A 144179-nucleotide genomic window follows, 5' to 3' on the forward strand; every position below is an offset into this window, starting at 1 on the left:
AACGGGACCCCACCACCAAGCGTATCTTCCCCTCCCCGCCCCTTTCTGCCTTTCGCAGGGACTGCTCTCTCCGTGACTCCCTGGTTCACTCCTCCCACCCCAGGAACTTTCTACTGCCCCCGCCATAGGTGAAACACCTGTCCCTGCACCACCTCCATCACCTCCATCCAGGGACCCAAACAGTCCTTTCAGGTGAGACAGAGATTCACCTGCACCTCCCTTAATATCATCTACTGCATTCGGTGCTGCAAGTGTGTCCTCCTCTACATCGGTAAGACCAAACGCAGACTAGGTGACCATTTCACAGAACACCTGCGCTCTGTCCGTAACCGCGATCTGCATCTCCCTGTTGCCGGTCACTTCAACTCCCCTCCCACACTATCACTGATATGTCAGTCCTCGGCCTCCTCCACTGCCGGGAGAATTCCAAGCGCAAACTGGAGGAACAGCACCTCATTTTCTGTCTTTGAACCTTGCAGCCTAACGGCATGAACATTGAATTCTCCCACTTTAAGTAATCCCCACCCCCCTTCCCCACAAACCACCCCCCCCACCATGCCTTTTCTTTTCTTCCTTTCCTAGCCTCTCTCTCTATCCCCCTCCCCTTTTTTCCCTCTCTCCTTCCCTTTGACCCATCCCCCGGTGGATCTGCTCTCCCCTCCTCCCCCACACCTGCCTATCACCATCTCTTACCTGCATCTACCTATCACCACCCTGTGCCCACCCTGCCTCCCCTCTTTTGTCCACCTATCACTGCTCTGCTTTTCCTTCCTATATATTGGGCTTCCCCTTTTCCTGAAGAAGGGTTGACCGCCAGCTTTTCTCCACGGATGCTGCCTGGCCCGCTGAGATCCTCCAGCCTCATTGTGTTTTTCAGCTAGATTCCAGCATCTGCAGTCCTTTATTTTCTCAATTAAAGTAGGATTAGTGCAAGTGGTTGATGGTCAGTGCAGACTTGGTGGGCCGAAGGGCCTGTTACTGTGCTGGGTGGCTCTATGACTCTATGTTGACCTGGCGAAGTTGAAGGAACTTCCCACAGTGTGCAGCGCTGGGGGCTGCTTACTGCTGCTCCTCTGAACCTGGTGCCTTTGACCATTTACCTGGCAGAAGCTGGGAGGTTCTGTTAAGCATGTTGTGGCAATGACTCAGTGTCTTTCTACAGCTGACTCAATGTAATTCCCTCAATGTCAGCAAAACAAAAGAGCTGGTCATTGACTTCAGGAAGTGGGGTGGAGTACACACCCCGGTCGTTATCAGTGGTGCTGAGGTGGAGGTGGGTGAGAGCTTCAAGTTCCTAGGCGTAAACATCACCAACAACTTGCCCTGTTCCAGTCACTTCTACTTCCTCCAAAGGCTAAGGAAGTTCAGTATGTCCCTGATGACCCTCACCAATTTTCACAGATGCAGCAAAGAAAGCATCCTATCTGGATGCATCACGGTTTGGTACAGCAACTGCGCTGCCAGAGACCACAAGAAACTGCAGAGAGTTGTGAACACAGCCCAGTCTATCAAAAAAAAACAGCCTCCCCTCCACTGACTCCGTCTACACTTCCTGCTGCCTCAGGAAGACAGCCAACATAATCAAGGACTCCTCCCAGCCCGGTCATTCTCTCTTCTCCCCCCTTCCATCGGGCAGAAGATATAAAAGCTGGAAAGCTCTTAGCACCAGGCTCAAGGGCAGCCTCTATCCCGCTGTTATCAGATTCTTGAACAGACCTCTTGTACGATAAAGGTGAACTCTGGACCTCACAATCTACCTCGTCATGACCTTGCACCGTACTGTCTACCTGCACTGCACTTTCTCTGTAACTGTAACACTATGTTCTGCATTCTGTTTTACCTTTTGTACTATCTCAACATACTTATGTTTGGAATGATGTGTCTGGATGGCACGCAAAACAAAAGCTTTTCACTGTATAGCAGTACAGGTGACAATAATAAACCAATTACCAATCACACTATGGATATGGCATGCCGGTCAGGAGAACAATGGAATTCTCTTCACTTGCCTGCACGACAGCAGCTGCGTGAGCCACAGCAGAACACTAACCTGCTCTCGGAGCCTTGCTATTTATGTGCATGATCCAGTTAAATCTTAGACATAGCGACACAGAAGGAAGCCATTCAGCTGCCTGCCAGTTGCCAGGGGGGCAATTCCATTTCTCCCTACCTTACTTCCCTTAACTTATTTTTTCTCACACATGCCCGTCAAATCCCTTTGATTCTTTTTGCCATTAACCTAAGGGATAATTTACCAGAGTCAATTAACCCACCGGCACATCTGTAGGAGATCATGCAAATATTTACATAGGCAGCACTGGGAATTGAACCAGGCTCTCTGGTGGTGTGAGGCAGCAGTTCATTGGTGAACCTCCCAGAGGATGTTGATGGTGGGGGGATATGGTGCAGGCAGTCCCATTGAACGCCAAAGGGACTTTCTCTTGTTGGAAGTACTCATTTCCCTGGCACTTGTGGTATGAAAGTTTTGCCACTTACCAGCACGCATGTCTTTGGAGTGCGGGAGGAAACTAAAGCACCTCGTGGTCACAGGGAGGACGTGCAAACTCCACACATATAGCACCAGTGGTCGGGATCAAACCTGGGTCACTGGAGCTGTGAGGTAGCAGCTCTACCAGCTGTGCCACTGTGCTGCACATAAGTTGTACTGCCATCCCACTGTCAATTGGAAAACAACAGTAAATCACTTAGATCAATGGAGACAGTTGATCAAACAGCCTTACCAATAATTATATGAGAAGTCTTACTGAAAATAAAAGAATTCACATTTCTGTTTAATATGATTTTTCTTTTGGGTATTGCTTGTATTGTGTACTGGGATTAATGCTTTAAAATTCCCCAGCATATTCCTGAAGGGATGACAATTCCTAGTGTACATGTTTAAGAGATGCCCAGTGACTGGGTCAGCCATTCTGGGGCTGAATTCGGAATTCTCAGCGAGTCACTGATGAAATCTGCCAATGTACTGCCTGAAATATCAGCACAATACAGAGCTGAACTTGTGACCACAAGGCTGCAGAAATGAGGCTCTTAATTATCTGATTAGGCAAACAAGGAAACGATTGCTCCCAACGGCTTGTAAATTACTCAAATGTCACTCCAAAGCGCTCTTGTAGCTGAGAGGAGGCACGAAGCTTGCAGAGCTAAAAGAGGTTGCAGTACAAAGGTACATTATGCAAGGCAGAAGTCAGGGGGATTCTCTTGAGCCTTTTCAACATTTAAAAAAAATGCAGTATGCCAATCTTAATTCTATTGCACTTGTCTCCAGGCTGCTTTGTCCTTTTAAGCTACACTTTCACCCAATTTACATGGTGACATCCTAAGGTTACAGAGCAGTTGAACACATATTAGGGCAGAACCAACCTAAGCAGTTTGTATTCTAATCATTTTTAATATCCAATTATATTCAATAAGTGTAAAATGGCCATCCTAATTATGTGATCTCAGAATATGAAATATTGCTGTGGGACTGCTTTCTGAAGCAGCAAGCAGAAACATAAATTACCACACAGGACTTGAGGATTAGAGGGGTTCTTGAAACATTACAATGCTGCCAGCGTTTTTTTTGTGTGTGCGTTGATTAGCAGTTTCGTAATGCATCACTGAAAAGTGGTTTGAGAGAATTGCATTCGCAATTATTTTTCCAGTATGTAAAGAGAGATAAATGAACACACTTGGATGTTAGGAGCAGGTTGGGCCACTGCAACACTCCCGAACCACCATTAAATTTGAGGATGCACTTTGCTTGTCCCATTGTGTATAGCGATATTCATGTTCAAACAACACATTGTCATTTTAAATTATACTCATTTGGGTTAATTGCTATTGTTGGATAGAATGTCAATCATCTTATGTCATCATTATTGAGGCTTCCCTCCAGCACCAGGATCTGGTGCTCACTGCGAATAGGCATCCTGCAAGTCTCTTTGGAATTCAAACTTGTGCCCCATCAATAGGTACCATAGTGTTGTACCTACCACAGGACATCACCCAGTTCTGTATTGTTACAGCACAAGAGGAGGCAACTTGCTGCAGCTACTGGGCACTGAGTTCGGTGGGGAAATCCCTCAAACAAGGGAAGGGTGTATCACCCCAGGGGCCCACATGAGTGGCAATGGTGCTATGTTGAACCTGGAGCATCGAACAGTCCAACCAAGGAACAGACCCTTCAGCCCACCATGTCAGTGATGCCAAATTAAACTAAATCTATCTGCCTGCACGTAGTCCATATCCCTCCATTCCCTGTATGTTCATGTGCCTGTCTAAACACCTCGTAAATGCCACTATTGTGTCTGCTTCCAACACTATGGACTGTATTGATCAAATGATACTAAGAATGGAAAGAGCTTTGCACTTGTGTTTATTCTTTTGTATATATTTTTATTATGAATAAAGTTTACTTTTGAAATTTTAAAAAGACTCCATGCCAGATCTGTCTGGCACACTCCAGGCTGCAGGGGTGCGTGCTGAGGGACGCACTGAAGCTCGGTGCAGCCAGTGCAAAGGCTCTGTGGGGAAGGACCATAGTCTGGGCTCCGGCTGCCGCTGTTCACTGAGGGGATGGGTCGTGTGTAACAGCCTCTCAAACACTTCATGCGTGCATTGTTTAAAGAGGAAAGATGAGTGGCATTGATGCATTGTAAGAGAATGTATTAATTTGATGGCACAATGAATGTAAAGAAAGATGTGTACTGATTGTATTTCCTGAATGTACTTTTAATGAATAAAGTATATATTTGAAATAATAAGACTCCGTGCCAGCTGTCAGCACTGTCATTCTCCTGTTCTTTGCCCACAGCCTTGCAAATTATTTAACCTCAAGCGCCCATCCCATTCCCTTCAGGAAGCCCTGGGTGATTTAACCCACCACCCTTAACACTCACTGACTTCTAAGATCGTGACCGTGTTCTCCATGAAGTTTTTCCTTACATCCCCTACCTCTTTTGCCCAACACCTTAAACCCTTCTCATTCAAAACACTGGAAATACCCAGCAGGCCAGGCAGCATCTGTGGAGAGAGAATCAACATTTCAAGTCAATGATCCCTTTAAGTGTGTCCTTTGGTCCTTGAATCAGTTGCTAATGGCAACAGTTTTCATCTACCTGCACTACCTAAGTGATCTTTATTTATAAGTTTATTGGAAGAATAAGCAAATAGCATTAAGGTGAGAGGGGGAAGGTTTAAAGGAGGTGTACCGAGTAAGTATTTCACACAGAGTGGTGGGTGCCTGGAATTCCTGCCAGGGGTGGTGATGGTGTTTAAGAGACATTTAGACAGGCACATGAACTGACAGGGAATGGACGGATATGGATCAAGTGCAGGCAAATAGGTTTAGTTTAACGTAGCATCATGGTTGGCATAGACATGGTGGGCCAAAGGGCCTGTTCCTGTGCTGTACTGTTCTATGTTCAAAGCAACATCAGTGGTTCTCCCTCCAGCCAACATCCCCACTGAGGTCACAGTTACACTCAGTGGGCTCTGTTGGGAAGGTGATGTTGCTCCCATGCCTGACTCTACACGCCTAAAACAAACACTCCATTCCAAGCTCTGATAGGCAGGTGGACAGAGGAAAATATTCCAGGATGTGCTCAAAGTCTCCTCAAAGAAGTGTGACATCCCCACTGACCCCATGGAACCTCTGACCCATGACCATTCAAAGGAGAGAAGGAGCATTCAGGACAGGATTGAGAATTTCACGCACCAAGAGCACACAGCCCTCAGGGCGAGGTGCAGAACTAACCAACTCCCACCACCCACCCTGTCAAGCACCTTCTGCCCCATCTGTGGAAGATTCTGCTATTCCCATGGGTTCACAACCTACAAAACCAGAGTGGGAGCAGGTCATCCTCGATCCCGAAAGGAAGAAGACGACACTATTAAATCTCCTTTAAACCTTCTGTGACCCAAGGGAACTGCATCAGCTTTTCCAGTCTATCTACACTACTAGTACCACCAGGCTCAAGGATAGCTTCTTTGCTATAAGACTATCGAACAGCTCCCTAGTATGATAAGATGGACCCTTGACCTCACAATCTACCTCGTTATGACCTTGTACCTTATCATCGACCTGCATTGCACTTTCTCTGTAGCTGTGACACTTTACTCTGCATTTTGTATTGTTTTACCCTGTACTACCTCAGTGCACTGTGTAATGAATTGATCTGTATGAACTGTATGCAAGACAGGTTTTTCACTGTACCTCGGTACAAGTGACAATAATAAACCAATTCCAATTCCAAAGCCTAAGTTTGTAGCTGAAATTCCTCATTCCTGGAATTCTCTCTAGGACTTTCATATCTTTCATTAAGTATTATTTTTAATGCTGGCCGTCAGATCCTAGTCCTCTTGTTGACCAAATTAGAAGTGGATTGGATGAAGCACAGCATTGGATAAGTACAGTATTAAAAGCTTTTTACTGAATGTTACACTTGTTTCCTCACCTGCTCTAAGTCTCTCTTATCCATCAACCATCCTCAGTGATCTACACTGGCTGCTGCCCCACCAATATGTCAGCTTTACTGTTCTTATCCTCACACTCTGAGGTTACTCCTTCCTATTCCTATTCCATTGCTTCCTGACCTCTGTTCCCACAACTCGCAGGGAATTCTACCACCCTTCAATATTGGCCTTTTTGTGCGTTCCCCTCATTCACTACCAGATGTTGGCATCCATGCCTTCATCCATCCAGGTCCTAAATCCTGGAACTCTCTCCCAAACCTGATCTCCCCTCCACCTTTAAGATGCTGATTTTAATTTGCTCTCCTGCCTCAGGAATTTCGTGCCTTGAGCTATCTTACCATGTGACATATAGATAGATGCAGGTTGTTATATTTTCACTTTACTTAATGTATTTCTTACCCATCTTGAGAAGTGGCTAGGAAGCACCATTCCTGCAGCCCTCTCAAGCTCCGTATGAATTCTACATGCTTCAATGGGATTATCTCTCCTTCTGAATTCCAGACAGCACAGTCCCAGTCTATTCAATCTCTCGTCGTAGGACCACACTGCCTGCATTTTTGGAATCAATCTGGTGAACCTTTGATGCATAGTCTCTGTTGCAACCCAGGCATCGATGTGATATTCCAGGTACAGTCTCACCAGGGCCCTACCTAACTTCAGTAAAGCGACTTACGGAGGGGTTGCATTCCTAGAAAACCTACTGTATCATGATTTTCTGTAATGTGATCCCTTTTTTCCCATTGAATCCCAAGTAAAAAGTGGAGCTGGATTCCAACAAGAAGTTTTACTGTCAACAGTAGTGCCCCTGTGGGTGTGTAGACTATAGGGAAGGGAATTCTGATTGTATTGTAGATAGGAGAGAAAAGGCTGTTGTTTTAATTAGCTAGAAGTGAACGTTACATTGTTTGATAAAAGATCATTGCCTTGTCAGTTTCCAAAGCAAATCCCTTAAGTGACTTCCCTCTATGAACTGGCAGCCTGCCGTCGTTGTCCTTGGTAAACTCTGAAATTGCAGAGAGTTGAGAACACAGCCCAGTCCATCACGCAAACCAACCTCCCCTCCATTGACTCTGTCTGCACCTCCCACTGCCTCAGGAAAGCAGCCAACATAATCAAGGACCACTCCCGCCCCAGCCATTCTCTTTTCTCGGTATACGCTTTGTGAATATTTATTTATTTATTTATTTACTTACACAGAAGTTCCTTAAGACCAGATTTTTATTCTATATCTCATAATTTTTGGTAGTGATTTGTGAATTCTGCAAGGGCAAATTTCCGATGCCTGAACTGCTGTCACACAGGGGCACACTGTACTCAAGTCCCTTTTTAATTAAGGCCAACATCTCGTTTGCCTTCCCAAATCTTTGCTGTACCTTCATGTTGACCTTCAGTGATTTATATCGTGCACCCAGATTGTTCTGGCCAACATTTTCCCAACTCTCAGCATTTAAAGAATATTGTTTTTTTCAGTGTGCTAAAACGGATGGATTCACAGGTTTCCATTTTATATTCCATCATGCATCCATTTCTCCCAGAAACCTCTCTGCATCTTCCTCACAATGGATACTACTACCCAGCTTTGTATCATCAGCAAACCTGGAGATATTACATATGATCCGCTCTGCCCACTGACCAATCCATGCCAGCATGCTGTCTCCCAATCACTTCCGCTCGAATGTTGTTGAATAAATTCATACATCACACCCAGCGGTTCCCCCTTATGTATTCTGCTTGTTACAATCTCTGACGACCAACAAGTTACCCTTTCACAAATCCATTTCGACTTTGCTGACTTCTATTTTCTAAGCACCCTGTTACCACTTACCTAATATCAGATTCCACCATTTTACCTACTAATGTGATTCCAATTGATCTAATCTTCCCCATTTTGACTCTCTCTTTCTTAAATAGTGGCGTTACAGCCTCTACCTTCCAATCTGTGGGAACTATTCTACAACCTATGGAATCTTGGAAGCTGGCAACTAGAGCGTCCACTATATCTACAGCCATTATCTTCAAAATCTTGGGATCTAGGTCATAAGGTCCTGGGGATTTATTGGATCTAGATCCCATTAATTTCTCCAATCATTTTTTTAACAAATTTGTTCTAGCTCCTCATTCTCTCTCGACCTCTGTTCTCTATGACATCCATGAAGACCGAGACAAAGGAGGTTCAAGAGTAAAGATAGCTTGCTGCAACGACATAAGATGGTGGTGAGACCGCTCCTGCAATATCATAAATAAAGAACTATTCAAGGAAGAGCAAGGAAAGTAACAGCCATTCACCAATTTGATTCCTGGGTTGGAGAGGATTGCTCTATGAAAGGAGATCAAGAAGGCTGGGTCCATGCTCTCTTGAATTTAAAAAAATGAGAGAGTGGCCGTTCAGGAATGAGATGAGAAGAAATTTCTTCACTCAGAGGATGGTGAATCAAAGGAATTCTTTACCCCAGAGGGCCATGGAGACTCAGCCACTGAGTATCTTCAAAGAAGAAATTGATAGATTTCTGCATATTAAAGGAATCAAATGAAATGGGATTAAGTGCAGGTAAGTGGTGCAGAGGTAAAATATCAGACTTGATCTTGTTGCACACATCGGATGACCTGTCCTGGGCCCAGCACGTAGATGCAATCACAAGGAAGGCGTCCTAGCATTTTTACTTCCTTAGGAAGGATGTTCAGCATGCCACCAAACACTAACAAACTTCTACATATGTACTGTTGAAAGTATCCCGACTGGTTGCATCACGGTCTGGTACAGCAATTCAAATGCGCAGGAACATAGGAAGCTGCAGAGTAGTAGATTCAGCCCAATACATCACGGGCACATCCATCCCCACCATTGGTAGTGTCTACAGGAGGTGCTGCCTCAAGAAGCCAACATCCATCATCAAATATGGCAACTGCTCTGCCCAAGACTGCAAGAAACAGCAGAGTTGAGGACACGGCCCAGTCCATCACGCAAATCAGCCTCCCCTCCATTGACACTTCCTGCTGCCTCAGGAAAGCAGCCAACATAATCAAAGACCCCACCCACCCCAGACATTCTCTCTTCTCCCCCCTCCCATTGAGCAGAAGATACCGAAGCCTGAGAGCTCATACCACCAGGCTCAAGGACAGCTTCTATCCCGCTGTTATCAGACTGTTGAATGGACCTCTCATATGCGAAAAGATGAACTCTTAAACTCTTGATCTCCCGATCTACCTTGTCGTGGTCCTTGCACTTTATTTGTCTACCTGAACTGCACTTTCACTGTAACTGCAACACTATCTTCTGCATTCTGTTTTTCTTTTTACTACATCGATGTACTTATGTATGGCAATGATCTGTCTGGATGGCACACAAACAAAAGCTTTTCACTGCATCTCAGTACAGGTGAGAATAATAAACCAGTACCAATAAATGTACTTAATTGCTTTTAAGTGTGTGAGTGACTTTTCACGTCTAATTTTAAAATAATTTTCTTTTTCAAGAGTGCCTGTTTAGTTAGGAACGTTTATGCACATCAAGGATGCCCACAAACATTCAGTCTCAGTGACAGCTCTGACAACCAGTTAACACTGTGGAGTGGACAGGGTGGTGCCTTCCTGGCTTTCTGGGAGTGGAGCCGACCACTTAGGCAGCCTCGCTCATCAGCTGGGAGATGTCTTCCCAGTGGAAGTCCATGCCAGAGACTGCAGGTGACCAGTGAGCTCAGACACTGACCAGTCAACAGGACGGGCCCACAGCTTTTTGTTGAAGAGAAGTTTTCAAATGATTAAAAATCAGAGTAGATGCAAAGATATGAATTACGGCTGGGGTAGACCACTTGCCCCCCTCAAGTATGTTGTCCATTCAATGAGATCTTGACTAATCTGACTGTAACCTCAACCCTGTGTTCCTGTCTGGCTGCCTTTCACCTCCTTGCTTATCAAGAATCTATCTACCTTTGCCCTAAAAATATTCAGATTGCATCCACTGCTCTTTGAGGAAGAGTTCCAAAAGAATTACAGCTGCCTGAGAGATAAAATTTTGCCTCATCTCTAATGGATGACCCCTTATTTTTAATGAGTAACTCTTGTTCTAGATTCTCCGACAAGAGGAAATATTCTCGCTACATCCACTGTGTCAAGACCCCTTGGGGTCATAGGCAGTCTGCTTCACCTTCTGGAAGCCCCCATTCAGTGAACAAGGTTGATTTGCTTTCCAGTTGGATGTGCCTGGCCATCTGGGTGCAGTGGTTAGAGAATTTCTTGTGAAACCTTTTGGATTATCTCCAACCGGAGGCAGCAATATCATTCCAACAAGCATTCCATAACCAGCATCGCCAGTGATGTGGATATTTAAGATGTCAGTGCTTAGCTTACTGAGGCTGGTTGTGGCTGCACTACCAATGGTGAGTTTGTCAGCCTCCTCAGGGTACTGGTGTGAGATTGCCTGCAAGCTTGAAGCTTATCTACTCACAGCTGGAATCCAGTATAGCAAAGCAGAAAATGCAAATATCGAGCATTTTATAAACAGGACATGAAGATAATCCTGTTAGCTGACAACCCAAGATTTCACTCTTACCTTCCCCAAGAAACAAAGTTGAATGAAGCATCTTTCTCCCCAGGGAAAGAAAAATCACCAAAATGATAAATTATTAATACCTATGACACAATGTGCAATTACTGCAGTTGAGTTTTTATCAATTTCTCTTAGTGAATGTGGTAAAATCTGCCTCCATACCAGTCGGATCTTCCCACTGTACCATCACACACTTCCTGTCTCAGTGGAAACCAGGTATTAAAATAATATACATCATTTTATTAAAAAAACTATTTAACTATCCATCAATCATCTCTGAATGTAAAAATCAGCCTATTTTTAAAATATTAAACAGATTGAAAACAGCCTTGTTCATACTTCAGTCGCTGCACAGCAAGGCGTTTAATTATATTAATTAGTGTATCAGAATGTTCCACTAATCCTGTTTAATGATGAACAGTTTTTATTTGGGGACTATCATTGAAAATTAAGAATTAGTCATTTATTGCCTATTTTCTAAGCACTTATCCAATATTTATTTGGGGACTATCATTGAAAATTAAGAGTCATTTATTGCCTATTTTCTAAGCACTTATCCAATATTTATTTGGGGACTATCATTGAAAATTAAGAGTCATTTATTGCTTATTTTCTAAGCACATATCCAATATTTATGTGAAAGAGTCATCTGTGCATGGTTAGTCTTTAATAATCCTTTTCCACCACTAATTTTGTCTTGTGTGGTGTATGGAGTTACAGAGCAGGAAGGTAGCTAGAATCAAGGGGCAGTGGGAGGAGAGTGGAGCAGTACTGTATGCTTTTAAACGATAATACACTTCCTCTTAAATCAAAGAGAGTTACAAGACTCGGCTTTGTACCTGGAAAATCTCACACTCTGAGTGCTCGTTGGTAACTGTGCAATTATGGGGAGTACCCCAGGTGCATCGCTACAGAGAGTCAGGAAGAATCATTTAATGATTGCTTTGCAGTGTGTTATTTGCAGAAGCCTGAAAATAAATTGTTCCATCTGTCAAAAAGTGTTCCAAAGCATAATGAAAAGTGTGTGTGTGTGTTGTGTCCATAGGGTTTGTAAAATGACATTGATATAACAAGGACTCCACCTCTATGAATGATGAGCTATTTATCTTCCTGTTATCATTCACAATTCCTGTAGGGTGAATGGCTTTGTGGAACTGCTTATTAGTGTCACCAGAGGTTGGGTCAAGAGGCAGAGAGGGTTGGGGAGACATCCTCCTTTCTATACATTCTGCCGGTCTTTGCATTAAAAAATATTGTTCAAGAACTTCACCACTGGAATCTGCAGCATTTCCTTTGTTCATCGGGATTCAGAGGCGGTGAACCAGGACAGAAGAAATCAAGGAATGAAGGAGCTCAACAATTCGAACCTGTGGTCTTCTGCTCCATCTTGAAGTGGCCCAAGGCCCCTTGCGTTATTTACTGACAGTCACATCTGTCCCAGGACAGTGGGGCCAAGGACACAACCCACACAGCAAATTCAAAACTCATCTGCATGAACTCTGCTTCAGTCTGTAGTACAAACTCCTTGGGGATGGCAGAAGCAGGTGGTATTGATTTATTCAGATTAGATTGATGTCATTTTGAAATTAAAAGAAAACTGGGAATAACATATGGATAATGAGACGTATGGTAAGTGTCATGTGACTATGGATCGATGTTTTCCAAAATCTTCCACGAATGGGGTTTCTGCTTTCATCATTACAGGCCTGTTATGGACTAATTGAAAGGCATTAATTGCGATGATCTGTCAGCAGCTTCATTATTGATATTTAGTACAATTGCTGGATTAGTAGATGGGGAACTGAATGAACCTCAGGAATTTACAGAGAAAACAGTCTATTGTTGCCCTTTTAGTCGGAATTTAATGTATTGGTAGGGCCGTCTTCATACCATTGTGTTTACCAAAAATGAATATTCTGTCAAGTTTACTTGTACGGTTGTTTTTGCACATTGTATAAAACCAAGCTGAACATTTGCTCTTGCTTACTTTTAAAGCAACAGACATTAGTTGGTTGACAAAAGATCCATCAGCTGCTATACACCACTCACGTCTGGGACTGGTTCACATAACTCTCATCTACTGGAACTGTTAAAAGATTGCAATGAAGTTTTCCTGGCACTCAGATTTTGCTGTGATCTCCCAAAGGCCCTGCCAGCGACTGTTTTCTGATGCACTTGTCTGGTCGATGAAAGTCATGCAGGGTCAGGGATTTAATTCTTGTCACTTTCCCCGAAGTTGCTGAGCTGGAACCAGTGTGGTTTGGTTCCCCGTTGTACTCCTTGCCCCCGTTCACCTCCCCCATCTCTTTCCTTCCCCCCCCAGTCCAACCCTTCAGCAGTCGTACGCTCGCTCCTGGGCAGTTCCTGAATGCCGGTCGCTTTCCTTCTGTTGATTCTGGCACCCATTCCACTCGGGGCCTGTAGACCTAGAACAGCAAAGAAAAACCCACCCATCTAACTCTCCCCCCAAAACGTGAATTAGATCCAGCTGCCTGGGTGAAGGTGCCCAGTGTGGGCTGGGCAAACCTGGTCTGTGAGGGGTACGGGCACCACTCACCTCACCCAGACACTGAGTGGGCTGGAGGGAGGGGGTGAGGGGGTGGTGAGGTGGGGACACTTGAGGGGAGGGGGGTAGTGAAAGGGGAGTAGTGAGAGGGAGGGGATACTGAGGGGAGGGGGTAGTGAGGTAGGGATAGGGGAGGGGGTAGTGAGAGGGAGGAGATACTGAGGGGAGGAGTGAGGGGATAGTGAGAGGGAGGGGACACGGAGGGGGTTGGGGCTGGAGGGGATAATGGGATTAATGGTGAGAAAGTGGTTCTGGGCAAAAGCATGAGGAGTGCCTCTTTCTGTGGATGGAGCACACGTATGTTTAGATAGACACCTACATACATACCTACATATGTGTGCGTGCCAAGTCCATGCAGCAGAACCTGGTCTCCAGTTGTCTTGGAAACTCCGCCCTTGGTCCAAGACCTTCCTCTGTCTGGACTCCATGGTAGCCGATATCCAGTGGTTACTCCACAGTAAAAGAAGTCACACACAAGCAACTTCAACTCCTAATATGACATTCCCGACCTGGATTGTCAGGATCCTCATGGATATTCCCAACAGGCCTGAACATGGCTCTGCTATCATAGTCAAGGAATTCAGACGAACATTGTTTCTCTGAGTGAGATGCAAACAGGTAGAAAGCGAACTCAAAGAGCAAGGAAGAAGATATATTAGGTCATCTTCATGGGGTTGGTTTCACCATCAAGAATGATCATGAATCAACAAATGCCTCATGACTCCACAACTCCCTATCACACAACCAACATGCTATGGTCATCAGTGGATATACCATACTCTGGAAGCAATTGATGAGGCCAAAGAGGCACTCTACTCAAACCTTGTGCAGCCTGTCTGGAGTTCCAATGATTCCCCTTGCTGGGTCATTAGAATTGCAAAGAACTGGATCTCTGGAAAGATAGGGCCAGGGAAAGTCAACTTCAATGGGGTCCTCCAGGCATAATACTTAGAGCAATTTGTCATCACCAATATCCTGTGTCATCAGAAATATAAGTGGATCTCTGGAAAAACTCATGGCAATGCCCTCAATCCAGACACTGTTGCTTCCAGAATTAGGGCATATCCACTGATGACCATAGCATGTTGGTTGTATGATAGGGAGCTGTGGAATCATGAAACATTCATTCATTCTACAGAGACGGGCACTAAGACTCAAGTCCAGATCATTTTTGGTGGTGACCATGGCACTAGCACATAGAACAGTACATCACAGGAATAGGCCCTTTGGCCCATGATGTCTGTGCCTAACACAATGCCGAATTAAACCACATCTCTTCTGCCTGCACGTGATCCACGATGCAGGGTTTTGACTCGAAACATTGACAATTCCTTTCCTCCCACAGATGCTGCTCGACCCATCGAGTTCCTCCAGCAGATTGTTTGTTGCTCCAGATTCCAGCATCTGCAGTCTCTAGTGTCTTCATGATCATATCCTTCCATTCCCTGCATATCCATGTGCCTATCTAATAAGCCTCTTAAATGCCCCCATTATAACTGCTTCCACCACTACCCCTGGCAGCCCATTCCAGGCACCTACCACCCTCTGTGTTAAAAAAAACTTGCCCCTAACATCTCCTTTAAACGTTCCCCCTCTCACTTTAAATGCACGTCTTCTAGTATTTGACATTTCGACCCTGGGAATAAAATTCTGACTGTCTATGCCTCTCATAATTTTATAAACTTCTGTCTGGTCTCCTCTCAACCTCCGACCCTCCAGAGAAAACAAACCAAGTTTGTCCAACCTCTCCTTATAGCTCATACCCTCAAATCCAGGCAGCATTCTCGTAAACCTCCTCTGTACCCTCTCCAAAGCCTCCACAAGAATTGGACAACTAGAATTGCACACAGTATTGCCACCAGTTAGACTACATCAGTACATCATTGTCTGAGCAAGGTTGTCTGCATCGCTGGCACCATGACAGGAGCTGACAGTTGTTGGAGTGACTATCGCCTAATCTGTTGTGTCCTCCCACCTTTCCCCAAAGTGGCAATGGAAATAGAAATGCTGCTGCAAGAAAACCCGCCTCTCAGGATTTAGACTCTGCAATGAAAGCTCTGTTCAGTCAGTGCCTCAGAGACAACCTGCTGACTTCCAGCTAACAGGAGCCTTAGAGGATCCATGGTGTCCGGACTGCCCTCAAGTCCATCAGAATTAGTAGCTGTGAAGGAACCCTTGGCTTCTTTACCGGTTCACATTTGAGGATGGCTTGACCAGAACAGCCAGGAGACCCAGCTAATAAACTGCAAGTACAAAAAGTTCTTGGATTGGAAACAGTAAACACAGAGCTACAGGCTTCTGAAAATCAAGGGCAAGCAAAACACCTAAAAAAAGACAGTGGGTAGAAAAACTCAAGAGACTCAATCACCAAGTGACAACCATAACATGTGCCAAGTTTTCAGTGCCGTGAAGATCATCTATGGCCCAAGTAGACAAGGATCCACCCTTGAAATGTTGACTGTTTCTCTTTCTACAGATACTGCCTGGTTTATATGTTTTTTCAGTATTTTCAGTTTTTGTTGTATCCCATTAGATTAAGAACAGAGGACAGCCCATCAAGTTCAGAGATGCCGTCAACACCACTGGAAGGAGCACAGTGAAGATTGCTGTGACCAAGACTTGGTCTCTGATTGACTGCCCTTGTTCCAAGCAGTGTCAGATTATCTGGTCACAATCACATTACTGTTCACAGGAGCTTGTTGTATCAAAACTGGCTTCCACATTTTCTACATTATCAACATTTCAGAAGTACTTCATTGGCTGTAACGTACTCTGCTTTGTCCTTCTTTCTCTCCAAGAAATCCCAGGATTAGCACCATGTAGTTTGGCCTGAAGCTAAACTAAAATCACCCAACTAAATATTCAGAACAATCCAACACATACTCTTGCTCAAACTCCACCACCGTAGGGGTCACTGGAATTGCTTTGGGTTGCACTTTATGCAAACAATTGTAGGTAAATGTACCTGACAGATAATGAACTTCTGCTGTAACACCGACTTCGGATGATAAGGAAGAGCTTGAATTGGAGCAACACAAACTTCTTGAACCAATCTGACGAAGGCACTGACAGTAACAGATGTAGATAATGAAAGTTTTGCTCTGTGCCTTGTATGCACTATACAGTCAGAATGAACTGCCACAGTCTTGGTTGGAATCAACTATCCATTTGGCAATTTTCTCTTAGGCACTGACATCCTTGGGTTTTAGCAATACAAGGAACAAATAATTTGTGATTCTAGCTGCTCTATTCAAGAGAGGCAATAAGCAAGGACCCTGTAAGCAGATACAAGGGTACACGCTCTGGTTCTAACTTAAGAGGTTGCAGATAAAATTAATGAACAATTTCCCTAACAGGGATCAATACAGATTCTTGTGAAGTTGACACTGGATCGCTCAGCACTAACCGAGACAGAAAAATCTTTTCACTGAGTTATCCACTTCAATGCCTTGGAACTCCGAGGAGGTTAGCGTTGTGGTTATATTTCTAGGGAAGCAAAGAAGTGCCGCAGACTAATAATCCACAGAAAGAAAGTTCAAATCCTAGCTTTAGAAATGAATTGTTTCAAAAGAAAAAAAAAATCAGAAAATAAAAAGTTGGCAATTCACCCAGAAGCAGTTGGACTGTTGATTAAAAAGCCCATCTGGTTTACTAAAGACCTACAGGAATCCAACCTGCTGTGTGTATCTGGTCAGGTCAATTACGTGAATTCACACTCACACCAATGTGCTCGGCTCTTAATTATCTCTGCAACAGCCAAGCAAGCCTCAGGAGTATCAAATGTCTATAAGCAGTTCAAGGGCAAGCAGTGATGGTAATAAATATTGACGACACTTATGACTTCCCCATACCAATTTTGTTTAAACATCCCTAGGAATGAGTCTTAAACAAGGACTGTTGCTAAACTAAATGAATGCTCAACATGAATATTGCCTGGAACCCAACCTTCTTTAAAATGAAGTGACATTTCACAAGTCTTCCTGTTGGGTGCTAATTTGGGATAGAGGATGACTTCGTTCCACTCAGTTTTATTTGAGGTGGCTGACAAGGCCAATGTGGGGACTGCAGACTCTCCCACCGGTGGGGCAGGTGTTGGTCAACTGGGTGGGTGGGCGATATTCTGTGAGCTGGTCTGCTACTTCCACTGTTTCTGTGTGCTCCCAACACATGGCTTTGAGTTTCTCAATCCCATCTCGAATGCTTCTTCTCCGCTTTTGAGCACTCACAGCCCAGGGGTCAATGGGGATGCTGCTGCATTTCTTCAAGGAGACTATGAACGTATCCTTGAAACTTTTCCTCTGTAACCAGAAAGCATGGTCAAAGGCAGACAGGTTTCAGACATCATTAACTCCTTTAATCAAATGAAATAAGTTGAACAGTTGTGAATTGCTAAATCTGGTGGCAGGATTACTGGAATGCAATGCATGTTTCTAAACAATCTTCTCTCTATTATTACCAAGTTTTTGAATTTCATTATTAAATATTGAGGCTTTGAGATATCTGGGTCATCAGTGTCAGGCTGCTGGTTAATACAGTGGAAGGTTGTTAGATTTTGGAACTGTACATTGTTGGCAGAGTGACTTGGATTTTACAATGTACTTTTAAGTTACCGGCTATGGGACTTCACAGCCACAAGGCAATCCAAATCAAGACAGATCCCTGGTTTCGTTTCCTTTCCATTATGTATTCTGTTTTTGTCGCATTAACGCCTTCTTCATTCCTTGATGAATCTTGGAGTCCAATTTCCCTGTTGTAAACACAAAGGATATAAATCTACCGCAAGGCAAGCAATATACTACAAATTACTACATTACTTTAAAAGCAAGAAAGGATACATGCAGTTTTCCAACCCACCTGCAACTGGTTATTTTTCTAATATTTAATGCAGGATGGAAGGTTAATAGACAATTATGCCTCATAGCTCATTTATAATGCGATCTGTATGTTTTAAATAAGACTCGCTCAGGACAATAAGCATCTCCTCAAATGTAAACACCAGGAGAACCTGCCTTTTATAAAGACAGTGCCTGGTGTGATTATTGGAGTCAAGGACAAGACAAAGCTCCCCTTTCCAAAATAGCAAAAGATTATGGACCAAAAAAGCAAACACAGTTCATTGCATGTGTGGCTTCAGACACGCAGATTTGATAAAACCCTATCAAAATCATTTTAAAGTGATTCCACTATTCCATCAAAGCCTTTTGGAAACAAGCCAAAGTATTAATGACTATAGTTAGACAAATGAATTCTCTCTTGTGTATAATTAGCTCTGCAATATCAAAATCTTCCCTTTTCTTCATTACTGTTAATTGCAAATCACAAATGATGAATGTCTATTATGTGTGAATGCACCAAGCTGCTGAAACAGAAGGCAAATCGGAGTAAAAACAATATTTTTGCATTAATCAACTACAATTGATTACAGATCCAGTGGAGTCAGGTACTGGACAAGTTCTAGGACTTGAATTGTTCTCCTTCTTCAGGAAACATGGCTTCCCCTCTGCTGTGGTTGATGGAGCCATCACACGCATTTCCTCCATTTCCTGCGTATCTGCTCTCACCATCCCCTCTCCCAGACAGAGCAGAGAGAGAGTTCCCTTGGTCCACAACTTTCACCCCACCAGTCTGTGCATCCAGCACATCGTCCTTTGTCGCTTCTGCCAGATCCAATGGGATCCCACCAGCAACTGCATCTTCCCCTACCCCCGACCTCCAACCTTTCTGCATTCTGCAGGGACCACTCTCCCTGTGACTCCTTGGTCCCCTCGTCCCTGCCTCCCTACCCCTCCCCATCCCCTGGCACTTTCCCCTGCAACCAAAGGAGGTGCAACACTTGTCCCTACACCACCTCCCTCACCACCATCCAGGGACCTAAACAGCCCCTCCAGGTGAGGCAGAGGTTCACCTGCACCTCTTCCAACCTGGTCTATTGCATTTGTTCTGCTTGGGTAACCTACAGCCCAACTGTACGAACATTGAATTTTCTGATTTCGGGTCACCCACTCCCAGTGTTCCTTTCTCACTCCCACCAGTCCACGCAGGGTCTCACTCCCTTTGTTCACCTTTTACGTCTCTACCCCCCTCGTCCCCTACTCTCATCACCCTCCCCACCTGGTTCCATCTACCCATCACCCACGTACCTATCTACCTGGGTTTCTTCTCTCTTGGTTCACCTTCCCTATCCCCTTCCCCATCTGGTTCCACCTGACCGTCACCTCTCCCTTATCTGGATCCACCTATCACCTTCCAGCCCTTGCCTCGCCCCTCTCTCTCACTTTTAGATACTGGCTCCCTTCCCTCTACACTCTCAGTCCTGATTCAGGGTTTCGACACAAAACATCAACCATCCCTTTGTCTCCTCAGATGCTGCTCGACCTGCTGAATTCTTCCAGCAGTTTATTTTTTTTCACTACAGCTCCTTCATCAGTTTAGATGCAAAGTAGAAGGAATTGAGATGATGTGAAGCAAGACCACTTTGAGACAAGGTGTTTTACCACCTAAAGAAAACTGACATCAAGTGAGTAGCCACCAAAACAACGTTTCTTGCTTTCTAGCCAATTAATCCACTGAGTTAGAATTCTAGTTCCAAATACACTTGCTGTTGACTCAGTATACAAATTACTTAAATACCTTCAGCTACAATGATTGAACCACAGAACATGTCTTTCATTTGCAGCATCTCTTGAACAGATGGCGAGATCTGTATATTTTTGTACCATCAATAGCATCCTCACACATGGACAAACATTCCCTTGTGGCTACACAATGGAGTTCCCTGGTGATTAATGATTTCTGAAAGGGCATTGGAGGCCACACAACAAACGGGCGGCAGGACCATACTTTTTCTCTTTTGAGAGGTGAAATCTAATTGCACATTCAAGATCAAAGAGCAAAACTACATTTCCAGCATGTGCTGATTCTGTAAAGATATCTAGTTTCCGTATCAATTAGCAGGACATTATATAAAGTTAGTGACACAAATTGAGAACATGGTGAATTGGCAGGACTCCAAAGGGAATAAAGATGCATTGGTTTCTCTGCTGAAAAAAAAATTCTCTCCAGGCAAATCAGCTGCAGAAACTTCAGATTACTTTCTCTCTGCCTCCTTCTCAACCTGTATCCCAGCCCCACAACCCTCTTTCAACTCCGTGACGATTTATGATCCATAGGGCATAGCATAACCAAAGTGCAATTAAGACCATTTCTCTTAATCCACTGCTAACAGGAATTCATGAAGTAGAATCGCAGAATTGTTATAGAACAGGAGGAGGCCATTCAGTTCATCGAGTTCTATGCTGACCCCTTCTACAACAGCCCCAACAATCCCACTCATCCTGTTCACCACCTAATTTAAGTCACGAGTCACGAGCTGTGATTTTCTAACATCTAAAATGGAAAGGAAGGGATTAGGTGGGTGGAGTGCAGGAGGAAGCTTTTTTTTAAAAGAAAAGAGATCTTTAATTTGTGTGTGGAGCTGGGGGAAGGGGAGGGAGGGACGAACAGAGCAAAGCTGCTTCTAAAAGTGCCGAAGATAACTTTGTAATCTGTGTATCTAAACTAAAGAATAGCAACTAAGGAACAAAATTATTATAATTAGTGCCCAGATATGTTAATGAATTGTGGATGACTTTAAATTAATTGCAAAATAGCAATCCAAATAAGAAATATCTCAACTATAATGTCAAGGGAACACAAAAGAAACAAACCATTTACTGTCAAGCTCTTCCTGTCCTAGACCACAATTTGCCCATCACCAAATCTATCCAATTCATTTAATTCTCCTCAGGGAGATCCTGAAATAAAGGTAAGCTACTATGATGATAAAATGTGGCAACATTTTTGACAGAGCAATTTAGCAAAACTTCAGTGCATAAATTTAACATTACAATTACATTTCCCCAGATCCCTCAAGTACAGAAATCACTTGTGCTCTGCACATACTTGATAAACCACATCTATACTAATCACTATAAACTTTAAAACTATTAATCGGATTTAGCAGCTATTTATGAATGACTTAATGAGCACAAGGTCCACTGCTTTTCATCCCACTCTGCAAGAGCCTTTTTTAGATATTCACAGCACTGTGAAAAATAATACCTTCTAATACCAAGCACTGGATAATCTTAGTGAGGTTTGACAGTGACCTCGACAGAGGGCTTAGATGACATTATAAACAACTTGAGCTTTGTTTTCTCTTACTGATGTAAAATCAGTCATCTCTCCCAGTTTCCACTATTCTCTGTGTATCTGTAATCAGATACAGGAAACATATCACCATCAGTACAAAAAGCTATAAACTGGACAGTTCCTCTCCTCGGGTGTTAGTTCAATGTATGGCAATTATATTTACTGCCTTAACAGCAACTATTTCAAAAGTAATACACTGGCTGTGAAACCCAGGCACCTCGAAAGTGTACAAAGGCCTCCACAAATGCTAATACTTTTCTCATTGCAAGGTGAATATAGATAAGGTGTACTGATTTCTGATCAGCAACGCCTTGTCCATCCACTGAGCTGTTATCCTCCTCTATTTCCCTTCCTCTGCTCAACCTCGTGAGAGTGAAAAACTTGATATGTCTTCACTTTGCCTTTCGATCGTTTCAACCTGAACCCCCTTTTTCCTACACACAAACATAATTTGAAGAAAGTTTGCTTACAATCTTTATGCCACATTTTTCAATTTCTCTGACAATGCTGGGAAGCTCAAGAAGATTAAGATTTTAAGATATCTTTATTTGTCACATGTACATTGAAACACATTTGTGAAATGCATCTTTTGTGTAGAGTGTTCTGGGGGCAGCCCGCAAGTGTCGCCATGCTTCTGGCACCAACATAGCATGCCCACAACTTCCTAACCCATACATCTTTGGAATGTGGGAGGAAACCCATGCAGACACGGGGAGAATGTACAAACTCCTTACAGACAGCGGCTGCAATTGAACCCAGGTCGCTGGCGCTGTAAAGCGTTATGCTAACTGCTACACTACCGTGCCAATCAGACTGAAGGATTTATCTTGTGTTCCTTTGTCACACTCAAATGGGTCTGAGCATGGCACTACAGTTTGTTTGTAAACTAATAGGATTTCCTCCCACATTCCAAAGACGTACAGGTTAGGAAGTTGTGGGCCTGCTATGTTGGTGCCAGAAGTGTGGCGACACTTGTGGGCTGCCCCCAGAACATTCTACGCAAAAGATGCATTTCACTGTATGTTTCGATGTACACGTGACTTATAAAAGATATCTTATTATGTCATGGAGTCCAGGGGACGTAGTTACAAGGGGCCAGTCATTTAAAATGGAGGTGCATGGAAATGTCTTTTTGGAAATTTCTATCCCAGTGGGTTGTGGAGGCTAGTTCACTATTGGTATTTAAGGTGGAGGTTGATAAATTTTGAACAATCGAGGAATAGATGGCTTTGGGGAACTGGCACAGATGAGGAGTTGAGCCAAGATCATACAGGATGGTGGGGCAGGCTTGAGGGGCCGGGTAGCCTAATCTAGCTCCTGGTTTCTTATGTATAAACTGCTGCTCTGTGTTGGTTGGACACTTTGAGCGAGTCTACCTAGATACCTGCACCTCTAATAATTTCAACTTCTCAAAAAGAGAACAAAATGCTCTTTAAATTTATATTGTGCTCATCACAATCTAGGACATCCCAGAGAACCAATGACATACTTTTACAAAAAAAATCAAGTCACGTTGCAAAATAGGACTTGCCTATTGTAACTCTATTCAAGCAATACTTCTGCTGTCCACTTATCAAAAATGAATATTAAGTCTCTTTGTCTGCCCAGTTAAAAACGTCCCCGAGCAGCCCCCTCAGTTCTGGGCTCCCTTCTCTATTCTACAGGCGCCCACAACAGTTTGGCACCATCTGCAAACTTGGCCACTCGACAATGAATTTGAGTGCCCTCATTGATATAAATTAACCACAGAAGTGGCTCGTTATTGATTAGTATGGTTGAAAGCTACTTAATGTTGCCTTTCAGGTCCCTGATTGCTTAAGTGGTAATGAATAGGTCACGTGCAGCTGGTAAAAGAAAATTGTGAGTTTTCTTGGCAGCCAGCACTATCATGAACTTCCAAGTTATTCAAAATAAGCTGCATTGGAAGCTTTTTCCTCAAAAGACGATGCTCAAATTCTGTCATTCAGCACCCCTTGCAGAGGCAGCCAAGCTTATCCACACTCTGCTGCACAGAGCAGAATTCACCAGTTATTGCCATCAGATTGCATATATATAGCTCATTTTATGACCTCAAGATGTTCTGAAGTCACTGTAATATAAAAAAAATGTACGAAACAAATTGCACAGACAAGATTCCCCATTGTTATAATGGCCCATAACCTGTTTTAGTGATGTTGGTTGAGTGATAAACATTGGTCAGCCATCAAAGTCAGTCTCTCTGCCCTTATTCAAATTAATATTTTGAGATGTTTTTACATTCAGCTGAGGGGCAAGACATGCCCCTGGCTCAACATCTCATCTCAAAGTGTCTGGCTGACTTCTGTGCTCAAGATGCTGGAGCTGGACTTCAACCCATGACTGTCTGCATCAGAGGCCAAAGGGTTACAACTTAATTCTGGCTAACAGCTTCAACTTCCCCTCCTTTCACAATTAAAACCAAAAATAGGTGAAAATGGCTTTGGGCAATTTTAAGATGCCAAAGGAATAGTAAAGAAGAAAGTCCAATCTGGTAACATCCAGACTACGTGCCTGAGCTATTCTGCTGCATCAGCCACATGTAGCAAGCAGAGGATAGAGGAAAAAGAACGTAGCAAAATAGAAACAAGAAAAATGCTGGAAAAACTCAGGTCAGGCAGCATCCGGGAAAAGAGAAACAGTTAACTTTTTGGGTCAGTGACCATCAGAACTGGGAAAGAGAGAGATACAAGTAGGGCGAAGGATGAATAGAACAAAGTGAGTATCTGTGATAGAATGAGTTGAAATGACCTGATGGAAACAGTTATCAGCACAGATACTGGCCTGTGTAATGAATTGTTAATGGTAAGGTGGTGAAAATTTCATGGCAGGCTAGACTTATGCATGTAGGATAAAAAAAGAAATGGAAAATCATGGAAAAAATTTTCACAGATACTGCCAATTTACTAATTTTTCCTGTATTTTCTGCTTCTTTATATTAAAAAAAATCAGATTTCCAGTATCCTTTAAAACCCTTGGATACAGGCCATTGGATCCCAGTGATTTATCTGCCTTTAGCTCTGTGAGTTTTCGTAATGTGTAATGGTAATTGGATTATTATTGTCACATGTACAGTGAAAAACTTTGTTTTGCATGCCTTCCATACAGATCAGTTCAAAACATGTACATCAGGGTAGTACAAAGGGAAGAGCAATAACAGAATGCAGAATATATCGTTACAGTCACAGAGGAAGTGCAGTGCAAGTAGACAATAAGGTGCAAGGGCCACAATGAGGTAGGTTGTGAAATCAAGCATTCATCTTTATTGTACAAGAAGACAATGCTTTATTCTTTGTGATTAGGGTTTTTTACAAGTTCCTCCCTGTTATTTGAAAGTAGGCCATCTGTTATCTTAGGGATATCTGCAGAGTCCTCCACAGTGAAGACAGATGCATCAATTCATTTAACTTATCTGCCATTTCTTTGTTTCCTGTTATTAATTCACCAGCCACATTTTTTAGTGGTTCCACACCCACCTTCTTATTTATATATCCATAGAAACTCCTACGGTTTGTTTTGATATTACAAATTTTTTCTCTCAAAATCATCCTTTTTCTCTTATGAGCTTTTTAGTCTTTCACTGTTGGATCCTAAAACATTTCTTGTCATCTGGCTTATCACCAGCCTTTGCCACTTTGTATGCCCTACTTTTCAATTTAACATTATTCTGATATCCCGTTAACCACAGATTGTGCCTCTTTCTCACAGAATCCCTCTTTTTAACCGGGATAAATTCCTGCAGAGTGTTACGGACTAGCTGTTTGAATATCTGCAGCAATTCATCTACTGACCTGCCTCTTAGCTTATTTTCTCAGACAAGTCCGCCTTCATACCATGGTAACTGCCCTTATTAAAGCTGAAGATGGCCCTGTGGTGTTCACCCTCAAACTGCATCTTATAGAGACTAGAACTAGGGGATATGCCCTCGTGATTCAGTGGAGTAGATTTAGGATGGAGATGAGGAGGAACTGCTTTTCCCAGAGAGTGGTGAATCTGTGGAATTCTCTGCCCAGGAAGCAGTGGAGGTTACCTCATCAAATATATTTAAGAAACAGTTAGGTTTTTGCATAGTAGGGGAATTAAGGGATACGGGGGGAAAGGTAGGTAGGTGGAGCTGAGTCCACAGCCAGATCAGCCATGATCTTATTGAATCGCGGAGCAGGCTCGACAGGCCAGATGGCCTACTCCTGCTCCTATTTCTTAAGTTCTTGTGTTCTTATTTCTATCATATTGCAGTCACTAGCTCCTGGAGGATCCATAACCACAAGATCTATTCTTATTCCTTCCTCATTACTCATGACTAAATCTAAAATAGCCTGTTCCCGGCTAGGGGCCATAACATACTGTTCTAAGAAGCAATTCCTGTTCTACTCAAAAATTATTCTTTGACGATACCCTTGCCAGTTTGGTTATCCAATCAATATGTAGATTAAACTCTCCCATGACAATTGCAATTCCCAACAAGCAGGCACAAGATATTTCTCCATTTATGCTCGAACCTATCGAGAGGTCACATTTGAGGGGCCTGTAGACTACTCCCACCCACATCTTCTTTCTCCTATTATTTCAACCCAAACCGATTCATATTCCTATCCACAGTCAGCACATCATGACTCAGCACTTCTCTGATATCTTCCATGATTAACCCACCTCCTTTCGCTTTTGGCCTGTTCTTTGGGAACATCGTAGAACCTGGAACATTCAGCATCCAGGCCTGGTAACACTGCAGCCACATCTCCACAATAACTATGAGGTCATACTCATAGGTTGCTATCAGTGTTGTCACACACCTATCTCATTGCAAATGCTACATGCATTCAAATAAAGACAGTTGAGCTTTGATTTTTTTTTACAGTCTTTACTAACTCTGGATTTGCTCTGTGCTACATACTTTTCTTTACGTTTCTACCCTCGCCTGTCATACTTTGCTTGTTGATTTCCCCCTCACAATCTTGTGCCACTGCACTCTCATTTCCTCTTGATTTATTAAACGTCCCATTCTTGGTGTTCTCCTCATCCCTATATAGTTTAAAGCAAAATTGTGTTAAACCATAACAGGTCAGTTTAGTACAATGCTTTTCTCAATTCTGGGCATCACATTTCAGAAAGACCCTTAGATAGCGAGGTATAGGAGATACAGAAGAATGCTAACAAGACACAGGTTATGCAAAGAAACTAATGCATCTGAGTTATTCTCCATAGAACAAGGAAAAAGGAAAATTTAACACCTGTTCATAGAAGCAGTGTGGAGTGAGTTTCCAATGGCAGAAGGATTAATGACCAGACGGCATGTGAAAGATACCTGGCAAGTGGACAAACAAAGTGATGGTTCACTGCATAGAAGCAATCATCTGGAAGGAATGATCCAAAGGATAATGTGAAGCAGATTCAATGAAAACTTTCAATAAAGAATTGGATATATACCCAAGAAGAAAAATATGGAGAAAGAGCATGAGAGTGGATTGCATGGATACAGTGGAAGAGGCAGAACGTGCCTGATGCTGCCTTTCAAGGATCATAACCTCCACCATTCAGACGTACTCCCCGAGGGTTGGCACCAGTGTGATTTGCAAGAATGCTGTGCACAATGGTGCAATTTTAAAATATGCGGCAAAGTTCCAATTGTTTGAAGTAACTGTTCAGCTGAACTGCAGCTGCTGTCTGCAACGTTCAGCGAGTTTCAGTAACACTGAAGAGCAACCTAGGGAGTGCGGCTATAAATGGCCTGGTCATAAAGTCAAGACGACAAATCCTAACAATGAAAGAGATCCCATCTCTGGCATTTCTGCATTGGGTTGAGACACTAACCTCAAAAGAAAATAATACTTTACTTCTTTGGTGAGACCAATGAGGCAACTGACTTTAAACAGCAACATCTTCAAACTGCAGGAATACTGAGCCGTCTGAAGACTGCATGATTACAAACTCTATGATTTTAATGTGGCTCATTTATTTGTTCCAAAAATAAACTTTATTCATAAAATATATATACACGTACAAAAACACACAGTGCATGGCTCTCTTCACATTCATAGGGTTGTTCAGTTTATACAGTCACAGTGATATCAGTTCTACACACTGGTAGTGTTTGAACATTGTGTACAGAGCACCATTACCGCTCGTGGCCTCCTGGGATGATAAAAACTCCAAGTCTTTGGGAGGCTTCTACACTAGACTTAGTGTCTGGTGGCAGAAGTGCCCTAGACTGCAGTCCTTCCCCACAAAGCCCAGGGCTTAGAATATAGAACACTACAGCACAGTACAGGCCCTTCAGCCCACAATGTTGTGCTGACGTTTTATTTTACTCGAGGATCTATCTAACCCTTTCCTCCCACATAGCCCTCCATTTCTCTATCATTCATGTGCCTAAGAGTCTCTTAAATGTCCCTAATGTATCTGCCTCTGCAACTTCTGCCGGCAATGCGTTCCACGCACCCACCACTCTGTGTAAAAAACTTACTTCTGACATCCCCCCATACCTTCCTCCAATCATCTTAAAATTATGCCCCCTCATGTTAGCCATTGTCACCCTGGAAAAAAGTTTCTGTCTGTCCACTTGATCTATGCCTCTTATCATCTATGCCTCTTATCACCAATAATTCCAAGCAAGCTTGTCACCAGACTCCGAGACCTAGGACTCAACACCTCCCTCTGTAACTGGATCCTTGACAAATAGACCGCAATCAGTGGGGATAGGCAGCAATACCTCCGGCACAATTATTCTCAACACTGGTGCCCCACAAGGCTGAGTCCTCAGCCCTCTACTCCCTATACACTCACAACTGTGTGGCCAGATTCTGCTCTAACTCCATCTACAAGTTTGCAGATGATACCACCGTTGTAGGCCGTATCTCAAACAGCAATGAATCGGAGTACAGGAAAGAGATAGAGAGCTCAGTGGAATGGTGTCATGACAACAACCTTTCCCTCAATGTCAATAAAACTAAAGAGCTGGTCATTGACATCAGGAAAGGGGGCGGTGTACATGCACCTGTCTACATCAATGGTGCTGAGGTCGAGAGGGTTGAGAGCTTCAAGTTCCTGGGAGTGAACATCATCAACAGCCTGTCCTGGTCAAATCACGTAGATGCCACGGCCAAGAAAGCTCACCAGCGACGCTACTTCCTCAGGAGGCTAAAGAAATTTGGTTTGTCCCCTATGACTCTCACCAACTTTTACCGATGCACCATAGAAAGCATCCTATCTGGATGTATCACGGCCTGGTACAACAACTGCTCTGCCCAAGACTGCAAGAAGCTGCAGAGAGTTGTGGACACAGCCCAGCGCATCACGGACACCAGCCTCCCCTCCTTGGACTCTGTCTTTACCTCTCGTTGTCTTGGTGTAGCAGCCAGCATAATCAAAGACCCCACCCACCCGGGACATTCTCTCTTCTCTCCTCTTCCATCGGGTAGAAGGTACAGGAGCCTGAGGGCACATACCACCAGACTTAAGGACAGCTTTTACCCCACTGTGATAAGACTATTGAACGGTTCCCTTATACAATGAATGGACTATGACCTCACAATCTACCTTGTTGTGACCTTGCACCTTATTGCACTGCACTTTCTCTGTAGCTGTGACACTTTACTCTGTACTGTTATTGTTTTTACCTGTACTACATCAATGCACTCTGTACTAACTCAATGTAACTGCACTGTGTAATGAATTGACCTGTATGATCGGTTTGTAAGACAAGCTTTTCACTGTACCTTGGTGCAAGTGACAATAATAAACCAATACCAATCTTGTACATCTCTATCAAGTCACCCCTCATCCTTCTTTGCTCCACAGAGAAAAGCCCTAGCTCGCTCAACCTATCCTCATAAGTCATGCTCTCCAATCCATGCAACAACCTGGTAAACCTCCCCTGCACCCTTACTAAAGCTTCCACATCCTTCCTATAATGAGGTGACTAGAACTGAACACAATACTCCAAGTGTGGTCTAACCAGAGTTCTATAGAGCTGCAACATTACCTCACGGCTCTTGAACTCAATACCCCAACTAATGAAGGCCAATACACCATACACCTTCTTAACAACCCTATCAACCTGTACGGCAACCTTGAGGGATCTATGGACGTGGACTCCAAGATCCTTCTGTTCCTCCACATTGCTAAGAGTCCTGCCATTAACCTGGTATTCTACCCTCAAAATCTGAAACCTGATCAGGCTCATTGCCTAGTACCAAGTCCAGTACAGCCTCTCCTCTAGTCGACCTGTCCACATACTGTGTCGGGAATCCTTCCAGGCCACACCGAACAAACTCTGCCCCATCTATCCCCTTTACACTAACGAGGTGCCAATTAATATTGGGGAAGTTGAAATCACCCATGATAACAACCCTGTTATTTTTGCACCTCTCCAAAATCTGCCTCCCTATCAGCTCCTCAGTGTCTCTGCTGCTATTGGGGGGGTGGGGGGTCTGTAGAATACACCCAGTAGAGTGAATACTCCCAGTAGAGTGATCACTCCCTTCCTGTTTCTGACTTCCACCCACACTGACTCAGCAGATGATCCCTCCAGGATGTCCTCCCTTTCTACAGCTGTGACACTATCCCTGCAAAGCCACTCCCCCACCTCTTCTACCTCCATCCCTGTCCCTTTTTAAACATCTAAACCCTGGAATATCCAGCAGCCATTCCTGCCCTTGTGATGACCAAGTCTCTATAATGTCCACCATGCCATAGTTTCCAGTACTTACCCATGCTCTAAGTTCATCACCCTTGTTCCTGATACTTCTCATATTGGCTACACCAGGCCTCAGTGCGTACCTCAGCACATAGCCCCGCAGCCTGGAACGTGCCAGTCAGCAGCATTCTCTTAAACGATGTCTCACTGTGCTGGAAGACCAACAAGTTTCAGGCAGGCCAAAGAGCAGCTTTCACAGAGTTGATGATCTTCCAACTGCACTTGATGTCCATCACTGTGTGTGCCCCTGGGAACAGCCTGTAGATCAGAGAGTCCTCTGTTATGCAGCTGCTCGGGATGAACTGCAAAAAGGATTCTTGCATCCTTCTCCAGACCTTCTTTGAAAGTACACAGTCCGCAAAGAGTTGGGCAACCGTCACCTCATTGCAGCTATCCCAGGGGCACTACATTGGGAGTGAGACTCTCACTGTGCAGGAAGGATCTGACCAGGAGGGTCCCTCTCACTACCAGCCAAGTGAGGTCTTGATGCTTGTTGGTGAGTTCTGGTGATGAGGCATTCTGCCAGGTGATTTGGACAGTCGGCTAAGGGAATGACCCCACAAGATCCATTGCGTCTTTATCCCGCCGTGGCTGTAGGATGTTCTGTGCTGACCTCTGCCTGATAAACTCGTGGTCCAAGGCGTTTCTCTGAAGAGCTTTTCCACAAAGGACAGGTAGTGCTGCTACATCCAACTGGCTGGGACATTGTGCGGAATCGGGGCCAGATCTATCCTTCACAGCACTGGGGACAGGCAGAACCTCAGCACATAGTGACACTTGGTGCCCATGTACCTTGGTTCCAAACACAGCCTGATGGAGGCACACACAACGGCAGTCACCAAGATGAGGGCGATGTTGGGTACACTTTCCCTCCCTATTGTCCAGGGACTTGTACATTGCAATTTGTTGGACCCATTCCATCTTGGATCTCCAGATGAATCGGAAGATGGCTCGGGTGACTGCCAGGGCACAGCGTGGCTCTTTTTTTTATTCAAAATATACTTTATTCATAATTCAAAACAGTGCAAACCTTTACATTCTTGTACAGATCATTCATTAGTGTTACCTTTTTATATATATGAAAGAAACAGCACTGATGCCACACGTGTGGCTCCCTGGAAGCTACCCGGTCCCGTATTTACAATATTTAGGAGCTTTCTCGCCTGTCCCCGCTCCTCCCTCTCCAGTGGCAGAAGAACCCTAAACTGTAGTCCTTCCCCACTGAGCCTTTGCGTTGGCTGCACCCGGCTTCAGTGTGTCCCTCAGCACGTACTCCTGCAGTCTGGAAGGTGCCAGCTGGCAGCATTCCCCTACGGACATCTCGCAGTGCTGGAAGACCAACAAGTTTCGGGCAGACCAAAGAGCGAGTTGATGACCTTCCAGCAGCAGTTGATGCCCGTCTCTGTGTGTGTCCCCGGGAACAGCCCGTAGATCAGAGAATCCTCTGCTACGCTGCTGCTGGGGATGAACCGTGACAAGGACCCTTGCATCTTTCGCCACACCCTCCTCGCAAACCTACAGCCTGCAAAGAGGTGGGTGACCGTCTCATTCTCAGTGCAGTCCTCCCGGGGGCAGTGCGCGCTGGGAGTGAGGTTCCAACCATACAGGAAGGATCTGACTGGGAGGGCCCCTCTCACTGCCAGCCAAGCGAGGTCTTGGTGCTTGTTGGTGAGTTCCGGCGATGAGACATTTTGCCAGATGGTCTGGACAGTCTGCTCAGGGAACCACCCCACAGTATCCATTGAGTCCTTCTCCTGCAGTGCCTGCAGGATGTTCCGTGCTGACCACTGCCTGAAGGACTTGTGGTCTGGAAGAACTTTTCCACGAAGGACAGGTAGCGCAGCAGCGTTGAGCTGACTGGGACGCCGTGTGGCCATGGGGCCAGGCCCATCCTTCGCAACAGCAGGGACAGGTAGAACCTCGGTACGTAGTGACACTTGGTGCCCACGTACTTGGGTTCCGCGCACAGCCTGATGCAGCCTTTGTCAGAGCGTGGCTCATTTTTTTTATACAAAATAAACTTTATTCATAATAAAAGACAAACTATATACAATTACAAAACAGTGCAAACCTTTACATTCTTGTACAGATCATTCATTAGTGTTTACCTTTTTATATAGAAAACAGCACCAATGCCACACGGGTGTTTTATTCTAAGGCTCCAAAGCTCCTAATGGTACTACTGCAGAATTGTCTTCAAGGAGATGTGTGATTTCTTTTCTCCTTTTAAGTGAGGATGATCGGATTCAGTGCTTTCAACTCCTGATGAACTCTGTGACTCACTGACAAAGCAATCACCAGCCTGGCCAACACCATATTGTTTTTGCATATTATTCACATTCAAAGCCTGTGTTCTTCCAGCTGCTTGTATGCAAATCTACACTCAAACTAAAATACTGAGTAGCAAACAGTCCAATGCTCAAAGTTTCTATTGTTTGACAAGTTCAATTCCCCAAATAATCCAGTTGCTGCAAAACTTAATGAGCTTTTCGCAGAGAAAATAGAACAGTTTCCTCTACCGCTTTATTTGACAGGCACTGACTACATTTTAATTCAGTATAAATAATTGAGTGTTTATAAGCAATCCAAACCAGAAATTAAAATACCACAATTTTAAATTTGTATTTTAAAATTTGCTTAACAGAGTACTGCAGAGACTTCAGTGATCCGAGCCTAACCATGACTAGAGACTTTCTCTACAATTAATGCCTGAAATCGGAGCAAGTGCATGTATGAGAGCGAAATGAGCGGTACTTTGAGATCCAAGCATACAGAAGATGGCTATTCAGCTTCAAGATCAGTCCAGTGTTCATTTAGAAAGTTAATCTGTATCCTGATGTCACATACCTGCTGGTGTCATACCCTTACAGAATAATAATTCACAAATAAAAATGAGAAGTGCTGGAAACACTCAGCAGGCCAAGCAACATCTGTGGAGTGAGAAATGGAGTTAACATTTCAGATCACTGACCCTTCATCTTTTGACCTGATTTGCCCTTCATGATTAAATGTTAACCATTTCTCTCTCCACAGATGCCACCGAACCTATTTCCAGCACAGTTTTTATTTCAGACATCCAGCCTCTGCAATTTTCTGAGTTTCAAAAATTCCTGAGTGTTGATTTTGAAAATTTCAATTGATTTAACCACAGAAACATATTGGGAGAAGACAGCTCCAGATTTCCGCTTTCCTTCACGTGAAGAAATGCAACTTTAAGTCATTCCTGAATGGAGACACAAGAGACTGCAGATGCTGGAAATCTGGAGCAACGCACAAAGTGCTGGAGGAACTCAGCAGGTCAGGCAGCATCTACGGAGGGAAATGGACAGTCGACGTTTCAGTTGGAGTCCAGATAAAGGGTTATGACCAGAAACATCGACTGTCCACTTCTCTCCATAGATGCTGCCTGATCCACTGAGTTCCTCCAGCACCTTTGTGTGCCATTCCTGAATGATCCAGCTCTAATCTTATATCATTTCATCTTGTACTCTGCCCCCAGAGAAAGTATGTTTTGGTATAGGTTTATTATTGTCACTTGTACCAAGGTACAGCGAAAAACTTGTCCTGCATACCAATCATACAGGTCAATTCATTACACAGTGCATTGAGGTAGTACAGGGTAAAAACAACAACAGAATACAGTGTCACAGCTACAGGGAAGTGCATTGCAGGTGGTAATACTTACTGACATAGAATTTAAATTGAAAAGTGTGGAACGATTATTACAGTAGTGAGTAGATCTGCAGAGAGCAGCTTGCAACGAGTTGCCGTGCTCCAGCGCCATTTCTCTCCATCTACCCAATCAAATCCCTGAAACTTATTAACCACTTCAATTACACCACATAATCTTCTGGACTCAAGGAAACAAAGACCTGCTCTTTGCAACCTGCCCTCATGAGCGAATCTCAGACACAGTGCGTTCGCTCAGATCAGCACATGCCCAATCTGAGACTGACAGAGGCTTGCTGAGGTGTGGAGCCCAGACTGAATGCAACATCCCATATGCAGTATAACCAAAGCATCAGAACACTGACGGAACTGCCACTCCTTTGTATTCCAGATAATGGGAGACATCTCTTAAAAGGGACATTGCTATTTTTCTCTTCAAATGGGATAGATTTCTCTTCAAATGGAATATACAAAAGAGGACACTGGACCAGAAAGCAGAGGATGCGGCCTTGTTACGCCATCGAGACACACAGGGCACATGCAGGAGGCAAGTACTGCCCTTGGTCGGCGGTATATTATGAGTTCCGGTGCCACCTACTCTCAATCTGCACTGCAGCAATTGAGTTCGTGGGCTGGGCTGGGTGGGGGAAGGGGGGGGTGGTGGGTGCTGCAGCGAGTTTCAAGTTGCTTATTGTAGGCAGTTTCTTGCTTGGAAAAAGTCAAGCAGACAAAAATACAATTTCAAAGTGTGTTTCTGTGCTAGTACTCTCCCAGGCAGCTTACATAAACATCAATTATCACATCGTAAAAAGGGGCACCTGGCAGTCATCCGCATTGAATGACCAGGGACAGCAGCTGCTCTTAATATTGAACTCACAAAGCAGCCCGCCAGAACGCTATAATTACATGCTGCCTTGTTGCTCTCAGACACTTGGGGGTTTTCCATTACTGACCCTCTGCACAGGCCCATCCCAGTACGGGCAGATTCACTGGAAAGGTTCTGTGTCAATTTTACAATTGCCGCAATTTGCATTCACTCTGCTGATCCGATCTCTTGCAGCTCACCTCGTGGCATTAGCGAGGAGGCAGTTTCACGTTAGCACACAATTAGAAACGGGGCTGTTGTCATTACTGCTTTCATGTGGCTCCAGCGGAAATCACGAAGGAACCTCTATTCCCCACACCCCCAAAATTCTCTTTACTGAATAAAATTTGTGCACAGAACCAAGATGTATGTAAATCCATGGCACCATACAAGTAAATCTTCCTCAATCCACGATTTGTTTAGGATTCAATCAGCATGCGGAAAACCACTCTGGCTCTGTGCCAGGCTGGGTCTATGTGCCTTTGCGTTGTCATGCCAACTGAGACATAGCTGACTCGCCTGTATTTACATCTCAGATAAAAGACTGGCATAATTAAAAGGACAAATGCAAATCCTTTTCTGTGACATAACTGGCTCAGCCGATGGAAATTATTTCTTCCAAAATGTCTGTCAATATTTTTTTTGCTGTCAAAAGCGTCAGCCTTCAGATAATGCAGCAATGTGCTAATCTGTTCAAATAGTAAAGAAAGCATCTAAGTAACACCACACTTAATTTAAAAGGCCCAAACAACCTCTGCTCTCTCCCATCCAGCTGGTGACCTTGGGCTCCATCCATTTGTGGCTGAGGCTGGAAGCCAAGCTCTCCTCGTACATGCAGGAAGCTTGCATACGTAAATCCCCACTACAATGGAAGCAAATTTCAACCAAGTTTTTCTTTTAAAAAGCTCGTTCATCTAATCATGAATTCTACAAAGGCTGTAATGGCCAATACGTTTCTATTGGTTTTTAATGCTTGGGTTTTGTACAAAATGAAAGCTGCAGTTTCCATGGCTGGGTGATTCCTGCTACCAGATTACTGCACTGGGTACAATGCCATTGTGACCAACTGCACAAACATTGCATGTTGGAAACCAGTGGCACTGACACAGTGTACAGCAAGTTACAAGGCAATAATGTCCTTGTTGCTTCTTACTGCATGAGAAAGATCTTGCATTGAATAGGGGTGAACCTTTCATACCCTCAGGAAATGTAAAAGCAGTCTACAGGCAATGTACTTTCATTGTTGTAAGATAGAATATGTGGCAGACATACATGACACAACAGGCATACAATATGTGGCATGCATGACACAAACAGCATAGAAGAAAGTAATGTGCTGATGCATTTTTTGGTGTTTTTTGAGCAATAAGAATCAGACTGTTCTTTGAAACAACGATCAGCTGTGTAACATTCTCCTGAGGGGGAGGACAGGGCCTTGGCTTAATGGTTCAGCAAAAAGATGGGACCTCAGACATTTCAGTAGCCCCCTCAGTATTGGACTGGAGTGTCAGCTTCGAGTGTGTTAGCAAGTCTTTGAACTTGAAGCCACAACATTCTGACTTGGTGGCGAGAGTGTTACCACCAGAGTCATGGCTGATTTAGTAAGACTGGATTTGATACCAACACCATGTGAACTGCACAAGTTGTGTAATATGCAGTAACTGCAATCATCTGGAGATGAGAGACTGCAGACACTGAAGTCTGGAGCAACCATCTGCTGGTGGGATTCAGCGGGTCGAGGACCTGATGCAGGGTTTCGATCTGAAATGCTAACAATTCCTTTCCTCTCACAGATGCTGCTCGATCCACTGAGTTTCTCTAGCAGACTCATTTCACTTGTAAAGTCAAATTAATACTTCTTCATTTATACCACCAATACTGGCAAGGAATAACAGGAGTAGGATTGTACTGTCCCTTTGTAACCCTTCAACTTATGTGATCTTGAAAGGGAATAGATAGCTCTGAGGGTTGAAAAGGACATAGAGATCAGAAACCTACGACTAGTTCAGCCTGAACAAAGGGCAGTCATATGTATTAGGGCTACAAACCTTTGGTGTTAAGGATGTGTTTGCTCAACTATTCATCTCCATAATGGCACTTAAAAGGGTCATGCCGCCCCTTATATTTAGTTGGAGGAAGCACTCTGTCATCCATGACAACAAAGTCACGTCAGCTACAGATGTTTAGTGGGAAGTGCAAATGGTCAGGCACCAACTTTCTATCTTTGGGAACTGGGTTCAAGTGCAACCACTGCCTACTTTAAGGACAACAGGGAATTCAAAGTTACAATTCCTTACATTCCCATGTTACAAAGTTCCTAATGATGAGGGATATGGGCCAAATGCAGGCAAATGGGACTAGCTTAGGTAGGCAACTTTGCAGGCACAGATGAGTTGGGCCAAAGGGCCTTGATTCTGTGCTGTATAGCTCTATGACTCTGTAACCTGTGACAATAAAGCCACAGAGTGGCTGTGTTGAAAATGAAATGTTGCACACGGGTACTCAGGGGATGCATTATGCAGAATGAAAGGGAATCTTATAGTGCTTCAAAGGAAAGGTGTTCTTGATCTGGGATTTCCTGCTGTAACTTTCTCCCATACAAAATGATCAAGACCAGTAGCATTAATATATTTAAAAGGCAACTAGGTAAGTACACAAGGGGGAGAAAAATAAAAGGATAAGCTGAGAGAAGACTCCTGCAGAGGAAGAACAGAGTCAGAAGATGGAAAGGAAGATAGAGGTAAAGATAGACAGATGGGAGCAGATATCATTGGGGCAGCAGACAGAGGAGTTGTGTTTATATAGTGCCATTCATGACTCGTCATTCCAAAACATTTTATAGCCCTGAAGTGCAATGAGGCTTTGCCACTGTTGTAACATAGGAAATGTGGCACTGAATCTACATTTAAACAACTCACTCAGATAGCAAAGTGTCAAGAAAAAGCATCTTTGTGAAGTGATTTGAGGTGTAAATATCAACCAGGAGAATACTTTCCCCGACCTCCTTTGAAACAGTCATGGATTCATGGAGCTATACAGCACAGAAGATAGGCCCTTTGGCCCAACTTGTCCATGCCAACCAAGTTGCTTAACTGAGCTAGTCCCATTTGCCTGTGTTTGACCAATATCCCTCTAAACCTTTCCTCTCCATGAACCTGTCCAAACGTCTTATAAATGTAATTTTTTCCGCCTCGAGTATTTCCTCTGGCAGCTTGTCTCATATACAGACCACCCTGTGTGTGGAAAAAGTTGCCTCTCAGGACCCTTTTAAATCTTTCCCCTCTCACTGTAAACCTGTGCCTTCTAGTTTTGGGCTCCCCTACTGTGGAGAAAAGGCTGTGGCTATTCACCTTATCTATCCTCCTCATGATTTTATAAACCTCTATAAGGTCACCCCTCAGCTCAGGGAAAAAAATCCCTGCCTATCCAGTCTCTCCTCGTAACTCAAACCCTCCAGTCCCAGTAACACCCTCGGAAATCTTTCTGCACCCTCTCCAGTTTAATGACATCCTTCCTATAGCAGGGCGACCAGAACTGTATGCAGTACTCTAATCGTGGCCTTACCAAAGTCTTGTACCGCTCTCACATGACATCCCAACCCAACATCCTATACTCAATGTTAATGTCCAGTGTCAAGGGAATTTTTAAGTTGCATGGAGAGCAGAGACGAGGCTTTGGTTCAACATCTCAGCTGAAAGATTGAATCTCTCATGATTTATGACTTCTTTAATATGGCACTGACGTGGGCCAGTTGAGCTAAATAACCTGCTTTACAATAAATGGCAATATGCACATTAATATTTAAGGGGTGTCACCAATATTTTACTCCTCAACCAACATGTGAAACAGATTCACCTAACCATTAATTTATTTGTTCTTTGTGGAACGAAGCCTCTTCACTACCTGTACTTGATCATGTGAGAAAATACATTATTGGCTTCAAAGTGCTTGCGGACATTCTGAAGTTGTGAAAAGCATGACACGAACACAAACCCTTCTCCCCATGTTGTAACTATGAGAGTAGATACTTGAAAGATACTTCTTCAATATCAGATCAGCATGGACACATGTACATTTTGGCTCTCACACTGGCTGTTTTTAAAAAGTTCCAAAGGTCAGTACACATTTCTGTAGCTCCATCTATGTGCGTACCATAAAGCACTTCAGTCATTTGCCTTGCATAACTCCCACCATCACCAGGGACACACACTTGGTGGGAAGACATTTGGAGGCTGATTAAGTTAAAAACTAATTCATAAGAATAATATTCACTCCATTGAAAAATAACAAAATCAGAACTCAAGCATTGTCGGGGAAATCATTACAATCTCCAATAGCACATAACCATCCCAACATCCAGGTGGGCAATTTGGATGCGTCTTTAAAGTGCAATCTAATGAACAAGATTAAATTTAGGTGATATTCCAGTGTTTTTGACACACACTTTTCAAGAGAGTGCACTTGAGAAGCCGATAGGAAACAGGATGTAATACCCTTAAGGAAAGTGTATTACACTGCATTATGGATTGCTAAAACATAGGTTTGTGCCTGAGACTTTTCCATTTTAATCAAAGCACTGAATAATGCCCAGAATAGAAGCCAAGATCATAAAAGGATAAAAGAAAATAAAAGGAGGAAAATTGATTTTTTTTTAAAGTTAGCCAAGAAAATGTCTTGTACTTTAACAAGGCCTCAATATATCCCAAAGGCATCCCCAAAGCACTTTAGAGCCATTACTTTAAGGTAAATGTTGTAACGGCACTAAAGAACATAGCTAGCTTGTACACGCAACAGTTCCATAATCAGCACCTTAAATGAATGACCAGATAACTTTGTGTAGTGGTGATGGCCAGGACACTAGGAAAACACTCTGCTCTTTGTTAATGGAGCACCAGGATCTTCAATGCCCATTGGAGCAAGCAGATGGAGACTTAGCATTTGTTCTTGCTTGAAAGAGTGCTTATGAAGTTTCCTAATCCACCCCATTCCACTTTGAGACTGTTGGCTCAAACAAAGCTGCTGTTTATAAGTAGGGGTAGGATTTTGTCACGGAAAATGAGGAGCCAAAGCATGAAACAGTCACAGCACATTCTCTGAAAATCACATCAAAGTTGCCCAAGGGAGAACAGAGTACAAGAAGCAGTAGACATACTTATAAATATCTATCTGTGCTCACCAATGTCAATGTCAAGGACATTTTTCTCAAAAATCAGATCATCAAAAACCATGGTATCTATGACACCTGTGGCCTCCTTAGTCACAGTCCCTAATTAAACACAGCTTTAATTGGCCTCATTAAAAAAATAATCACAGCTATGGTGAAGCTTATTACCATAAAAGACGTACAAGCAAGGAACAAGGCATCCACCAGGCAAAATCTGATGAACCATTAAACCATAAGATTAGGAAGAGTTTGGAAAAGTACAGGCTTTACACGGAAACAAGATTGTGGATGCTTCAAAAGCAGGCTTGAAGTCAAAGCAAATTAGACTGAATGGTCTTGCTTTCTTCTACTTGCCTTTGGAAAACATCAGCATTCCTGCTGAGATTTGTAATGAGGGAAATTATTGTCCCAGTCATTTGTTCCACTTTCAAATGACTGTTCTTAGTTATATCACTACTGCATCTCATTTAACTTTGGGGGCTGCCAATTATGTGTTACAAAGTTACTTGGCCATGCTGGTGAATTATAAAGCTCCAATTCATGTCAAGTTCCAAGAAATGTAAATTGGAATATGGAATATGTTGAACTCATGGGATTAAGAAGTCAAGCAGTTCATAAATATTTCCATGTTACATTCAGTGCTGTTATGGGACAATCATTAGTCTTACTAAATGCAAAAAATTGGTTCAAGGACAGTTATGAAAGTATGGTATGGCAGATGAATGAGTTGCTCAAAAATTATTGGTCTCAGAAATCCAAAGGTAGCAACTGAGATCTCTCCACCACACTGTGCATGATAGTGCTTTATTGTGTCCTTAGGAACAGATTGGCAGTGAAATTGCTGGAATGAGAAATAGGAGGAGGAACAGACCATACTGCTCCTCACAGACGCTTCTGCATTCAATACCAGGAGCAATCATGCACCCCAAGTTCACCTGCCCTCCTGGTCCCCATATGACTGTGCCGAAAAGTTGTTCCATCAGCTTTGAATACACTCAATAACTTGAGCATTAGCATTTCTATGGGGCATAGGATTCCAAAGGTTCACAATCTCTGGATGACTAACCCCTATCTGAAGGCTGTGGTTCCTGGTTCTGAAAGCAGCAACAGCCTCTCAACATTTACCTTGTTAATTCATTTCAGAATATTGTATATGTCAATGACGTCAGTCCTCATTTTCCTAAACTCTGGAGAGCATAGGTTAATCTTACTCACTCTCCCAGGAATCGATCAAGTGAACTTGCACCGCTTCCAAGTTCATCATCCCTTGGCAACACCGACCAAAACTGCACACACTGCTTAATCCGGATGTCACTTCAATTTGGCCCCAAGACAATTATGGCAAGACTGCCCTACTCATTCACTCCAACCATTTGTAGAAGGAAACATACTATTTTCCTTCCTAAATATTTGCTACATGCTAATTTTGCATTTCACGAACCAGCAAAACAAATATTCACTAGTTTCTTATCAGGTAAAAAATTTCTATTATTTTTTTCTTTCGAAGTGAATCACTTCATATTTTCCCCACACAACATCCCATCTTTTTGCCCTTGCACTTAATGTGCCTATTGCAGACTGCTTATGCTCTCCTCACAACTCTTATTGCCTGCCAGGCTCTTATCATCATTAAACCTGCAAGCCCTCTCTTTTCCTCTCTGTAATTAATACAAATAGTGAATAGGTGAGGGCCTAGTATTTATCTCCATGGAACTCCACTGGTAACCTAAAATCAACCCATTTACTTCCACTCTCTGTTTTCTATCTTTTATCCAATTCTCTATTCACACCATTATTTTATGTAATGGCTTTGTGTGGGATCTTATCAAATGCCTTTTGAAAAATCTAGGTACTAATTGCATCGTAAAAGATCTAACTAGATTTGTCAAACTTTCCTGTTCATAAAATCATGTTGACTTCCCTAATTATGTAATGACTTTCTAAATTCCCTACCTTTAACAAAAGATGAACAACTGATGGCAGGATAGCAGGTCTATAGATTTCCATCCTCTCTCTCCCAGCTTTCCATAACAGAATTGCTACATTTGCTATCTTCCAATTTTTTTTAAGACCGTTTCAGAATTCAGGGAATTTTGGAAAACCACCATCTCTGCAGCCAACCCTTTTAGAACTCCCAGGTCCAGGGGATTTGTTTTTTTAAAAAAAGTCCTCTCAATTCCTCCTGCACTTTCTCTTTACTGACAAGTTCTTCATTGCAATTTAATCCTTGGTTCACAATAGTTCTGGTACATCTGTATGTGGTACAGTGAAGACGGATGGAGAATATTTATTGAATGGATCAGCCCTTTCTCCTGCCTCTGAACTCTTGATATTCCACCTCACTATGTTGTAAAAGTTCCTACAATTGATAACACCTTGTTAGTTTATCTTATTCTACTTTCTCCATCATATTTTTGGTCACCTCTTGCAGGCTTACTATGCTTTTCAACATTGTTGCATGCTTTTGTTTAAGTACAATGCTTCCCTTATTTAATTAGCCATCAATGGATCAGTCTTCCTGTGGAATTTCCATTTCTCGATAGAATGTGTATCTGTTGAATGTCACGAAACGTTTCTTTAAATATTTGTCAATGTTTATCTGCTGGTAAATCTTTTAATCTAATTTCCCAGTATACAGCCAGTTTATAATTGGATTTACTTAAATTCAAAGCTCTAGTTTCTGATTGAACCTTGTCCCTCTTGAACTGTATATAAAATTTTATCAGTTTGAGATTATTTCCTCCCCTACCCCACCCAAAGATTCCTTTATCATGAGGTTACAAATTAGCTTCACCTCCACACAAGATAGAGTCTAAAATAACCTGTTCTCCAATTGATCTTAGGTGTAATTGCTCTGGAACACTGCCAAAACACATTCAATGCATTAATTCTCAAAACAAGCCAGTTTGATTAATGTCTCCAACGATTAAAATATTATTTTTGCAGCAAGATTTTCTATCTTGATGACTCTTCTTAGGGAGTCCAACGAGATCAACGGATGACCTGCTTCCACTTGTAGATGCTGAGGTGCCTAATGGGGCTAATGGGAGAACCACAGGCTCTTGTACCAGTGGGGTGGGAGGTGACTGACAAGGCAAGCAAGTGGATAGTTTGTGAGACGATGAGGTTCTGTCAATTATGCAGGACCTCCGTGTACTCCCAGAGCATGGACTCAAGGTCTCAATCCCATCCCAAATGCTCCTTCTCCACTGTGAGTGGTCATGGGCCAGCATTCCCAGGAGTCAGTAAGGATGTTGCACTTGTTCAAGGAGGCAATAAGGAAACCTTGAATCTTTTCCTTTATCTGCGTGATAATGTCCTCCTCCAAAAGAGCTCAGAATTGTGTCCATTTCTTGATTAATGCTCCAATAATGCTGCTGTTGTTGTTAGAAGGACTGTAAAATACACCCATAGGTGGTTTTTGTCCCGTTATCCTGCAGAGGGTTGTGGACATAACTCAGCACATCACGAAAACCAGCCTCCCCTCCGTGGACTACGTCTACACTTCTCGCTGCCTCGGTAAAGCAGCCAACATCGTCAAAGACCCCTCCCACCCCGGACATTCTCTCTTCTACCCCTTTCCATCGGGCAGAAGATACAAAAGCCCGAAATCACATACCACCAGGCTCAAGGACAGCTTCTATCCCGCTGTTATAAGACTTTTGAACAGTCCCCTAGTATGATAAGATGGACTCTTGACTTCACAATCTACCTTGGCATGACCTTGCATCTTATTGTCTGCCTCCAAAGTTCATGCAATCTTTTCGAAATAGGTACCATCAGCTGTATGGCAATAGCCAATCTGTGAAATAATGGCTATGATATGAAGTGGCTAAGTTCTTCAATAAAGCATCAAAAAGAGCCAGAACATTACATCTTGACTGCTGCATTGCTTAACATCTTCAACTAATTAGCCAAGGATATTTCTGCAAACAGATTCTGTAAATGCAGTATCTTATTTCCACTGAAGGGATCAATAACCACAGGACACAGGTTTAAGGAAAATACAAAAGAACTATTGGTGAAATCAGAAATAAAAAAAGGAGTGCAAAACGATGATCTGGAGTGCACTGTCGGAAGGGATGCTACAAGTAGTGGCATGCAAAAGTTTGGGCACCCCTGGTCCAAATTTCTGTTACTGTGAATAGCTAAGCGAGTAAAAGATGACCTGATTTCCAAAAGGCATAAAGTTAAAGATGACACATTTCTTTAATATTTTAAGCAAGATTACTTTTTGTTTCCATCTTTTACAGTTGCAAAATAACAAAAAAGGAAAAGGGCCTGGGCAAAAGTTTGGGCACCCTGCATGGTCAGTACTTAGTAACACCCCCTTTGGCAAGTATCACAGCTTGTAAAAGCTTTCTGTAGCCAGCTAAGAGTCTTTCAGTTCTTGTTTGGGGGATTTTCACCCATTCTTCCTTGCAAAAGGCTTCTAGTTCTGTGAGATTGTTGGGCCGTCTTGCATGCACTGCTCTTTTGAGGTCTATCCACAGATTTTCGATGATGTTTAGGTCGGGGGACTGTGAGGGCCATGGCAAAACCTTCAGCTTGTGCCTCTTGAGGTAGTCCATTGTGGATTTTGAGGTGTGTTTAGCATCGTTATCCTGTTGTAGAAGCCATCCTCTTTTCATCTTCAGCTTTTTTACAGACGTGTGATGTTTGCTTCCAGAATTTGCTGGTATTTAATTGAATTCATTCTTCCCTCTACCAGTGAAATGTTCCCCGTGCCACTGGCTGCAACACAAGCCCACGGCATGATCGATCCACCCCCGTGTTTAACAGTTGGAGAGGTGTTCTTTTCATGAAACTCTGCATCCTTTTTTCTCCAAACATACCTTTGCTCATTGCAGCCAAAAAGTTCTATTTTAACTTCATCAGTCCACAGGACTTGTTTCCAAAATGCATCAAGCTTGTTTAGATGTTCCTTTGCAAACTTCTGACACTGAATTTTGCGGTGAGGACGCAGGAAAGTTTGGAGAAAAAAGGGTACAGGTTTCCGATGAAAAGAACACCTCTCCACAACTGTTAAACACGGGGGTGGATCAATCAATCTGAAGGTTTTGCCATGGCTCTCACAGTCCCCTGACCTAAAAATCATCAGAAATCTGTGGACAGACCTCAAAAGAGCAGTGCATGCAAGACGGCCCAAGGATCTCAAAGAACTAGAAGCCTTTTGCAAGAAAGAATGGGTGAAAATCCCCCAAACAAGAATTGAGAGACTCTTAGCTGGCTACAGAAAGTGTTTACAAGCTGTGATACTTGCCAAAGGGGGTGTTACTAAGTACTGACCATGCAGGGTGCCCAAACTTTTGCTTTGGGCCCTTTTCCTTTTTTGTTATTTTGAAACTATAAAAGATGGAAATAAAAAAGTAATTTTGCTTAAAATATTAAGGAAATGTGTCATTTTTAACTTTATGCCTTTTGGAAATCAGGTCATCTTTTACTCGCTTGGCTATTCACAGTAACAGAAATTTTGACCGGGATGCCCAAACTTTTGCATGCCACTGTAAATTCCATAATAAAAAAAAGAAGAATGAATCTATAATTGAGGAAAATGAGGAAACAAGGAAAGCAAGAATAACTGGATAGCTCCCTTACAGGACGAGTACAGACTTGATGGACTGAATGGTCTCATTGTCTTGTAAGACTCTTATGTAATATAAACATACTGAACTTATTTTACAGTACCATGAGGACCCCATTTTAAAAAAAATAGACCATTATCTCTAACAACTTAATTACTACTTTTACTCGTGGTATGTGGAACATCTTGCCATAAATATTGATGACTTTATATATCCACTGAGATCCCCTTAATAATGCTTCACAGTCAAAACCACATTAAAACACAGCTGAAAATTGCCCCTCAAGCTAGACAACTTGAAGAGCTGGCCAAGAGCCTCATAAAATTAGTGACAGAATAATAATAATAGATTTGATCTTGTAACATTTGAAGTCAAACAATTAGACTACAAATGCCAAGAGATAGGGTCTGATATGGAATTACTTAATAATGCAGTAAAATGGCCAGTGTATCACGCCTGTGCTAGCCTAATCTGGACTACTGCTGTGCTCAACATCCTTGTCCCTGCAGAGGGGACTACAGCAGTGAAATATTTAGAAATTACTGTTGGGAGAATGCAGTGCCTGGAAGTTGGAAGTCTTGAGGAAAACTACTTCCTCTTTGTTCTCCTGGTCCTCTCAGCCCCTCCACACCTAATCCATTCTGAATGAGATTTGCTGCATTTTAGAGCCTTTTCAAAAGCCAAGAATTTATCCTCTTTGAAAAGTTTATTTTAATGTGATAAACCGGTTGAGAAGCCTTCAATACAATTGCACAGGCATGCACTCAACACGTTTGTGCAACATTCCTTTTGTGAATGTAATGAAAGCCAATCCAACGCTCATGGATCATATCAACAAAGGGTAAGCATATAAACGAGTGAATGCAGAGATCCATAATAGATTGCTAGGAAACTCTGGTACATAGGGAGGCAATGAGGGAATTTCCCTGAGGATGCATTTAAATAGGCAGAGGCACAAAGGCGCTCCCATTGCCACAAAGGAGATGTAGAGAAGGACAAATGGATTCTGGCCAAATCCAACTTACTTATAGTTCCAGCTCATTGATCTACAATGAATCCAAGTTCAGTTTTAATTCAGAATAATAGATGTTGACATTGGGTATTGAAGAAAAAAATATCAATTCTCTGCACCTATCTCTCTCTCCTACTGATCAAACAATTCATTAAAAGTTAAGTTCTGGCCATGACCTAATGGATAGCATGCACAGTTAAGTCAGAAAATTGTGTGTTCATTCCACTCCAGGGTCTCAAGCACATAATCCAGGGTGAAACTCCAGAGCAGTACTGAAGGAGTTCTAACTGCCAGAGGTGATGTCCTTTCGATGAGGCCCATTTGCTCTGTCAAATCAATGCAAAAGGTGCCGTGGCAGTACTCCGAAGAACATTTTCCCCTTGGTATCCTGGCCAATATTTATTCCTTAACAAACATTTAAAAATAGATTGTTGTATTGTTCTCCATGGGGTCTTACAGCACACAAATTGGTTGCAACATTTCTTTCATTCGAACAGTGTCAGCAAATCAAAAGTAGTTCATTAACAGTGAAGAAGATTGGGATATCAGTGTTGTGTAAGGTCCACCACAAGTGCAAGTCTATCTTTACTAGGACAGATTATCAATGATAACATTCAATTACCTCTACTTCCTCAGGAGGCTAAAAAAATTTGGTTTGTCCCCTTTGACTCTCACCAACTTTTACCGATGCACCATAGAAAGCATCCTATCTGGATGTATCACGGCTTGGTACGACAACTGCTCTGCCCAGGACTGCAAGAAACTGCAGAGAGTTGTGGACACAGCCCAGCACATTACAGACACCAGCCTCCCCTCCTTGGACTCTGTCTTTACCTCTCATTGTCTTGGTGAAGCAGCCAGCATAATCAAAGACCCCACCCACTCAGGACATTCTCTCTTCTCTTCTCTTCCATTGGGTAGAAGATACAGGAGCCTGAAGGCACCAAACTTAAGGACAGCTTTTACCCCACTGTGATAAGACTAGTGAACAGTTCCCTTATACAATGAGATGGACTATGACCTCACGATCTACCTTGTTGTGACCTTGCACCTTATTGCACTGCACTTTCTCTGTAGCTGTGACACTTTACTCTGTACTGTTATTGTTTTTACCTGTACTACATCAATGCACTCTGTACTGACTCAATGTAACTGCACTGTGTAATGAATTGACCTGTATGATCGGTTTGTAAGATGAGTTTTTCAATGTACCTTGGTACAAGTGACAATAATAAACAAATACCAATACCTCCTATGGTTGTGCTGATCCAAGTCTGAAAATTTAAGTCAATTGTTTTCACTAACCAAAGTGGTACTGTGAGGTGCCTTCAATTTAGCATAATTATAGAGTAAATGAAAAATAATTCTTCATACACCAGGTGATCAGAAGATGGAATTCTCAGTTAGAAGTCATTGTTGACACAAATTTGGGAATTGTTTTTAAGGGAATAGAAACAATTATGAAGCAAAGAGAACTATTAAACAGTATGAAGGAGGCAACCAGAGTAGTGTCATCGTTTGCTTGATCTACCTTACTCCTGTTTAAAGTAGAATAACGTTTAGTTCCAACACGCAGAAGAACACTAATTTCATTTCAAAGCGGTCTTCTGGCAATCCTTGGTGCTTCTTTTAAACCCATAAAAAGGTCGAAAGGAATATTAGTTACAGAACAAAATCCGTCACTTACAGATCTTGTGTCGTCCTTTCAGTGGAAATTTCACCAGAAGCTCCTGTGGGTTGGTACAAATAAATACAAAGGGGGAATGACTCTCCTGATCTGCAAACTGAAAACAAAAGACAAACATTGAAATTATTAAACCTTGGGGAGGTGGGGAAATCCCTTTCCGCCAATTTACCCAGCACAGTAATCCCCTCCCAAAATTGAGCCTGTACTTTTATGAAGAACGAAACAATTATTGTTTTTAAGCAGCTATCAGCTCAAAGTTTAACATACCTGACACTGCAGCACTGGCTAAAAATGCACTCTCACTACCCACCTCATGTCAATCTTTCAAAATTAGTGTGCAACCTTTTGAAATATTGGTGTAAAGCGAATTCCTACATAAAGGAAGTGTAAAAAGCAATCTAAGTGAAATGCCTTAAACGGAGTCTCCATCACTACTTTCAGTGCTGTCAACTTCACAGGAGAAATTGGCACCTTGCAAAATGATAATAATGCATTATCCTGCAACACTTGATCTTTTGAAACTGCTACAGATTTACAAAGAGGTTTAAAATTGGCTTGGATGTCGCAGTCCAGTTGTGAGTACAACCAGCTTCCGGAGACATACCATTGATGGACTGGAAGATCAATGCTGCTTAGTTCACTCTGTAACACAAGGACGACAATCCTGTTCCATTTGAGGATATGGACAGCTTGCACACTAGTATTTCTTGCTTGTACCATGTACTCGAAATAAAACAGGCACCACGCAGCATTCAGCTTCACAGACCACCCAGCCAAAAGATGATAATTTTGGAAGTCTTCAGGGAAAGGATGACTAATAATAATTGACCAAAGCAGGATTCCAAAAAAACCACAAGAGGCTCCAGTAATAGCAGGCAGTTTATTATCGATGCAACTATGCTGTTTGACTACTTTATGCAATCCACCAGAAGCTCCAAGGAATTGTGGTATCCCTTTATTCCTCCACTAAGAGTTCTGTCGGTACTAGTCTAAATACGCACAGGACCTGGATTTTAAGGTTATTCTTGATAAACTAGGAGCGGGTTAAAGAAGACTGAGATTTAGTGACAATGCAGCTTGTCCAATGACTTTCAGAAAGAGACTCACACAAAACCTTGCTGGGAAGCAGATTTCTGACCCACCCTGTACCACTGACTGAAGGGAAATGGACAAAGCACACCAAACATCAGGGGAGGAGGCTTGCTTAGCATTTTACAAAGGCCATTTCAGTCAGTGATGCAAATTTCTTCACCAGGCAAATTCAAATCCTCAAATTTTTAATGGAAACTGGATTCACTCATAGGGTTTCTCTATTGGTAGGTATCAGAAGTTACAAAATAACTTAAATCTATCAAAGAGATTTCACCACGACATTTCCTCAGTGGTCAGTACATTGTGAGCTAAAGTCCCTCTCCATGGGCATGGTCATGGTTGGTACGTGAGCACATTGCTGTGGAACACTGTGTTGTTGGAGGTGAGGTTATGTGGCCAAGATGTTAAACTGAGCCCTACCAACTCTCTTAGGTGAACAGAAAGGATCATTCCACACTATTTTTCCAGCAGTGGTGCTCTGCCTAGTCTTGCCCAATTGGTATTGGTTTATTATTGTCACTTGTACCGAGGTACAGTGAAAAACTTGTCATGCAAGCCGATTGTACAGGTCAATTCATTACACAGTGCAGTTACATCGGGTTAGTACAGAGTGCATTGAGGTAGTACAGGTAAAACCAATAACAGTACAGAGTAAAGTGTCACAGCTACAGAGAAAGTGCAGTGCAATAAGGTGCAAGGTCACAACAAGGTAGATCGTGAGGTCATAGTCCATCTCATTGTATAAGGGAACCGTTCAATAGTCTTATGACAGTGGGGTAGAAGCTGTCCTTAACTCTGGTGGTACGTGCCCTCAGGCTCCTGTATCCTACCCGACGGAAGAGGAGAGAAGAGAGAATGTCCCAGGTGGGTGGGGTCTTTGATTATGCTGGCTGCTTCACCAAGACAACGAGAGGTAAAGACAGAGTCCAAGGAGAGGAGGCAGGTGTCCGTGATGTGCTGGGCCACATCCACAACTCTCAGCAGTTTCTTGCGGTCCTGGGCAGAGCAGTTGCTTTACCAAGCTGTGATACATCCAGATAGGATGCTTTCTATGGTGCATCGGTACAAGTTGGTGAGAGTCAAAGGGGACAAACCAAATTTCTTTAGCCTCCTGAGGAAGTAGCGGCGCTGGTGAGCTTTCTTGGTCGTGGCATCTATGTGATTTCATCACCTAGAAACATTACCCAATCTCAACATTGTTTGGTAGGCTAAAGCATTTTCCAAATTACAATAACTACACTTTAGAGGTGGCTAGAATTATAACTGCAACAGTGCAGAAGTTGGCCATCCTGCCCATTTAGTCTGTGCTGACTCTCTATTCAGCAATCTGGTCAATCCCATTCCCCTGCTCATTCCCCACAGCCCTGCAAATTAAGTACTTACCAATGCCAATCCAACTCTTTTATGAAAGTCACAATTGTTTCACTCTCACAGGAAGTGAATTTCAGATAACCACTCTGCATAAAAAAATCTCTTTCCATCCCCCTATACCTTTAATGCATGACTTTAGGTTTGTGCTACCTGAACCTTGAACCAGCTACTAATGGGAAAAACTTCTCTTTGGACCCTGGCCAAACCCATCGTGATCTTGTATGCCTCTATCAAATCTCCTGTCCAAGGAGCACCACATCGGCTTCTGCAGTCTAACCTTAAAGCAGATCACCCTCATTCCTTGAATTATTCAGAGTCATCTTTTCTGGCCCATCTCTAGGACTTTCAACATCCTTCCTCAAGTCTGGTGACCAATGTTTTGTACAAGTTCAACATCATCTTCCTACTTTGGGGACAACATTTTAAAAAGCACTATATAAAATGAAGTTTTCCTTTCTTTATCCTTGAACATCTGACCCAGAAAGTTACCAATGTGTTAATCATGCTAATCCAGAGATACTAAATGTGTATTAAGTTTGATATTTGCTGTGGAAATTTGTTCCAGAAGGTAAAATTCAAAATATAATGTCATTCAAAGTCTGAGCTTCAAAAGACAGGGTCTGATAGAAGAGCTATTTTCTAATTATTCCTCTCTTTACCATTCCTCACGTCTAATACATTCTCTGTCACTGTTGACAGCGATTGAAGCAATAGCAGCTTTGATGGCTCCTTCCCTCAAATTATCAGCAGAGTTCAAAATCAGCAAAATTGCTTTCAAGGAGCTGCCTCAATTTCAACAATAACACTCGAATGTGCGGAGGCGGCTGCAGTGAACAAGAATGCGTGGTGGTAATAGAGCATTTCAAACACGTCATGACATGCTGCCCCTAATGTGTGCAAATCCACTTTAAGCAATTTTAAGTGACAGATCAAAATACATGTCAAATCCAACTGCATGACTTCCCTGCACACAGATCCTTTAAACCAGGTGTTGAAAACAATATATTTACATTACAATAAAATTCTACTCTGATACCTCTTTAAAAATAAATGAAATGTCAGGAAGTACCAAAGAGCAGCCCACGTGAGATGTAGCACCTCAACTTGAAGGCACCCCAAGCAATACAAGTTCAGAGCTCCTCTCAGCGAGTAAGATTTCAACTACCTCAATATTAATACTCAAATGGTGAACCTACTAACTTTTATAGAAGCAGAGAGTCATGTAGCATGGAAGCAAACACTTTGGCTCATGTCGAAAATAATGCATAGAATATGGATGGCACCGACCAAGAAAGAGTTCCCAGGATGACTGAACCTGGTGAGGCGAGGGAGCAAAAAATAAGAGAGAGAAAGATACCAATTTACACAGGATGCTTCTGCCATTCAGTCATTCAAGTGCATGTGCATTAATCTAGCTCCTATGTGCTTCCAGGATCAATAATCCCTTCTGGCCTGTTTCCTCACCATGGTATCACTTCAGTTTTTTATATATATAAAAATCCATAGAACAGATGGAGAACATGCAAAGGATGTTAATATTAACCATAATTAACTGAAAATGATCACGTTGACTGTCAGTACAAAAACTTGAGTAATGTAACTCAATGTGTGATTATCTATTGCAGTACTACAGGTCTGTAGATAGTTCTTATATTTCAACATCTGTGGGTGGGTGTGATTGAATGCTGCTTACAAAAAAGTAAGGCGTTATTACTTACCACAGAATCTTCCTCATTCTTTAATCTAATTCAAGTGAGCACTCTACATTCAGCAGGTGAAAAAAACCCTAATCCAATGCCCCCTTTCAGAGCTGTGACCATGGATCGATCTTGCTCAACACTGAAAAAAATTGCTCAGAAAACTCCAGGCTGTGTTGGGTCATAAACAGAATGCTTGAATACAGCTAAACTGCAATATAACCAGTGAGGTTGGCCAAATCAGTGTGTGGGCAGCTAAACACCATTTCAAGTAATATTTCACAACAGGGCACAAGGACACACCCATCGCAAAGTACACATCATCCTAAATTATCAAATCAAAAAATACTGTGTATTATAATGCTCCAAGTTCGCTGGAATCAAACATTGCAATGGCCTCCTTTGTATGTAAAACACTGTGATTATTTTTCTTCACAATTGTGGTCATGAAAAATAAAATGGGATACTGAGGGCATTTATTTTTGTAGCCACAATCTGCTGGAAGAACTCAGTGGATGGAGCAGCACCTGTGGGAGGAAAGGAATTGTTGACATTTCAGGTTTTTCCCTCCACAGATGCTGCCTGACCTGCTGAGTTCCTCCAGCAGATTGATTGTGGCTCCAGATTCCAGCATCTGCAGTTTCTTGTCCCTCTATTTATTCTTGGTACTGGTTTCTCTCTGTATTCTTCACAAGGAAGTTAAATACAACAGTAGAAAATATAAACCTCTTACATACTTATCTCTTGTTGATCCAGAATACATTAGATGCAGTTATTTTGCTCATGCTTTGATTAGACACATTTTGTTTCACCCCTGTCAAACAAAATATAAATGCTCTTCATTGCTTTGGAGAAAGGTCTTTCCTACTTTGTGCTCAACTTGCAGTTTATCCTGCATCTTAGTCCCAAGATACATGGCAGACTAGATGGGAATTTATAGCACCGTATTTGTGGGGAGGCTAAAACAGATAACCAAAACCTCGGGAACGTGCCATCAAGTGCAAGTGGGTGAAGGAGAATGGGAGTGAGACGACAGAACAGAAAGACAGAAGATTGCAAAGAAAGAGACAATGAATTTATACACAATGGCCCACAAGGTGAATAGGAAGCTGTTGGAATTCACTGTTCAAAAGCAAAACCATTCAGATGGCAAGATACTAGATCTGTAGCATATCCAGCCCCTCAGAACACCTGAGCTCGAGCGCTGGAGTTGGTGGGGTGCCAAGCCAGGTGCACTGGCATCCAACCTCCAATGTGTTCCTGACTTCCATTCTGACACCTGAAGACGACATTGTAGGAGGTTTCCTTCTGAAACATCGACAAAGGTCAGTGCATCTTGACCTGATTTTCTCTACTGTCTCTTTGATCTGACCTTGAAATGTTTTTTTTAATATAAAAAAGCTTTGATGTCTCAATTTCTTTCTCTTCTCTCCCTTGCCCTTAAGAATTCCATGCTCTTTTAACTATTCAACACCAACTCACACAAGAACCAACTGAATACCAGGACAGGACAAGAAGTTTACCACGTAGACCTCATAACTCCTTCGAGATGTGGGGAAGAATTTGCAATCTGAGCTGCCACAGGTTCTCTGGCATCGCCTCACATTCAATAGCAGTAGGTACATTAGAACAACATCAAGTCTTCCTACAAGTCATATTCTATCCCAATACACATGTCAGGAGTGTGATGGAATACACCCCAATTGTCAGATTGACTGAAGGTTCAAGTAGTTTGCGAAGCATCACAGCATTACATCCACCACTCTAAACAACCCTACATCACTTACATACTATAGTTGCTGTGTGTACCATCAACTGAATACTTTGAAACAACCAACTAAAGACTTCTTTAGCGGCATCTCCTGAACCTATGACCTGTGCATAGAAAGAAGACAAGAATGATGCGAACATGGAAATACTGCCAGCTCCAATTTTCCTTCCAGATCATATATTACCCTAACATATTACCCTCGATTCATCCATCCTCCTGGACCCAAATCCCAGAACACCCTTCCATTAGCATAATGGGAGTGCCATCACCTCACTGAAGAGGACCAATTAGGTGGCTCACCGTCAGCTTCTCGAAGGCACTTTGGGATAGTAAATTCTGGTCCTGTAAATGATGCTCAATCCCCGTGAACAAATAGAAAAAGATCAAACAACCAAGACTGATGAGTCGGTGTGAGAGTGCTAAGTAATTCAGTTTGAAAAGCCATTCAAGAACAGAGACACTTGCACGTTAATTTTCCATTGAAGTCACCAACCCACAGAAGCAAACTTCTCAAGTAAAAAACATCAAGGAAGAAATGTCAAGCTATTCCTTGACAAATTTTGCTGTAGAGAGGAGGATAGTATGGTTCTTGTTACCACAATGCAACCGGGTTCTTTCCTCTTCAATGTAACAAAGAGGCTGGAGCTCTCCCTTTGTCAAAGATGCTCCCAGTTCCTTGATGCCAACTGACAGACTCTGACCGTAAGTGACAGAGATGAGAGGGAAATGTCAGTGTGCAGGCAGCAGCATTTTTCAAATCAAGCATTCAAATGTGGACCTGAGCATATTCCAATGTACAAAGCAGATTTAAGTGTCATATCTGTCAGCACTTGTCATTGTGTTAGCCTGAAACAGTCAGATAAGGAGGAAGGCTGAGGCAGTTTTTAAATCTGGAATTCGACCAAGGTCTTTTCAGTTTAGGAATTGTCTCCTCGCTAGTCAGACATGCTTGTCTTGTTTCACCTTCACAATGAAAAACAAGTAGTTGACTTTAATAAAAACAGGTCTGTGCAGTGAGTTCTTGAGAGCTGGACCAGGATTACGTCTCTTGTGTCCTTCAGTTTAAATGAGACAGTCAGGTTTTCAGTGAAATGGAAAGTTGCAAGTGAGATTGTGAACAGCAGGTCATGGGCACACGCAAAGACAAGAATCTGGATTAAGAAAGAACAGTGTTAAGTATCACAATATACAAGGTCAGGCTCAGTGATAACACTATAAAACAAAGAGCAATTTATGGTAGTGTTGACAGAAAACAGAAAGCTGGAGATTTTTGTTTCCTTATACACAAAGGGTAAAACAGAAATATCTTGTGCAGACTATGAAATAACTGCCTCTTCACTCTGGATGGAATTCAGCCCAGACGGGAGCAGAAGAGCATCTTCCTGATATTATTTCCTGAAAAGACTCTCAATTGAGTTTCTGATATAAGAGACAGTGTGAGTGTACACTCGTGTACAGATGTGTGTAAATGATAAACAAAAAAAGCATATGATATGTGCACATGAAGGAGGCAGATATGCAAAATAGTCACAATCCAAAACACAGGTTGATCATAGACACGTTGATTGTGATCTATAGTTCAGTTTCACTATTTCATTTATTTATAATTTTCATATTTTATATTTTCCACATTTTATAGCGTGGGAGGCCATTCAGCCCATCAAGTTTCGGGTGTCATGGTAGTGTAGTGGTTAGTGCGACACTATTACAGCGCCAGCGATCGGGGTTCGATTCCCGTCGCTGTCTGTAAGGAGTTTGTACGTTCTCCCGTGTCTGCGTGGGTTTCCTCCGGGAGCTCCAGTTTCCTTCCACATTCCAAAGATGTACGGGTAGGTTAATTTGGGTTTAAAATGGGCGGCACGGACTCGTTGGGCCGGAGGGGCCTGTTACCACGCTGTAAGTAAAATTTAAATTTAAGAAGTTTACATCAGCTCTGGCTGCAATCCTAGCAGTCCCATTCCCCCACTTATTAGAACAATGAGTCCACCTCTGTTTCATCGCATCAGGGAACTACATGACAGGACACTGCTGCTTCAGTCACATGCGCAAGCCATCTGGTTAACTCAATTTTCCAACATCCACAACTGATAAAACAAATATGCTATCAGGATACAAGAAGCTTTACTGAATATGGGGCAATTTCAAGATACTGGCTGTCTGCAGCAGTATTTAGGACATTACCATTGCCTTTGTACAAATGTTCCAAAGTACCGACATTGCTACTTTGGCATCTCAAGTATCAAGATATAAAAGGACAAGCTCCCTTTTATACAGCACTTCCTGTTTTTATGTAGACAAGTAGGCATTTGATTTCTGCACAGTGGGACCTCACAAAGGCAATGAACAATTTCTCTATTGAAAGTTGGCGGGAGGATGATTAAAAACGTAGGCAGAGCTCATGCATGAGGAAAAAAGCTGAGAGAAATATATAATCAGGTGTATGTGAAAAGGCTGATGACCAAGTGGTGGGAGATAAGAGCATGATAGGACTACATAGTTTCCTACAATATATGGAGACACAACGGTCCTGATGAAGGGTCTCGAAAAGTTGACTTTTCATTTCCCTCCATAGCTGCTGCCTGACCTGCTGAGTTCGTCCAGTGCTTTGTGTGTGGTTCCGACATTATATCCTTCTTTCCTATCATTCTCTGTTTCCTGCGTGTTTACCCAAACCCAACAATTACAAACATAGTAATTGCATCACCAACATTTGAGGCACTAATGAGAATCAATGGGGCCACACCTAGTATACAAATCCAAGTAACCACTCCCACTGGGATACTACTGGAACCACGAGGAACAAGCACACATGCCCATCTGACGTCCCCCACCCCTGCCCCAAAGGCAAACCTGACAAAGCAGGTGGTGACTTTTTTCTGATTCACCATTCCAGCTACGGGAGTACTCTCAAAAACTTGGATTAAAAACAAGCAAAAGGAATTGTACTATGGTATGCCAAAGGATTTTCCTAAAAATTCTCCAAATAAATTGCAAATACACTTAGTGTTTGGAAGAATCCAGTAATGAATTACGATTCCAACAACTCCCACTCTTCCCTTGCACAAGTCCCTGAGCATTTCTCAATTTCTGACCAAAAAGCTTTATTGTTCCATTTAAAGTAGACACTTCAAATATTGGGTCAAATAACGTGCAGCATAATGCTGAAAGGTGACCTGCCATTGTCTGTCAGTTAGCATGCTTTGAACTACTCAATTTATTTCTTGAAAGCTGAGGAATTTTAAATGGTGAGATAGGGGTGCTGTTGCTCAAAAGGTCCTGGATGGCCGTGTACACAAGGTACTCAAGGCCAACATGGACAGATTGGGATTGATAAATTTCTGGACATCGATAGAGACAAGAGATTCTGCAGATGCTGGAAGCTGAAGCAACACACACAAAATGCTGGAGGAACTCAGCAGGTCAGGCAGCATCTATGGAGGGAAATAAACAGTTGACAATTCGGGATGAGACCCTTCATCAGGACTGGAAAGGAAGAGGGCAGAAGCCAGAATAAGATGGTTGGGGGAGGGGGAGGAGCACAGGCTGGCAGGTGACAGGTGAGTCCAGGCGAGGGGGGAAGGTAGCTGGGCGGAGGAGGGAGGATGAAACGGAGTGATGTAAGAAGCTGACAGGTGATGGGTAGAAGGGGCAAAGAGCTGAAGGAGGAGGAATCTGGTAGGATAGGTCAGTAGACCATGGAAAAAAAGGACCCCTTGTCCTCACCTACCACCCCACAAGCCTCTGCATCCAACAAATCATTCTCTGCAACTTCCGCCGCCTTCAATGGGATCCCACCACCAGGCACACCTCCCACCCACTTCTGCAGGGATCGCTCCCTCCGCGACTCCCTTTTCCACTGATGACCCCACTGGCACTTATCCCTGCAACCATGCAAAGTGTTACCCCTGTCCCTACACCTCCTCCCTCACCACCATTCAGGACCACAGACAGTCCTTCCAGGTGAGGCAGCACTTCACCTGCAAGTCTGAGGGCGTTATTTATTGCTCCCAGTGTGGCCTCTTGTACATCAGTGAGACCCGACACAGATTGGGTGACCACTTCGTCGAGTACCTTCGCTCCAACCATCTCAAAAGCAAGGAACTCCCGGTGGCCACCCATTGCAATTCCACATCCCACTCCCATACTGACATGTCTATCCACGGCCTCCTCTACTGTCACGTTGAAGCCAGGTGCAGGTTGGAGGAACAACACCTCACATTCCGCTTTGAGAATCTCCAACCTGATGGCCTCTCTTTCCCCTCCCCCACCACGACCAGCCCATCTATTCCCCACCTCCTTCCCTTTTTTCCACGATCTACTGCCCTCTCCTACGAGATTCCTTCTTCTTCAGCCCTTCTACCTATCACCTCTCAGCTCCTCACATCACTCCCTTTCATCCCCCCCACCCACCTATCTTTCCCCTCTCACCTGGACTCACCTACCATCTGCCGGCTCATGCTCCTCCCCCTCCCCCAAACCTCTTATTCTGGCTTCTGCCCTCTTCCTTACCAGTCCTGATGAAGGGTCTCGGCCCAAAATGTCAACTGTTCATTTCCCTCCATAGATGCTGCCTGACCTGCTGAGTTCCTCCAGCATTTTGTGTGTGTTGAAGGAATTAATGGATCTGGGGACAGAGCAGGTGGATTCAATAATCTGACTGAATGGTGGAGCAGGCTTGAGGAACCAAATGGCTAACTCCTTTCTCTTATGATGATAAGAGACATTCCTAAGAATCCTCCCTCATTTACCAGGTCATGGCAGCAAGTGGGAAACCACTTAAAAATGGATCTGCAGCACAGCCCTCCTCTAAAGACCTGTGGGAGGGCAGATGCAAACAAGATAATTTAAGTCTTCTGAAGCTTTTAATTCCAAACTCATTCATCAGCTCAAAGCTGCATAAACAAGCTGCCTTTGCGAGAGATCGTGCATCTTTTTGCAAGGGCAAGATAGGTCCAACAAGTATTAAGTGGCGTTACGTATTTGTTGCTCAAGGGATATATAGCAGCAAGTCACAGATAACAATGCAATACAAAAGCACATTGCCTTCCAGACATTATAAACCTAGGGAAGTGACTGACAGAAAGTAATACAGAAGGTTAGAAGTTTCAAGCCTGTGTACTTCTCATAAAGTGGCTACATAAGTCAGAAATCTATCCCTTCATAACCAGTCAGCCCCACTCAAAATACACCAAGCAGCATTTAAACTAACTTCCCTTTATGTAGCAGAATTGCTGGACCACCTTTAGTTAAGGTATTGTCTCTTTAACTACAATCTTTCACAACCATTTTAAAAGAAGCATTTATTAAATAAATTTAATCTTGGAAGATTTTGTTTTACAGAGATTAAACTTTAGGAATTAAACTTTCAGGCACGGTAGTATAGCGGTTAGCGTAACACTATTACAGCGTCAGCGACCCAGGTTCAATTCCAGCCACTGTCTGTAAGGAGTTTGTATGTTCTCCCTGTGTCTGCGTGGGTTTCCTCCGGGTGCTCCAGTTTCCTCCCACATTTTAAGGACACATGGGTTACGAAGTTGTGGGCATGCTATGTTGGTACCGGAAGTGTGGCAACACTTGCGGGCTGCCCCCAGAACACTACGCAAAAGATGCATTTCACTGTGTGTTTCAATGTACATGTGACCAATAAATATATCTTATCTTAAATGATTACACCAAGGATTATTGTAGGTTTTTTCTACAAGTTCAAAAACAAATAGATCAACAACAACAATGATTTGTATTTGGTAGCAAAGTGTTCCAAAACACTTTACAGAATGTTATGAAATAAAACTTAACATTGAGCCACAGAGATTCAATAGGACTGGAGAGGGACTAAGGAACTCCTTAAGGATGAAAGGGGGAAGTCAAAGTCATTTAGGGGGTGAAATCTCTGTGTGGAGATGAGACAGATGCAAGGTCTGATTTCTAAAGGCATCAGGATATGCCAAAACACCTCCCAAGCAAGGAAGTCATTTCTTTCCATGTATTTGCTCACGGGATTTGGATATTGATCACAATGCCTGAATTTACTGTTGACCCCTAACTGCCCCAGCACTCAGCGGGCAGTTAAAAATCAATGACGTTTGTGGGTCTGGAGTCACAAATAGGCTAGGCTGGACGTCTATGGCTAATTTTCCTCCCCCAGGATATTAGAGAAGCAGACGAAGTGAAAGATCAGCCACAGTGTTATTGGAAAGTGGCGCAGTCACGAGGGGATGAAGACCCTCTCCTGCTTCTTACATTCTTAGGTTCACATGAGTTTTTGTAACAATTCAATGGCTTCACGGTTTGGATTACCAAAAGTATCTTTTTAATTCCAGAATTTTATCTTTTAATTTAATTATTTGAATTTAAACTCCCCAGAAACCGTGGTGGGGTTTGATCTTGTGTCTGTGGATCGATGGTCCAGTACTCTGGCTGCAAGTACAGAAACTTAACTACCACACAACTGACGAATTTGTACAGGTTCTCCCCAGCTTACAAACACCCGACTTATGTACAGCCCGTATATTTGGACGGGAGTTTGGTAGTCCAGTGGGATGCATCTTCCGACTGCTGCCACGTGGGAACCCAGTCAGCGGCCGTACTTCCAACTTGCGAACTGTCCGTAACCTGGGGAGGGCCTCTAATGCAGGAAACTAAGAAATTTATTTATGGCAAGGTCCAAAACACTTAAATAAGGTAAAATGACCAACTAATCCCTTTTGGCTTTATATAAGGAGTAAGTTCAACATGACGCTGACTTCTGCCCTACTCACAAGGACACAATAGGAGCCTGAGTAGGCCACCAGGCACCTCAAGCCTGCCCCTTCGTTCTATACGAACAAGGCCTCAGCTCCTCATCTGTGCCAATTTCCCACAGCCCTCATTTCCTCCATTATTAAAATGGAAAATTTGCATATCAACTCTCAAAGTGGCATTTTAAAAAGTGTTTTCTGTAATTTTTTTTGATTTAATCTTAGCTTTCTCTTAAACCATGAAAAATACCACAACACACCAAATGATCGTTTCCAGACTCTTTTCCCCCTCCACCCAGAGTTAACATAAACAGGAAAGTCTGAGTGCAACAAAATACCTCTTCATTTGCAAACATCACAGTGCAATTATTATAAATGGAATCATTGACAACCAGCAGATACATGAAGTTCTCGCTGTTTAGATATGTCAGGATATGGCATTCAATTTTAACCCGGACCCTGTGAACAAGAACTGCTGGTGACAAATGCTGCAAGTCACACATTCCTGCAAGAGGAAAAACTGAGTGTACAGGTATACAAATACTGCAACAGTCTTCAAGGAAAGCCACAAGTTGACGTTTAAAACAGCTGCCTCTTCATCAGATTCATGATGCAATTCCATTGCTTGCTAAGTGACAGATTAAGAATTTATTCTGAGAGTGTTAACAGCTGTCTTGCATATAAAATATATACAATGCTCCCAGAACAATGTAACTCACCATCCGTGCAACCCCTCCCATGGCAAACAGCTAGACTGAAGCTGCCTCTGCTTGCTATAGTTGTGTAGGAGGCAACATTCCGAGCCACAAAGCTGACAGCTATTCCCTTCACTGCCAGAACACTTTTGCAAAAGCAGAAAATTTATAAATGTGACCAGCTGGTGACGAGGAGAGATTGATTTATCAGATGTTTCTATTTCTATTTCCAAGGAATGAGACATTACATCTTTGCTCACTTATACTAACTCTTTTATAGCTCCCTTGTCCCACAAGACTTACTGAACCAGCTGATGAATCTAATCTGGCCTCAACCCATCACGTCCCAGTTACACTTCACCTCATTCCTTCCCCTTTCACCATATCTTTAGCTCTGTCGCACTCCCAAATTTCCAGTTTTATTTTCAGTCTTGTGGACTTGTTTTGGGTCACGAATCGGGTTGTGTAATAAAAGCTCCAATTTCAACCCCAATAAAATTTCAATTTCAATTCACAGACAGATGAAACAAGCTGACATTTTTGCCAAGTATTATTCAGACAGAGTCACTACTGGGCAGAACTTACAGGCATGCAATTAGTACACTGAGCAGTTCCTGGACACAGCGTACAATCCTCATCTAACACTGGGCGATAGATTCACCAGAACAATATGACAAAATGCAGGTGGGGAGTCAGGAACCAGCTGGCGGTCTCCTGCACTCCACACTAAATTCAAAGCATTCTGTTGGTAGTTTGCAGAGACAAGGCCTTCAATAACACATACACTCAGCACAAAAGTACAAGAGAAGAAAGCAATGTTGTTTTGACTTAAAAACATACATCACCAGGCTCAAATACAGCTTCTATCCCACCGTTATAAGACTACTGAACAGACCTCTTGTACAATAAAGATGAACTCTTGACCTCACAATCTACCTCGTCCTGGCCCTTGCACCTTATTGTCGACCTGCACTGCACTTTCTCTGTAACTGTAACACTATATTCTGCATTCTGTTATTGCTTTTCCCTTGTGCTACCTCCATGTACTTAGGTTTTGAAATGACCTGTGTGGATGGCACACAAAACTAAGTTTTTCCACTGTATCTCAGTACATGTGACAATAATAAACCAATTGCCATTCAAAGTAAACCGCCATGACATGATAAATATCTGGAAGCAGTTCCAAAGGTGTAACTTAAACATTAGGAAAAGTACTGCTGCATCCCATAAGTCACCCCCATCACTACAAATCTGCTGTAATCAGTCTGGTACCCTTAACATTGAGATCCATCACCAGTCGGTAGAGCTATACACTTTCTACAAGAGGGCAGCCGAGAGCAGGGACAGCTGGATTGTAGCCAGGAGTGCTGTACTGTGCCGGGCCAGTTGGTTACATACCTGCCAACCTGTGGTCACTGCCCCTCATGCCAACCTTGCCATCTACTGATGAAATGCCTGGGTTTGAGTCGCGGGTTGTATGGTGGACAGCAGGAAGGGACTCCAGGACGGAGCTGGGGAACTGAGAAGGAAGAAAGGATCTGCAAGAAAGTGGCCAAGTAAAGGGAGAGGGAGCCGGGAAAACCTGTGACCTAAAGAATTGATGGCAGTAGGAAAGAAGTCAGGAGGTCCTGCAACTCACCGATGACCGTGACATGTATGCAGGTTCTTTACTGCTGTCTATTGTCTAAAGAATCAAGGGCGAGGAATGGAGGTGACCATCAAGGATAGAGGGGCAGTCAGCAGCTGCTGGAAGGAATGCTTCCATTGTGACTCTGTAGTTGATGTGACTGCCCTAACTCCCACAGCAAACTATCCCATCCTTATCTCACAGATGTGAACGAGCGAGGCCTGAAGTTCTAAACCTTGGCAGAGGGAAACCTCAATCACTAATTCATAACCTCATCACTCACATCTGGGAGGAGGAGGATATGTCAGGGGATCTCGGAGATGCCGTAATCTCGGAGATGCTGTGCTAATAAGGAGATGCCTTATACAATAAGATAGATTCCTTATACGATAAGATGCACTCCTTATACGATGAGATGGACTCTGACCTCATGATCTACCTTATTGTGACCTTGCAACTTATTTCACTGCACTTTCTCTGTAGCCGTGAGACTTTATTCTGTACTGTTGTTGTTTTTACCTGTCCTACATCAATGCACTCTGTACTAACTCAATGTAACTGCACTGGGTAATGAATTGACCTGTACGATTGGTATGCAAGACAAATTTTTCACTGTACCTCGGTACAAATGACAATAATAAACCACTACCAATGATCACAACTGCCTACAAGGAAGGGGACAAACCTGATTGTAGTAACTACAGAGAGGTCTGCTTGCTGTCTGCTGGAGTTCTTCTCAATCCCTCCTTCCCAATGGAGAAAGAATTGCTCCCAAATCACAGTGTAGATTCTGCCAAAGCACACAATGGAGATGATCTTCATGGCTCAGCAACTCCAACAGAAGCAGCAGGAACAGTGTCAACCACTATACTTTGTTAATCTCATTGACACTATCAATCAAGTGGGACTGTACAGCATCCCTCCTTAATGTGACTGGCTATAGAAATTCTTCTCCAACTTGTGACCTGCTACATGATGGCTTGCAAAGCATTATCTTAACCAATGGGTCCACAGTAGACACAAATCTCTCTCCTTGACAAAGTTATATCAACTCTACTTTAAGCGATGCGCTTCAACATTCAGTCAGTACTGCACATACTGTGTGTTGCTCTAAGGATAGCCGCTGATTTAGCCCCTTGTGCCAGCTTAGTCATCCCATCTTAACATGGCTTATCTCAACTCCAACTGGGAAACTTTATCAAACAAAAACCACTTGTCATCCAAGTGGTCATTCATCAAGTGTAAACCCAGTAAGCAACCACCATTACCCAAGCAGAAGACACAATCCACATTGATCGTGAACTGGGGGTGGGGTAAACTTAGAAGGACAATAAATGTCATTCACAAGGAACCTATCCAATACATTTCTTTCAATTTAATAAAAAGTTTGCTTTAATGCAAGTTCCTTTGATCTATAGATGCAGAGTTTTCAGGAACCATCAGGACTTAAACACGTTTATCGTTGGAAATTATTGACACAGTTTTATTTGAGGTGAGCTGTTGGTGCCCCCTACTGGCCGATGAATGATGCACTAGGGAAAGGAAAATTAACTCGGAAGCAACTCACAGATACTGTAAGGAAATTTCTGCGTGAAACAAGATGGAAACTGCAGAGCAAAGCGAAGAAACCGGGAGCAGAACCCCATTACCTGCACACTTCAGTTACTATGGGTTTAGCATAATAAATATACTAGTCCCTCACCAATGGCCACTTGATTCTTCCAGTTGCAGATGGTGACTGAGGAAAATATTTTAATCCCATCTGTCCAGCAGGATTCCTTCTGTGGTTCCCACTTGTATGGAGATTAAAATTTCAATGAAAGAATCTTGAGGAGTTTGAATTGTTCTTGGTGCTTTTGGACCAAGTTTGGGGTAAAACCACACCAAGACAATGATTTTGCTCTTTGACCTTATTGGAAGTACACATAGGTTGGGGAGGATTGGTCTCTGATGGCTTCTGCTGAGTATCTCTCACCAGTACTTATGGCGTAGGTTCAAGCAATAAAGAACGGCTAGTTAGACAAAGTACCAGAGGGAACTCGCTGTCAGCGTGAGATGTCACTGCATAAAAGGTAAGAAAGCATGCAGACTTTTTTTAAAAATGTCTTGCACCTGTAGTTCCAGTTTAGTGTTGGTGTGAAGTGATTTCTGGTTTGCATTGACAGTAACCTAGTACTGTGGACTTGAAAGCTGGGCCCATCAAATACCCATAGCAAAGATGCTTTCATAACCTAGGATACTGACTAGCTGCTCATTTGTTGGGACTAAATGATTAGTTCATTGGCTCCAATATCCCCTTCCTTTTGTTTATCACTCAAACAGATAAGGGAGAAAAGAGCTTCTAAAATAACACGTTGCTTTTATATCCCCAGATTCATTTGTCAACAAGTCTGCAGCAATCACCTCCTGAAATCATTAAAGCCTTTTATACTGGGGAAGCAGGACTCCCATGACTGTGATCATTGCCAAGGCCATCTGTACCCATCACAGAACACTACAGCACAGAAAACAGGCCATTCTGCCCTTCTAGTCTGTGCCAAAACTTCATACCACTAGTGCCAATGACCTGCACCCAGTCCATAACGCTCCAGACCTCTCCCATCCATGTATCTATCCAATTTATTCTTAAGAGTGAGCCCGTATTTACTATATCAGATAGCAGCTTGTTCTACACTCCCACCACTCTCTGAGTGAAGATGTTCCCCCTAAACCTTTCCCCTTTCACCCTAAAGCCATGTCCTCTCATACTCATCTCTCTTAGTCTCGCTGGAAAGAGCCTACTTGCATTTACTCTGTCTAAACCCCTCATAATTTTGCAAACCTCTATCAAATCTCCCCTCATTCTTCTACATTCCAAGGAAAAAAGTCCTAACCTGTTCAACTTCTGAAGACCCAACAACATTCTAGTAAATCTTCTCTGCACACTTTCAATCGTACTGATATCCTTCCTATAGTTAGGTGACCAGAACTGCACACAATACTCCAAATTTGGCCTCATTCATCTCTTCATCTCTTTTCCCATTCATCTCTTTCTAACCCATTCAACCCTATTTCCTTCTGTGAGCTAACATTTTATCGAGTTGCTTATAATTACGTCCTCTAGATTCTAACATCCTATACTTTGGCCTTCCATTCAACAAATTCTGCAGTCACCCACCTACTCAACCACTTTGCATGACCACCTTTGACCGCTCTATCCCCAGCAAACCCTTTGCCTTTTCACATCCAGGACAGTGCTTTTACTCCAAAAGGTTCAAGGCCTGCAGACTGCAGCATCGTTGGCATAGTTTCACCGTGCATCGCTCAGTCACAGCAAGACCTCAATATCTCTCCTCCCAAAACCAGTTACAACTCTCCAGTTATCCAAGAGAGAACACACATCAGTTACTCTTCTCCACAACTAATACCTTCTCCACCCCTTTCCTCATCCCCTCCTAAAATGCAAGCTGATCTTCCCACTAAAATCACGCTGGTCAGGCTGGATTTGTTGCTTTTCCCAGCTGTACTTCTCCAAAACAATAACCTTGGCATGAACTCATTACTCATGCCGATGACTAGCCAGTGGGCTAGGTGCAGGGGAACATTCATTAACCATAGAAAACTACAGCACAGAAAACAGGCCATTCGGCCCTTCTAGTCCGTGCTGAAACATTAGCGAGCCTGCATCTACCACATCAGATGGCAGTCCATTCCACACTCCCACCACTCTTTGAGTGAAGAAATTCCCTCTAATGTTCCCCTAACCTTTCCCCTTTCACCCTAAAGCCATGTCCTCTCGTACTTATCTCTCCTAATCTAGGTGGAAAGAGCCTACTTGCATTAACTCTGTCTATGCCCCTCATCATTTTGTAAACTTGATCCAAGGAGCTGGGTGCACTTTTTATCTGGCTCCTCCCCTTTTACCAGCTGTAGCACCTATCACAACCCTATTCCCACTGTCATTAAAAATATACATAGATATAGAGAGAGATACAGCACAGAAACAGGCCATTCAGCCCACCGAGTCCATGCCAACCATCGACCATCCATTTACACTAATCCCATTTTATTCTTCCCATATTCCCATCAACTACCCCTTGATTCTGTCACTCAACTAATACTAGGGGCAATTTACAGAGGCCAATTAACCTACCAACTCGCACATCTTTGATGATGTGGGAGGAAACCCGCGTACCCAGAGAAAACCCACACAGTCACCGGGAGAACATGCAAACTCCACACGGACAGCACCCGAGGTCGGGATTGAACCTGAATCGCTGGTGCCTTGAGTCAGTGACTCTTCTGTGTCATCCTAAGAGGTAAGTGGTTTATTTTTAGTGTTAATTAACTTCAATGTTTTAATCAATTGACAGAGGTTAATTATATTTTTAACGTTTAAGTTTTTGTTCCAACTTTTGGGTAGCGAAACTTTGAGGCTCAGGCCAGATCTGGTACAATCCAACCCAACACTTTTCCTTTGCCATCCTTCCTTGCCCAATGCTAAATGATATTGTAAATTCCTCTCGCATGTTGCCCTTCTTCCTTTCAAAAATGCCTCTGATCCCTTCCCACGCCCAACAGCTAGAACAGTTGCTCTTAGTCCCTAATCAGTCCCAATCATTCCGGTAGCACTGTGCTGAACCTTGTTCTGTCCATCCCTGCCACAGCACTAATCAGTCCTAACGCTAGTCAAAAGTGACCACCCTCTGCAACCATGGTTAACCTTCCTTTCCACCTCCAGTCCCTGACATAGTTGACTTTCTGTTTAATTTTCTTGCTGGCAGTCTCTGATAATCTGCGTTTTCCCCAACTCCAAGCTGAGCTTCCAATAACATACATTTCCATCACAAAAATCCACTCCATAATACTGTGCGCCCTGCATTGATCCATTTGCTGCTTAAGCTCTCTTCCATTGGTATTGGTTTATTATTGTCACTTGTACCAAGGTACAGTGGAAAACTTGTCTTGCATACCGATCGTACAGGTCAATTCATTACATGGTGCAGTTACATTGGGTTAGTACAGAGTGCATTGAGGTAGTACAGGTAAAAATTATTATTACAGGTAAATACAGGTAAAAATTTATTATCACTGACGTATGTCGTGAAATTTGTTGTTTTACGGCAGCAGTACAATGCAAGACATAAAGACATAAAAATTACTATAAGTTACAAAAATAAATAGTGCAGAAGAGGAATAATGACGTGGGTTCATGGACTGTTCAGAAATCTGCTGGCAGAGGGGAAGAAGCTGTTCCTGAGACATTGACTGTGGGTCTTCAGGCTCCTGTACCTCCTCCCCAATGGTAGTAATGTGGAGTATGTCCCAGTGAGTATATCCAGGAGAATTGTGCCTGGTCGTACCTGGAGCGCATTCTGTGCCTTTGCTACCTGAAGTGCTTTTTAAGTAGTTTTCAGTAAGGAGGAATACTTTGTGTTTTGTCCACTGAGATGAGGGCCCAGTGTCAGTAGGTGGTAATCACAAGGAGGTTTCCTGTCTCGTTTTATATGGTGCATTGAGACCTAAGGACTTCCAGATCCATTTCCTTTAGATTGTATATTGTATGTCCCCATCACTGCTGGGACAGAATGTATTCAGGGATGGTATTGGAGGAGTTTAAGATGTCGGCTGAAGGTATGATCCTGCAATATGATTATGATTCACTGTTTCCTGACAGTCTGAGGGACATCTTCCCATTGAGACACCAGCCCACAGATGTTCACGAGCAGGAATTTGCAAAGTCTATTTGGCAGCATAGGCCTTTGTCGTGTTTGATCCATTAGACTTCATTTCAGTAGAGGCTTGGTGTAACTGAGCAGCTTAGTTGGACATTTCTGATTCAATAACATGGTGATACACATAAGCCCGAGGTTCTTCATTAAAGGAATTTTTGCAATTGTTGAATAATTTCAACATTACTGCTGCTAATCTTTTGATCCAGATTGGTATTGGTTTATTATTGTCACTTGTACAGTCTCCAGTCTTGGCAATTTACACTCTACTTGTCAACCTCATCACCCTCCAATTACTGCAGTTCACTCAAAGCTCTGCTGTCCATATCTTAGTTTGCATCAAACATTGTCCACATCACTGTCTTGTCCTTTCTGACCTGTGTACACACCTAATCCTCCAGAACACCGAATGCAAAATTCCACCCGGGTCTTATATTTAGGAGTTTACTCTGAGCACATTTTCCACTCTTCCCACCCACTCTCCTGTCCTCCACTAAGGGCCGCATTTTTTTTTTAATTCTTCCACTTTTATAGCTTTTGGTGACCCTTTAATTATTACCCTGGGACACATTTCCACATTAAGTGCTGAGGAACATGTTTATTTTCAAAGGCATCAGATCTGACCAGGATAATAATAAAAGTGTGGATTAAATCATTATTACATCAAGCTTACCAAATACTGAAAGAGGTAGATAAAAACCACAGTGCATCCTAAGTAGTAAAATGATGTTGATGAAATTAAACCCCTTCCTTTGGAGCTGTGGTAACCCCAAGTTAAAAGAAAAGTGTCTCTTCCTTAATAGCAGGGGTCCACAGTTACAAACTGCCCTTTATTGTTACCTTGCGCCAGACTTGCAGAATACTTGTTCGGGAAGGATTGTGAGTGAAGGTGGTGGCTTCCAATAATGAGACAAGATCAATTAGCAGCAAATTATGGAGAAGTTGGTTCCGTTGGACATATAATGCTCACACTCAACAAGGCAGAAATTATTCCATTGGTTTAAGCTGTCAACAACTTTGAACATATGTGAGCTTTGCTCACAAAGGAAAATATTGATGCTTTTGCTCAGTAAAAGGTGGCTGTGAAAAGAGTACACTTATGTTTTACACAGTAACTATTGGCCCTCAGAATAAAATGCCTCCTGGGCAATGAAAATCCTTTTATATATCTTCTGCTTTAGCTTTCCCTCAGGATCGAGGATGATTTGCTTTCACTCTCATTCTGTGGTTTCCATGGTGGTTAATGATGCCAATGTAGGAAGCACAGACTCTTCCACAGGGGCTATAGGAGATGCCTGACAGTGCAGGCAGGCAGTGAGAGATGATGCGCTCCTTCCGCAGTGTACACAGGGCCTGAGTGCTCCTGATGTAGGGACACGCGATTCTCAGTATCATCCTGACCACTCCCCCACTTTGAGCGGTCATTGGCCAGAGATTCCCAGAGTCGGTGGGGAGTTGCACTTCTCCAAGGGACCTCTGAGCACATTCTTCAATCTTTTTACCCAGTTGCTGATCTCCCTCAACAGCCTACTGTGGGAGCCTGGTGTTAGCTAAACGAATGACGTGACCAGCTAATCGTATCCAACTGAGAACAACAAGGACCTCAGAGCCGGGGATATTGGCCAGGGAGAGGTCACTGATGTTAGTTTGCTTATCCTTTTGCAGAATTTGGAGGATTTTTTCCAGAGTCGGAGTTGTTGGTATTTTTCCAATGCCTCAAGACGCCTGCTGTATGTAATCCCAGGTTTTAGAAGCACAGAGCAGGGCGGAGATGACTGTTGCCAGGTAGACTAGGGAGATGAGATTCTACAGATGCTGGAATCTGGAGCAACAGACACACAATGCTGGAGGACCTCAGCAGGTCAGGCAGCATCTACAGAGGGAAATAAACAGTTGACATTTCAGGTCGAGACCCTTCATCAGGACTGGAAAGGAAGAGGGCAGAAGCCAGAATAAAAAGGTAGAGGGAGGGGCAGGAGCACAAGCTGGCAGGTGAAAGGTGAGTCCTGGTGAGGGGGGGGGAGCTGGGTGGGGGAGGGGGGATGAAAGGGAATGATGTAAGAAGCTAAGAGGTGATAGATGAAAGGCAAAGGGCTGAAGGATGAGGAATCTGGTAGGAGAGGACAGTAGACCATGCAACAAAGGGAAGGAAGTGGGGAACAGGCGGAAGGTAGTGGGCAAGTCATGAGGGTGGGGGACGGGAAAGAAAGACTTTCCCCTGGTAGCCTGGGAAAATTCAGAGCCTGGTAGACTATGAGTTTTGTGCCAGGTCTGAAGTTTTAACCTTCAAATACCCTTTTCCACAATCGATCAAAGGGTGTGCAAGTGAATTGAAGGAGACAGTGAATCTCATCAATGATATCTGCCTTTTCTAAGAGATAGGCAAATTCATGAAGCCCACAGAAATGTTATTTGTCATCATTCTACATAATTCAGGGCCAAGAAGGTAGCACTAACATGAAAAAGGTAGTTTGCTTCATTTTTTTTTGGGGAACCTGGGGTATTACTGGCAGAGCCAACATTAATTGTCCATTCCAAATTGCTCTTGAAATGGTGGTGGTGGTGAGCTGCCTTCTTGATCTGTTGCAGTCCCTCCAGCGAAGGTGATCTCACCCTGCCCTTGAATAGGGAGTTCCAGGATTTAGATTGAATGACGACGAAGGATTTGCGATACATTTCCAGACCAGGATGGTGAGAGACTTTGAGGGAAACGTGGATGTTCCCATGCCCCTCCGCCCTTTTGCTCTTTGCTGGCAGAGGCTGTGGGTTTGGGAGTTGCTGTCAGAGTATCCTGGGTGAGTAAATGCAGTGCACTTTCTAAATGGTTCACACTGTATCCACTGTGCATTGTGGTGGAGGGAATGCCAATCAAACACATTGCTTAGTCCTAAATAGTGTTGAGCTTCTTCAGAATTGTTTGAACTTCACCCATTCAGGTGAAGAGTATTCCATCATGCTCCTGATTTGGACCTTTTAGATGGTGGAAAGACTTTGTGGTATCAGGAGATAAATCACTTACCATAGGATACCCAGCCTTTGACCTGCTCTTGTAACCTCAGTACTTATCTGGCTGGTCCATATAAATGACTGGTCAATGGTGACCCTCCCAGGATGCTGATTGTAGAGTCTCCACAACAGTAACACCACTGAGTGTTCAGGGTGGCTTGTCTCTTCCTTCTTGGAGATGGATATTGCCTGGAACTTTTGTGGCACAAATGTTAGCTTGCCACTTATCAGCCCATGCCTGAATATTGTCCAGGTCATGCTGCATGCAGGCAAGGATGGATTCATTTCTTGAGGGGTGGCAAAAGAAATTTAATATTGTGCAATCATCTGCAAACATTCCCACTTCTGACCTATGATGGAAGGAAGGTCATTGATGAAGCAGTTGAAGTTGGTTGGACCTACTGAGGAACTCCTGAACTGATGTCCTGGGGCTGGGATGAATGATCTCCAACACCAGATCCGTCCTTCTTTGTCGAGGCACGGCTTCCCTTGATGCCCACTGATTTCTATGTTGCCAGGACTCCATGATGCCATCCTCAGTCAAATGCTATGGTCATGTCAAAGTCCATTTCCTTTGGAACTCAGCTCTTAGTCCAAACACGGACAAGAGGCTGTGATGAGGTCTGGTACTAGGTGTTTTTGGCAATATGCAACCAGGCATCAGCGGGCAGGTTACTGGTACTTTAGAACACTGTTGATGGCACCTTCCATCACTCTGCTGATGAACAAGAGTAGATTGATTGTGTGGTCATCAGCCAAATTAGGTTTGTCCTGCTTTTTGTAAGGATTACATACTTGGACGTTCTTCCATATTGTCGGATGGATGTCAGTGTTGTAACTACACTGGAACAGCTTGGCTAGAGGCACAGCTGGTGCTGGATTGCGGGTCTTCAGTACTACAGCTAGGATGTTCTCTGGTCCCATATCATTTGCATCCAGTGCTCTCATCCTTTTCTTAATATCACATGGCATGAATTGAATTGGCTAATGACTGGCCCCTGTGATGGTGCAGACCTCAGGAGGATACCCAATTGGAGCATCTATTCAGCACTCCTGGTTGAACATGGTTGCAAATACCTCACCTTTGGCACTTTGCCATCACCAAGGATCGGGATGACTTGGTACCTCCTCCTCATTTAACTCTTCAATTATTCACCTTCATCCAAGACCAGATGTGGTAGGACTGAGATCCTCCATCTGAAGCAATTTCACAACCAATGCATCACTCTGTCTATTGCATACTGTTTTTTGCTGTTTAGCACTCACGTCGTCCTGTGTAGTTGCAGCAGCTCTCCAAGAGGCACTGGTGAATCAGACAATCCACTTGTTCTGTGGTCATCATTAAGCCTTGTTTCCAGCTTAATTAACTGAATTTAAAATTCCACACCTGTCACAAAGAGATTTGAACTCAGGTCTGAATTGACAGTCCAGTTCTTTGGATTACTATCTGGTAATTCTACTGCCCTACCACCGCCATACCCTCTTCATAACTTAGAGTGATAGAGTCATGCAGAACGGAAACAGGTCCTTCAGCCCAACTGGTCCATGCCGACCAAGATGCCCATCCAAGCTGGTCCCATTTGCCATGTTTGGACCATAAACTTCTAAACCTTCCTTACCTGTGTAACTGTCCAACTGTCTTCGAAAAGTTGTTATTGTACCTGCCTCAACCACTTCCTCTGGCAGCTCATTTCATATACGTACCACTATCTTGTATAAACAAAGTAACCCTCAAGTTACTATCGAATCTTTCCCCTCTCACCCTAAACCTATGCCCTCTAGTTGTTGATTCCCTAACTCTGGGAAAAAGACTATGCACATTCACCCTATCTATATCCCTCATGATTTTATACACCTCTATAAGATCACTTCTCAGTCTCCTACACTCCAGGTAAAAAAAGTCCCAGCCTGTCCTTTTCATAGTTAATAGGACAGGCTAAATAAGTCCTATAGCATTTAGGATTAAATTTTAAAACTTAATATTAATGTTGCTGTCTGAGGAGTAAATAATCATTAAAATTCAATAATTCCATCTAATTCCCCCACAGTCACCTTCAGATAGTGCTGTGGGATCATAGGGCAGACAGGGTCTCAGCTTAACAGCTCATCTAACGACTACCGTGGGTTTCCTCCAGGTGCTCCGGTTTCCTCCTACATTCCAAAGATGTATGGGTTAGGAAGTTGTGGGCACGCTATGTTGGCGCCAGAAGCGTGGCGACACTTGTGGGCTGCCCCCAGAACACTCTACGCAAAAGATGCATTTCACTGTGTGTTTTGATGTACATGTGACTAATAAAAATATCTTGTTACATGCGCAAAGTTCCAGGCTGTAAGCATGACTTGGAGGTCAGGATGGAAACAATCGAGCACACGAAGCATTCTGAGGGGTCTAGTGATAAAGACAATATATAGCTATCTATAGCTATAGACACACACACACACGCACAAGATTTTGGAACAAATTCACTTCAGACCCTCACTGTGAGCTGGTAGGTAACATTGACTTGTGCTGTGTGCTTGGAGTGACGTGTACCACAGTGGTAATATGAAACAAGATAGGGATATTTTTACTCCATTAGAAGCAAGTTGTTGTTTGCTTAGACGTAACAAGAAATGAGATGTGCCAGGTAACTTTTGAACTTTCAACTCTTCTAAGTGTGCTTATTTTCAATATTTTTGCATAAAGTACATGTTTAATTTGTTACTTAAAATCTTAATAATAGTACACTAATCATTTGCCCATTAATGCCATGCTCAAAGGGTTGCAGATGACCTAACGTTATACAGCTATCACATAGCACACTGTACTTGTAGTTTGTCTGAATAATAAAGTGGGCTCAAGTACAGAGAGAGCAAATTAATCCTCTTGTACAGCCTGAAGAAATCCTGATGAACTAAAATCCTCTGGCAAGCTTTGTCATGGATGTACTTTATAAGTCGAAGGCAAATCTTTTTGTTTTTAAAGGCAAAAATAAGTGATGGAGCAGTGTTCCACCTGACTGATGCACAGAATATAAAACAGGACAAGTTGTTCCCACCACCATTCACAATCAAGCCAACCTCTCCAGCTTCAGTTACTAAGATCACTCACTATGAATCACACCTGGGTAAAGGCCTGTAGTTTGCAGAAGTACTACACTTGGAACAAGGAGCTATCCTCAAGAGAGAATTAAAGCACACAACAGTGCGAGGTAAAAATCATTCACGTACATTCTTAAAATATCACTAATGCACAAATCGTAGATTACAAAAGGCTCTGAAGTCGCTGTTTAATGTAATCTAGAACTGGGGAGAAACATAGCTACAAGGCTCCGGGCAGCACCTGTGCTTACCTGCTCATGGTACTGCTCTTGAGATACACAGTCTATCAGATCCACACAGCCCAACAGGCAGCCAGTCGGGTAATCCCTGGGAAATTCAATATCTGTGAAAGGGAAATCAAGTTCAGAAGCTGTTTTTCTTCAATAAATGTAATTTATGAATTTAGGCAGACTAAATCTTCCAGCCAATCATTTTGGATGTCCACGAAAGTGCAAGAAGCACATTCATTACTTTGGAATGAGGTTCAAGAAGACTGCAGTGTGGATTTTTTTTTTAACTGGAAAGAAACTCATAAAGGTCAGTGTACAGCAAGACCCAAGTGCACTGCATCACAAAGCACAACAAGTTAACATGCAGATACAGGGGATTTGGAGAGTAAGGAAGTATTGCTGCAGTTTGAGAGGGCATTGGTGAAACCTCATCGAAAATATGTGCAATTTTCAGTCTTCATATCAAAGTATGGACATACTTGTCTTCGAAGTGGTGTAACATAAAATCATTCATCAATTTCTGGGATTGCTGCAAGGCGAGATTGAGCAATACTGGAGTTTATAAGAATGACAGGTGATCTCACTGAAACATGAAGCATTCTGAGGGTTGTCATGATGTTTTCTTCTAGTTGGAGAGTCTGGTTGGGACACTGGTTAGGATAAGGGTCTTAATGCACGAGAAGGCTCACTAGTCTTTGGAATTCCACACCCCCAAGGCTGTGGATGGTTGGTTATTGGGTATATTCAAGTCTAAGGTATAGTTTTGTGGAAGATAGGGAAATCAATGTATTTAGGGAAAGTGGATTCAAAAGTACTGAATCGCACTGAGTGGCTGAGATACCCAAAGGGCCATTAAAGCCTACTCCTGCTTCTCTTTCTTACAGTTAGTTCCACAGCTCCCAATCCCAACTTTCAATGGATCCCAGCCCCTAACAGTAGTGACAACCTTGTCTACAGTGATGAGATGTGGAACTGGTAGAAAGACCAGCTGTGGAGACAGGAAAATAGTAAATGTGTTAAGTTTGAATGTGACTTAGAAAGAAAAAGTAGCTCTAATAACTGAATGCTAGAAAGAGGAATTATAACCTCGTCCTATCAGAACGTACACATGAAAATCTAAACTAAAACAAAACTCTATTAATATATATCCACTTGCTTTTGTCTGATCAATTCCATGGGCAATGAATTAAATATGCACCTCCTGCACAATATGGATTAGTGTGATAGTTTGATTTTTGACAGTCAAAGTGTTCCTCCAATGGAGCGGTTTTAAACCATTATCTTAACTTGAGATTACTCTTCCAGTACCTGCTTCCGTTGACCAACAGGAAACCTTTCCTCAAGATGGGGAGATTTTAAGCTATCACTTAAACTTTGGTTGCTTTTCACTTTTTGGGCAAGGGAACAGGAAAGTTTATAGAAGCCTATTTAAAGCAATGAGACGGTGACTAGATAACCTGCTTTATTCAGAAATGCAGACAAAGCAGACTACTGAACACAACTCCACTGACTGTCAAAATAGTCACCCAAGGAGAAGATAGGGGCACATTTGACTCTTCTCACCTGAAAGACAGCACTTCTGACAGAACATCAAACATAGTACAGTACAGTACAGCACAGGAACAGGCCTTTTGGCCCACCAAGTCTGTGCTGAACACGATGCCAAATTAAACTAATCCCTTCTGCCTGGACATGATCCATATCCCTCCATTCCCTGCATATTCATGTGCCTGTCTAAAAGCCTCTTGAATGGCATTATCATATTTGCTTCCACTACCACCCCTGGCAGTGTGTTCCAGGAACCTACCGCTCTCTGTATAAAAAAAAACTTGCCCTGCACATCCCCTTCAAACTTTCCCTCCTCACCTTAAAGCTATGCCCTCTAGTATTCAACATTTCTACCCTGGGAAAAAGATTCTGGCTATCTACCCCATCTATGCCTCTCATAATTTTATAAACTTCTATCAGGTCTCCCCTCAGCCCCTGACGCTCCAGAGAAAACAATCCAAGTTGGTCCAACCTCTCCTTGTAGCTAATACCCTCTATTCTAGGCAGCATCCTGGTAAGCTGCTTCTGAACCCTCTCCAAATCCTCCATATCCTTCCTGTAATGGGGTGACCAGAAATGCACACATTACTCAAATGTGGCCTCACCAAAGTTTTATACAACTACAACATGACTTCCCAACTCTTGTACTCTATGCCCCTAGCAATGAAGGCAATCATGCCATACCCCTTCTTTACCATTCTATTTACTCGTGTTGCCACTTTCAGGGAGATATGAACTTGGACCCCAAGATCCCCCTGTATAGTAATTGCCTTGACAGCACAGGACTCACTCAGATCAGCACTGATATCTTAACCTAGATTTAAAGCCATGACCAAAATTGAACAGCAAATGAGCTCACTAAATCTAGTCTCTGTATTTTCCAATGTTTGCTGACACATTCCGCAATGGAGCAAATTCCCCTCTGGAGTACGATAACTCTGAATTATTGTTAATGGCAAATCAGTGAACTGGTTAAGCTTCTGGAGAAATCGTTTATCTCCACACGTTACAAGGACCATCCAAACACTGTGACTGGAACTGCTGACAAAACAGAAAATCTTTGTGCGCAGTTATCTCTTTCAAAAGTCAATTAACTTTGCTGCCATCCCTCATCTATTAAAGCATTTTGCTGCTAAATAAGGTTGTCACTTATAATCTGGATCTAGCACAGTCACTGAATAGCTGAGGCGGCAGGAAATGAAATTAAACCCTTCTCGAGTCTCATCTACACAGCAGTTATTTTCTTGCTCCAACCCACTGTTTGTGTGTTAACAAACAGCAGCACCTGCCAGAGCACCACCAACACCTCAACCGCCACCTCTTACAGGCAGGGTACGTACAGCTTACTGGTAATTGATGCTTACTTATTGACTATAATAGTGATGGCACTTCAGGTACACCTCACTGGCTGTGAAGCACCAGAATATCTTTAAGATGCTGAAGGGATTTGATAGGGTTGACACTAAGCAACTATTTCCTGTGCCAAGGTCACTAACTGACCAATCAACATGATGGATCTCATCCACGTGAACCCTTTGGTATAATACACAACCCATCTGATGTATAGCCACACACCACACTGAGGGCTCCGCTGGCTGATGACACTTCAGGATTTTTGCCGATTCCTTTTACACCTTTCACTTGGCGATGCTCAAAAGCACAAACTCAAAGATTTCAGGTGGCCTGTCACGAAACTGTCATTCTTAGTTCTCCCCATCACCTACGGTCAACTCCACTAGTTACACCCAAGCACCTCTTTTCCAGACATCCCATGGAATACACTCACTGCAGTTGACCAGAAGATTCTACCTCTGAAATGCATGAATCCTGTGCACCTTTAATGAGGACAGCCCAGCAATGCTGTTCTGAAATAAGAATTGGCTGGATACCTATAAAGCAGCACCTTTTACTAAAAGCAGTTTTTGGACTGTTGTTCTGCCTGGTGCTGCTTTACAGCAGCAGCACAGATTAAAACGTTCATTTTGAAAATGTGGCAGGGGTAACCTGGAGGTCTGCAGCCATAAATTAGTTTAGGTAATACAACAGCCCTGTGGACCTCTACTCTGTGTTCAGGTCTGCCTTGCTCATTCCATATTTTGGCCAAACACCCAAAAGAATAGATCTAGCTTTAGAAAGGTGAGCATTAATATCTGCAAAGACAATGTCGCAATGCAAGATGCCACCTACATTGCTAAATTCAGTCACTACTTGCAGTTGACGGTCATCAATCTTAATGGTAGGTGGAACATACACCCAAGATAGAGCTAAATGAAGAGTACATTGGCCATTCAAAGAGTTAACTTGAATTTTTCTAGACTAAGACTGAGTATCAAAGTGGAACTTAGGTGGGGATATGGATTTCAGATACAGACAAAGGGTCTTCAACCTGAAACTCTGTTTCTCTTTCCATAGATGCCGCCTGACCTGCTGACTGTTTCCAGCATTTTTTGTTTTTATTTCAGGTACAGATCAACTGTGATCAAGTAGGAGGGGCTGTGTGGCCTCAATTGTATCTCTGGGACTTCCTGAGGATGCAGAACACAAAGACGTTACTTATTCTCTGCACCGGTGCGGTACAGGATGGTCCCGTAGTAATTCTGCCCCTAGCCAGCCAAATTACTCTGCTATTTCTTGCCTGATTAAGAAATTCACCCATTGACAGCAAACAACCTGAAAAACTTGCAGGTAAATTTTAAAATCAATGGATTGATAGTCCAGGAGCCAACTTAGCAAGCAGCAGGGTGCTCCATACTGAAGTGCTAATGTTCCAGGGCAGACGTTCAATTTAATAATCCAAGCAGGACAATACAGCACTTGGCTTTCTAAGCCCAGGCCAGAATAAGGACGTGTATGTCCAGCAATATCAAAAATATTTAGTCAAACCTAGCACTTTAAAACCTAGATAGTTTATATAGGTACTCATTAACCCACATGCATCAAAATGAATACTGCAACATCACTACTTTTATATAGCTGTAGGCAAAAGAGGCATGAACAGACAAAGCTGATGAATTGGTTTACCTCTGCCACACATTGTTCTGTAGGTCGCTTCAATTGCTGTCACTTCCTGTGGCGAAGGTCTTTTGGCAGCTGCCGCAATCCACAGCCGACCTCGGTGTGACGTGTACCAGGTCCTGCCCTCCACCCTGGGAACACCAACACAAATGCAGATAGAGACAAAGAAAAGATGCCACACCAAATACCCTAAATGTGCAACTTCGGGCTAGTAGTGACGGAAACACTAAAATATTACAACCATCCTGCATAGACCAGTCTCAGAATGCAGCAATAGAGAGGAAACAGTTTAAACACTCATTCTTGGGGCAAGTGCCTTTCACAACCTCAGGGTCCCTCAGAACATTCCATAGTTAGGGAAGCACTTCCAAGGTGCAATCACTCTTGCAATGTAAGCAAATAGAGAAGACAATGTAGGCACAGCAAGCTCGCAAAGAAATAAAAATCAATTTTTTTTTTGTTGAGGATTTCTTGCTGGTGTAAACGTTAGGAAGAACTCTCTTTTTCCTCTTCCATAAGTTACACAGGATCTTTTATATCTACCGGATGACTTACTACACAAGATGGCACCTTAAACAATAAAATTAGGAATCCAAAGGGTGGACTCCCAAGGACTGACAGATGAACAGTGAAACGAACAAAGCATGTTTCAGGCAAAATTCACTAAATACTGGGGAAACTGAACACCAATCTACTAAAATTAAGAACTGAAGAAACAGAATTAACAGATCAAAATTTCCACCAAGGTGCTTATTGCTCACCTGCCTAATACATCTGCACTTAACTGGAGTCCCAGCATAAACTTCCTTACATAAGCTCGCTCCAAGTGGATTGGCAACACCCAGAACTGCCCATTCTAGTGACAAGCTCTGCCTACGGTATTGCTTTGACACTGGTTATATCATGAGACTCGAGCTTACCGACTGCCAGAGCTACCAAGGATTGAATGTTTATGAACACCCCTGACAGTCAAAGACTTAAAAACTACATTTCTTCAAAATTCTTAAAGAAACAAAAAATTAAACACTAAAAAACACTGGAAAATACTTAAGAATGATTAAATAAACCAATAAATATAAACTGCTTTATTTACTATTCTCCCTCAGTAGCCCTTCTTGTTCATTCTCATAAATGGGTTCACTGTTCCTGCATCAGGTCCAGCTTTGCACAGTAAGGCAGGCAGTCTCCACAGTGTAAATGCTGGGAAATCGGTTGAGATTGCACTTTGCCACTGGACTCCATGAGAGAGCAACATTTGGGAGTAATTGCCTATATTTCCCTGGGACTCCTGAACTTTCACACACTTATGGAACAGCCAGATTTTTTAGCAGAAATTTCAAACCATTACTTATATATAAAAAAAATTGAATAAAACAAGTGCAACATTTGCAAGACGATTACTGCAGAAGACATTTGGTGACCTAGCCATTCACTGTCAAAAGTTGAGAAATCTTACAAACAAGACTGTTACTCAAAGCTCTACACAGCCTACCATCCAACTACATGCTGTTTTCTATCTAGTTATGCAAGCCCAACTATTTAACAGATTTACCATCTTGTGTTAAGATGGCTACAATTCTCACTTGCTTTAAATTAAGATCTTCTGTACCACAGCTCTGAAATCATCTTCTGAGGTTCTCTCAAAGGAAGTTAAAATCATGCACTTGTGCCTGCTAATTGCAAGTCTCTCCAATAATTCCCACTCACCGTACATTCCCCATAATTTTGCAAATATTTTCTCTTAAAGAATTTATCCAATTCTCCTGAAAGTTACTGTTGAATCTGCTTCCACTCTCCTCTCAGGCAGCACATATCAGACCATAAGTAACCATTTGCATATGTTTCCCTCATCATCTGCTTCTCCTGACAATTTGTCCTCAAGATACTGATCAGTCTGCAACTCAAAATAGCTTCTATTTACTTTATAAAAACACATCATGATTCTGTTAAGTTTCCCTTTCAGTTGACCTTCCCTGAAGGAGAACAATCCAGCTTCCCCAGACTGTAATTGGTAACATCCTTTGTACAGCAATAAATCTTTAAAACTTTCCTCTCTTCTGTACTTAAAAAGCAAAAGAAAGACAACATGTAAATTAGCAAAAATAAAAACTGTAGATGCTGGAAATTAAAGCATTTAAAGTATACTTCACCCACTGGACAGAATTGTAGCACTTGCTAAAGTTATTTTGTTGTTGTATTCTCAGCCTCATTCTGAAGGTGTTCAAAGTAGTGGAGTGTGTGGGCAATCTCAGCCCATTCATGAGAAAATGTAGTAAACACATCTAATTGGCAGTTCATTTACGGATTTTGAGTAAAATAGAAAAGTCATCCATCATTGAGGGCAGTACTGCCTTGGAGAATTTGCAAAATTCCATTGAATTTCAACTTCTTCCCACAAAGTTATTTACATTTCAATAAGTAGCAACATCAAGGTCATACATCATCTAATGAGTTGTACTGCATGGTACAGTCTGTGAAATCCATTGTATTTTACTTACTTTTTGATACCTCTAACAAGCAGTGAAGCCCACGGCTGATGCATACTGAGGCACATCCCATCATCAGATATCTCCAGCAACTCTCGGTCTTGGATCCTCAGTCGAGACCTCTCGGAGCCCATCTCATTGCTTCTGCTCTCCGTGTGGCTGTCAATCCCTCGCCTTTGAGTGCCTGTACCAGTCAGTTCCACCCACTGGTGAGAGAAGAAACAGTTCAATTGATATGGAGTTCTACTATAATGCAAAGTAATTAGATCTCTCGTGACTAAGCATTCCACTCATTGCATCGGTTGCCTATTCCTACGCCATGCCTTTTTCTTTATTTACCTTATTTTTGAAATTCTGCAAAACCATACCCAGCCCATGAATTGGAGCACCAAAAAACCTACAATGACATAAGAGCTAGTAGGCCATTCAGCCCTTCATGTCTGCTCGATCAATCAGTAAGATCATAGTAGTCCTTTTACCTCAGTAGCATTTTCCTGCACTATCCCCACATCCCTCAATTTCCTTTTTGAAAGATCTACCAACCTCAGTCTTAAATAGTGACTGAACCTCCATTAACAAGTTCAAGTTACTTTATTGTTATTCACCCGTATGCTATAAAAACACATGGAGGAACAAAATGTCGTTTCCCTCAGACTCACACAACAGAGGACATACAATAAACGCAGACAGAAAAATTGTGCAAGTACAAATAGTGCAAAAAACGGTATATACAGAATACAATTTAGTGCAGAGTAATGCAAAACCAAGTTAGACAAAGAAAATACAGAACTCAGTGTGTTACACTAATTGTATAAACACATTCAGCAGCAGCCAAAGTTCTTATACGCTGTTGTGCAAACCAGGGCTTTTGATGCAGCATTTGTCTGAAACTGTCTCCAGGGTATTCAGGAGCCTGACGGCCTGGGGGAAAATTATCCCCCTTGGGTAGAGAATTTCAACGATTCACTATCCTCTGGGTGAAGAACGTGCTTCTCATTTCTATCCTGAATGGCCAACCTCTTATTTTGAAGAATGTGACTCCTACCTCTAGGCATCATAGCCAGCAGAAACATCATTTCTGCATCTACCCTGTCTAGTCCTTTAGGAATTTTGCATGTTTCATTGAGATCAACTCCCATTCTTCTAGCTCAAGTGCATACACCTGGCCTGCTTAATCTCTCCTCACAGGGCAGACTCTGCCAAGCCTAGGAATCAGTCTTGTGAAGTTTTGTTACACTCCCTTGATTACATATACCCTTCCTTAGGCAGAGAAACCAGACCTATAGACAAAATTCCTGATGTAGTCTCACCAGAGCCATAGTTATTCTTAATGCATTAAGGGCCATTGTATCACTTGGCTTCTGTTCACCTAGGAACCAATGGTTGAACTTTCGCTCACTGCCTCTAAGACAAGTCTTCCTTCCTCATTTAAGTAGGCATAAACTGTACGTTATATCCTGGAGCCCTCTAAGTTTACGGCAGATTTCCCTACTCATACACTCCATCCTCCTTGCAACAGGGCCAACATTTCATTTGCCACCTGAGTTACGTGCTGCATCAGCAGGCTAACTTTGTGGGTTTATTATTAAAGGACAAAACAAGTGAATAAAAGAATCTAGTTTGAAGTTTTCGTTCAATGTCGTAAGAGTCAGGGGAACCTTGACAAGTAGATGCTGCCAGGATGAGGATAGAGAAAAGAAAATCCAGTCAGATTTACTATCAGATTAATCCTTCAGAAATAAACTTCTAATCCTGTAGAATTTTCTTTAAATATAAAGCTGCATCTTTGCTCCTCCCTCATTGAACTCCCTCAGTCACCAAAGTCTCCATGCCATGGGCGCCTCACTGCTTGCTTTAGCAGAACCCACAGATTTATATTCCCAGCTACCACAGGTACTTTTACAGCACTGTTTCCAAGGCAAGTGTGCCTTCCTTGAATAAGGAGCCAGAAACCGCTCATAGTACTCTGGAGCTCTCTGGAGTTGCAGCGAGACTTCCCTACTATTATACTCCATCCTCCTTTCAAGAAAAGCTAACATTACATTTGCCACCTTTGTTATGTGCTACACCAGCATGCTAACTTTGTGAGTTCTGTAAAAGGACACCCTTAATTTTTTGAATATCAATATTAAATGCTTCAACACGATGTAAGTAATGTTGTGCTTTGAGATTTCCTATGGAAGCAGATAACCTCACATTTTTCTTCATTACAATGCATCTGCCGTTATTTTGCCCACTCAGTCCATCTAGATCCTTTCACGGACACAGTATGTCCTCCTCACAACTTCTTTCTTCACCTACCTTTGAATCATTGTATTAGTTCTTGTTTTTTTTTGGTTCCCATCTGCTTCAAAAGGGCAGCAATCATACCGGTGCCCAAGAAGAGCAGGGTGAGCTGCCTCAACCTGGTAGCACTCACTTCCACTGTGATCAAGTGCTTTGAGAGTTTGGTTATGGCTAGAGAACTCCTGCCTGAGCAAGGACCTGAACCTGCTGCAATTTGCCTACCGCCACAACAGGTCTACAGTGGATGCAATCTCACTGGCTATCAACTCTGCTTTGAAGCACCTAGACAACAGCAAAACATTCATCAGACTGCTGTTTATTGATTACAGCTTGGCATTCAACACCATCATCCCCTCAGTATTAATCAACAAGCTTCAAAACCTGGGCCTCTGTACCTCCCTCTGAAACTGGATCCTTGACTTCCTTATCAGGAGACCACAGTCAGTGTGGATTGGTAACCTCTCCTCCTCACTGACAATCAACACAGGCGCACCTCAAAGATGTGTGCTTAGCTCAGTGTTCTACTCTCTCTATGCTCATGACTGTGTGGCTAAGCAGAGGTCAAACATCATCTATAAATTCGCCAATGACACCACTGTTGTTGGTAGAATTTCAGATGGTGATGAGGTGGTGTACAGGAGTGAGATAGATTGGCTGGTTGAGTGGTGTCGCAACAACAACCTTGCAGTCAATGTTAGCAAGACCAAGGAAATGGTCGTGGACTTCAGGAGGGGAAGTCGGGAGATCACACACCAGCCCTCATTGAGGAGTCAGCGGTGGAAAGGGTGAGCAGCTTCAAGTTCCTGGGTGTCAATATCCTGGGCCCAACACATTGATGCAATCGCGAAGAAGGCACGCCAGTGGCTCTACTTCATTAGGAGGTTCAGGATATTTGGTATGTCACCAAAGACTCTTGCAAATTTCTACAGATATACGGTGGAGAGCATCACAGCCTGGTATGGAGGCTGCAATGTACAGGATCGAAAGAGGCTGCAGAGGGTTGTAGACTCAGCCAGCTCCATCACGGGCACAGCCCTCCCCACAATTGAGGACATCTTCAAGAGGCGGTGCCTCAAGAAGGCGGCATCCATCACTAAGGACTCTCACCATCCGGGACATGCCTCCTTCTCATTACTACCATCGGGGAGGATGTACAGGAGCCTGAAGACCCACACTCAATGATTCAGAAACAGCTTCTTCCCCTCTGCCATCAGATTTCTGAACGGTTCATGAACCCATGAACACTACCTCGTTATTCCTCTTTCTTTGCTCTAATAGTAATATTAATGTCTTTGCACTGTACTGTTGCTGCAAAACAAATTTCACAACATACAAGTCAGTGATAATAAACCTGATTCTGATTCTAATCCCTTTGCTACAATCCCTTCCAACTTTAAAGATAAAAGGTACACCATCTGATCTTCTCTACCCTTAACCTGTATGGTTTACTTCTTTATAAAGACTTATTAGCTCATCAAGTGGAGAAAAAAAGTAGGGCTACTGGGAAAGAGAAAGCTATGGTGGGCTGAACAGTTTCATTCCATGATTCTATCATCTTAAGCTACTCAAATAGAATTCCAACAGTGAAGGCACCAAGTCTTTTGTATTACTGTAGACTGATAGATTCTGTCTACAATTTATTGTAAGTTACTGAAAAGCACATGGCTGTAGCATCTCAGTGCTCTCCAAATGCCAGTATGGTTTTGTGGCTAATCATCATTCAAATGGCAGTGCGACCTCTTACTGCACAATTGAATGTACCACCGAATAGTACAGCACAGGAACAGAGCCTTTAGCCCACAATGTCTCTGGAGTGGCAGGGGCTGAGGGGAGACCTGATAGAAGTTCATAAGATTATGAGAGGCATGGATAGATTAGACAGCTGGTACCCTTTTCCCAGGGCTGAAATGTCTAGTACTAGAGGACATGCATTTAAGGTGAGAGGGGGTAAGTTCAAAAGTGATGTGTGGGGCAAGTTTTTTTTCTTTAACACAGAGAGCGGTGGGTGCCTGGAATGCGCTGCCAGAGGTGGTGGTGGAGGCAGATACAACAGAGCCGTTTTAAAAAACTTAGGCACATGAATGAGCAGAGAATGGAGGGAAATGGAAGGGATTAGTTTAGTTAGGCGTTTAATTACTAGTTTAATTTGTTTGGCACAACATTGTGGGCCAAAGGGCTTGTTCCTGCGCTGTACTGTCTGTGTTCCATGTTCTAGTGTCTGTGCCAACCATGATGCTAATCCAAACTAATCTCATTCCATCAGAAAAATTAATCAATAACTATTATGATCAAAGAGCTAGCACTTACAACAGGAGGAGACTGAATGATATTAGGGTTGACCAATTCACCCAACTGCTGTTGCTGTTTGCTCTGTTTGTCCCACTTGCTGGAGGAGGTGCTATTCTGTGATCCAGACTTCATTTCTTCTACAATTTCATCCAGTCTGTAAGAAAGGCAAAGAGTAACTTCTACCACACATTATGTACCCCAAACAAGAAGTCAGTAACATGAGATCAAATGGACTCCAACACTAGCACCGTCTAAGGTAATATCTGAAATTGAATCACAGTCCAGGTGGGAAGAGCTACATCCCATTAAGAGAAGAAAACTGATTCTTCCTACCAAGTTGAAGTATTTTAAACACACCCACCGGTTTGCAATAGATATCTGCCTGATGGTAATTAAATCTCGCACTGCAAATTACCCTTGTGTTCCTGCTAAAAATCTTGACCTAGGCTGAAATATTTCAAGGTAACCAAGCCAGAACCACAGTCTTTTGGAGTGGTTGAGCTCCAGAGATCTCTCCTTCCTCAGAAGCTTGACCCATGGAGACACATAATCTGGATGTTATCATGTTTCAGTATTTGGGTGCTTGCTGTGCACAAATTGCCTGCTGCATTTTCCAGATCACAACAATGATTACACTTCATTATCAGTTCACTGGATGGAAAGCGCTTTGGAATGTTTAGAAAAAACGATTTTTGTGTTTTATAAAAGGCAAGTCTTTCTTTCGTTCAATAAATCACTGACCTTGCTCAACCATCAGCGTCATTCTGGGCGCCAGAGACCATGGAGAAAGGGCAAGGGGCCAGGTCTACTGGAAAGAGCCCCTGGGTACAATAAGCAGAATGGCCTCTATGCTTGGATTTGTAAAATGTATTCACAAGCAGCAACAAATTGGTAGCTGTTTACTTGCACTCCAGTGTTATTCAATCATATCTGAAATACAATGGAAACCAATTCCACTGCACTGGTATCTCGAGAATGAATAGCAAGAGTTTGCAAATATATACTCTTTTAGAACAAGAACTGTCACTGTGATTGCTCAGCTTCCTGTGAAAGAATTACAGATGATATCATCTCAAACTATTGCAGTCTAAAATTGAGTAACCGTCCCAGACCTGCGGTCATTGAAATCGATACATGCTCTAAATACCAAAAAATCTCTGTGAATCAGCTCTAAATCTCATCACCCTGTAACAAGTAGTATAATCAATGGGTCACCAGTCCATCAGAGGTTGAAACGTATGTTACTGTCAGTTCAATGCACTCCTTTTTATTTGAACAAGTGATCACACACCATGAATGAGTCACCTACCTTTGATCCCCCTCGAGGATTTTATCTGGTAATCCAGCTAACAGCTAAAATGTCTGGTTAGGCAACTGAATGCTCTGAGATTCAATCAACCAAATGGCTCACCATTACTCTTCACAGAACCTTTTGAACTTGCAATTACTTTGTGCATCCAAGGGTGCATTGCTATGATACAATTTTTTTTTGACATTGCTGCAGACTTCAATTGAAAGACTGGTGAAAATTTGTACACAAGTTGCCTGGTGATTCCGCTTGCAACTTCGCTCCTTAGTTAACCTCCTGTTGTGCAAGTTTGATCCTAGGTGGGGTTAACAAAAATGTGCTCATTCTTTTCGGTTTTGGGACGCAGAAATTGTGATATTCACAGTGACCATGCACAATCTACCTTTATGCTCCAGGACCACAGTTTTGCAACAGATCTCTCACTGACGTATAAATCAAGATAGGAAGAAAATAAATCAACAGGTGGCTCAGACCAAGAATTTTATCATAACATTAGTTCTTTCCCAAATGAATTACTACTCTCCATCCCATTCTAGCCCAGAAGGAATGATAATTTAGTGTAAGGCACCCTAGCCAAGTTCAACCCTGTCTTCAACATCCACAATACTGTTGGGTTACCTGTTTGAGGTCAGGAATGGATAGCACGATTAACTTCTAAATTCCTTGCCAAGAGCTCTCAACACAATTTACGCCTGGCTGCTTCCTCCCCAGCTGTTAAGACACAAAGAGAGGTACAACCCGAGATATTCCTAATTCACAGGCCACACTTGCTAAACTCCTAGTGCATTACAAAGTCAAAGAAAGTCCTACAGTACATTAACAGGCCCATCAGTCCACCATGTCTGTAAAATCAATCTGGTTCATCAATGTCCTTCAGGGAAGCACTCAATGTGCCAAACGACCTCCTCCTGTGACACAATGATTCTGTCTGTTATTCTAACTCCAGTCCACCAATGCAGTTGCTTCTCAAAAGCTCCTGAAAGTTTCTAAATAGTTCCACACAAACCTGCTGTAGTACTGATCCAATGATCCTTGTTCCTCAAAGACTTGCCTTCCAGCAAAGTCTATTGTGATCATTTTTGTCCGACGGGATGCATGCCGCAGCTCCCTCAATTCTTCATCTTTCTTGCGCAATGCATCTCGCTCCTGTTTGGAGAGCCATTGGTTGGTGTCTGCCGCAAAGTAATCAGACTCATCATCAATGACCTGGGTGCGACGAGCGCTGGAAGAGCAGAAAGGATCCTGTTAGTTGAGCAGGATTCACCTTACAATTTTTTAAGTAACTGCTAATGTAACCAGGAGCACACAGGGACAACCCTCAGCCCAAGTCAATTTCAGTGCTGTGTTCTACCTGTGTTCTATGCGGGATCCATCCATGAAAATTCTCATCCTTGCTCTCAACTCCCTCCATGGTCTCACCCTTCCCCATTACAGTATCCCCTTCAGCCCTCAGATTCTCTTCTCTCAGCACACCCAACTTCCATCAATCCACCATTGGTGAATGTCTCCTGTTACCTTTGAAAACTGGAGTAACCCCACCCCCTATTTAAAATAGTCTTCCTCTCATTTTTCCCCTCTCTCTCTTTACCTTTAAGATTCCCCTTAAAGCCATTTAACTAAGCTAATATATATGGTTCATCACCAAATTTGGTTTGATGGTGCTCCTTGAGCTGTTTTATTATGTAAAGAGGTGCTATACAAATACAATCTTTTATTCCTGGCCAAGCCCCCAACACATTTGCCAGTCCACCCTTTATCCTGGAAACAGCTGTTCGTTGACAACTCTAGGATTAAACATCACCAATTCCTCCTCAGCAGACAACAAACACAGTTTGGAAGCAGATCTGTTTCCTCAACCTTAAACCTACTGGGGGGAAAAACCCAGTAAAACAGTGGGGATGTGATGAGACACTTTCACACACAAAGCCTGATGAATCATTAGCACTTCTGAAAAGCATTCTATCAATTTCTCTCACCAGACAAGAGAAGTGAGGTTGAATTTGGAGATGATATGAAAATTGGTGGCGTTGTGGATAGGGAGAAAGGTTGTTTAAGGTTACAGCATGATACACGTCAGCTTGAAAGTTGGGCAGAGCAGTGGCAAATGGAATTTAATCCTGACAAATGCAAGACGATAGATTTTAGAAATGGAAACAAGAGCAGCACGTACACATAAATGGTAGGGCCCAAGGAAGAGTTGATGAACAAAGGGACTTTGGGGTACAAGTCATTGATTGCTGAAAGTGGAAGCACAGGTGACAAGATGGTGAAGGCATAAAATGCTTGAGTCATCAATTCCTTTCCCCTCCCCACAGATGCTGCTCAACTTACTGAGATCCTCCAGCAATTTTTTTTGCTCCACTTTCCAGCATCTGTAGTCTCTTGTGTCTGGATAACAGACGCTTGTCCACATTGGTTGTGGCAGAGAATACAAGAGCTGGGACATTGGGTTAAAACTTTATAAAACATTGGTTAGGCCATACCTGGACTTCTGTTTGCAGTTCTGGTCACTACACTATGGTTAGGACATGGTTGCATTGGAGAGGGTGCAGAGCAGATTGACCGGGATGTTGCCTGGACTGGGGCATTGCATTTATAGGGAGAGTCTGGAGAGAGTGGGCTTGTTTTCCCTGGAGCGGAGGAGGCTGAGGGGGGACCTGATCGAGATTTGTAATATTATGAGGGGGATAGATAGGGTGGATAGTAAAAATCATTTTCCCTTGGGGGTGTGTCTAAGACAAGAGGGCATAGGTTTAAGGTGAGAGGTCGGAGGTTCAGGGGGGATCTGAGGGGGAATTTTTGGAGTCTGAATACACTGGCTGAAGAGGTGGTGGAGGCAGATAGCTCTCATATTTAAGCAGCACCGAGATAGATACTTAAATCGCCAAGGCACAGAAGGCTACATACCTGATGGAGGAAAATGGGATAAGAGTAGGCAGATACAACAGGAGGCATGGACCGGAGGGCCTGTGTCAGTGCTGTACAACTCTATAATTCTAAGTTTACAAGAACCTCTCAAAACAGCTCAACGTAAAATAGTGGAGATGACCCACTTTTAAGCAAGTTGATTTTATAAAGCACTTGATTGGGTGCCCTTCTGTGTGAATGCACTCAGTCTGGGAATGGAACCACAGCCTGGGAGCTTGAAAAAACAGAGTCAGAGTGATACAGCATGGAAACAGGCCTTTCAGCCCATCAGGTCTGTGCCAACCATCAAGCACCCATTTACACTAATCCTACATTAACAAACCTCATACTCTCCCAACATTTCCATCAATTCCCCTGCTTTTACCACTCATTTATGCACTCAGAGTAACTTACAGGATAATTAACCTACCGACCCCACATGGTTCTGGGATGTGGGAGGATACTGGAGCACCTGGAGGAAACCCATGCAGCCACAGGGAGAACATGCAAACACCGCACAGACGGCACCGGAGGTCTGGTTTGAACTCAAGTCGCTGGAGCTGTGAGGCAGTAGCTCTATTATCTGTGCCACTGTACAACCCCAAGGAGAAACAGGGAAGGCAACAAGACAACAGCAGATTAATCTACCTTTGCCCCTTTTCCCACCATCCAGGGAACCGAACTTTTACTTAGGTGTTGACTTGGATTCCAGGTGAAACAGTTGCAACTCTTCCAAGTTAGTGTGTGGCATTCGATGCTCACAACGTTCACTCATCTGCAGTGCAGAAGCCAAATGCAGATTGGATGACTGCTCTGCAGAATGCCTCTGTTCTGTCTGCAATGGCAACCCTGAGCCTCCAGTCACCTGTCACTTTATTCCACTCCCACTCTAATCCTTATTTCTTCTGCCTCCCATATTCCTCCTACAAGGCCCAAAACAAGCTTGAGGAACAGCAGATCAACATCCACAGGGGCATGTCACCACCTTCAGACTTCATATTGAATTTAACAATATCCGATAATCACCTTTTATTTCTCTCTCCCCACAGATATGGTAGTACTTTTCAGATTCAATTTCTTTCTTATTTTCCTCCTCTTAGGCTCCTTCAAGACTGCTCTCTACTCTACTCCACTCCACTCCCTATATACTCATGACTGTGTGGCCAGATTCTGCTCTAACTCCATCTACAAGTTTGCAGATGATACCACCGTAGTGGGTCGTACCTCAAATAATGATGAGTTGGAGTACAGGAAGGAGATAGAGAGCTGAGTGACATGGTGTCATGACAACAGCCTTTCCCTCAATGTCAGCAAAACAAAACAGCTGGTCATCGACTTCAGGGAGGTGGGGGACGGTGTACATACACTTGTTCACATCAACAGTGCTGAAGTCGAGGAGATTGAGAGCTTCAAGCTCCTAGGAGTGAACATCACCAACAGCCTGTCCTGATCCAACCACAGCCAAGAAAGCTCACCAGCACCTCTACTTCCTCAGGAGGTTAAACAAACTTGGCATGTTCCCTTTGATACTCACCAACTTTTATCAATGCACCATAGAAAGCATCCTATCTGGAGGCATCACGGCTTGGTACGGCAACTGCTCTGCCTGGGACCGCAAGAAACTGCAGAGAATTGTGGACACAGCCCAGTGCATCACGGAAACCGGCCTCCCCTCCTTGGACTCTGATTATGCTGGCTGCTTCACCAATGCAGCGAGAGGTATAGACAAAGACACCACCTACGCAGGTCATTCTTTCTTCTCCCCTCTCCCATCAGGCAGAAGATACAGAAGCCTGAGAGTACATACCACCAGGCTCAAGGACAGCTTCTATCCCACTGTGATTAGACTATTGAACAGTTCCCTTAAACGATGAGATGGACTCTTGACCTCACAATCTACCTTGTTGTGACCTTGCACCTTATTGTCTACCTGCAATGCACTTCCTCTGTAGTTGTGACACTTTACTCTGTATTCTGTTATTACTTTTACCTTGTACTACCTCAATGCACTATGTAATGAATTGACCTGTACGAACGGTATGCAAGACAAGTTTTTCACTGTACCTTGGTACAAGTGACAATAATAAACCAATACTTTGGTCAGTAACCATTACCATGACAACTTTGGTCTGCACCCTATCACAGGCATTCCTTCCATTTTCTCTACCCCTCCCCTTTCTGCAACTTAAGACGTGTTTGAATTTTACATTGTGATGGAGAGTCCTTGACCTGAAACATTGACTCTCCTCCCTCCTTGGCTCGCTGAGTGCTTCCGGTGTTTTCTGATGGTTTTTTTAAGATTACAGCAGGGGTGGAAAATGCACATTCACTATACAGAGACAATGAGTTGCTTATGAACAAAACAAACTGTTCTGCTACCATTACAGAGGAGGCAAGTGAGAGTTTTGGGAGACAGGCATAACATAGGGAATCTATGCACCAACAAGTTAAACTCGCTGCTCAGAAAATGCATAATGCTCAGCCACTTCCAATAACCAGGCTGACTGCACTAGTTATCCATTGTAAAGGCTTGTTACCAGAATTAATGTTCACTCCAAATGTTGAACATCGAACAGGACTAGAATGTTCACCATACAAAATGATTTCATTATTTAATTACATTAATGATGGATGAACATCTTAATTCCAACCTGGTTCCATATCCTTTAATACATACACATAACAAAGATTTTTTAGTGAGATTTTTAAATAATTGATTGATCTCAACTAAAGAGCTTTCACCAATACCTTTCCTATGAAGAAATGCTTTCTAACATCAGTCACGAACATCCAATTCTAAGTGCATACTGCCTTGTACTGGAAGTCTCACAGAGAATCTGGTTTGTCTCTTGTACATTCTGTCAAATCTTTTAATTATTTCTAATACCTCAGTTAGACCACCATTGTTTTTCTAGGCTCAAGGGAATACGTCGAATTTATGCAACCTCTCCTCGTGGTTTATCCCTTTCAGCCCCAGTGTAATTCTAATGAATCTTTGCCGCACATCTTCAAAGGCCAGTACATCCAAATTAGATACAATGACTAGAACTGACCAAATACTCCAGATGCCTAACCACCGGATCTCTTAAGTAACAGAAGTTTTAATACCTAGACTATTAACCAGATTGCATTTTTATGATCCTCTGCATAGCGTCATAGTCACAAAACTAGTATGAGAATGTCAGATTGCGCAGTTAGTTGCGACACTTGCAGGTGTTTATCCATAGTTTTGATTCGATTTACTCAATGAGTCAGAGATACTGTTGTGCTCTTCCTCTTACCTGGTTTTGTCATATTCCAATAGCTTGTCTTTGTGTTTAATGGCTTTCTCCAGACCAGCCTTCAGAACCACTTCCTGATGGGGCAGCAGGTCCCTCTCAGAGGTATCAGGATTCCCAGACATATCTGGACCTACAAATATCCAACAGGTTTCAAATTCCTCCTTCATTACGTATCCACAGCAGAACATTTGAAACAGGTTGATGCCATTACAGTGTACAAGTGGAGTCCTGTGTTTGGTGACTGACCAAGGAGCCTTAAACAAAAAATCATCACCAGAAATGCTAAGCTAACAAGTTTTTCATGAGGCATTTTAGTATCTGCTGATATACTTAATAAAAGCCTTTGGTGAAAAATAACTTGAAGATTTTTACTGGTGGTGGAATCCCATTGACAGTTGTGGAAAATATGGATTGAATATGGAGTGGATGTGGACATTCAATGTGGAGGCTAGTGGGGTGGAAGGCGAGGACAACCCAGCATGGACAAGTTGGGCCGAAGGGCCTGTTTCCGTGCTGTATTACTCTATGACAAGGAGAGCCCTAGCCTTGTTCTGGCTGGGATTTTCAGTTTGTAATAAAAGCATTGTTCAATCTAATTTGCAACTTCAGATCATGCATAAGCAACTTAAAGCCAAAGAAGCATTTTTGAAGTGGAGTCACTGGTGTAATGTAGAAACACTTTTGCAGATTTGCATATATAAGCTCCCACAAACTACAATGCAATCATAAGCAGATCATCAGTTTTAGTGATGTTGCCTGAGGGATGACAATCTGGTCAGGAAACACTGGATCTTTTGCCTTACAGTGCCAAAAGGCCAATTATAACCAAGAGGGAAGACCAGGCTTAAAGGCAAAATCCAATTCAAAGGGCAACACCTTCAACAGTGCAGTGTTCACACGCCACTGCAGTGAAACACCAGCCTTGATAGGCTGTCTAGTAATTCCCAAAGCATATGATGAAAACAGTTGTGTTGCCTCTGACAATTAGGTAGACCTGCACATAAACCATTTGGTCAAAATTCTGGAGCAACTATAGTCTTGCACATCTTCAGAAATGTAGGAAATAGACCATCATAGTGCATTGATCAGACTAACTCATTGCACTACAGTTTTCAAATACATTCAAGTGCAAGACTGACTGTCTTCCAATCTTCTCAAGTCATCCAGCGCTATTCATCATGAACAAGCAATAATTTCACAGTAAAATATCAGGTTTTACTTAAAAATTGGAATACTTGATAGAAGTGGCATTATTAATGCTTAGGAAATATTTTAGAAATATTTAACTGACAAAATACGACAGACACTGCAACCAGCTCCACAGCTGGGGAGGGAGGTCGGGTAAGTGAGTGTAGACTGTGCCAATTAACTGCCATTCCAAGGAATTAACTTAAGTGCCGAGGTAAGTAATCTTTCAGTTATGCTCAATTCACCATGGGGAGTAATTGAGCTGAGACTTGGCACTTTACCAGGATGAACACACTGTGGAATTAATCCACATCACACAGCTCATTACTGCAACGAGTAATTGGCACCTACTGACTCCACACCAGTACAGTACAAACTTTATTCATGGTACAGACTGAACCTGCACTTGGAACAGACAAGATCAAGGGAGGAGTTCAAAACATTGAAGGGAAATAGGAAATACTTGACATAAAGCTCAATAAATGGACAAGAAAGATTTAAACTGACTGGTAAAAGAACCAATGCTGACTTGAGGCAGATGGAACATAGAACAGTACAGCACAGGAACAGACCCTTTGGCCAACAACATTTGTGCCAATCATGATGCCAATCTAAACAGCACATCTGCCTGCACATGGTCTACATTCCTCCATTTTCTGCCTGTTCACCTACTTGTCTAAATGCCTCTTAAATGATACTATCGTATCTGCTTCCACCACCTCTCCTGACAGTGTGTTCCAGGCCATTACCTCTCTTTGTGTCAAAAAAACTTGCCATGTAAATCTCCTTTAAACTTTCCCCCTCTCACAAAGCTATGCCCTCTAATATTTGACATTTTCAAAGACTCTATCTACGCCTCTCAAAATTTTATACGCTTCTATCCAGTCACCCTTCAACACTCCAGAGAAAACAATCCAAGTTTGGCCAACCTCTCCTTATAGATTCAGTAATAAATTTCACAGGACTTGGATAAATAGTTGAAGGGAGAAGATCTGCAATGCTATAGCAAGCAAGTGAAACTATTGTATCACCCAAAGATCCAGTATAGGTGCTTGAAACCAGTCACTGGCTCTAATCTTTACTGAACAAGTGAGAGGAACATTTAGACAGTTAATGAACATTCATGTCACAATAAGGAGCATGACATTATATACTGCCAAATTATTGTTCAATACCAGAAAACACAACTGAAAGCCATATCTCAGTTGATGGTGCTCATCCAGATCATGGATTCAAGCCCCACTCCAGACACCCAAGCACATAATCTAGGCTGACTGTACTAGTACTGCACTTTTGGAGTTGCTGACTTTCAGAAGATATGTCAAACTAAGAATTTTCCTCTTGGGTAAACACCACAGATGTCAGGGTGCTATTTCTAACCCAACACGTAGAATAACAGCTGTTGTTTACATAGTATCTCTCGCATTGCACGATGTCCCAAGGTGCTTCATAGAATTGTGAGCAAACAAAATTTTACACTCAGCTGTGCAAGGCATTACTTGGTCAAGAGATAGGTTTTAAGCAGTATCTTAAGGGGAGAAAGAACGAGAGGTTCAGGAAATTATTTGCAGATGTTGGGGATAGACAGCAGAAGGTGCAATCACAAACAGTGGAGCAATGCAGAGGCCAGATTTAGAGCAATGATGTTATCGTGGGGAATTGTCTGGGGGGGGGGGGGGGGGGGGGGGGGGGGGGGGGGGGGGGGGGGGGGGGGGGGGGGGGGGGGGGAGATTACAGCAATAAAGGAGAGCGCGATTAAAGAAGAATATGCTCCATTCCCAGAAAAAATATAGAACAACGTGGAAGCAAAATCTTAGCTGTAAATTGCTGGAATCCACTCTGACTTAATTGTTTTTGGTGATGAAAGTGAAGGAATTAGAGCTTTACAATTCAAGCCTGGATGGCATTTCACCCTATCGGCCAAGGCTAAATTTGAACTTTGGTCCTGAAGTGGCCAGCACCCTTTAATCAGAGCACATGCTGTACTCAGAGGAGAGGTGACACAGTGACAGTGCAGCTGCCATAGCTCCAGGGTCATGGAGGTCTACTGTGCCATAGCTCCAGGGTCTACTGTGTTGTCCAGTGCTGTGTGCAGAGATTGCATGTTGTGCCTGTGACTGTGTGAACTTTCTCCAGGTGCTACAGTTTCCTCCAATGCCTCAGAGCAGTGCTGGGAGGTTAATTGCCTGCTATAAATTGCTGCTGGCATTAGATGGCAAAAGAATTGGGGGAAGTTGATTATCATGAGACAATAGGTCACAGGGAAATAAATGGGGAAATGGAATTGACTGGATTACTCCAAGAGCCAGCATAGACTTGACAGGCCAAACAATCTCCTCCTGTTGTAAGAAAATTTGAAATGTGAAGAAATAAAATTCTACGGGCTCTGCTCTTTCCCACATTGGGCATTTTGCCAAGTGTGGAGTTGCAATAAGCTGGTCCGCCACAGATGACTTCAGACCCAAACTAAGCCTGTCCTCAACTGACACTCGTGAACTTCTGCTTTCCAGTAGAGGTGGGTGAAAACCTGTAGAAACAAAAACTTGGGGGGCCTTATCTATATTTAATAAATTGTAATAAGGGCAGATATTTGCAGGACCATCCAACTAAAAAATATAAATATTTGACATTTGGTAATAATTTCAATTGGGAATTCAGGAGTAAATTCTATACCAGAAAATGATTAGAATGTGGAACATCCCCCAGTGTTTGCATAAACGTATTTAAGGGAAATTGGATAAACACATAGAAAGTGTAAGGAATTAAAGCTTATGCTAATCAGGTAGACAAAGAGGCTTTGGGGACACCAGCAATGAACCATCAGCTCAAATGGTCTTGTCTGTGCTGCAAGTTCAATGTAACGTTTCCTTCCAAGACAGGAGGCTGATGTAGGACCCAGTCTATTTCATGACAAATGCAGAATAACAGATCAAGAATTGAACTAAGGACCATCTGGTCTGCATGTCCATTGCATGCTATCTTTCATCGATCCAACAGAGAACAGCAATTTCAGTTCATCAGATATATAACTAACCTGCAGTCCCCATGAGTTTCTTGCGCAATTTCTGACTCTTGTTTGAGTCACGGATAAGAATCTCTTGCTCCTCTTTTGTGCAAACCTACAAGAGATACATTTAGTTTATTCTTATTTTTTCAGGTACTACTCTACATAAAAAGGAAATTAGGACATGATTTCCCTTTTCATCAAGCCTCTCTTTGCCATGTAAAACCAAGCTTCCAAGTTTCCCAGTCAGACACTTCCCTCAATTAACCACTCAGAAGTGCAATCCCAACTGTTCTCTCTTCCTTCTAGATACCAAGTATTTAAAGGCGGAATCTGAAAATTGAAAACAACAAAATATGTCTGACAATAACAATGAAGTTTGATGTGCTGCAAAATAGGAATGGGCCTATATTGGTCTGTTCGAGGAGTAGCTGTGAGGGAAAGCTGCTTTGGATAAAATCATTAATCTCCCCAGGTGGCAGAAACAAATATTCTAAATTTTGTTCACAAAGGTGGGAAAAGTGTAAGGAACCATGCTGCAGAGTGCAGAATAATTACCAGGGAAGTCTGATGGTTATATTAGAGCAGGATAAAATGTCGGCACAACATTGTGGGCCGAAGGGCCTGTACTACGCTGTAGTGTTCTATGTTCTACGAACATAAAAAATTAAAATTAACTAGGTTACTTGGCCCCTCAAGCCTGCCGCACCTAATTACCATATCACTCCGTACGTACACAACTGATATATTCTGCTTAGTAGTACAAGAACATAAGAAAACAGGAGTAGGCCACTCAGCCCCTCTAGCCTGCACTGCCATTTGAAACGATCACAGATGATGTGCCCCGGGTCTCATCTCCTCCTGCACTCTCCATCATTTCCCTGCTCTGCTGAAGGAGCCGATGAAAGCTGCTAGTGAACAGTGGGTGTTAACAGCTTTGCATTCCCTCAATCGGCTTTTTCTGTGCGTCAGCCAAGGAGTGATCAGCAGCAACACAGTCCCCATTACAACATCACAGTCCACTCACCTGGAATGCTTGTACCACAGCTGGGATTGATGACTAACTATCAAACTGGCCAATTTTTATTCTTAACCATGGAACTCCCAACCCCCTTTCTCTTTCCCTCCTAAAAACTAATTTCTGGACCAAATCAGGTAATCTGGCCAAGATCCAAAATCTTTGTGATACAGATCACGAGCACATCAACAGCATCAATAGTTAGTCAATTAGTTATTGCAAGGGGAAAACTGAACATTGAAACCAGCGCAGAAATCAGAGCAAACAACAGATATTTCAGTGAGGTGAATGGAATTCTTTTAGCAATATATAGGCTAGCTCTTTGCTGTTTTCTATGTGACAAAATTGGGCCTCAGAGCTTCAGGTAGGAATGCTGTGCACTCACCAGCAGTCCACAGAACATGCAGGGTCCTGATCCTTCCTGCACGCAGACAATGCGGCCACAGCCCAGGCAGTTGTTGACAAGCTTGTGTGTCTGTCCTAAGCATTCACAAGGATGGCGGCCTGGGAGGGTCACAGCGAGTCTGTCCTCACCCTCTTGTGTGTACAGGGACAAGTATTTTGTCTTCTTCTTGGATGAAGAACTAGCCTCCTGCGCCTGGTTAAAAATAGAAGCAAAAGTAAGGAGGAGTCACAAGAGACTGTGGATGCTGAAATCTGGAGCAAAAAAAACAAACTGCTGGAGGAACTCAGCGGATCAGATGGTGTCTGTAGAGGGAAACGGACAGTCGACACTTCGGGCCGAGATCTTCGTCTGGACTACATCTGTGATCTAAGAAACCTGGCAGCTCCCACAAACACTAGGGAGGTTAAAAGTAAAAAAAAGTGTTTCAATGTCATTGTGGAACAACAAATAAGAGTCACACAGCACAGTAATGGACCGTTCAACCCACCACATCCATGCTGACTTCTATGCCATCTGAACTAACCCCACCTGCCTGCATTAGGTCTGTATCCTTCCATACCTTGCCTACTCAAGTGCCTGTCTAAACGTCTCAAGTGTAGTGATTGCATCCGATTCCACCACCTTTTCAGGCAGTGTGTTCCAGATATTGTTGGAATCCCAAGCACTTGACCAATCAAAGTGAAGGATGAATAGGCAGGATGATAACAGGGATGGATGGGTTTGTCCCATCACAAATGGCTAAAGAAATTAAATCCGTAATGTTTGGAGTTATGAAGAATGAGGGGTGATCTTACTGAAATATACAAGATACTGAAGCAGCACAACAGAGTAGATGTTAAGATGTTTCCACTAGTAGGAGGATCTCAGATGAGGGGACATAGATATAGAATTAAGGGGACAGTCATTTAAAATCGAGGTGCACGAGGGGGGTGGAGGGAAATGAGACTTCTCACCGAGGGTGGCGAATCTCTGGAAGGTTGTGGAGGCTGAATCATTGGGGGTACTTAAAGAGAAGCAGATAAATGTTTGAAAGATCATGGAATTGAGAGCTAAGGGGAATTGGCACAGAAAAGGAGAGGAGGCTGGGTTAGATCAGTCACAATCATAAATGGTGCAACAGACGAGGGGCCAAAGGGACTTCTCCTGCTCCTATTTTCTTTGTCTTGCATTATAGCCTCGTGTCCTCCATCAAGAGCACATGGAAACCAAGTGAAGATGGCAGGAGTGAATGGCAGCACCTTCTACTACCTGTCCTATCAAGCACCTCCTGCCTCATCTGTGGAAGGAACTGTGGTCACGACCCATCTCAGAACTGGGATGGAAGCAATTCATTCTCATCCCCAGGGGACTGCCCGAGGAAGGAAACACTCCAAAAACAATGCTTCACTTGTCCGAGTGGGTGGGAGGCTGCCAAGCAGAATTGGCTAGAACAGCAGTAATAGTAAATTACTTACAAAGTGCACAAAAACCTATAGGCTGTAACCTGGAATTCACATTCCTCGATACACTGAGGGAATTTCAGCACCAATTGATTCTTGCACCACCTGGTGGCCAATTTCAGAAAGGTCCCCAAAATTTACAGTGTGGGCACAGGAGGAATTGTTTTGAGGAAACTTCTTTCCTCCTCCTCCTCCACTCCACTCCCCCAGTAAATAACTTGCCGACAGATTACACTTGCCAGATGTTCATCTTCAAGAGAAGTTTGGAAGAAGATATGGTTAAAGACTAAGCGATTAAAAAAGGAGAAATTTAAATGATTTTGTTTGCCTTTGTTTTTCAATACTTTTATATCCTTTATCGAACTCGTAAGCCAACAGGCAACACCTGTTTATAGGTAGCTGTCAATGCCATGTTCGTTAGATTACCACCAGTAAGACAGTGATGGCACAATTTTCCCACTCTCCCTCCCTCAGTGAAACTACAACTATAGGCAGCTCTCAGGAAATGTTGCACCTTGAATTAAAGATCAGTAATGCTGGAAATGCTTAGTACATCTGATTAAAGGGCAGAAAATGTTGATTGTTTCTCTCTCTGCACATGCTGCCCGACCTGCTTAGTGTTTCCAACATCTGCAGTACTTTGCTTTCAGAATACTGTGCCTCAAAAAGTGCCACCGGACTCGATCATGCATTCAAAGAACGGTTAGTCATCAATTTGGATGCTGAATTCTCTTCCCACAATTGGTCAAAGACAACTGCTTCAAAAGCCTTATGTTTATGTGGCACCTTTCACAACATAAGGATTCCCCCAAGGCATTTTTACAGCCAATTACATATCATCATAGTTGTTAAGTAGATAGTTTAGTGGATGATTTGCCCACAGAGAGTAATGAGGTCATGACCAGATCTTTAGTTTTGTTAATGTTGATTAAAAGATAAATATTGACCAGGACACTAGAAAGACCCTACTTTTTTTTTGGAAGTAGTGCACAATAAACCAGACAGAACAAGTGTTTAAACAACGAAAGGTGCAGCATTCCATCAATGCGAGTTGAGTTTACGTGCTCAAAACTGGTGTAAGAATTAAACTCTCAAACTCCTGACTCAGAGGTCACAGATGACTCTTTATCCAGACTTTTAGACTCGCACTGTATTTGACTGAGTGACTCGCAGAGTTATAGAGATGTACTTTTTTAAAAAAAAAGTAGAGGTTAAAGGTATGTATTGTTAAGCATCAATCTTTGCATAATGCTACTGGAGCACCTTCAGAACCTTTCCTTAGTGCTTCCCACAGCAATAAACACAAGTGCTAAAACAATACAAGCAAAAGTGGCGTGTGATTTTTAGAGGTCAAGGACCTTCTCAAATGGGCCCAAGGAAAAGGTGACCAAATAGTTATCACACCTCCAAACTGACGATACCAGATCCAACCATGTGATCAAGTATCACACACAAAGGAATGAATCTTAATGATAGTAAAGTTTCACACTGGTTTAAAAAGATGTTGATGCACTTGATTCTTCACTTATCATTCATAGCTCCATACACAACCTCAGCACATGGTTATTACACAAAATGTCAACCTCCTTCCAATTCAATTATTTCCAGCAAATCACTTTCATTATTCAAAGGACAGGAGCCGACAGGGGTCTCAGTCACAGAGACTCCACACAGGTGTGGGTGCATTCTACGAACTAACAGCAGTGCTTAACAACATTCTGAGACTTGCCAATATCCCCTTCAGCAAAATCCAAGGGATGCCACGAGTGCTGGAGTACATTGGAAAGAGGATTGAGTGGGTAGATCACCGGAATGTCATTTTTAAATTGAAAATGATTTCCACAATGCACCCGCATTCTTTAACCACTGGGGCCAAGGGTACTCCATTTCCAAAGGCGTGTACCACGTAGACCCAGATCAGTTTCAGACCAAATCAGGCCAAATTTGTCAAAAGGCACAGAAAATAAAGCAAATCAATTAACAAATTGAGAAACAGGCAGCTCCCTCAGAGCACAAATCCAATCAGCAGATGAGAGTAACTGAGGTCTGCTCCCATTGCCCAAGCTGCTCGCTCATGGATCAGGGCGAGAATAGGATAGTGAAATGTACCAGGAGACCCTTGGTTAAATTGTGCCTGTATCAGAGCATTGGAAGAATATTTCAATTAGTTCCACTTTCCCTAACTCCTCCATTTTCTCTTTTTCCTCATTTATATCCTATATTCTTCTGAAAGATTGAATCTTCTTCCACCACCAGAATGTACATTCCATGTCCCCATAACAGTGGGTTTCCTCCAGGTGCTCCGGTTTCCTCCCACATTCCAAAGACGTACAGGTTGGTAGGTTAATCTGGGTTTAAACGGGAGGCGTGGGCTCATTGGGCCAGAAGGGCCTGTTATCGTGCTGTATAAATAAAATATTTAATTACTTTCGGGCTGTTATTTAAAAAACTTTTAATCTCCAGGGTTTCCAAGCTGGACTTCCCTTCACTGGCCCTGCTTGAACTGCACAAGTAGACCTCCAATGTAGCTGTGATGCTTTCCCCTGTTGAATAGTCACACTCAGTCCGAAGGCCAGCTTTGAAATGGCGCGAGCAGAATTAAACCCAAAGTGGAGTCAACATCTTCAGGACAGACAAGCAGAAAATTGTTAAGGAAAAGATACCATGAAACCTTAAATTAGATTTCAGAGTAAGGATTTAAAAGTCTCAAGTTTATCATTGAAAATTTACTGAATTAGCTTTACAGTTCATAACTGGACCAACTGATATTGGTAAAATGAATAAAAAAGAGAAAACCATGAGACTTTAGGTGGACAAATCTACAGAATCAGTTGGTTTTCACTGTTGGTATTTAGAAAGAATAAGTGAGCAAATTGCAGCTGTTACTTCCAAATTGCCAAATCACCCTGAATTCAGGAATTGCCATTACGAAGTTTCAATCTATTATTTGAAAGGGGAGGGAAGGACAACACAACTGGCGATGTGTCAATTTAACATCAGTTGCAAGGTTACTGTAATTAGAAAAAGGGTGGGTGACCACTTGTACACTTGTGAGCTGATTAAGGAGAATCAGCATGAATCTGAGGAATGGCTCATGCTTAGCTAATCGAATTGAATGGTTTGCAAAGATTAAGAGAGTGCCCATATATGTTGTCAGTCTGAACACCGATATGTGATAAGATTCAAAGGGAAGTGTAGGTCAATAATCGGTTAAGGATTTAGGAATAAGAGGAATGGAAAATACACCAGAAAATGTTGGAAGCACTCAGGTCAAGTAGCTGCATTATTTTACTTTCTACATGAAGGAAATAACGAAATGGGCCAAGCAAGAAAGGATAATCCTCAGGGACCCACTTTTCACAGCAGGAGATTTGTATACAGTATCCAAGTTTGGAGATCACATTAAATTAGGAGACTTTAAGGTGTTTTGAACAGGGAGTTAGATGGGGCTACTAACAGACAATGTTTAAAAGGATTCGTACAAGCACTTGGATAGGAAAGGAGAAGAGGGATACGGGCCGAGTGCAGGCAAATGGAATTACTGTAGATAGACATCATGGTCAGCATCAATGAGTTGGGCCGAAGAACCTGTTTCTGTGCTGAACAACTCTATGACAGTATAACAGAGCAGGCAAGTGAAGTTGAGGAGTGATGTAGCTGTTGTAGAACACAGAACAGTACAGCACAGAACAACACACAATGTTGCGCCAAACTAATTAAACTAATAATTAAATGCCTAACTAAACTAATCCCTTCTGCCTGCACAATGTCTACGTCCCTCCATTCCCTGCACATTCATATGCCTATCTAAGAGCCTCTTATACGCCTCTATCATATTTGCCTCCACAACCGCCTTGGCAGCGCATTCCAGGCACCCAACCACTCTGTGTAAAAAAAAACTTGCCCCGCACATCTCCTTTGAACTTACCCCCTCTCATCTTAAATGCATGCCCTCTGGTAATATCCCTTTTGACCCTGGGAAAAAGATACCAGCTGTCTAATCTATCTATGCCTCTTATAAATCTTATAAACCTCTATCATTAAATTGATAAAAAGGCAAGTAATACAAGAATTTCCTCCTCCAAGGGAGTTGAGAACAGAAGAGGCACAAATTTAACATTGGAGTTAGTCCAATCAGGAGTTTTTGTTAGTCCAACAAAAGTTTTTTCTTAAATCTGAGCAAGGTGAAATGGAAAATGGATGAAGGGCATTGTTGAAAGTATCCTGACTGGTTGCATCACGGCCTGGAACAGCAATTCCAACCTACAGGAACACAAGAACCTGCAGAGAGTGGTGGACACAGCCCGGTCCATCACAGGCACAGCCCTCCCGACCACTGACAGCATCTGCAGGAGGTGCTGCCTCAAGAAGGCGGCATCTATCATCAAGGATTCCACCATCTGGGCCATGCACTCTTCTCGTTGCTACTGTCGGGCAGGAGGTACAGAAGCCTGAAGTCCCACACCACCGGGTTCAGGAACAGCTACTTTCCCACAACCATCAGGTTCTTGAATTGACCTGCACAAATCTAACCCTGCCTCAGCAATGGAACACTACAGACCACATCTTGCACTCCTAAGGACTTATCTCTGATTGTGTCTTTGTTTTTTGCATTAAGGTTTTGTTTTTACACAGTCTTTTTTTTCCTCTCTCTTTAGTCCTGTATAATTTATATTCTGTGTGTTGTCTGTACCTAAGTGCCTGTGATGCTGCTGCAAGCAAGTTTTTCATTGCAGCTGTACCTCACCGTACTTGTGCACATGGTAATAAACTCAACTTAATTTTACTTGATGATCAAGAGAAGACTCAGGAGGCTGAATGACTTATTACTCCTCATAAAGTCAGGTCAAATCTCAGTGCCTCTGCATCAATTCATTGCTCTCTGCTGTCCAGGAGCATCCAGAACTGCTACATCCGCCACACTCCTTGGTAGCATAAACAAATGTAAAAGTGGGTTTTGGCTTCAAACTGACCTTCAACAGATCCATGGGTGTTTTAACCTCTTCAGCAAGAGGCTGTTGCTCAGAACAGGCAGCGGCTCCTGCTTGTTCCGACCTTTCCGCTTAGACTTCTTGAGCTGGTCACTTGCTTTTGATGAATCTGGAACATCTACAGAGAGAAAGACTTGCAATGATAGCGCACCTTTCACCAACTCAGGTTGTTTCAAAGACTTTACAGCCAGAAGTGCAGTCACTGTTGTTATCTAGGAAACGCAGCAGCCAATCTGTGCAGATCCAGGTTCCCCAAAAAACATGATATTAACCAGATAATCTACTTTAACAATGTATTTTCAAGAATAAAACTTTTTCTTCTTGTCATGTAACCCCTCAGGATTGATGGTGACTTGCTTTCACTGTGTTCTGAGGTGACTGATGAGACCAATGTGGGACCTGCCACACTCTACCACAGATGGGGCAAGAGGTGCCTGACAGGACAGGCAGATTGATAGTTTGAGAAGTAGTGCACTCCTGCTAATTATACTGGGCTTCTGTGTGCTCCCGACACGTGGTTCTCAGTGCCATGCAGAATGCTCCTTCCCCATCACTGATAGTATCTACAGGAGGTGCTGCCTCAAGAATGCACATCTATCATCAAAGATCTTCACCATCCGGGCCGTGCCATCTTCTCCCAGCTACCATCAGGCAGAAGGCACAGAAGCCTGAAGTCCCACACCACCAGGTTCAGGAACAGCTACTTCCCTTCAACCATTCCGCAAAACCCTAATCACTACAGTTTAACAACACCATGACCACATTGCACTAAAGTGGACTTTGGTTTTTTTTGTTTTATAACTGTGTTTTCTTGTAAAATTGTGTATTATGTTTAATTTAGGTTTATCTTGTAAATGATACTATTTGCCTGTAATGCTGCTGCAAGTAAGTTTTTCATTGAACCTGTGCATACATGAACTTGTGTATGTGACAATAAACTGACTTTGACTTTCTTCGCTTTGAGTAAGGAGTGTTGGACAATCAAGGCTCAATCCTGGCACAAGGCTCATGGAGGCCAAGGAGATCCCTGCGCTCCTAAATGCATCTGACACCTACAAAAGGCACCTAAAGGCACTGCAAAGATACCACCAATGCTTTCCCTGCAAAATCATCCAATTCATTGAAAGAGCAAGTGAACCAATGTCAAACTCCTCTCCCACAGTCCAACATCCCCAGCACTGAGGCTCTGAAGGACTGGCCTGATGCCTGACACTGTTCACATGCCTGACACCAAACTCCCATAACAGATACTCTATTCCAAGCTCGATCACAGGACAACATTACCAGAAAGACAGGGCAAAAGATTCAGACACAAATATTACTATGGGCATTATACACAAATTGTGCTGTACTTTTTCTACTAGTGCCATAGGATCTTTTGCATCTGTTAAAGAGGACAGATGAGTTAAAGTCTCATCTGAAAATCCTACATCTAACAAGTGCAGTGCTGCCTCAGTTCAGTATTGGAGAGGCAAAGTGTTCAGAATGCTTTAAGTTCCAAATTAAAATCCCAATTAATTAGCAGTAAAATCATGGTTATTATTGCAGCTATTAAAACTGAACCAAAATTCAGAGGATTACATTCCATACTCAGTTTGCGCATACCATCTTTTTTTCTGTATAACTGTCCTTGTCCAGGAGTAGGTGATTCTCGTGATCGCTTCCACCTTTTCAGCAGCTCGCTGATGAAAAGCTGCTTCTTTCCATCAGTCCCTTGTATTAAGTCAGCAACATACTCTTCAATTCTTCTGCACTTTCAATCGACAAAAATATACCTGTTAATCACAAAACCAAATGTTTTGTTTTAATGATAAGGAAGGGGTGAGAGAAGAAATTGTAAATTTGTATTGAGGTTAGAGGAAGTAAACACATATCACTTTCCTCCTCCCAGTGGTAGCACCAGGAATCCTGTCTTAAATCAATACAGGTTAAAATTACACCATCCCATCAACGTTCACAGTACCAATGTGAACATTTCTAACATTCTCTGTACAGATATGGATGTCACTAGCAAAGGCAGTGTTCTTTACCCATCCCCAAATCCACTTGAATCATCTATGTTGCTGAGGGTCAGGAGTCACAAACAGGCAAAGGACTATAGATTCCATTCACCAAAGGATAATAAACTAGATAGGATTGCTGTAAAGATCCTGTTATTTATTCATCCAATTGATTAATCATTACTGAGGGTAAATTTTTTATTCAGAGTTAAATTTAATTTTGGAAACTCCACTGTGAATTACTCCTCTTGCCATTTTCCTATCACACATATCACACTCTCATGAAAATCAAGGACCAGTAGATGCTGGAAATCTGAAACAAAAACAAAAATGCTGAAAACATTCAGCAGGTCAGGCAACATCTGTGGAAACAGAAACAATGTTTCATACCAAAGACCCTTTGTCAGAGCAACTCTATTCCTCCCTCCACAGTTGTTGTCTGACCTGCTAAATGTTTCCAGCATTTTCTGTTTTTATTTCATGCTCCTTTGTGCCTTTGAAAGCTAGTTGAGGGTTAGAACATAGAACAGTACAGCACAGGAACAGGCCCTTCAGCCCACAATATCATGCTGAACTAATTAAACTAGTAATTAAACACCTAACTAAAATAATCCCTTCTGCCTACACAATGTCCATGCCCCTCCATTCTCTGTACATTCATGTGCCTATCTAACAGCCTCTTAAATGCCCCCATCATATTTGCCTCCACCACCACTCCTGGCAGCGCATTCCAGGCACCCACCACCCTCTGTGTAAGAATCTTGCCCCACTCATCTCTTTTGAACTTACCCCCCTCTCACCTTAAATGCATGCCCTTGTTATTAGACATCTTGACACTGGGGAAAAAGATACTGGCTGTCTACCCTATCTATGCCTCCCATAATCTTTTAAACTTCTATCAGGTCTCCCCTTAGCCTCCACCGCTCCAGAGAAAACAACCCAATTTTGTCCAACCTCTCCTCATAGCACATGCCCCCTAGTCCAGGAGCATCCCAGTAAACCTCTTCTGCAACCTCTCCAAAGCCTCCATATCCTTCCTATAATGGGGAGACCAGATTGAATGCAACACTCCAGATGCTGCCTAACCAGAGTTTTATAAAGCTGCAACATAACTTTCTAACTCTTGAACTCAATGCCACATGCCTTTTTTACCATCCTATCAACTTGTGCAGACACTTTCAGGGAGCTATGGACTTGGACCCCAAAATCCCTCTGTACATCAACACTGTTAAGGGTCCTGCCATTAATTGTGCACTGTCCCTTTATACCTAATCTCCAAAAGTGCAACACCTCACACTTGGCCAGATTAAAGTCCATCTGCCATTTCTCCACCCATATCTGCAACTGATCGATATCCCACTGTATCCTTCGGCAATTTTCTACACTATTCACAATGCTGCCATCTTTGTATCATCTGCGAACTTAATAACCCACCCATACATATTTTCATCCAAGTCATGTATATCACAAACAGCAGAGGTCCCAGTGCAGATCCCTGCAGAACACCACTAATCAGAATGTCCCATCAAACACTACCCTGTCTTCTATGGGCAAGCCAATTCTGAATTCAAACATCCAATTCACCGTGGATCCCATGAATCTTAACCTTCCAGATGAGCCTCCCACGAGGGACCTTCTCAAACACCTTACTAAAATCCACGTGGACAACATCCATAGCACTACCTTCATCAATCACCTTCGTCACCTGCTTGAAAAACTCAACCAAGTTAGTAAGATATGACTTGCCCCACACAAAGCCATGCTGACTGTCTTTAATTATGCCATAGTTTTCCAAATGCTCATATTGCTCAAATCACAACCACCCATTGGATGAAAAAATTCTTCCTGATCTTATTCCTGAGTACTTAATTGCTAATGTTAACATTTATGATGGTAGAGGATACACTGGATGAATTATTTTCTTATCCAGCAATTCCTACACGAACTCCATTCCCCTATGACCAGCATCCAAAATTGGAACAAATCATTGCACCATGAACATCAACTTCTGGCAACATATTCATTTAATTGTAAAAACTATCTACTTTCATCACATCAGCCTGGCCCCCTGTCTCATCAAATCTGAAGTCAAGTCGAGTTTATTGTCATGTGCACAAGTACGGTGAGGTACAGGTACAATGGAAAAACTTGCTTGCAGCAGCATCACAGGCATGTAGGTACAGATAACACACAGAGTATAAATTATACATTAATCAGCTGCTCAAATCCTCATACATTGCCATTCCCTTTGATTTAATTATTCCAAAGCTCACCTGCCTGGCCTCCCTCATTCTACTCTTCCTAAAATTGATCTCATCCAACCATCTGCTGCCAATGCCCCAATATCTCAAATCCCTATCACTAAAGTGCGCCAGAACTCCCTGGCACACTTGAGTTCTACTTTAAAATTCTCAGCATCCTTTCAATTCCCTCTATGGTCTTATTCCTGCCCTAAACCCCCCACCCAACCGACACACCACTTCCCAACCCCCAACTACCCACCCTCCCACCACACCTACCCACCCCCACCAACTCCCACACATACCCACCCACCCCACCCCCACCACCTCCCACACATACCCACCCACCCCCACCCCCACCACCTCCCACACATACCCACCCACCCCCACCCCCACCACCTCCCACACATACCCACCCACACCCACCCCCACCACCTCCCACACCTCTCCCACACATACTCACCCATTAACTGTTCACCCTAGGCTGGGGAAGAACGTTGTGGGGTGGTCGCTGGGGCCACCCCAGGCCCGGACCCCGAGCTCCCGCCTCCCTCGCCACCCTTAGCAAACTCGCCCGACAGCTCTCACTCACTGAATCAATTCCTCGTTCACTTCCAGACCGAACTTCTGAACCAACTCCTCCCGACACCAACATAAGAGAAACTCCGAGTCTCCGACCATCTTCCCTCCTCCGATTTCCTTCCCTCCTCCGATTTCCTTCCCAGCGGCGGCCATTACAACCACCCGGAAACATTCCCCTTACACACACGACACATGTAAAGGGTCCAGTTCACCAATACTTCCCCCTACGGCACCGCTGGCTCTGCACTAATGTTCCGACCTCTAGGAAGTCTGATTGGTCTCCGAGCGAGCACTCTCTTCATTAAAACTAAGCAACTTTTATCTGAAAGAAGATAAACTAATACAAAGTTATTCGAACAAAATAAATCAGTCTATTCTGATTATAGTGATATAAGTGGAAATGACAGCCGATGTTTGTTGGCATCGCAGAAATATAGCTGTGTCAACACCTGTGATCAAAAGACATGACTTGTACTGAGACAGTGACCAATGTGTGATATTTGAGATTGATTATCAATCTAAAGTACAAACTGTGGCTGCACAGTACAGCAACATTAGTACTGTTGCCACAACGCTCCAGCAACCCAGGTTCAACCCTGACCTTTGGTACTCTGTGTGGAGTTTTAAAGTTCTCCCTGTGATCGTGTGGGTTCCCCTAGGGTGCTCTGGTTTCTTCTCACGTTTGGCCACCGTAAATTAGAAGGTGGGAGGCAGGAGTAGCAGGGATGTTGATGGAATTGTGACAGAGAATACATTACAGGAAATAAGTGGGAAAATGAGTGCTGGCATACATTCAATGGACCGAATGCCTCCTCTTGTGTCATGAGAAAAAAAGATATAAAGAACTTTCATCATCTCCCCCCAAACTACTGAAGTAATGGAATTACCGCGCCTCAATATTAACATCTATCTCCAAGTCAGCAGATGATGAACTTGAGATCTCCTATCCACTGCTTTCAATTGTTGGAGCAGAAAATCTAGCCTAACAAACCAGTTAAGAGAGGTACAAGATTTTGGTTCAGACATATCACTCATCTTCATCTTCCTTGTCAGGATCAGAAATCCCATCATACAGGAGACACAAGAGACTGCAGATGCTGGAATCTGGAGCAACAAACAATCTGCTGGAGGAACTCAGCAGGTCGAGCAGATGACCATTATAAAGAGGAGAAGGGGAGTGGTGAGACAGGAGTCTGAGGTGACTGGAAGACTGGGGTGGGGTGTAAGATGACAGGCAGGTTGCGCCAGGTAAGGGAGGGGAGGGGTTGCAGAGTTGGGAGACAGTGGCAGGAGAAAGATAGATGGAGGCAGACAAAGAGAGAGAGAGAAAATATGGAGAGGCAGATGGAGAAGGAATAGAAAAAATCTTTGGACTTGTCTCATCACTCCCCTTCTGCTCTTTATACTGACCGCCTCGCCTCTCCACTCTCAGTCTTGATGCAGGGTTTTGACCCAAAATGTCGACAATTCCTTTCCTCCCGCAGATGCTGCTTGACCTGCTGAGTTCCTCCAGCAGATTGTCTGTTATCCCATTGTACTATTTTGAAGATGAGGAGGTGATTTGTTCAGGCCAACTTTCCAAGCAACCCCACCTCCTCCCACCCAACCACGCCAATATGACCACGATATATTATCTTCCTATTATTCCATTGCTGTTTTGAGACCTTGCTGTTGTGAAGCCACGTTTCCTTTTTTTTCTGCTTCCCATTATGTATGGAATAGAAAATAAGGAAAAATGCAGATGCTGGAAATCTGAAATAAAAATGGACGACACTGGAAATATTCAGCAGGTCAGGCAGCATCTGTGGCGAGAGAAACAGAGTTAATGTTTCAACTCAAACACTCTTCATCGGTACTGGAATAATGAGAAAACAAGCTTTTTCTCTTAATATTATATCTGTCCTGTAATGTTAACAATTTTTCTCTCTCCACAGACACTGCCTGATCTACTGGGTATTTCCAACATTCTCCCTTTGGTTTCAGGCTACAGTAAGAGCTCTGACCTGCACTTCACAGCTTTTAAATCCCTTTGCTTTCTCTCTCTCTCTTTCCAACTGTCCTCATTATTCTATTAACCAGGCAGTTCCGTAAATATGCAATCCTTTCCTCACTCTATCAAAGATATTCCTTTTGTGCAAGCCATTCCTCCCCATCCTTGCCACAACTTAAAACTTTTCTTTCTTTCCCAGCTCTGATGAAGTGTCTTTGACCTGAAACCTTGACTTTGTTTCTCTTTCCATTGATGCTGCCCAATTTGCCGAAAGATTTCCAGCAATTTTCTCTTTTTTATTTAAGGAATGGAAGCAGCCTCTCTTTACATTGTAAGGTACCATGTTTAAACACCACGAACAGTGGATTTATTTAAAAAATTAGATATGCACACTCCCTAAAAGTGGATCTGAGGAACTACTTTCAGATCCACTGTCTCCTGATGCATCTTGATTACTTAACTAAATGACCCATTGAGAAAGAATAAGCATTTTTTTTAACTATTGGCTAATGCCCTGCCATGTCTTTGGTTGATTCTTTTGTAAAAAGTAACTATAGTTTTACAAAGGAAAAATCAAATCAGAATGCAGTCCTGGAGGTCTATAACGCACATATGCCCATTGGTCTTGGAAAGCCACAAACACGCTGGTAGCACTACCTTTTCCCACTCAGGAACACCTGGTATAAGTGTGGCCACAGAAGAAGGGCAGGCTGAATGAATCAGCTGAAAACTGCAGATACTGGAAATCTGAAATAAACATAGGAAATTTTGGAAGCATTAAGTTGATCAGATAACATCCATGTCACATCCAGTAATCAGATGGTCTTCAATGTGGAACATGGGCTCTGCTTCTCTTTCCTCAGATGCTGCCCGACCTGCTGAGTGTTTCCAGCATTTTCTGTTATGAATCCGTTGACAGCCTGACACCTGGATCCGTTAATGGTCAAGCTGGTAAGATCCACTAACAATGAAGTCCCATGAAACGCTTTCAAACCCACACGAGCTTCCTAAAGGGATGGGGCATGCAATTGACGTTCAACCAGACCACGGAGGATGAGAGGCTGCAAACTCCAGCATACTGGCCACAGCATCTTCCTAGACCAGTCACATCATCTCCTCCTCACTGATCATCAACACAGGTGCACCTCAAGGCTGTGTGCTGAGCCGCATGCTCTACTCTCATTACACCCACAAATTTGTGGTTATGCACAACTCCAATGTGCAAGTTCGCTAATGACACCACTGTTGTTGGCCAATCACTGATTGTAATGAGTCAGTGTACAGGAGTGAGATAGAACATCTGTTTGAGTGGTGCTGCAATAACAGCCTCGCGCTCAACATCAACAAAACCAAGGAGCTAACTGTTTACTTCAGAAAGGGGAAGTTGGGAGACCATGTGACATTGGTGGATCAGACGTGGAGAGAGTTAAGCAGCTTCAAATTCCTTGGTGTTAACATCTCGGATAACCTGCCCTGGGCCCAGTACATGGATGCAATCACGAAGAAGGCACGCCAGCGCCTCTACTTCCTTAGAAGCTTAAGAAGATTTGACATGTCACCAGATACTCTAACAAACTTCTACAGATGCACTGTTGAAAGTATCCTGACTTGTTGCATCATGGCCTGGTACGGCAATTCCAATCCACAGGAACATATGAGGCTACAGAGAGTAGTGGATACAGCCCAGTCCGTCACGGGCACAGTCCTCCCAACCATTGACAACATCTACAGGAGGCACTGCTTCAAGAAGGCAGCATCTGTCATTAAGGATCCCCACCATCCAGGTCATGCCCTCTTCTCACTGCTACCATCGGGCAGGAGGTACAGAAGCCTGAAGTCCTACACCACTAGGTTCAGGAACAGCTACTTTCCTGCAACCATCAGGTTCTTGAACCCACCTGCACAACCCTAACCTGAGCTCATCAACAGAACACTACAGACCACCTTTTGCACTACCATAGGCTTGTGTCAGAGTATATCTTTTTTGTTTTGCACTAATGTCTTGTTTTTGTACAGTCTTTTTTTCTCTTCACTGTTTGGTATAATTTATGTAATAATTTATATTCTGTGGGCTGTCTGTACCCACATGCCTGTGATGCTGCTGCTGCAAGCAAGTTTTTCATTGTACTTGTACCTCACTGTACTTGTGCACATAACAATAAACTCAACTTGACTTGACCATACAGATGAACTTCCACAGGGTGCAAATTTAGCGACTTTTTTTTACCCTGTAAATTTTGCAGGGATAAGTTCAATTGTAGTGTGTTTACTGCCACACTGGTTAAGATCTCAGGTAGTATCTGTGGAAAGAGAAACAGTTAATATTTTCAGGTCCAGTACCCTTTATCAGAACTGAGAACGCAGTTCAGATTTCGGGTAATTGGCAAGGGAACCAGAGGTGAAATGAGGAAATATTTTTTGCAGTAAGTTACTCAAATGAAGTATGCACTACTTGAAAGATTGATGGAAATTGATTCAATAACAACTTGGGTTAACAATAACAAGTTGGGTAAATACTTGAAGTGGAAATTTTTGCAGGGTCGTAAGGAAAAGGCGGGGTTGTGGGTTCTATTGAACAGATGCAACAATAGCTAGCATGGTAAGGCAAATGGCCTCTTTCTGTATCACTTTCTGTGATTCAATGTGCAAGTTAACAGAGCAGGGAGGAATTACAGTACTGTAGACAATGGAGTTTCATTATCAGTAGGACCTACCAAAACATTTATTCAGATATAAACAGCATTCTTTTGCACTGTGAAGATCTGGGGTCCATTTGCATTTTAAAAAATTGCACACATTTCACTTAATAAAGCATCACAACTACTTCCTACAACTTTCCAGTGTTTAAAGCATCCCCATTGTTCAAATAAAAAACGGTGATTCATTGATGATACAGGGTATCTGCCTGCTAAAAGCGTTTGCATTGACAAACTGTTCTTAACTTTAAAACCAACCACTAAATTCTTATTTTTTTTATTTAAAAAACACGCCAATTGTCCTGCATGCTTTATCTGTTATGTTTCTCTGTGTAATATCCCAAGCAATTTAAACGCGGTTATTGGAATTTAATACTGGATTTCACCAAAAACAAATATCAACAATGATTCGGAATCATTGCATTTTGCACTTTATTAAAATTGTACCCTTCATTTACAGAGAAAAACAAAAATACCGAATTCCATCCTTAAAACCCAAATCCCCTAATTGCCCCCGTGTTAGCAAACAACGATTTGTCGAGCCCGCCAACCACGCAGCTATTCATTGGTCCAAATCACTGTCAATCTAATCAACGCGCCAGCTAATTGGAGAATTGGTTAAAGTCCTTTTATTTGCAACTGGAACTAATCTAATGTCATATCATCGCAATATTTCATTGCTTGTGAATTTTGTTAGCTGTATCTTTGGGGGATAATTGTTTTTAAAAGTACCACACAAGACAGCGCCGCAAATCGGGTTTCCCGCCACACGGTCCTCAGCGCACGCTCATCTCTGATTGGAAGAGCAGGAGCGAGAGGCCGTTGAGACCGTCACTCCGATTGGCTCCACGGGGAAGGTAAAATAAGCCAGGCGGCCCGATAGGACGGGGCGCCAGGCAGCCGACCAATGGCGGCAGCGTCAGCGGTTCAGCCGGGGAAGGCGCGAGACTGGCGGTGGTTTTAAAAAGGAGGCGCGGGACGACGCGAGCTGGCCCGCCCGACCGACGACATGGTGCGCACCAAGGCTGACGGCCCCTCGCTCTCCACCGGCTCCTTCCGAAAGGGTAAGATTCGGAGATGGGAGTAGAGGCGAATGAATAAGTGGCCGTATCCCGTCGGGGGAGGGCGCGGACGGAAGGGTTTGGGTGGCCGTAACGTCCGCCCGGTGTGTCGGTGGCGGCGGGATGCGCGCTGCCGTTGCCCTCGGCGGCCGCTTCATTCCCACCCGCTCCGCCTGTCCTGGCGTTCACCCCTCCCCTTTAATTAAAGGGCACGTTTCCGCTGTCCTCTTCCCATCCGTGGTCTTGTCCGTCTTTCGTTTTGGCGGGAGGTTTCCTGCGCCGCCGCTCGCCCGAAGGGCGACGCCGCGGTCTCTGCTCCTCCCCGGGTCCTGTCAGAAACGCGTCGTCTCCGCCGGGTGACTTGGCGCCGCGGTGTCAACCGAGAGGGGTCCCGGTGGGTGGCGGGTCCCACCGCCCGTCTCCGGGCACACTCGCTGCAACACTCACGGCTTTATTACCGGCCATCTCCCCACACCCCTCTCTGTCCTGATGAAGGGTCTCGACCCGAAACGTCGACTGTCCCATCTCCCTCCACAGATGCTGCCTCACCCGCTGAGTTGCTCCACATTCCAGCCTCTTCACAGCAAGGCTGCCCGGGTGGAGTCATTATTGGTTTTTACACTAATTTATTTTATAATTTTGTCTTTGCACTGTACTGCTGCCGCAAAACACTTCACGTCATAAGACAGTAATAAATCTGATTCTGAGTAACTCGTCTTGGGGATCACTACTTGCTAAGTGTCCGTAGACAGCTTAATGCTTGTGACATCTTAAAATTCCCAAAGCCTTGTGAGCCACTTGTTTAAAATTTCAAACATGAAGTCTATTTCCTGTATATGTGTTGAACACTACACTCATACACTCAGTATTTACATTTGTGGTGTCATCAAATCAGTACACTCATTCTGCCATCATAACAGTATATTCCATTTACAATGCATCAATGCCATTCATGTTCCCTCTTTAAAACAACATTCCCTGTTACACAGGGTCTAGCCCTTTAGTGTCAGTGGCAGCAGGATCTTAGAGTGGTCTTTTGCTACAAAGCCTGTGAGAGGCCGCACAGAGCTTCAATGTGTCCCTTGGCACATATTCCTACCCCTCTGGAATGTAGCAGTCAGCAGCATTCACTTGCGGACATCTCATTGCACTAAGAGACCAGGTTTCGGGCAGACTAAAAAGAATCTTTCACCAAGCCGATGAGCTTTCAGCAGTTGTTGTTTTCCTCGATATGTGTCTCTGGGATCACCAAAATTTGGCATTAAGCCACATAGGGGAATGTTACTGCAGACACTAGCCAGAGTTGGGTTTTGGTGGGTGTTTAATACACAAGGCCACATCAATTTCAATGTGATATTGGCCATGTCACTTTTGTCTGCCAAATACATTTTGGCCAGCTTACCTGCTCTTTTAAATCGCACTTTTGTCATCCAAAAATTTGGACCCGAGTTTTAGTTGGGAGTTAGTTCTGGAATGGGGTGCAATCAATCTACTAGATTAATTGATGCAAAGGTGTTAATAGTACAGCAATGTGAATTTAGGTTCCATCAGGAGCCAACATTGGAGGGGCACAGTGATCATAATTGAGTCTTGAGACGAGATGAGGAATAAAGGCTTAGGGTGTAAGGATTTGAAAAGAGTGTTGGTCATAAACTTGTTTTTCCTGCTTTTTTTATTTCCTTTAAAGGTTAAGTGGATGTTTTATATTAAAAATACTGCCTGAAATACTAAACGCATATAGATGTTGATTAGCAGTTACTGAGCTAATCAAAAGTTGGCATCAGACAGTGTTCCTTTTGTTATTGTGGTAGCTGTATTTGAACAGTACTTTGATCTCGAGTGGCAGAATGAATGGATATATATGCATAATCACTATGGCATGGCTGAGAATGTACTCTGCTTTATGGACAGTGATGTTAGGTCATGTGTATTTTGTAAGGTGTGTTGTGGTGTTGCAACTATCTTGCAGCACCTTTTGCACTTGAACCCTGGGCAAGAAGGCTTTTATCAATGGTACAACAGTGTTGCTTCATCGTAATGTAGGTTCCCTGGCAATGCCCGATCTGTATTAATACTTGCCAGCTTTAGGACCCTGCTCTTAATATCTCCTTTTGATTTAGTGTTCCCCAATAACAATACCTAATTTAAGTTTAATGATATTAAAGCAAAATGTTGCATATGGTAAGTTTAAAAAGAGATAATGTATTACAAGTCAGACAGCATCTGTTGGGTGAGGAATAGTTAAATGTGCAGGTTGATTTTCTGAAAGGCTGTTAAACTGAAACAACACTACATAGATGCTATAATCTGTATTTTTCCAGTATTTTCAGAAAACTTCCAGTTAGCAGTGAATATTTAATCTCATATGAACAACCAATCATTTAGATATATAGTGCCTTGAATATATTACATGACAGGACCAAAATCAAATGATAGCCAAAAGATGCACTTGGACAGGTAAGCAAAGTTGATTATAGAAGCCAACTGGCAGAGGGTATTGAAATTGTTTAAGGTACAAACATGGATAAAGGTTTTGGTAGCAGACAACCCTTGTGGGGACCCTTTGGGAATGCTGAAAATAAAAAAAATTCCTTTTCCAGTAGGTCAGGTGGCATTGATAGAAAGAAACAGTTAATATGTCTTTAACCTGAACTGGGAAAAAGAAAATGACAGTTTTAAGTTGCAGAGAGGATAGGAGAAGAATGGATAGGACAAAAGGAAGATCTCTGGGATCAGCTGGACCTTGCTTTGTATTTACAGGGCCCACCTGGGTAACAGATTAATGAAAATGGTAAGGGGTGGAAAAACTAAATGTGTTAAAGCTGGGAAATGCAGTTTGAAACTGCTGAAAATTCCCTGCAGAATAGGTAATGTCTGCATAAGGAAAAGGTTAACATTACAAATTGATAACCATAGAGCTGAACTGGCTAGTTGAAAAATATGAAATTTCAGTAAATTGGAGGATCTTGCTGGCCTGTGTTCATTCAACATTTACAGGACAAAAACCAGCGAAACAGTATTGATGATGAACAGTGTCCTGGCTTTTCCACTCCTAAATTGTCATGTTCTAATTGTGAAGTTCTACCTCTACTGAGTGCATTCTAAACCAGGCCAATAGTGTGATTGGTTTAATCTACTTTTTCAAATTCCTTTGGTCTCAATCTTAAGATGAGACCTATGACGACCCCCCCTGCCCAATAAATTGTTCTTTTTTAATCTAGCTGTCTGTAAAAGGCCTTGGCTATTGTAACTTAAGCTAACAGTTAAATTGATCTTCAGTGCACACTATGGCTTTCATGTTTCAGTGCTGGAGCAACAGACACTCACTGGAGGAACTCAGTGGGTCAAGCAGCATCTGGGGGAGTTGGAGAGGAGGAATTGTTGATGCAGAGTTTTGACCTGAGTTCCTCCAGCAGACTGTTACTCCTGATTCCAGGATCTGCACTCTATTGTCTGTTTCAATGCTGTCCTATTTCAAAATTGGCTGTGTTTTGGGCTGTTCTACACTTCATTTAAAGTGTTTCATGTCATAAATCTATTTACTGTAATTGTATTTACAAATCAATCTGGTCTTGAGTTTTTTCCCAAATATAGTGTCTCCCTCAAATTCATTGCTGACACCCTTTAATTGAAAGTGCTTGAGTTCTCAATGGTATTGTCTCCACATGGTTTAATAAAACTTAATATATTAGCCAGGATTTATCCCACTTAGCCAAAGAAATGCAATTTAGCTAAAAGTTGCAAATTTAGTTGTTTCTCTTTGCCATTGTCAGAGTTAGTGTTCATGTTTGGGTGCATAACTATGCCTTCATTTTCCAAGTTTCTCAGTTTATCTAGCTTTAAGAAAGACCCTGCATTTTTTTTCTCAGCTGTTGCTGCCAGAGCACCAAGGAAGGCACTGGGATGTACCAGCACAGCAAACATCTCTCTAACATCTCCTGGGAAAAAGGGTATGTACTGACTGAACAGCATTTACTTGAGTAAGTGTCCTGGAAATTATTGGTTTGTGCTGCCATGAATTATCCAAGGAAAACTGACCAAGAAAATTTTTTGTTGCAGTATTAGAATATTTGGGTTTCATGAACATGTAGTCTGTAATAACTAGTATAAAATGGTGTTAATTCCTTTCTGCACCCATCCTTGAAATTAATTGTGAACATTGTTTCCAGCAGGAATCATTTGGTATGTTTAAATGTGTAATAGTGTTCATAGTTCAGATTAATGACTCCTGAATTGAAATTTTGAAGGCTTGAGCATAATCACAGTACCTATAATTTAGGAATGAATTTTCATGGTTTCTATTAAAAACTGAGCTGTTTGGATTGATCATTTGCTATTGTATCAGAATCCTATAGAAGGAAGAAATGAGATTAGGGTGTTTGAATTATAATTGAGTTCTGTGCAAGAATTTAATATTTAATTTGAGAGTTAAGTGACTTGTAGTGTAGTACTGGGTAACTACCCTTGCACCAGTATAGTGCCAATACTAGGGTAACTATCAAAACACAGTTTGCTACTTTCCAGGAATGCTTACTGAATTGGTACAATGGGATGTATTTTGTTGAGTTCTGCTTGTTTTGAACAGAAAATAAATATGCTGGTGGAAACCCAGTGTGTCCAAGACCCACCCCAAAGTGGCAGAAAGGGATTGGAGAATTCTTTGGTGGTCCTTCCAAACAACCTGAGAAAGAAAATGCAGTTCCCTCAGATGATGAGCCCACTAGCAGCAAAGCTGAAACAAAGAAAACTCCAAGGAGGTAAATTAAATATTCTTCCTTTAACCACATGTCATCTTAACTGTCTTCATAGCTTTGCACAACAGTCATTTATGTAGCACTTGAAGATAGCCATACCTCTCCAGTGTGTTCTCAGTATTGTGAATAGAAAATTGACAATGCCATGAGAGATTGGGACAGATGACTGAAGGCTTGGTTAATAAGGTATGACTTGAAGAAACTTAAAGAAAAAGTTTGTTTTAGATGAAGGTAGAACCATCTGATGAAATGATTTAAATTTGGAGTTAGAACAACCCAGTTATCTTAAGATTATTTTTGGCAAGGGGGTGATGAGAGCTGGTGGGATATTGATATTAATTCTTGGCCCAAGTGTAAACTTGTAGCTCAGTTGGAATGAGTGTCATTAGTCTAATGCTCTACAATAAAAGATATTAATTGTGATCATCTTGGACAATTGAGTACATGACTTTTCCTTTCCCTCTCTATTTAAGGATGCTGCATTTAATTGTGAAGTCCAACTGCTGTCCTGTCAGATTCTCTTAACTACCCATAATACCCAGGGTTACAACTATGAACCTTAATATTTACATAAAAAAGTAAATACACATGGCCCTCTTGGGTAGTGAATTTCAAAGATTCACCACCCCACTGGTAAAGAAACCTCTCATCCATCCTAAGTGGGTAATTCCCTATTTTGAGCCTGACTTCTGGTTCTATGCGCACCATCCAGCGGAAACATCAACTCTGCATCTACCCTGTCAAGTCATTTAAGAATTTTGTATGTGGATGAGATCACCTCCTTCTTAACAGTCCTACTCTTAATCTCCCCCCCATCAAACCTTCATCCCAGAAATTAATCTGGTTAACCTTTACATTCTTTATTGCTAGCATAGCATATATTTAGGGAGATCAGAGTTGTACACAATATTGCCGGTATGGTCTCACCCCAGGGCTGTACATAATTGGAGCAAGACATTACTCTTGTACACAAATTCCCTTGAAATACTGACACTACTGTTTACCTTCCTAATTACATGTTGAACCTGCATTTCAGCTTTCAGTGATTCATGTGCAAAGACACCCAGATCAGTCAGAAGATGAACATCTTTTAATCCTGTTGTTTAAAAAAAATACTATTGATAGGGGGATGACCACACACTTTTCTGTGTTATATTTCATCTGCCATTCCTTGCTGGTTACCACATCAGCTTTCAATCTCAAGTCTTCAATCTTTTCAGTTATACTAGTAATTTATGGTTCATTTATACAAGACATTCCATTGTGCCATTATTAAAATGATCACCAACAACTAGCTAATGTTTCACTATTAATATGCCTGGCAATGCCAAACAAACTAGCAGTTTACTAAATTTTTTAAATCAGCACATTGCTTAGACATCTGTGTAAGAGGATGTCATTGAGAACAATAACTGGGTGAGATACAGCAGGGTTGACTACAAGGACAAGATTAGATCAGATTTGCAGCAAGTGGTTTTATACTTGACCTCACCCTTTCCTCTACATAGCTACATCTAGTCCAGGAGAGTAAAACATTTGGCATTTGCCTAGATAGCTACAGCCAAAATAGTATTCTAACCTTGAAGGGATTCTGGACACAGTTGGATCTGTACTTCCAGTGAATTCAATATTGCATTCAAGATGCACCTCCCAGGTATTGCACTTGTAAAGATGACATTCTCATTGGCTACTATTGATACAAAGATTATTGGCCACCATTGTACCTTCCAGGGATGTCAAAAGCCATCTTATCAATATTGCTCGTATCACATGAATGCATTGAGTAACATTCGCCATTGCTTGTTTTGAAAATCTCCTTGGAGCTGATTTTAAAATGTTTTGACCACTTAATTTTATTTCAACCAGGGCATGTCGTCTGTCTGCAGTGTCTTCAGATGAAGCTGCATCAGGTGATGAGAACTGAGCTCCATGTTCCTTTGACCACATCTGATACTTGAACAGATCTTTCTTGACGTGTATATGTGTATATATGTCAATTACTTTGTAGTATGTACTTGTTAGTTGTTTTGTACAGAAATTCAATAAAATACCAGTTTAAATCCACAAGTGTGGGGAAGAAACCATTACTCATTCTTTTGGTTCTGGGTCAGCGGGGTCATTGGCTTAATCCAGTTCTTGAATTTTAGTTTAAAACCTGCTCTGCATGTTTTTGGAAGGAAAGGGGGGAGAGAAAGCTTTTGTTGACTCTAACAGAAGTCACTTTTGTTTATCAATTGGTGTTGGTCAATCACCAAGTGATATGTTTGTTTCCCCCAAGTGTACTTCAGATTCAGCCCAGCCTTTGAGTATTGATATGGATCAACCATAAGATTAATAAATTCAGAAGTGACATTTTGCCTTATTGGAACAACAGTTCATGCACTGTTACATTATTCCTTTTAATGCAATGCAAATTAATGTGCCTCTAATCAGCTGAACAGATCTGAATTTCTGAACCCACACAAAGGGGAAAATTAAGCAGAACCATGCTCAGTTTAATTTCCAACATTGATTTATAATTACTTTAATGTTTATCATGTGAGGAGATCTTAGTTCATGGTTATAGGTTCCAAACTTTAGGGTATGCTTGCTTGCAGTTTCCACCTTTTGTAGTTCTGCACAATTTTGTGCAAGAACACCGGTACTAAATTGAATAAATGTTTTAGGCATAGTTACTCTAGTATCTTGGATGGATGAACTGATACCAATTGCTTTACCTTGCAAGATTTTGACATGATATAAACAGGACTATCCAATCTAAAATAATGAAGATGCTGCAGCTCTTCATAATCCCAACCCAGAAGTCTGGATTTCCTGATGGGGTCTGAAGCTGTGCTCCATCAGTACTTGGATTCAATTTGATGCATGAAATGTTGAGTTTCCTCTAATCTGGGATGTAATATTTGATATCAATGGTCCAGTCTTTCAGTGCCTACTTTTGCTATAGTAGGATAAGCTATCAATTGTCCTTAAACCAGAATAGTTTTATTTTGTATTGATCTACAAGCTGACTTGATTCTTCATAGATGGTTATAGGTTCTGCATCCCCTTATCTCACAGCTTGTTGTCAGTACTTGATTCTTCATAGATGGTTATAGGTTCTGCATCCCCTTATCTCACAGCTTGTTGTCAGTCATTCACAATCTCAACTTCAATGCTGCTAACTGATGTTAATAGTTTTGTACATTTCATCCTCAGCTGGAATTTCTGCAGTTGGGTAAATTAATTATTGTCCTTATTAACAATTAGTCAACTGTTAATTTAAATCTTGGTCTAAAAGTGATATCTCACTTCTGTGGCAACCAAATATTAGTTTACTCTGCCTCTCCCATTCTCCCATCCTTGTCTAATGTATGCATTTGAATCTATACACTTGATTATTTACCTCCACTGTGGATGTTTTTGTCTCCAATATAATCCTTGTTCCTGTGAAGTGTTTCTCCTTGGCACAGCCTTGCAATCCAGATGTCCAATTTTGAACATAATAACATGGCCAGGTTAATTTTGGATCTGGTCAGATAACTTCAGGAACAAATGAACACATTTGTTGATACTCCAGGAATAGAAAGATAATAGCTGCTTCAACTATGTGTCTCTCTAAATCTCAGGAGCTTGGATTGTCCTCCATCTACGTCAATCTTATTGTGGAGCTGGAGCAGAACTTGTTTCTATCTCCACATCATTGCATCTAAAATCCTATTTTCACTACTGTCCACACAAGCTCTTGTATATGGTATTTCCTTCAAGTGGTGTCCTTTTAAAAAAAATCTTGTGCAAGGGAAAACTACCATTGAAGTTCTTTTCTTCCCCACCACCTAATCCTTGAAACCATCATCTCTATTTTCAAACCAGGGCTTATGTTTCCCAGTGGGCAAGTGGCAAGCGAACTGTATTCCTTAGTCTCTATCCTTGTCAAAGGTGGGGCTCCTGCCAATAAAAATTGCAAGTCTTGATAGCTTTCCAGGTGTAGTGCAGATAACAAATCCAGGAGCTACCTGCAAAATTGTAAACTAAGTTCAACAGCTTTAAGATCTACATGAAAATGTGGAAGCTTGTCGGCTGTCTTAAAATCAGTCTGCTGCTATCTAATTGGCCAGGTCATAGTCATAACTACCATCAAGCAGCCCTGAATTGTCAATAACCTCATTGATGTTATTTTGGGTTTTGCCATAACTTCCTATAGAGTTATGATCATCTTTAATGTGTCAGGTTATTGATCAATAACTGGAGGCTCTTTTTTGTTAATTATATTAGGTCAACTACATTTTTAGATACAAAGGGTCAAGGAATAGACAGTGTAGGAAAGTGGCTGTGAAGTGAAAGTATCTCATTGAATGATAGCAGGCATTAGGAACTGAACAGCTGAGTTATTCAACTGAATTCATTTTCTGTGGTGATGCTTTCTGCCACCTGGAAGAATAAGGGCAACTGCTATGTGGAAATCAACTCTCAATTTGCTTTAAATACCTCACCATGTTGACTTGGCCATAAGGTGAAGGGTCTTCAGCATCAATGAATCAAAATACTAGGACTTGTAGAGAAACAAAGGACTGCAGGTGCTGGAATCTAGACAAAACTAGGTGTGTCCCTGGTTACTAGAGCTCCTAACCTAATGACTTTAGGAAAGCCTTCAATTGCTTTTAAAAAAAAGCACAATTCCAGACCACTTGGAGATGAGCAATACATTGTAGCCTTGCTAGCAACAGCTATTTTAAAGGTGATGAAACAATTATTCACAGTTCAGCCTGAGTTAAATGAAAACAAAATGGTTAAAAATGTTGCAGATATTCATGTGCAGTTTCCCCAAAGTTTCTGTGGATGGGGGTGTCAAACCATGCAGACCGAAAGTTTAATTTCAACTATTAGTGTTGTATTCAGTTATCTGATCTGAGCAGAGTAGCTAGGGTTCATCAAAAGACCTTAGGGGTACGTGATTATTAAGTGCTGCTGGAAAATGTGAATGTGAAAATGGCCTAACTTGTGAGGGATTCTGCTGTTGAATTATCTGTCCTCACACATGGATGAGAATGAGAGGGTAACTGTCATCCATATTGATTTCTCAAATGAAGATGATGAGAAATAATGCTAACAGGGCAGACTTTTACCCAATAGTTCCCTCTCATAACTTCAAAAGGAGGCAGAGGGCATGAGTGCTTCAGATCATTCTTCAACAAGGAAGAAGATGTTGCTAGAGTCTCAACAAAGCAAAATGTAATCGATATTCTGAATGAAGTAAAAATTGAAAAAGGAGGTACCAGGAAGGCTAGATGCACTTTCGGTGGATAAGTCACCAGGTCCAGATCGGATGTGTCCTTGGTTATTGACCAGCTAAATGGTCATAATCTTCCAGACATCCACATATTAAGGAATGTGTCTGAGTACAGGAAAATTGCAAATGTTACACCTTTCCGAAAAAGGGCATATGGATGAACTACAGACCACAGAACTACAAACTACAGAATTTAAAGGGGTATGAGTAGAGGATAGGGGAGTGAGACCAGCTGGATTTCTTTTGCATTGAGTTGGTATAGACTTAACAGCCAGACTGGCCTTCATTGTGTTGCAACCACTCTGTGATTCTGTGTGATAAATAATCCATCAGTTGTTAAGTATTTTGGGATGTCCTGAGATGATTTTATAAATGCAAATTCTTTCTTTAATATTCCTGACTTTTTGAAAAGCTTCCAATTTGATTCCAGGGTGTGAGAGGTTGGATTTGGACAGAGAGCAATGTGGAAGCATCAAAAGTCTATCGGTCGTTTTTATAAGATCAATTATAAATATACTCTTACTGAATACAATCCAGTTTTGAGTAAGCAGAGATCAATTTATTTATTTGTAATCTTTGCTCTTCTTAAAGGTAACATGTTTTTCTATTTTTTCCTCCAACAACTTTTTTTACTCAATTTTCAGGATCAGTGGCAAGGCCAGCATTTTTTGCCTATCCTATATCGTCTTAGAAAAGGTGGAGGTGGCTTTCTTCCTTGAAGCACTGCAGTCTTTGGGGAGGGAGTTCCAGGATTTAGACCCAGATACAGTGAAGGAATGGTGATACTTCCAAGTCAAGATAGTACGCGACTTGGAAAGAAGTATGTAGGTAGTGGTAGTCCTTCTCGATGGTAGAAGTACCAGATGTGGGTGGTCCTGTCCAAACAGCATCGGTAAATAGCTGCAGTACATTTGTAGATGACACAATACAGCCATGGTGTGCTGCTGGTGAATGGGGTACCAATTAAGCTGACTACTCTGTCCTCTATGGTGTGGAGCTGATTGAGTATTGTTGGAGGGGCACTCACCCATGCACCACACTCCAGGTTGCACCTTTCAGATAACAGAAAGGCTTTGCTGCAGAATATCCAGTCTTTAACTTCCTCTTGCAGCCATAATTTCTGGTCCACTGAACACTCACGAAATGGTGATGGTGTGGCACTTGGTGACAGTAATGACATTGAATGTCAAGGGTAGGTGGTTTGATTCTCTCTTGTTGGAGTAAGACAATTACCTGGCGCTTTTGTGGCATGAATGTTACTTGCCACTTATCAGCCCATGCCTCACTTTGCTGTGTGATGGACTGGACTTCTTCATTTGCTGAGGAGTTGCAAAGGAGTCCTCATTATTCATGGAGAATAGGGACACAGACTTCCCACAGATAACAAAAAAAAATTGATACCAGCAAAGCCACTGGCAATGACACTAAGGCTGCAAACAAATACGGCAACCAACCCTTCCGGGTTATAACTTATACATAAGTTTCAGCTTCAGCTCATATGTTTCAGCTTGCCAAACCAAGCTGACACGTAGAGTAAAAATTTCCATAATCTGCTATCCGACCATTTGGAAATTCGATGGTTTGGCATCTGGCTCACCAGGTGATGTTTGCCATTTCCACTCCTCAGGTCCCTGGTTCCCACACTTCCTTCCATTCACCCTGATTCCCACAGTCCCAACCATTTGCCAACCGGTTCCAGCATTCTCCAACCACTCACTGGGGCCTGGGTTCCGGCACTTCCCGACCACTTGCGGATCCCCAGTTGCCATGCACACTGTCCACTCACCTGGTCCTTAGTTCCTGTGCTCTCTCTAAACTCACCCGATTCTGTTGACTGTCCTCCCTTGAAACTTAATTTGGTTCTGGTTCCCGTATTCCTTTTAAATTTACTGAGCTCACTGGAATGTTGCCGTATAACATCTTTTTAAAAAGTGAATTAACCATGTTCACCAGCGCCTCTACTTCCTCAGGAGGCTAAAGAAATTTGGTTTGTCCCCTTTGACTCTCACCAACTTTTACCGATGCACCATAGAAAGCATCCTATCTGGATGTATCACGGCTTAGTATGGCAACTGCTCTGCTCTGCCTAGACTGCAAGAAGCTGCAGAGAGTTGTGGACACAGCCCAGTGCATCACGGACACCAGCCTCCCCTCCTTGGACTCTGTCTTTACCTCTCGTTGTCTTGGTGTAGCAGCCAGCATAATCAAAGACCCCACCCACCCGGGACATTCTCTCTTCTCTCCTCTTCCATCGGGTAGAAGATACAGGAGCCTGAGGGCACGTACCACCAGACTTAAGGACAGCTTCTACCCCACTGTGATAAGACTGTTGAACAGTTCCCCTATACAATGAGATGGACTATGACCTCACGATCTACCTTGTTGTGACCTTGCACCTTATTGCACTGCACTTTCTCTGTAGCTGTGACACTTTACTCTGTACTGTTATTGATTTTACCTGTACTACATCAATGCACTCTGTACTAACTCAATGTAACTGCACTGTGTAATGACTTGACCTGTACGAACGGTTTGTAAGACAAGCTTTTCACTGTACCTCGGTACAAGTGACAATAATAAACCAATACCAATATGTCCTGCTTTTTGTGACCAGGGCAATTTATCACATTATCAGGCAGATGTCAGTGGTTTAACTGTACTAGAAGGCACAGTTATTCCTGGAGCACCACAGCTGGGACATTGGTCCAGAGCCTTTGTTGTATCCAGTGCTTTCAGCTCTATCTTGATATGACGAAGACTAAATTGAATTGGCTGAAGACTGATCTTGAGATCTCAGGAGGCGAATCGTCTACATGGCACTCCTAGCTGAACACGGTGCAGAGTGGCAATTTTTATCTTAACTGCAAGAGTCAGTCCTTTTTAACATTGAAGCTGATGTTTTTACAGGGTAAGTCGCTAGTTGGCCGATTGCTGCGGAACTGAACAGCGAGTGAGCTGCTGGTTGGCCACCGGCTTCAGCTGGGAGCGGACGGCGTGAGGTGAGAGGGAGCCGGGGACCGGCCCGGGGCTCTGTCGGTGGGTCGGTGGGGCGGGGGGATCCGGCGGGGCAGGGAGAAGGGAGGGGAGAAGGGGGGGTGGGGGGAAGCAGGAGAATGGAATGGGGGGGAGAGGGGAGAGGGAGGGGGGAGAGGGGAGAGGGAGGGGGGAGAGGGGAGAGGGAGGGGGGAGAGGGAGAGGGAGGGGGGAGAGGGAGAGGGAGAGGGAGAGGGGGGGGAGAGGGAGGGGGGGAGAGGGAGGGGGGAGAGGGGGAGGGGGAGAGGGAGAGGGGGAGAGGGAGGGGGAAGGGGGAGAGGGAGGGGGGAAGGGGGAGGGGGAAGGGGAAGGAAGAGGGGGGAAGAGGGGGAGGAGGGGGGAAGGGGAAAAAGGGGGAGGTGGAGGTGAAGAGAGGGGGAGGGAGGTGAAGAGAGAGGGAGGGAGGGGAGAGGGAGAGGGAGGGAGGGGAGAGGGAGAGGGAGGGAGGGGAGAGGGAGAGGGAGGGAGGGGAGAGGGGGAGGGAGGGGAGAGGGGGAGAGGGGGAGGGAGGGGAGAGGGGGAGGGAGGGAGGGGAGAGGGGGGGAGAGGGGGAGGGAGGGGAGAGGGGGAGGGAGGGAGGGGAGAGAGGGGAGAGGGGGGAGGGGAGAGGGAGGGAGGGGAGAGGGGGGAGGGGAGAGGGAGGGAGGGGAGAGGGAGGGAGGGGGAGGGGAGAGGGAGGGGGGAGGGGGAGGGAGGGGGAGGGAGAGGGGGAGGGAGGGAGAGAGAGGGAGGGAGGGGAGAGGGAGGGAGGGAGGGGGAAGAGGAAGGGAGGGGAGGGGGGAAGAAGGAGGGAGGGGGGAAGAAGGAGGGAGAGGGGGGAGGGGAAGAAGGAGGGAAGGGGAGGGGGAGGGAGGAGAGTGGAATGAGGGGAGGGGGGAAGGTGGGGAGTGGAATGAGGGGAGGGAGGAGAAGGGTAAGGTGGGGAGTGCACTGAGAGGAGTGGAGGGAAGGGGAGGGAGAGAAGGAGGACTTAGTGAGGGAAGTGGAAGTTACTGGTCTGAGATAAAATCCCAAGGATGTGGAACAGTTTCCAGACCAGCCGGCTCTTTGGTGGGACGGCCAGTACCCTGGCCGCAGATTGGCCATTGGCTGCCAGCTGTCTGAGCCCAGTGCTGGGGGTTGGGGCCACTCACAGGCTGATGAAACCATCACCTCCCTATTAAATCTTTAGGGAAACTTATCTTATCCTCCCCAAACCCCAAACTGTTGGTGGAAATGCTCAGCAGGTCGAGCAGCAACTGTGGAAACGGAAACAGAGTTAATGTTTTTGGTCTGAGACCCTTCGACAACTTTTGTCAGAGGGTCTCAGACATGAAACACTAATTCTGTTTCTCTCTCCACAGATGCTGCCCAACCTGTTGACTATTTCCAGTATTTTCTGTTTTTCAAATTTCCAGTATCCACATTTTTTTCATAGTTCCATTCCCAAAATACTTGGATGTGATTGGGTGTGATAACCTACATTTAGAAAGGCTTAATTTCTTACAGGGCCTTTTCTACCCTCTGAGTGTGCTTTGGAGCAGTGGAGTACTTTTAAGATTTTTAGGAGTAGCAAATTTATCACCACCAACTACTACCAACATCAGCAAGATAAATGTGGCATATGATCTATACATTGCTGTTGATTGAGGGATAATTATTGGTAGGGTCACTGGTGAGAATTGTTCTTGCAGATGGTGCCATGTGATTTGTTCTTATTGCAGGCACTGTTATGGAGGAACTAAGTCAGGCATTGTCAGTTAGCTTCGCCATCTCTCACGACCCAAACAGCATCGCTGCTCCACATCCGCGCCTTGCCCAGTATAAAGTCAAGTACAATGCACAGGAGCAGGCGGAGCGCAGGCGAAAACTTCTAGAAATCCAAAAATCGTAAGTCAGAAAGCAAAGCTGCATTGTCCTTGGTAGTCATGGATAGTTTGTTTCTGAGATCTCACTTGCCAAGATGGATTATCTCCACTTCAGGATCTTGTTGAAAGTACCTCATGTTATGATTACTGGAGGTGGGGAGGTATATACTAACTCTGCAAACTTTATTTGCATATTCTAAAGTCTTTATTCCATTTTCCCTCGAATCCAATTACTCCAGAGGTGTAGAAATGATGCACTGTGGTAATGTTGGAAATGTAGTGGCCAATTTTTTTTCCTGAGGTTGGTATCTGATAGCTTATCTGTTGACCTGCTGGCATTTCTTCTCATCTCCCCCTTGCCCCATTCCTGGCACTAACTTGTGGTGCTAGGTCAGAGAGAGCCCGACCACAGTGTTCACCGCAACAGATCCCAGCAGTAGTTTAGCCTTTTCAGAATACTGGAGGAAGAGTCCAAGGAAAGCCAACCTCCAATGAACTGGAATCATACAGCACGGAAACAGGCCCTCTGGCCCAGCGATCATCACTGACCCATTTACGCTAGTCTTTCACGAATCTTATTTTATTCCCCTCACATTCCCACCAACTCCTCCCAGATTCTACCACTCACCTGCACATTTGGGACAATTTACAGTAGCTAATTAACCCACTAATCTGCATATATATGGGATGTGGGAGCAAACCAGAGCACCTGGAGGAAACCCACACAGTCACTGCACAGTGTGCTGCAGAAACTTCAAAGTTGATCTTTGTGTCTCGCAGTTTGTAGCTTGAAGGGACCAGTGTGGTTTGATTCGGGAGTGGGTGGGAGGAGAAAGAAAGGAAGGGAGAGATGTGGGTGCACATAAATGCACACGCACGGTCCAGTTCCCAGCATGCATGGTAAAACCTCCTGTGGGTGGTGGTACAGGATTCCCTTTATATGCCCCTGACATTTCAATCCTATTTTTTTGGTATTAGTGCCCAAAGTGGGTCATAAAACCACTACTTTCCAACTTATTGAGAGGGTAAGCACTGAGGGTGCATTTGGATCCAAGCAACTTCATCGTTGCCCCATTGTTATGCCCCTTTGCCTTGCATTGTATTTCTACTGGCCTTTGGCAAAGCAAGCTCAACGGCCCATACAGCCTACTCGTGCACCAGAACTTAATGTGTTCTGTCATCAACCTTTTCCAGTTCTAATGAGAAATTAACTGTGCTGGTCTTGCCAAAGAGGGTAGCTGACCTACAGCTCAGTTCAAGCATTCTCTGTTTTTATTATAGAGGCAGTTGCACTTTCCGTCACATTCTGCTCAATATTTATGGGCTAACTAACAACATGCTTTAATTATTATCTTACTGTGGGAGCTTGCTGTGCAAAATTGACTACTACGTTCCCTATATTGCAACAGTAGTTACACAAAAATGGGGCTTTGGATTGTTCTACGGTTGTTAACTTGCAAGTCCTTTCCCTTTTGTGTTGTACTTAAGCTTTTCACTGCAGAAACTTCATCTTCACTTGTTCTTTTCTGGATCAAAGGCAGCGGTTGAATTATGTGAACCACGCTAGGCGCCTGGCTGAAGATGACTGGACGGGAGGAGAGGACAGTGGGGAGGAGTCAGAGGAGAAGGAGGAAATGGAAGTTGAGGTGGCAAAGAAGAAGCTACCCAAACGTTATGCAAACCAGGTCAGGAGATGTTCAGACAGTCACTTTCCAAGTGCGTTCACCAAGGAAACGGTTCGGGCACCAGTGTTGTATTGGGGGTGTGGGCAGTTGTGGTGCTGCCGTATCATTCCAAATCCAAAATGGGGAGAGCAGCCTGATTTCCCTGTCAAATGCACAAGTACATGTATGGACAGGTACAATGAAAAACTTACTTGCAGCAGCATTGCAGAAACATAGCATCAGATAAGCAGCATTCACAAAAAATCATAAATTAAACATAAATTATGCACAATTTTTACAAGAAGGAACACAGTACAAAAAAAAGTTCATTTTAGTGCAAAGTGATCAAAGTGGTCACAATGTTGTTAAACTGTAGTGATTAGGGTTGTGCCGGTTGGTTCAAGAACAGAGTGGTTGAAGGGAAGTAGCTGTTCCTGAACCTGGTGGTGTGGGACTTCAGGCTTCTGTACCTCCTGCCCGATGGTAGCTGCGCGAAGACGACATGGCCCGGATGGTGGGGATCTTCGATGATGGATGTTGCCTTCTTGAGGCAGTGCCTCCTGTAGATACGACCGATGGTGGATTTCTGTACATCCATGTTTTCTGGAAATATGAGCAGAGACTGTAACACTTTGCAGTGTTAAACAGGCTGACATACCTGGGAAAATACGTCACTGGTGTCCATTGAACCAAAGCCTAACACGTTTGTTGGGAGAATTGAGGAGAAAAATAAGGGTGCCCCTCCATCTCTTACCTGGTTTTCTTGCCCTATATAATCTGCTCCTTACACATTATGCAGCAAAGGTTGGGACGGGGCAGAGAAGGGTTCAGGAACTCGGGCTCACAGTGGAAGTGCCTTGAGGGGTTATACATCAATAAGGACACGTGAGACCAAGCACTTTTGAGATCAGACCAGGCAAGCTTGTCACCACAGGTTTGATTTGAGTAGGCTGGAGAGCAACAGGGTGGGGAAGTGGTGTTGGTAGGGTAATATTTTGTTTTAAATGTAAAGTAAATGATCAGGCATTAGTGCTTAAGTTATGACACCAGGTTTTGCAGACCCTTAATAGTGAAGGTTAAGGATGATTTAATTGAGCTTTTTAAGATAATTTGGGTTCTTAGGATTCTCTTCCCCCTCGAGGGTGATACCAGAACAAGGGTAATGAAATGAAAGCACAGGGATCAACAGAACATAGAACAATACAGCACAATACAAGCCCTTCGGCCCACCATGTTGTGCCGACCTTTAAACCTCGCTTAAGACTATCTAACCCCTTCCTCCCACATATCCCCCTATTTTAAATTCCTCCATATGCTTATCTAACAATCTCTTGAACTTGACCAGTGTACCTGCCTCCACCACTACCCCAGGCAGCGCATTCCATGCACCAACCACTCTCTGGGTGAAAAACCTCCCTCTGATATCTCCCTTGAACTTCCCACCTATTACTTTAAAGCCATGCCCTCTTGCATTGAGCATTGGTGCCCTGGGAAAGAGGCGCTGGCTGTCTACTCTGTCTATTCCTCTTAATATTTTGTACACTGCTATCATGTCTCCTCTCATTCTCCTCCTCTCCAAAGAGTAACTTAGTCTCTCCTCATAATCCATACTCTCCAAACCAGGCAGCATCCTGGTAAATCTCCTCTGCACCCTTTCCAACGCTTCCACATCCTTCCTATAATGAGATGACCTGAACTGGACACAGTACTCTTAAGTGTGGTCTAACCAGAGTTTTGTAGAGCTGCATCATTACCTCGCGGCTCTTAAACTCGATCCCCCGACTTATGAAAGCTAACATCCCATAAGCTTTCTTAACTACCCTATCCACCTGTGAGGCAACTTTCAGGAATCATTTTCTCCATAACTGGATGTTGGAATCCTTGGTCTAAACCCCCTAAAATGTCATGGGAAAGGGTCAATAAGTACACAACTGGCTGTAGAGCACTCTGTGGGCTCTAGAGCTGGTGGAGGAGACCATCTCAAAGCATGGAGAAAAGAACTTGCATGGCTGAAAGATATAAAAGCTAAAATGCTGGAAGCTGTCAGGAGGTCAGGTAACATCTTCGGAAAGAAATGGTTAACATTTCAGGCTGACGACCCTCCATCAGAATTAGGGAAGAGAGAAAGAAACACGTTGGTTTTAAGTTGTAGAGAAGGTGGGGAAGAGATGGATAGGACAAAGGGAATATCTCTGATAGGATGAGAGCAGGGTTGCTGTGGGTATAAGTAGTAGTTGGCAGCACTTGGAGGGTGATAATACAACTAAAGGATAATACAAATATAGGATATTGCAAAATGCGGGGCTCTTGGACGTGACAAACAGGTTAGGCTGTGCTAATAAAGAGAGTGAAGAAAGACCTGAGCCAATATCACAGGTGAATGACTTGCAGGGGAAATGGCCAAATCTGATGCAGACAGAGAAAGCCAATGACCAGAAGTTGGAGAATTTGGTACTGAGACTGTTGGATGCAATGTGACTAAAGAAGGACGATGAGATACTGTTCCTCAAGCTTGTGTCAGGCCTTGTTGTAACAGTGCAAGGTGCCACAGACAGATAGGTCGGATTGGGTGTGCGATGGAAGATTAAATTGGCAGGCAACGGGAAGGTCAGGGTCGTTCCTGCAGACTAAATGCAAAGCAGTCACCCAATCTGAATGTGGTTTCTCCACTGTAGAGGATCACCTTGCGAACACCGATTGCAGTAAACTAGATTGGTAGAAGTGTGTGAATCACTTCTTCAGTTGGAAGGACTGTTTGGATCTTCAGGCAGTGGGAAAGGAAGAGGTGAAATGGTAGGCGTTGCGTCTGTGGTTGCACGGGAAGGTCCTGTAAGAAGGGAAGGAGTTGATGGAAGAGCGGACCAGGAAACCTGGTAGGAATGGTTCCTTCGAAATGCCAGAGGGGAAGATGTATCTAGTGGTGGGATTGTTGAAGCGGAAGTTGCAAAAGATGATCCCAGTGGATGTGGAGGCTGGTAGGGTGGAAGGTGACGACCATGAGAGTTCTATCCCTGCTCTGAGGAGGTGCAGGAAATGGGTGAGATGTAGTCAAGGGCTCAGTCAGCTGGGCTAGAGGGGAAGCCACGGTTCGGGAATCAGGAAGCTATCTTGGAGGACCTGTGCAGAAATCACCATCGGAGCAAATACAAGAGCGAGGGAGGAACTGGGAAATGGAATGGAGTTCTCATAGTTCTTAGTTCTTACACCCTGCCTCTTGTCAGAACCTTAAGAGCTTCATTCCATTAATTTCCTCCATCTCCATCATATCTGCTGCAACAGTGATGTCTTCCTGCTTCCCGAACCCACAGAGTCGCAGAAAGACGGTGTAAACTCCACGTGGTCAAAGGATCTGTGAGACAATGGCTCGACCAGTGGTGCCACCCAGTGGTGCTGCAGTGCCACCCAGTGGTCAGCATCAAGGGAATCTGCCAGAACTACTTGCTCACAACTGGAACTCACTATATTATGCTATGTAAAATAAAAAGATTTGGCTATTATTATTAATTTGGCTTATCTACTATATAAAAAGTTCTTAATACTGGCACTTTTTTTTACAGTGTTGATGTTTTTTAGTTCCCAGTATTCCAAAAAATCAATTTGATTAACATAACCGCTGATTTATTTGAACAATCTTCCCACCAAAACAACATGGCTGTCATCGACACTTTATACAACATGCTTTATAGACTGAATTTTTTTGTTCTATGAATTCATTCACCAAGAATGGTACACGGATTGGAAAGGTTTAGAGGGATACAAGCCAAATGCAGGCAAGTGGGACTAGCTCAGGCAGGCAACTCGGTTGGCATGAACGATTTGGGTTGAAGGGCCTCTTTCCGTGCTGTAAAACTCTATGACTCTCTAAATTTAAAATAAAAGGCCATTTGACGGATGCAATAACAAACAGTCTGCTGGAGGAACCCAGCAGGTCGAGCAGCATCTGTCAGGGGAAGGGAGCTGTCAAAGTTTTGGCATCAGGACTGGCAGAAAGGGGTAGTGAGGAGATGATGTGGCTGGTGGCGGGATCTTGTTGCAGCTGGCGGAAATGATGAAGGGTGATGTGCTGGATGCAGAGGATTGTAGGGTGAAAGGTGAGGATTAGGGGTACATTATCTCTGTTCTGTCTGGCGGGTGGGGGGGGGGGGGGGGGGGATGGTGGTGAGACCATAAGAGATGCGAGAGAGGGCTCCATCAACCACAGCACAAGGAAAGCCACATTTTCTGGAACGGAAAGCTTCATATTGAGAGCAGATGTAATAGAGATGGAGAATGAGAGAAAGTGATGGCATCCTTACTGGAAACAGGGTGGGAAGAGGTGTAGTCTAGGTAGCTGTAGGAGTCAGTGGGTTTATAGTAAATGTCAGTGGATAGTTTGTCTCTTGAGATGGAGACAGATCTTGAAACGAGAGAGAAGTGTCCGAAATGGTCCACGTGAATTTGAGAGCAGGGTGGAAGTTGGTGGCAAAGGTGCTAAAATTGACGATCTTCACGTGGGTGCAAGAAGCAGCGCCGATGCATTCGCCAGTGTTCCGGAGAAGGTTTGGAACAGCGACTGTTCCATGCAGCCAACAAAAAGGCAGGTATAGCTCGGACCCATGTGGGCGCCCCTGGCTGCACCTTCGATTTGTAGGAAATGAGAGGAATCAAAAGAGAAGTTGTTCAGGGTGAGAACAAGTTCAGCCAGGCAGATGAGAGTGTTGGTGGAGGGGAGCTGGTTGGATCTTTGATGAAGAAAGAAGCTGAGGGCTTTAAGACCTTCCTGATGGGGAACAGAGGTGTAGAAAGAATGGACATTCGTCATGAAGTATTGTAGTTTTGCTTCCTGACTGCAGGTGGCAGTGTAGGGCCATGTTCTGTGCATTCAGTGTCGTTGGATGGAAAAACAGGAGGGACCAATTCATTTGGTTGGTTTGCTGTCAATTCTCTTGTGCTGGAGTCGGGAAAGTAGCTGTTTCTAAATGTCACTCATATTAATAGTCTGTACCCTTTTGAGTTGGGAAAAGGATTACATTTATGTGGCAGAAGACAAATTAGACTGCAGAATCTGGAACAAAAAAAACAATGCTGGAAGAACTCGGTGAATCCCTCCCTATCCCCTGACACTTTCCTCTACAACCATAGGAGGTGTAACACCTCTCCCTGCACCTCCTCCCCAACCACCATCCAGGGACCTAAACAGCCCTTCCGGGTGAGGCAAAGATTCACGTGCACTTCCTCCAACTGGTCTACTGCAGTCGGCGCTGTCAATTTGTCCTCCCCGAATCGGTGAAACCGAGCGACCGTTCTGCAGAGCACCCACCCTCTGTCCACAGAGGCCATCTCGAACTTCCAGTTCATTTTCACTCTTCTTCCCACTCCCACGCTGACCTGTCTGTCCTTGGCCTTCTCCATTGCTATGGAGAGGCCAAACACAAATTGAAAACATAACTTCTCATGTTCCATTTGGGTAGCTTACAACCTACTATGGACATTGAATTTATAATTGTAAATTGAATCATAAGGAAAGCATGCCAGTGTCTTTACTTTCTTAGGAGGTTAAGGAGGTTCAGCTTGTCACCGAACACTAACTTGTACGGATGTACTGTTGAAAGTATCCTGACTGGTTGCATCACAGTCTGGTACAGCAATTCAAATGCGCAGGAACATAGGAAGCTGCAGAGGGCACATCCCTCCCCACCGTTGGTCATATCTACAGGAGATGCTGCCTTGAGGCAACATCCATCATCAAAGATCCCCACCATCCAGGCCCTGCTATCTTTTCACAGCCACCATCAGGCAGGAGGTACAGAAGCCTGAAGTCCCACCTCACCAGGTTCAAGAACAGATACTTCCTTCCAACTATTCAGTTTGTTACGAACGAGCAACAAAAGAAACACACCAAGACATGTATAAGTGTTTAAAACTACTTTATTAATAACTACTTATAATAATAAGAAAAATAAAAGTAAAAATGTTAGAATGTTAGAAGTAAAAATGTTAAATCTTAAACATTAACCCCAAAAACTAAACTCGTAGTGTGTGTATGGCAAATTCCCAAACTCCAAGTCCAGGAATAGTTCTTAAAGTTCAGTTCAGCAAACCATAAGGTGAAACATGAGCAAAGGCTTCTTCGAAACCATCATTGACTGAAGACAAAACGTAGATGTAGAGAGAAAATAGAGAGTAATTATGGAATCCAAATGTTCCACGATGGAACCTATATGACACCTCAGTGACCACTCCACCGCATCTTCCTCACCCCGAAAGGCACTCGAATCGTGGCCATTCACACAAATACCTGTTTCCTTCTACAGGTCAACAACATAAAATGAACTCCACTGCTTTGTTCCGAAGTATCTGCCACCCCGAAGAGCATCTGAGACCTGGCCGTCCACACAAATACCTGTTTCCCTCTACAGGTTAACGACAAAGTGGACTCCACTGGATTAATCCAAAAATCCATATGTGGATCATAGTGACGGGCACAGTTATTGTTTCTCATCCATCGATAGGGACTAGCAAGCTGGTCTGTCTGTCTGTCTCTCTCTCTCTCGCTCTCTCTCGCTCTCTCTCTCTTGCTCTCGCTCTCTCTCCCTCCCTCTCCTTCAGACTGACCGACTGACTGCTTCAAAAACGTCATTACGTCCTTTATCTTCTGTTGTCGTAACCACGCCAACACACACACACACACACACACACACACACACACACACACACAAAAAACACTCTATCTTAAAGGGACATTCACCAATAGTAACCCAGTCCGTAACAAGTTCTTGAACCAACCAGCAAAACCCTAATCACCACTAAAGTTTAGCAACACTATGACCACTTCAATCACTTTGCACTAAAATAGACTTTGTTTCTTTTTTTCTAAATGTGTTTTTTTTCTTGTTAAAATTGTGTATAATTTATGTTTAATTTTATGATTTTCTTGTGAATGCTGCTTATGTGATGCTGTGTGCCTGTGATGCTGCTGCAAATAACCTTTTCATTGCGCCTGTGCACACATGGACTTGTGCATCTGACAATAAACTCCACTTTGAATTTTCCAATTTCAGGTAACCTGCAGCCCCAGCGTTCAGCAGGTACGTGCTTACCTGTCCACCTTGTTTTTCTCTTCTCCCTTTTGTTCACCTCTCCCATACCATGTTGGTGTCAGTTTCAGCATTTGCCGAATTTTGGTGGCCTTTGGTGATATTCGCTCCTTGTTTCTACATTATTGGCAGCTCTGGTGGTTTTGCAGCAATTTCTTTCTTAATAACTGCCTTGAACACACCTACAGCCACCGTCTGTCTCAGCAAAGTGACCAAGAGGTGGGTATTCGGCAAAGCTCTCCATAGACGTGAGCTGAGCTGGAACCTACCACCACCTGGTTCCATCCTTCACCTACCAGCCGCAACCTTCTCCCTGCACTGCCATACGCTGGCAGTTCCCCTTCTCTCTCAGTCCTGATGCAGGGTCTCAGCCAGAAATGTTGACTTGCACCTTTTGCCTCCACAGATGCTGCTTGACCCACTGAGTTCTTACAGCGTCCTGTTATCTTACATTTACATGGCACACCTTCCACGTTGCCCAAGCGTTATAGGGCTTGAATCAGTGTGGATATTTTGCTACAGAGGAGACTGCAGATGCTGGAATCTGGAGCAAAAACCAAACTGCTGGAGAAACTCGTCGGGTCAGGTGGATCTGTGGAGGGCAAAGAACGGTTGATGTTTCAGGCCAGGACCCTGCTTCTGGCTATTTGGGTAGTTCAAAAGATATATAAAGTATTGCCTAAGTGTTGGGAGGGTGGACAGATGTGACAAAATGCAGGCTTAAAGTACTTTGCGGTGGCTCTCATTTATCACTAAAAGCTTGGTTTCCCGTGAATGGAAATTTTTCGTCAGTTTTAAACAACTGGGAGCAGCTGTGTGGGCAGAAACAATGTGACTAACACCAGGAAGGGAAACCTACTGTATCTGAGGCCAGCAGTGAATAAACGATCTTATCCACAATGCCGTCAGCTGCACCCACAAGATGCTGGAATTAAAAACAAAACGAGCTGCTGGAGGAGCTCGGCAGGTCAGGCAGCATCTGCAGAGGGAAATATACAGTGGACATTTCAGGTCGAGGTCCTTCATCTGGACTGATCCACTGCCCATTGACCCCTCCCTATCTGATTCCTCCTGTTGTCTACCAGCCTCCATCCCACCCCCTGTATTGCTATATATTGGCAACCTTTCCTCTTCCCTCTCAGTCCAGATGAAGGGTCTCAACCTGAAACATTGACTGTCCATTTCCCTCCACAGATGCAGCCCGACCCGCTGAGTTCCTCCAGCACATTGTTTTTAGCATCAGGTTCCAGCATCTGCTGCCTCTTGTGTCTCCAAGATGTTGGAATTGCCCATCTTTGAACAGGAATCCACAATCCCTTTGGGTTGATTGGTTAATGTCCTTCAAAATGTGCATCACCAGCAAAATGGTAGGAGGAAGAGGGACCTCTTCTTTATATGCTGGTTGCAGCCTGTCAGAGGCTGTCTGTCAGATGGTCTCCTGGCTCCCTTACGGCAAAGTTAAATGGAAACAAAGGGAGACGATGTACAGTATCCTTGCCCAGTGTGTGCAGAGTGTGTTTTATGTAGGCTATAGACAAGACTCCCGCACCCTCAGGACTTTGGTGGTGCAGACTAATGAATTTTCTGGACTATTGGATGTTACTCCCATTATTACCCCAATACACTTTTATTTCACGATTTTTTTCACATTTTACACAGTGGTATAATAAACTTTACAGTGAACCCAGTGCGTTTAACGGGAGCGTAGGAAACGGAACCTGGTGCATTCAAAGGGAGTCTGGTGAGGCAGGTACCAAACCATTGGGATTTCCAAGCAATCAATACTGGAGTGTTGTTTCACTGCAGTGTCCACACACAGTAAATTGAACAATCTTTTACATTCTGATCTAATGCGAAGCCTGGTGTGTTGGTCACAGTCTCCTGTGTAGCAGAAGAGACTCGTTTAATTAGGCTTTTAGTTACTGGTGTAATTAGTTCAGCAGAATGTCGTGGGCCAAAGGGCCTGTTCCTGTGCTGTACTGTTCTGTGTGCTGAGTCCCCACCTGTCTTTCAGGAGGGAGTATCCTGACGTCCCACTCAATATTTACCCCACAGCTGTTGTCACTGACTGGATCATGCTGAGCTGCAGCTGGTAGTTCTGTTAGCCAGCAGTTCTCTATGGTAAGGCACGGGTCATTGAGCACATGAATTAGGAGCAGGAAGAGGACTTTCAGCCCCTTGAGACTGCTGCATCATTCAGCACTTTTGAGCTGACTGTAACCGCAATCCTGTCGATCGCTGGTAATCTCTCAAGCCCTTGCATGTCACAGATCTATCTCAGTCTTAAAAAATTCTTTCTTAAGACTCTTCCTCGCCGACCAATTGGAAACAGTGTTGTAAAGACTGGCACACCTCTGAAAGAACAAATCTCACTTTGGCTCTGCCTTAAGGTGGGTGGCCTCTTATTTTAAATCGTGAGCCTGCACTTTGTTGGCAAGTGGTTGGTCTGGTTTACTCCCGGAGTCTAGGGGTGGAGCTCAGTAGCGCTGAGATGATGGCCTGGATGCTCTTTGTATCTGCTCTCTTAGTTTTACACCAGCCGTGGGTGGGCAATGGAGCGAGAGCTGTTCCTTCGAATGGGGTCCCCGGCCTAGATTGAAGGGGTAAGTTCATGGAACGTGCGTCAGTGTCATTTGTCCCCGAGGCTGCAAAAAGTCACTGGCAGGGTGGGGTTTGTGGGTTCTTCCTGTGTGACATTTGTCCATGTTAGGGTGACATTTATACACGCCTACCTTTGGCCATCCTGGTGGAGGAGGTCGTGGAGATGATTGGCTGAAGGAGACAAGCAGCTGTCCTTTGTGCACTGCCTGTCTTCTTGTGCCGTCACTGTGAAACAGCCTTCCACAACATGCATCCAGATCAGAACAATTACCGTACGTTGTACACCCATGCAACCACTCAGTCTGAGTCATACAGCACGGAAACAGGCCCTTCGGCCCAAATGGTCCATGCTGACTAAGATGCCCATTCAAGCTAGTCCCATTTGCCATCATTTGGCCCATAGCCTTCCAAACCTTTCCAATCCACGTACCTGTCCAACTGTCTTTTAAATGTTGTTATTGTACCTGCCTCAACCACCCCCCCAGCAGCTCACCCCATACAGATACCACCCTTTGTGTAAAAAAAAAGATTGCCCTTCAAGGCCCTATTAAATCTTTCCCCTAACCAATTTAGGTAAATAGCTGCTTGTTTGATAAAGTCCTCCGTGTTGTTTGAAAGTGTTAAGCCTTTCTGTGAAACAGACAGGATTTTGGGGAACTAGGAGCTGCTGAGAAATCACAAGGTAAACATTTCCTGCAAATGACCTGAAAGGG

General features: G+C 43.2%; 3 protein-coding genes across 3 annotated transcripts in view; 2 read left to right on the top strand and 1 right to left on the bottom strand.

The window, feature by feature from the left end:
- Nucleotides 1-17908: 17908 nt before the first annotated feature.
- Nucleotides 17909-114576, bottom strand: trip4 (thyroid hormone receptor interactor 4). The gene is given in 15 exon segments (XM_052042576.1): nucleotides 17909-18336; nucleotides 48469-48565; nucleotides 75508-75599; nucleotides 80056-80180; nucleotides 82548-82741; nucleotides 87129-87264; nucleotides 89426-89641; nucleotides 94608-94737; nucleotides 98830-98914; nucleotides 100203-100415; nucleotides 106636-106685; nucleotides 106688-106771; nucleotides 108259-108428; nucleotides 111486-111797; nucleotides 114123-114576. Coding segments are annotated over 14 exon segments (1803 nt in total). The 5' UTR covers nucleotides 111629-111797; nucleotides 114123-114576; the 3' UTR covers nucleotides 17909-18268.
- Nucleotides 114577-117074: 2498 nt separating this feature from the next.
- On the top strand, nucleotides 117075-124043 carry pclaf (PCNA clamp associated factor). Its single transcript, XM_052042660.1, has 4 exons — nucleotides 117075-117225; nucleotides 121092-121172; nucleotides 121808-121979; nucleotides 123843-124043. Exons 1-4 carry the CDS (start codon nucleotides 117171-117173, stop codon nucleotides 123898-123900), a joined length of 366 nt encoding a protein of 121 aa, XP_051898620.1. The 5' UTR covers nucleotides 117075-117170; the 3' UTR covers nucleotides 123901-124043.
- Nucleotides 124044-130238: 6195 nt separating this feature from the next.
- snupn (snurportin 1) overlaps nucleotides 130239-144179 on the top strand; it is a gene marked incomplete at its 3' end in the record, with an annotated part of 29737 nt that continues 15796 nt past the window's right edge. The window contains exons 1-3 of the mRNA XM_052042376.1: nucleotides 130239-130281; nucleotides 131982-132147; nucleotides 133663-133810. Coding sequence (XP_051898336.1) covers nucleotides 131990-132147; nucleotides 133663-133810 — 306 coding nt within the window. The remainder of the gene's footprint in view (nucleotides 130282-131981; nucleotides 132148-133662; nucleotides 133811-144179) is intronic.

The sequence above is a fragment of the Pristis pectinata genome, chromosome 32 (genome assembly GCF_009764475.1).
Source record: "Pristis pectinata isolate sPriPec2 chromosome 32, sPriPec2.1.pri, whole genome shotgun sequence".
Classification (NCBI taxonomy): Eukaryota; Metazoa; Chordata; class Chondrichthyes; order Rhinopristiformes; family Pristidae; genus Pristis; species Pristis pectinata.

Excerpts from the sequence above, each read along its gene's own strand:
- pclaf (XM_052042660.1), top strand. The coding sequence starts at position 117,171 with ATGGTGCGCACCAAGGCTGACGGCCCCTCGCTCTCCACCGGCTCCTTC. Across the intron at positions 121,173-121,807 it reads AACATCTCCTGGGAAAAAGG|AAAATAAATATGCTGGTGGA; the intron begins GTATGTACTGAC and ends TGTTTTGAACAG. Across the intron at positions 121,980-123,842 it reads ACAAAGAAAACTCCAAGGAG|GGCATGTCGTCTGTCTGCAG; the intron begins GTAAATTAAATA and ends TATTTCAACCAG.